This window comes from Tiliqua scincoides, chromosome 4 (assembly GCF_035046505.1).
Source record: "Tiliqua scincoides isolate rTilSci1 chromosome 4, rTilSci1.hap2, whole genome shotgun sequence".
In the NCBI taxonomy this organism is placed as follows: Eukaryota; Metazoa; Chordata; class Lepidosauria; order Squamata; family Scincidae; genus Tiliqua; species Tiliqua scincoides.
In genome coordinates this window covers 118402337-118546515 of record NC_089824.1, presented here as the reverse complement: position 1 = coordinate 118546515, position 144179 = coordinate 118402337, and the positions used below count along the sequence as shown (strand labels likewise).

Here is a 144179-nt window from a genome sequence, read left to right as displayed (position 1 = left end):
GACCAAGGCAAAGCCAAACCCAAAATACCAGTCTAGGTGAAAAAACTGTCACCCAAAGGCCAATCAGGGTGACAGCAAAAAATTTCTACCCACTCCCGAAACAAGGCGACCAGCTAGTCTCAGACTGTACGCGGAGTGGGCAGACAGGGTTCAGAACCAGTATGCCCCACCTCCACCATACGAAGCAGCCAATGGGCTTGCTTACAATTTCCCGCTTCAGCCTCACAGTGTGGGGGAGGAGCTGGCAAATGGTGCCAGGGCTCAAAAATCCCCAGCACAGATATGAATGCATGATTTTACCATGTCCCAAAAACTGGGTGTGGAAAGAAGATAACCAACACCCTACACATGCCTATGGTCATTCAGCTGTACACAAGCAACTTCAAACATGGTAAGTTGCTGCACAGAGCTCCTACCTATAAAAGTAAGGGCCCAATTCTATCCAACTTTCCAGCACTGATGCAGCAGCAATGCAGCCCAGAGGTAAGGGAACAAACACCTACATGACAGACCCCCCACCACCACAGGATGCAGGGCATACTGATTGGTACAGCTGCATCAGCACTGGAAAGTTATATAGGATTGTGTCCTAAAACTCCAATGGGCAGTACTATGCTCTTCTGTTGTACCTGAAAACTTAATAGGGACACAGCAGGTGATCCATAATATTTGATCAATACCAAGTACTTACATATACTTTATTAGGATTTTACTAGCTATATCTGCTGTTTGCTTTCTATACTGGCTGATGTGTAGAAGTAGTTATGTTTAGTGTTGCATCAGAAGTTTTCCCCATTCCAATTTTCAGGTTGAGGATGCTTTTGGAAAAATCATTCCTGAAGGGGGGAAGAACCCTTAGGACTCTAAATAGTGAGCTGGAATGTTAAACTTTTTCCAATCCTGTTTGCTGCCAAAGCCCCTAGAAAAATTTTCAAAAGTTAGAGATACCTTTCAGTGCTGCTGAAAGTTTCACATAAAATAGGGAGGTATTCTTGCCTTAGACCTAGTTTTAAAACACTGTACTTGTGTGAGAGTGCCCTCTTCTGCCTACAAATGTTGGCTAAGGGCAAATTTTAAAAGCTGTTGTGATCCAGCCATCCAATAGCCCCTAGATGAGAATCAAGTTCTCAAACTGTTCTTTTCTGAGAAGAGAAACAAAAGGGAAGTAAAAGTATGTTGATATTTTTTTAATGTTTTTATATTGAAGACTTTTGCTCCTGCACAGTCTGGACACCCACTTCTAAGACAATAGGTTGATTTTAAAAACTTACAATAGTTGGCAAGCTGACATTATGTTCTCCATCTGATTTGAATGGAACAGGCCAAAAAGCCGAGCTAGCACCACACAGCAGGCGTTTTTACTCAAAATGGCATATGGGTATTCCGCAAAAACAAAAGCAAAAAAGGACAACATAGCAAAGTGTGTCTGACTTTGTATCATGTGCTGCAAAATGACATTCAATGATCAGGTAAAATTCCTTCAGCTATATTGTCAAGCATCAGAGATGCTTGAGCAAAATGTTCAACATGGACCTTAAAACCAATCTGCTGTTGTAATTTAACAAAGCTAGGTACTTACTGAAACATATATAGCCAATTCTGTCAAGACTGGCCCATTGAGCCATGAAACTCAGTCTACGGCTTTGCTCACACCTTCTGGTTGATTCAGATCAAGTGTCATTGTTTCAAGCATGGGGGCAGCAAATGCTTCCACTGGTGACTTCACAATGCGAACGTGTGAAAACTGTATGCCTATTTTGCCCCAACTAGAAGTATTTGGAAGCCACTCCATACCCCATCATTTTTACATCAGACAGCATGTACACATATGTTCCTCTCCGCAGCCTATCAGCTTTAGGCAATCCAGCTGTAAGACATGCATTTTCACTATACACAAACATTACATAAAACATCAAGCCAATGCCAATGATCAAAAATTGGTCAAGAGTTACATATATTGGGCGTTCTGAACTCAGTGATGAAAGGTTTCCCTGAAAGACTAAACGTATCCATCCCCATTCACTCACATCACTGGTTGACTCAGGGACCAGTTATTCTTTTCCTGTACTGTGTGAAGAGACTCATAGTCAAGTCATGTTTTACAGGGTCATCTAAAGAACACTCTACAAGGCAAAGCAGAATGATGCCCCCTAAGACCACCAGCCCAAAAGTAACAAAGCATTGAAAGGTAGTTTCTGAAGAACACCACTTCTTAAAGGAAAAGAGCACCCCCTAGAGGTCATAATTTTAGAAGTTATAATATTTTGTCAAGGACACAAATGTACTTGTGCCCACACCATGAGGTCACTTTCTAACTTGCATCATGATATTTATATGCAACTAGGCTTGTAATGGTCTGGGGAGAAAACTGGTTTTTTGGTTCCACTAAGTGCCTATTTCTTAATTTCCAAACAGTTGTGTGAGTCACAAATTCCCTGCGAAAATCTTCCAGGATGAGGAATTTAGGCACCCTCAAAAGTAAAAATGAATGTCCTGCCATTGTCCTGCGATGTCCTTTTGCCTTTGCAAAATAAACAAGCTTGCAATAGCATTCAAGACATTTCCTACTGTTATTATCAAAAAGCATTTCAACTTTTGAATTTTTTTCGTCACAGCCATATCATCTATTTTTCTATCAAAAAACGCTAGCAGCCCCAAGGGATGCAGCCAAGCACTAACATAATCTATACCTCACATGCCTACATTTCTGGGATTCAAGCAGGTGTTTCCAAAAGTTAGATTATGAGCTAACATGCATTACGACAACTCACTCTGAAGGACAAAATGACCACAAAACCTCACCGGATTGAACAAGGCTGCCACAAACTGTAGGTTTCAACTGGGGGGACGGGACATATTCTTCCAGAAAGAAAGTCTGCTAGATTGAGAACAAGTAATCCTCTCTTACATTTTTCACCCAAATCCCAGACCTGAATATCTGCACCTGATCTACCTTGTACAAGCTTCTTCAGGGACTCAGGAGAAGTCAGCAAAGGATTCAAAGCGTGATTTAAAAAAACAAAAAAAACACATAAGAACATAAGAACATAAGAACAGCCCCACTGGATCAGGCCATAGGCCCATCTAGTCCAGCTTCCTGTATCTCACAGCGGCCCACCAAATGCCCCAGGGAGCACACCAGATAACAAGAGACCTCATCCTGGTGCTCTCCCCTACATCTGGCATTCTGACTTAACCCATTCCTAAAATCAGGAGGTTGCGCATACACATCATGGCTTGTACCCCATAATGGATTTTTCCTCCAGAAACTCGTCCAATCCCCTTTTAAAGGCGTCTAGGCTAGACGCCAGCACCACATCCTGTGGCAAGGAGTTCCACAGACCGACCACGCGCTGAGTAAAGAAATATTTTCTTTTGTCTGTCCTAACCCGCCCAACACTCAATTTTAGTGGATGTCCCCTGGTTCTGGTATTATGTGAGAGTGTAAAGAGCATCTCCCTATCCACTCTGTCCATCCCCTGCATAATTTTGTATGTCTCAATCATGTCCCCCCTCAAGCGTCTCTTTTCTAGGCTGAAGAGGCCCAAACGCCGTAGCCTTTCCTCATAAGGAAGGTGCCCCAGCCCCGTAATCATCTTAGTCGCTCTCTTTTGCACCTTTTCCATTTCCACTATGTCTTTTTTGAGATGTGGCGACCAGAACTGGACACAATACTCCAGGTGTGGCCTTACCATCGATTTGTACAACGGCATTATAATACTAACCGTTTTGTTCTCAATACCCTTCCTAATGATCCCAAGCATAGAATTGGCCTTCTTCACTGCCGCCGCACATTGGGTCGACACTTTCATCGACCTGTCCACCACCACCCCAAGATCTCTCTCCTGATCTGTCACAGACAGCTCAGAACCCATCAGCCTATATCGAAAGTTTTGATTTTTTGCCCCAATGTGCATGACTTTACACTTACTGACATTGAAGCGCATCTGCCATTTTGCTGCCCATTCTGCCAGTCTGGAGAGATCCTTCTGGAGCTCCTCACAATCACTTTTGGTCTTTACCACTCGGAAAAGTTTGGTGTCATCTGCAAACTTAGCCACTTCACTGCTCAACCCTGTCTCCAGGTCATTTATGAAGAGGTTGAAAAGCACCGGTCCCAGGACAGATCCTTGGGGCACACCGCTTTTCACCTCTCTCCATTGTGAAAATTGCCCATTGACACCCACTCTCTGCTTCCTGGCCTCCAACCAGTTCTCAATCCAGGAGAGGACCTGTCCTCTAATTCCCTGACTGTGGAGTTTTTTCAGTAGCCTTTGGTGAGGGACCGTGTCAAACGCCTTCTGAAAGTCCAGATATATAATGTCCACGGGTTCTCCCGCATCCACATGCCTGTTGACCTTTTCAAAGAATTCTATAAGGTTCGTGAGGCAAGACTTACCCTTACAGAAGCCATGCTGACTCTCCCTCAGCAAGGCCTGTTCGTCTATGTGTTTTGAGATCCTATCTTTGATGAGGCATTCCACCATCTTACCCGGTATGGATGTTAGGCTGACCGGCCTATAGTTTCCCGGGTCCCCCCTCTTTCCCTTTTTAAAAATAGGCGTGACATTTGCTATCCTCCAATCTTCTGGCACTGTGGCCGTTTTGAGGGACAAGTTGCATACCTTAGTCAAGAGATCTGCAACTTCATTCTTCAATTCCTTAATAACCCTTGGGTGGATGCCATCAGGGCCCGGTGACTTATTGATCTTTAATTTATCAAAGATAAACACAGAAACTCATTGGGTTCCAACAAGTATCTAGCATGAGCTTATCACTGGGGTGGATTGGACTGGAGTCCTGAATAAAACCTGGATCGGAACTTCTCCACATTGTGGCATAGTCAAGCAATTAGAAAAAACATGGAGTGGATCTCTAACATTGCACTTTCCAACCTGCATCATCTTCAGAGCATATAAACAGAATCTGTCTGGGTGTTACATATGATGGCATAACTGAACTAAAATTTGCACAGAGCTGAAGAAAGCCTCATTTACTTAACCTCAGTTAATTGGTTCTGCAAACAGGTGCAATGGATCATGCACCTTGCAAATCAGTCATGGGGATAAGATGTCCTCATCTAACCTTCCCCATTTCAAATAGGGGCTTTCTCCTGTAGTTGTGCAGAACTGCATGATGCTTGATCTAGCTATAGGGAGAAAAAAGTCAGAAGGGCCTTTTGAAACACTATTTGGAATACTTCAAAATATCTTCTTTTTCCTTTGAACAAAACAAAAAAAACCATTTTCACATTCAGAGGCCAAGAAATTGCATATTTTATTGTCAGAGGATATCTCCCAAAATAGTAATTCTTTTTTCAGAATTATGTGGTTGATGTAAATTGTTGGAAGATTAATTCCACAAGACAGAAACACACAGGGTTCTGCCAGATGAACAAACTCAGCTGACATTAAGCTGCAGTATTTGATTCAAATTCAGGATAAAATAACACTCTATACGCTTAGAGAAAAACATGCTGTAATTCGTACAGTTGGAAGACATGCTTAAATGCTATTTTTATGCCAATTATAATTAATAAAGTTTACGGTCTGTCAATTATCCATGGTGGGCAGTTTAGGGTACTCCCAACTGCAATACTAAGGTTTCATCTGCAACTCAGGCAGTTTTTTCTTTCCCAATTAGATCTATGTATCAAATCCTTTGAATCCCTGGGAAGCCTGGCATTTCATTGGTCAAGGCTAATTAACAAAATTCCTTAATTCCTTTACAGTAATCCTCTTACCTGCTCAGTGCTATTTCTGTTAGGGTCATCATGATCCAGAGGCATACATCTCCATCCAGATCTAACTATCCTCAAGCAGCCCAGAGATTCACATTCGCCTCCACTTCAACCAATCCAGGACACTGGTGGTTACACTGGGGAAAGTTCAGTTGAGACCCTGAGCTCACCAGGTATGTTTCTTGTAATTTATTTATACAGCACTATCAGCACTCAACACACTTTATAGAGTTTATGGGGCGTAAAAGTTTTGTCTCTTCACCAGAGTGCTTACAAATTTGAGGACAGACATATCTTTACTCTAGCTAGGAGCAAGCTGTGATGCTGATATTTTTGCAGCATGTTTTTGATTTTTTTTAAATGGCTTTTCAGAGGCTAAAAGGTTAGGGAAATAGAATGCAGCCACATAGGTGCTGCCTATTTGCACAAAACCTTAAGCATATTTACCTAGAATTAAACCCCATTGAATTCAATGAAAGTGACTTCCTATTAAGTGCATTGCAATTGCATTTAGGATGCTAACTTCCCAGAAATAGTCAGGATAAAGCCTATGTTACTGTTAGCAAGATATTAGACTTTGTTTCTGAAAACCAGACTTGCTTTCCTCCAAGTTAAAACATATCTTAAGAAAAATGTTTGCATTTGAACTTTTTGCATTACGAACTACTTTGTCAAACCATAATGTAAAAGTTATTTTTCTTAAACCATTTCTGCCCAACATTGCATATATGCAACGGGGACCAAATGTGTACACCTGTGGACCATGCAGAAATGGGTTAAATTTAGAACTGAGATATTTACAGACCTGTGTTTAAGGTCACAATCCTACATACAAACTTACATGGGAGTAAGTTTCAATGAGTTGAATAGGACATTATTTCTCAGTCAACAAACATATAATTGTGTTGTAAGTCTTGTACAATACACTACCTCTGATCTAATTGGTACTTCATGTTTTGGTCCAAGGTGTGGCCTAGCAGAAAGTAGTATAATGACTTGAAGCTTATTTGTATAGCAAGGAGCTGTACAGCACGACCTAGAAAGATAACTGGGTTTGGGGTATGTGACTACTTCATGTGGACATCAGCTCTAGATATAGAGTTACAGAAGATTTAAGACATACGATTGGATCTGAATCCATGCTTGTTTGAGCAGAAACATTTCCACTCAAGTCGTGGAATTAGTTATTTCAGCAATTCCCTTGTTCAGGTATTTTCAACCAGTGTGCCATGGTGGCTGCAAATGATCTGCAGGTATGTCGTGGGAATTTGTGGGAGGATAATTTATTAGTAGGGCTACTGGAGGATATGAACCCCTCACCTGCAATGTGGTGTGTCTTATCAATTGTCAAAAAACTGGTGCTGTGCCTTGACAATTTTAGCACCTTGTCAGTGTTCCATGAGATGAAAAAGGTTGAAAATCACCAGTTTCTCATTTTAGCAGGTTCTTTCTTGGCTCCATTCTCTAGTCCAGTGATTTTCAACCATTGTGCCTCGAATAGTCCACAGATGTGCCTCAGGAGATTAGGGAGGGTCATTTATTAGTAGGGCCATTGGGGAATGTGAGCTTCCCCTCCAAAAAAAAAAAAAAAAGGTGTGTTTTGACAGTTTTAGCACCTTGCCAGTGTGCTGTGAGATGAAAAAGGTTGAAAATCGCTGCTCAAGTCCCTTCCAGGATCAATATTTCTTTTTAATTTAAAAAAATCAGCAAACGTGTGAATGCTGAATGAATTACTAAATATATGATCCACTTTGCAAACCTTTCTTAAACTATCCCACTTAATTCAGTGCTGTAAAGAAGAAATTATCTGATCTTTTGGGCCACTAACATAAAATTAAAATACACTTTATTAAATATACTTTTTTAAAATGAGCTCTGTTTGCCATGGCCTGGTTTATTTGTGCTATGGCCAAGAGATAACCAATGAACATTCTCTTATTCATAAGAATAAAAAAAACCATAAACCACCTCTGTAAAATTTTTGTGGTTGTTCCCATTGTATTTTTAGTCCAAAATAACAACCTGCAGCATGAGGTTAGTTTTTAAATTCTAGTTTGCCTTCCAGACTTCTCTTGGAGTTAGCAGCTATTCACCAGCTATTTTTAATCAAACAGTCTCTGTCCTAATAGGCACTAGATTCCTGAAAGTTGAATTCTTTTGACATAACGTTTAATTATTCTTGTTTAATATTGCTATGACTTGATCATAAGACCTCTGGTTGAGCAGTATCTCCAGACTACTCTAGAGCTGTTAAATTGCCATGAGTGTTATGAAACCATCAGCAATGGATACTGAAGGCTGCTCCCATATATGCTGTAGTTAGGGTTAGGCAAATATCAACCATTACATTACGTATTTCGTTCTACTCTACTTTGGTGTAAAAAAAATATGTGAGAGTTTAAAAAATCCAAATTTACAACATTAAGAAAAACTTTTAGGGATATAGCTATGTCAAACCCCTTAGAACAGGTTGAGTATTTCTTACCTGAAAATTTAAAGTCTGAAATGCTCCAAAATCTGGCGCTTCTTTAAGTGGAAAAATTCCTCACCTGACCTCATGTGACAGGCTGCAATCTAAACACAGGCGCACAGCAGACAGTTTATTCAGTGTCCCCAAGGGGAAAAAAATTACCTTCAGGCAATGTGTATAAGGTGTATGTGAAACATAAAGAATTTTGTGTATCGACTTGAGTCCAATCCCCAAGATCTCATTATGTATACGCAAATATTCCAAAATCCAAAAAAAAAATCCAACACACTTCTAGTCCCGAGCATTTTGGATAAGGGATACCCAACCTGTACATTGATGGGCAGCCTACACAAGTGAGTGAGGCACAAAAATGGTCCTCTTTTATCTCAGTGGGCCGCAATGTTGAAATCAGGCATGTGCACTAACCATGAAGGAATGTGGCAACACTGCATGTGAACAGCAGTAAACAAAATATCCCAATGCCCACACATACAGGTTGAGACTAATTATTTGTGTGGGTTCCTTTCCAAACACTCAACATGTGGATGGCAAAAAACGCACTATAGCAAATCAATTTAAAAAACAAAGTTTCTTTGCTCGGGTGATTTAAAAACAGCCTTGCTGACCTTTGTGGTGTAAGATAAGAGCCATTAAGAAGACAATCCATCAATCAGTTATACTGCAAGTGCTTACAAAGGCACTTCACTCAGCCCCTCCCTTCACCAATGCAAAGCGATCACCTTTCTTTCACATGCTCAGGGGGAAGGGAGGGGTCCGCTGGAGAGAGAAGGATTGATGGATTGTCAGCCAGCTGCCCTCTCTCTCTCTCATTAAGGAGGCTATTGTTAAAGGACTGTTCAGGTTTTTTAAACTGATTTTAAAGGGATGCATTTTTCCCCTTCTCCAAGGATCAGCACATTCCTTCTCATTTGCAGGGGCCATTCATGTTGAGTCAAATCCATGTATAAAAAATCCGTGTATAAATAGGCTGGACCTGTATATTCCTGATGGATTGCCCGTGGTTTGCCCCTGTGCATGTGAAGAGACATGATAAAGGAGGAGTATGAACACCTGAGCAGCAATGACCTTATCATTCCACCTTCCGCTATCTGAGAAACCTTGTTCCTGTCTCCAAGAGAGAAACATCCAGCAGAACACTGTGAGCTGCTTTGGACTTGATATAACACAGCAAAGAGCAGTGCCATCATCTGAAATAAGGGAATATGAAAACTGTTTAGAAAATTCTCTACAAAACCATTTGGAAACCTATTTAAAGCAAAAATGGCATCTTCCATGCCTGGTCTCTGATGCACTTCTAGACCCTAATGCACAAGAAAAGCAGATTTGCAAAGCCACAAATCTGGAAGTTTTGGATCCCAGATTTTGTGTTTAGAACCTATGCTTTCAGATCCTGAAATTCATCCTTCAAATGTGAGGTATAAAAAGTGAAAACTATATTAAAATGACAATCAAAGTAAATATGACACTCACTACTCACTATTCTCAAAAGATATTTCTAGCAGTGCCAAAGAGTTGCCTAAGGAGTAAAAGAAACCAGTTTACAAAATTCATTGACTCCTCTACCTGCCCATAAAATGTTCAATGTAGCTATTCTGAGTAATCAGGTTATTCTGTAAGAGCTAATTTAAGCCATGCACCCTGGGAATATGCTTCGGACTTTCTTGGCACTAAAAATAGAATCCAGGATTAATTTTGTAATTAATTTAAAAGGAAAAAATACCCTTGAGCTACAATATACGAGTCTTCTAGTATTCTGTTTGATGAAAGCCAAATGCAGTTTTCAATATTTTTGGACTGATTTTAATTTTTTACCCTCTACATCCCTAAGGCTTGAGGGTTAGGTTACAACTGAAAAACAAACATATGTCAGAAGAACGAGAATATGCCAGGTGGCTCCCAACATATCAAGCGAACAAGACAGAAAAATAGTTTATCAGCCCAATCATAGCTAAATCCATGCACAAGCAAGGCAGTGGCACTGGTGTGGCTACCACTGTATCCTGCGGGGGATTTTTAGCTACTGGAGGTCTCCTTAGGGTGGCACATTTGTCCCCTTGCCCTGGGGTAAGCCCCAGTAGCCACTAAGGAGCAACTTGGACCTGCACCAGTTCAATTGCTGGCACAAGTCCACGTTGCAACATGAAGGCAGATCAGGCCTGGGAAGGGCTCAGGATTTGGCATGCACCACTGCCACCAATCCCACCCCATTCAGGACTGATCCACCTTCCTCTCCCCCTCATAACTGCCCCTTTCTGCCCATCCCTCTCACATTATGTCTCCCCCACCCCACCCCATTCAACCCGCTCTTTGCCAACTTCCAACCCCAGGTAGGCTTACCTGCTCCAGCAGCTGTCTGTGGGCCTGCCAGTACACCCTGTGGTCACCCACAGTACACTGCTGTGGTCACCCTGCTGGCAGGTCTGTACTGTACTGTCAGTAGAGGCTGCTTTGCAACAGTCGTAAAGCAGCTTCTGCCAACGCAATGCTAGTTACACCAGTGGGGAGGTAGTTAGGATTGGGCCGTAAATATGTTTCCTCCCTAGGAGCACAATTTGGCTTTCCCTGCATGGGGAATAAGGATGAAGCAAAAAGTCAGGGGAGGGAGAAGGATCAAGTGGTCTACCTTTCTCCTTGGCCTTAACAAGTCACCGTCGTCTTCCCCCCCCCCCCACACACACACAGGCTCCCAGAAGACAGTGAAGGAGTAGACCAGCTTGGCCTATTCACTTTTCTCTGCTTGCACTCCACATGCCAGATGCAGCAGATCCTCCAACCCTTCACAGATGAACACTGTGAACCACTGTGAGATACAGGAAGCTGGACTAGATGGGCCTATGGCCTGATCCAGTGGGGCTGTTCTTATGTTCTTAACACAACAACCCTCATTTCAAGTGCCACTGTCTTCCAACACAAGCCTAGGTGTTTCTACTCAGAAGTGTGTTCCCTTGTGATCAATAGTACTTACTCTCAGGAAAGTGTGTACAGGATTGCAGTTTTAGCCCTGTTCATCCTGGGTATGCATTACTGATGGCTCTGTTATGCTGTACTCTTTCACTCATCAATTGCCCATCCACTGATTTTAAAAGCCATGACAGTGTTTCTTCTTTTGGTTAAAGCTATCTTAGAAAAGCATACTGCAGTTCACATTCTACATCAGCAGCTGCAGTATATGAAACCTTTTTCCTTTTTTTATAGCATACAAAATAACAAAAGGCATACTACTGAACCATGCTTTTGTGCTCAGTTACTGAATTTATATGCATACGAACTTAAGATAAGGTGCATCCCATCCCCTCTCAGCTGTTCACCTCTACAGACCCCAGACAGCTCAACCCTGAAGTATGACCACACACTAGCACCCAAAGGGCAAACACAACAACAATGGTTGATCAGGAGCATTGGGGGGGGGGGGTGTTTTGTTAACCAGAAAATAGGGACAGTTGGAGCATAGAGTGTGCAGATGCCCTGCTTTTCAGCCCCCTGTTCTACATGAAACAAAATGGCCCAGGGGGCCTAACATGCATAGAACTCCAGCTTGTGATAGTAATTAACTCGTATGCACAGGGCTGGCACTGGAAGCCCCAAAGAAACTGGCCAATGAACCTCTTGGCACTCCAGTACACTCTTGGCACTGCAGAGACCCCAAAGCCTTTACATGCCACATGATAAGAGCAAAACTGCACCTTCAAGAGCTCTCAAAATACTGTGGTCCATGCAGTGGGGAATAAGCTGATATGAAGAACCAGCAAAAGATTTCAGCTGTGTTGATAGAATGCCTTTCTTCCATGGTAGAACTCTAGATAGCAGCATAGAGGGGGTTCTATCAGCCAAGCACTGATCAGCCACAGAACTGCTTCCTTTTCATGTACACTTCATGTACCAGGACCATCACCAGGTACCTTTTATTGGACATTCAAACATTACCCCTTTTTCAGACAGACCAAGGGCACAATCCTAACAAGGTCTACTCAGAAGTAAGTCCTATTTTGTTCAGTGGGGCTTACTCTCAGGAAAGTGCAGTTAGGATTGCAGCCCAAGTCGATTGTGATGTTGTGGTGGGGACAGAACAGATTTTTCCCTGACTTAAGCACGTTCATTAAAACATATATGGAGCACTCTCAGTGTATACAGCTGTACATGCCAGGGCTGCACATTCTATGTATGCATGTCAGGGAAAGCATACTGCCCTGATGCTCCCCCCACTCCCCACAGTGTCACTCAATTGAACTGAAGAGGTTTAAGTTTAGAGCACTGGTCCCCAAACTACTGCCCACCAACACATTTTGAACAGTCCACTGAGCCCAGTGGTATTATAATTATATGTGGCCCCTTTCCTTTTCCTTCTCTCCCCCCATGGTCCCTGCTAGATACAGCAACTGCTAGACTGTCCCCAAGCCCGCCTAACAAAAAAAGACAGCAAGCAGCACCACAGTTGCAAATGTATCTTGCAAATATTTTTCTCCTATTGCCAAAGGCCTTAGGGTTATGCATATATTTTCATAATTGACCTGCAACCCACTGCAAGAGCAAGGCTGAGTGATGTAGCCTTGGCAGCTGAAAGTTTGGGTACTTCTGTATAGGACTATGCAGGGTATCATTGCAGGAGTTCCAGAAAAAAACCTATGATTCACTTTAATCTCTGATACAAAGCAAACATTTTCCATACAGCTTTGGAAGAGATCTTCAAAATTCAGGCACAAACTGTGTACAATTATCTTAGCAATGTTTACTATATCTTGGCAGATTATTAGGCCAGTAATTTATTTCTTGAGATTAGCCACATATGGAAATCTAGATGATTTCAGACAAACCGCTAGCTGTCCATTTGGAGTGCATTAAAGTCTATCATCTGAACAGAAAAGGCGAAACAGCACAATAGGTTCTTCAAGCTTTGCCAGAACAGAGAGAGGGCCCATCTGAATTTAGGAGGGAGGGAATTCCACAACTGTGGCATTGCTACAGAGAAGGTAGCCCCCTGTATCAACACCAGCCAATGGTGTTCCCCTCAGGAGGGCGCCTCCAGGGGTGAGCCATCTAACACGGAGGAAGGAGGTCCTTCAGATACCCTGGTCATGTATTGTGTAGGGCTTTAAGGGTCAATGCCATTGCCAAGCACCTTGAGTTGCACCTGGAAACAGATTAGCAGCCAGTGCAGTTGAAAAAGAAGTAGCATCAGGGGAGTCAAACTGCTTGACCTTAGTCAACACACATACAATTGAATTTTGCACTAATTTTAAGTTATCAAGGGCAGTTACACATACAACATGTTACAGTAGTCCAGTGTTGATGTCACCAATGTATGGATCACCTTGGTCAGGGCTGACTGCCCACACTAGCCTAAGTTTGGCAAAAACACACACAAACACCCCAACCGTGGCCTCCACTGGTACCATGAAAGATCAAAGATGACCTCCAAACTGCAAAACCTCCTTCAGAGGGAGCACAATCACATCTATATCACAAGTGCCGCCACCCAGGGAGGTACACGGGGCAGTGGCAAGAAATAGGGCCTTCTCAGTAGTGGCACCAATGCTATGGAATTCCCTCCCCCTTGACTTACGAACTGCTCCCTCTCTTGAAACTTTCCGGCGAGGCCCAAAGATTCTTTTGTTTAGACAAGCCTTCTGAGTTCCTGGCCTTTTTAAACATCATTTTTTAACATCTTTTAATACCTTTATTCACACCTGGTTACAGGCCTGGATCCCTTTTATAAACTGCTGCTCTGTGCTCTTTTACACCTTTATCTGACTGCTGTTTTTGAGATGTGTTCTGCAAATATGTTTTATCTTGTTTTTAAATTATGTTTTTAATGAATATTTTTAACCATTGTTGTAAGCCGCCTTGGGTCCCTGTGGGGAGAAAGGCGGGATATAAATAAAGTTAATAATAAATAATAATAATAATCTAGAACCAGTTGATAGCCCAATATCCGAGCCACAGGTCTCCAGCAACTCTATTTTACTTAGACTTAATTTCAATTCGTTCATGCTCATCCAGTTCCTCACTGATTCCAGTCAGCAATTCATCAAAAGAACAGCTCGAAAGGATCAGGCCAAAGGCCCATCTAGTCCAGCTTCCTGTATCTCACAGTGGCCCACCAGATGCCTCAAGGAGCAAACAAGGCCACAAGAGACCTGCATCCTGGTGCTACTCCCTTGCACCTGGCATTCAGCATTCCCACCATTAGATGGAATAGAGACATAGAGCCAGTGAATCTGCATACTGATGACACTCAATTCCCAATCCCCTCTCCCAGTGGTTTCATGTAGATTTCCAGGAAGGGCTTCTTCAGGAGAGAGTGAATCACTACTAGCTTTAAACAAGCTGGCATCAGCCCCCTTAATCATGAATATGAGTATTGATGAATTAAGCCCAACTCCAGGGCTTCCTAGATGCAACTCTGAACCCTTTTCACTCAATAATGAATTTATAACCCTCCCTGTCTGATCAGCTAGTCCTCGTCCTCAGACAGGATATAGCATGCACATTTTGGGTTCAGCTGCATTGGCGCTACTCAGGGAATAGGACTGGGCTGTTAGCCATGATAGATATGAACTATTTTATTCACAAAATACCTAGCAAATAAGTCAAACAGGGCACCAAACTGTTTTCAACTCTAACTTAGGAGCCAAGCATGCTATGGCATCTACATTGGATAGTATCATCAGGAAAGTCATGGTTCCCACATGGTTTGATGTGTGTCTGAAAGGAATTTCATTGCAAATAACGAAGTGCAAAAAGTGCAAAGATGCTAAGAAAAATGTTTATTGTCTAATTCTAATGCTTTTCCAGACTCAGACTCTGTCAGGAAATGATACAATTTTATTTTAAAATGGCACTTTACAAACTAATCATTTCTAAATATACTGCCATCCTGTATAGATGGCATCTTTATAAAAACTAATTTTCTCCCACTCCAAAATTTCAGAATATGTAAATACAGCAACTGTTACCCTGCACATGCCCAATCTCGTCTGATCTTGGAACCTAAGCAGGGTCAGGCCCGGTTAGTACTTGGATGGGAGACCACCTGGGAATACCGGGTGCGGTAGGCTTATACCATAGTCTTTTGAGACTGAAGGTTGCCAACCAGGTCAGGTCTCATCAGAAATGCACTTTATTTGTAAAAGTCCACCCTTTTTGTCTCTGGGAGATCCATTCCAGGACCCCTGCAGATAAACAGATCCAAAGAAACATGAGTCCTTGGCCACTTCCATTTTGCTGAGCAAACCAAAAGTGGCTTCCTGAGGCCCACAGAAACCTCCATGGGCCTCTGCAGGCCTCAAAAGGCCCGCCAGGTACCTCAGAAAGCAACTTCTGGTTTGCTCAGCAAAACGGAAGTGGCCGCGGATTTCTGATGAGCAAACCAGAAGTAGCTTTCCCCCAGTATCCACAGCATCCACATTGAGTCAAATCTGCAGGTGCCAGATCCACAGATATCAGGGTTACACTGTATAGTAATCAAGTATATGTTCTTGGCCAGCAAATAAGAAAAAAGAGGGGGGAAAAACAGTTTCAATAGTGCAATCAATTCAGTCCACCATCCCATTTACTCAGTATACGTCCTGGAGCTAGCCTGAAAGGGGAGAATTATGCTGCTGTTCCCTCAGTCGTCTCGGTTCCCCTGTGTCTCTCATAGTATGATTTTAGTTCTTAAACAATACATATTTTGCAGATTTAACACAGTTTCAACTACATATGCAATTTTCTTATTACGCAATGACTTCAGAAACTAACCTCCATATAAGATAACGTCCGACTGTATTATCAAGTTACAGTTAATTTAAGGTTATTTTTTAAAATGTTTCGGCACATTGTTTATCAATCTATATAGCATTTAGTAACATGCAGTTTGTCTCTTACTGACATATCATTGAAGGATTAATAAAGGCAAGAATGAGCCTGCTACAGCAAAGGTGTGAAATCCAAAGATCTTTGGCTATCTTGTAAAATCCAAGGGCCCCTTTAGGGTAGGTAGGAACAAACAAAAGGCACTTCCCAAACTACCGCTGCTGAAATCCCCAATTACACACTTTTTGAGATGTCATGTCCCCAAATAGTGACCAAATAACCAAGGCTTCAGAAGTGCTTTAGGTCTTTCTTTTCACACTCCAGTCAGAGGCTCATGGTGTCTTCTGCTAATTCCACTACTACTGTGACTCATGGTAGAGGGAAGTAGATTGTTCATAAGGCAGGACAAGAGAGAGAAGTGTGTGTGAAAAATGGCAGCAGACACTCCTAAGCATTCCTCAGAAGATGCAGCCCCAGTCTGACCGCAAAGCCCCTGGGCACCCAGAGGCACTTGCCAGGAAAGTGAGCACGCTCCTCCTTATTGGCACAGCCAGAATAGGCTCCATGCTGCTTCAAGTTCTAACTTTCTAGCGGTGGACTGGGATTGAAGATACACCATAAAATGCCCCAGTAAGAAAAGTAGAACACCTCTAGATGAGTCTCCAAAAGTTAGGACACATAGTTCAGGTGAGAAAAGAAGTTGTTTATTCTGTCTCTTCTCCCTTCTGGCCTAACACTCTTCTATTTCCTGATTCCACTCAATTCATATATAGTAGTCCCTTGGTATCAATGGGGAATCCGTTCCCGTTTTGTGGACACCAAAATCTGTGGAAACCGTGTTAAAAATGTTTTTTTAAAGTAAATAAGTTTTAAAAGAGCGTTCCTTAGCTGTGCTGGCTGCAGGGCAGTCTCTGGCACTCCCAGAGGCCACTTCCGGGTTGCGCCAAGGCCCGCAATCCCCTCCCTTGCCCCTGGTGCACCTCAGAATGAATTACAGAAGTATTTCCCAAACACTGATGTCACTACTGATAAATTACACAATCCCCACCTCATCTGTTCAGCTTTGTAAAGTTGCAATGCGCTTTATCTGGCATTTATTCCATTGATTATCTTCCTTTCTTTAAAAATGCCTTAAGACTCATTTATTTTAGCTCGCCTAGGTTTACTTGTTTATTGACTTCTCCTCCAGTTAATTCTTAGGAGGGATTATCCACATGAGACTGCAAACCCATTGTCTTTTGATACGTTTTGTGCAATGCCATGTTCTTTGAGTGTTGCAGATATGACCATTAACAGTAATAATGCCATCAATGGCTCTGTGCGTTCCTTTTGTGTTACTGTAGTGGTGCGATGCTCATCTAGCATTCCTGCCATTTCAGGAACTTCATTGAAACATATTGTTTTCATTTCCTCACTGTCTGCTGTGCTCATCTAAATATAATGCTCAAAAAGAAATGCTGCTGCTGCAATTGTTAAACTAATGCCGCTTCTTTAAAGATCAGACTGCTGTGGTCACATCCAACATGACTGGCCAACCTGAAATAACTTTAAGACCCAGTGAAATTTTGACCTGCATCTATTTTAAATGTTTCCGTCATTCCAAATAAGGAACAGCATTAACTTCTCTAAGGAGGATAGATTGAACAAATCCAATAACCCTCTCATCAACACCAGAGAGCTAAAGTGAAGCTGACAGAGCTCTGCGTCAGCCATCTCAGGTTTATTTATCTTCTTCCTATCGCATGATCCGTTAAAGAAGGGATACAGAAAGAACTTTGTATCAACCACAGGAGATGTCAAGCCACAGAAGGGGAGGCATTTTACATGTGTTTAGTGTACAACAGCCTGTACCATTAGTTATTTACATAGTAAGTGATAGGGGTTTACTAAGACCATCAAACCCATTTTCAACAGCAAGGCTCAGCCCTAGAGGGCCCAGCATGAGCACAAATATCTCAAAAATATATGCTTTTTCTAGACCTCTTGTTACCTATTCTACAAGGATCTTGAACAGATCAGATCTATTTACTGATCTCCCAACCAGAAGAACATAGTATGCATACCTGAAACTGAATTTAGACAGAGGTGCCATTGTTCAGAAAACCGACTATCTGGTGGTGATCAATCTGTTCTTGATGGGATAGCACTCCTATGGAATGATCAAGTTCACAGCTTGGGAGTGCTTCTGGATCTGCCTTTCTCCTGGATGGTCCGGGGACATCTGTAGTCAGGAAAACCATTAAGCCACAGTCAAGATGTTCTGCTGCTTCATCACCAGACAACAAAGGGGCAGTTCACATATTTTTCTATGTTCTTTTGAAAACCGGACCTTACTCATACCTCTTCTGAAAGCAAGATTCCTAGAAAAAGAACAAGCTTTAGAAACCAATCCCAATGCAAAGAAAACAATTCAGTTATTTTTTAGTGAATCCTCAAAGCCCACAGCTGATCTCATTCTAGCTTGCTGGCTGATAAAATCCATAAAATGCCAAGCCCGGTGGGAGCTGCAAGTCTTGCTTCAAAAAAAAGACTAAAACCAAACCAAGAAAATGGCAACACACATTGGTACAGAATGGAAATGTTGCTGGTGCATCTTTAAATAAGACATTTCAAAATTAAAGAGGTGGGCTTCTATCCCTGTTGAAATTAGTGGTAAAGCAAAAGGAAGTATGATAACACTGTGGGCATCTTTACATCTGATCTCAAAACTACAAAAAAGCATGAAATTAATACCCTCTATTGCTATGCTTAGAGTCATTACATATTCCAAGAACCAGTACAGAGTAAAAGACCTGAGACATGATCTATTTCTTCCCTATGTGTTGAATGCACAGATAATTGCAAGACTTTTCTCTTCTGAAAGGGAGAACAGTCATTACTCCTTTTTCCTAGCAGCCTTTGAGGCAATCCAAAATCTTTTGTTGTACCTTGCATAAGCTAACCCAATTAAATCTCCATAACATGTCCTCCACCCTAATTTACACCCAGCAGTCTCAGAGTGGGTATAGAATAGAGGCTAAGGGATTGTGCTCTGAATGAGGAGTTTCTCAGTCTGAATTTTCCCTCTACCATGAACTTGCAAGTGGACTTGCAGTATGGCAATAATACTACTGACCTTATAGAACTGTTGAAACCATAACACAATCATTCATCTGAAAGATGTTCAGTACTTGAAAGCACTATATGAAGAGCAAATATGTAAATATACATAACAACAACCACCATATCCAGCAACTCCCCCGTCTCCTGCTGGTGAAAGAGATCAGCTTGGACCCAAGGAACTACTTCAATACTTCAAAGAAAATTGAAAAAGCACCATGGGGATCTGCCTTTCAAAAGATGGACATCCAAGATTCTACCAGGCATGCCAATGCCCTTGAGCGCGCCAGGTAGCTCCTTAGATCCAAGTATACGTATTTAATCCATTCAAAAGATACTCCCCACAAATGCATATGGCTATGAAATGGTAGGTGACATCACTTTATTATGGGAAACGACTGCATGTACGAGTCCTCGTAACATCCTCTCTTTAATCACTATAAAGATGTATTTGTTTGAAGATCTCTGTATCGATGCTAGCTGTTCATTTGTGGTAGAATGGGGTTACCTAAATGAACTGCAGTGGATAAAAATTTAAAACAAAACAATTTGAGGGCATTTGTTATCCCATGCATATGTCACTGTCTCAGAAATTGCTGGGGGGGGGGAAGAGAAGAGATTTCCCCTCAATACCTCATGTAGTTGAGTCTGTGCATAGATCATTATCTGTAACAATCACAGTGTTGACATGGTGCTTCTTATGCTTTGCAGAATACTGTTACCAAAAATATGTGCCATAATTACATGTGGTATGTGTGTGTGCGTGTGGGGGGGCCTTTTCTTACATTAAAAAACCTTCCATGGAACAGAACTCTAAAGTCCATAACAGCTTCAAGATTCCAGGCAAAGTCTGTTCAATAAAAATATTGAACAAAGAGATATTTTAGAGGAATTAATACATGTCGAGTCTTCCCTCTGCTACTACGTTTGCTTTCTGCTACAGTGCTTACTCTCAACAAATCTTCATCCAATCCTATTTTGTTTCAACTAGCCAAGCGATTGTTTGAAGGACAACAGCAACATTTAAAGAACAAGTGATAGCATATTTTCAAATTAGTTCTACCTGATAAATGCTACTCATATCTCTGATTTCTGTTATTCAGTGTCAATTAACTCTATGTGACAAAGAGCGCAATCCAGAGGGGAGGATGGGCTGACCCATGACGGTCACAAAAGTGCCATAAAGCACTTTCACACCGTCTCTGGCAGTGGCGTAGCTAATGATCATGTAGCCCGATGCCAAGCTCAAAAAGATGCCCCAGAAGTGATGTCATAACTGGAAGTGACATCACACCTGGTTTTTTAAAAGTGAAAATTGGGGGGAAACCTGCCTCCCCTCAGCAGCTCACCACCCAGTTGTTCTGTCACCTCCCCCAGCCAGTGGCATAGCTAAGACATCTATCTGCTACCTGGGGTCAAAGAAGATTTGTAGCCCGCCAAGACAAAATCAAACTTAATTAAGGAAATAAATAAAAAGTGTGCCCCTGATTGGTTTGAGACACTGTGCTGGGTAGAAGTGGGATGGTTATTCTCCCCCTGTTTTGAGTTAAGAAATCCAGTTTTGTTCCATAAGGCAGTTGTGTTTTCGTTTTCTGGTTATTTGGCCATAACTTTTTATAGAATAAAGGTATTCCAGTGCAGTTTGTTTCATTGCATTCTCCATTAAATTACCTGTCCAGTGATATATAACATGATGGTATTATTCATACATATCAAGATTTTCACAATTTTGGTCACTAGTATCAAGCTCAGTTTGTTGCCCCCCTAAAGCTTGATGCCCGGTGCAACTACTACCCCTTGCATTCCCTTAGCTATGCCACCAGTCTCTGGAGGCCGGTGCAAGCCCTGCTCAGCCGGCCTTAAAGGTAAGCCCATACTGGCTAAGCTAGGCCAGCATGGGGGTCTGGGGGGCATGGGGAGGATGGGAGGAAGGCATTTCAAGGTGGGGGAGGGGGCAGCCGGCAGGCCCGTGGACAGGCAGGAGATGAGCGGGAGGCAGGGCCAGGATCCAGCACGTATGCCAGAGCCTATTTCAATTCCTGGGCAGCAAGGGGCAGCTCCAGGCTGCTCTGATCTGCATCACCTCTTGTGGTGGTGCAGATTCAAGTCGCCCCCATTGGGGCTGCTGCAGCTTTACCTGGAGTGAGGGGAAGTGATTCCCCTTGCCTCAGGATGTGTTGCCTTCAGCCCCAACCCTGCCTTGGATGTGGGGCAGGTCCAGTAGTCTGCCTGCTCCAGGGCAGGTTAGGATTGGGCTGAAAATGAGTTATCACAACACAGTGCATTGACACACAAATGAACCATTTCACCTGTTACTGAGGGTTGGGAAGAAGGTTTTGATGGTCTCTTCTTTAGAAACCTTTAAGGTTAAACTGGAAAAAAGCAGAGCATTTTAAGAGCATTTAGGCTTTTCTTTTTATACCTCACAACAATTATACCGGTGTTATCAAGAGAGTGCAAGTCACCTTCTTCTTTGAAGCATATTGACATATGCTGTAAATGGACGTATGCAAATGGATGTATGCAATGGTCATTCAGGTATAAGCTAGATGTTAGATGGATGCATGTTAGATGGATTAGTGACTATCCATGACTCCCCAGTAAAATTTAGCAATCGATATGCAATGTGACACCATGGTGGTTAGATTTTTCCTGCTCCCCGTAAATGGAGTTCAGTGAAGCTGAGTGGGCGCAAGGTAACCAAACATGATACTGCCCCATAAAGCAACTTCTTTACTATAAGTTGTTTATGGGTCAGAGATGTGAGTTGGCAGCATTCATGCACCCCTATAATGTATAGGTTGGGGCCCACTGCATAAAACCAATGAACTGCTCAGGAACTAGGGATATAAGAATAAATCACATGTGGTCAGAACACAAAGGAAGGGGAGAAGATATTCCCTCTAAATAACAGATAGTACTCAGTACAATTTAGTAGAGCATCTGTTGAATTTTTTTTCTTTCAGAGGTTATTAGAGGGTACACTTCTGCTTAGTGTCTTATACCTCCAAAATATTTGAAAATGTTATATATTGTTTGGTGCCATGTAATCCCTTGGGGCTTGAGGTATACAAGGAAGTAGTAAAAGACATTTCTCTAATTAATTTCAAACCCTTTGATTATGGTGTGTAGTCATATGAGGCTGAAGATACTTATCTCTTTTGGCTGAAGCCAATCTTCTCTTGTTCATACTTGCAAGAACCAAAAATATCACTTAATGGTGCAATTCTGCTTCCGTAAGATATTTTTATATGCACCTGGAGGCCAAACTGAGCTCAGACCCAATCAAAGAAGTCTCTTTTAAACAGAATAAAAGCACCTAGAATCACACAGTAACACCACTCCCAAAAATGTTCACAAAGTATTTTACAACTCAAACCAAAATGCATTTACTTGGAAGTCATTTCTATTTGTTTTTAAATGATTTAGGGCACACTCCTAACCAACTTTCTAGCACAGACATAGCTGTGCCAGTGGGGCATGTGCTGCATCCTGCAGTTGGGGGGCAGTCATGGGGGCCTCCTCAATGTTTGTTCCCTTACCTCAGAGTTTCATTATCCTTATGTTGGTGTTGGAAAGTGCATTAGGATTGCGCCCTTACTTGATTACAAAGAAAAGTCAAGATGAGAGAGATGGAGTAGCTATGCTTTTGTTGCACAAATCTACAACATTCACTTATGGGGGAAGAGTGTGATTTTCTACAACAAAAAGTGTGTGCAGGTGGGGGGAGCTGAACCCCCCCACCGGACTTACCTCCTGATCCTCCACTGCAATGTTTCTCAAACAGTGGGTTGGGACCCACTAGGTGGGTTGCGAACCAATTTCAGGTGGGTCCCCATTTATTTCAATAGTTTATTTTTAATAATTAGACTTGATGCTACTATGGTATGTAACTGCGTTTGGGGAAATGTTACAGACCTGTACTTTGAACAATCTACTATGTACATTCTTTTAACAATGATAGTAAATGGGACTTAATCCTGGGTAGGAGTGCAGCCTAGGTTTGTTAAAAAATTTCCTGCTTGATGATGTCACTTCCAGTCATGATATCACTTTTGATGGGTCCTGACAGATTCTCATTCTAAAAAGTGAGTCCCAGTGCTAAATGTGTGAGAGCCACTAATACAGACAGTTTTTTCTCTCTAGCTCAGCTCACTTTTGATATTGTAACTACTGGGCTGAGAGGAAAGTGCCTGAAATAGCAGCATTGGAAGGTAAAGTGAGAATGTAGGGAAAGATTCTGCTCCCTTCACTGATAAGACCTTTTTGATGTAAAAATCACATTCTGACATCCATTGTCTACACTTTCCATTTGAATAAGGCAGAGGCATAATTGGCTGCCCTGGTTAAGTCTATTCAGTTCTGAGGAGCTACTGTTATAAACAGTGAAATTCCTTTTGCTCTTTTGCCAGAGTTGATAATACAGGCTGACACACATTTTGCTGTCTAAAAGACATATTCCTGGGTATATTTGTGGTGCTGATTCCAAAAATAGCATCGGTTTTGGCCTAATGCTGAGGTATTCAATCTGTGCTGTTACCAAAAGGGCTGTTTTGGGAATTATTACACCACCCTTATTGGAACCTCAGGATCGCAGGCTGGATAACAAGATGGCGTAATGCAGAGAAATTCCCTTTAGCTCAAAGAGGAGACTGGGAGAAAGATAACTTTTAATAAAAGATTATAGTTTTATTACAAAAGCACAAAGGTAAACATAAAGCACATGGAGATACGATAAATGTATGTTTCTTGGTCCTAATATTTGAATCCAATGTATCTAGCTTTTATGGTGGTTGCGTGTGGAGAGTATTTAGTGCATCTGAGGAAATTAGAAAAAGGGAAAGTTGTAGGGAAGGATCTTAGGGGTCCCTGGTCTGCCAAACCCAGTTGCTAACTAAAGATGGGGAGAGAAGGGGAGAAAAAGGGGGGGAGAAGGGAAAAAGTTCCATACGCCAGATAGTTACCTGTCTTGTAGAGCAGTTGGATGGGGGGGGGACCCTCTGACACAACACAGATGTGTTGTGTCCTTGGAGGGGGAGCCAGAGAGAGTGAGGGGAAGCCCTCACTTAAAAGGGGTTTTTCTGACTGTGCTGAGCTGGAGGGTAACTTCCTTACTACCAGCAGGGTGCTTGGGAGTTCGTGAAAGGTTTATCAGCAAAATTCAATGGGGTCTGTGGCAGACCTAAACAATACCATGAATCTTCAACACAAGAAGGCAGTTCCAGTTTGCATACAGTACTTAAGCAGTGATTGAGTTAAAACAATACAATGAATAGGAGACACTTAAACAATGATTTAAGATGCCAGACTTCTTCCTAGGGAGGTGGATTTAAGATGCCAGACTTCCTCCTATAATGTGTATGCATAAACAGTGATTAGATTAGGAGACACTTTTGCATAAACAGTGATTGGGTTAAAACTATACAATGAATACAGTAATGTAACCACGGGGAGGTGGAGGTTGTGTAAGCTTGTGACTTGACCTGATTGTGGTCCTGTGTGCTGGGGTTTTAGTCCTGCATGATATTTTAGTCCATAGTACATAACCAGATAGAAAATCACAACTGAGGAAAAAAAGGGATTTTCATGTAACAGTGTGTCCCGTCTCCCTAGGGAGGTGTGGCTAGACAATAGGCGTGGCTAGACAATAGGGGCGTCATGAGGCATATGGGTAGAGAGGCGGCTGCAGCTGATTCTGCAGAGCTCTGCTCTGCTCAGCTGCACCTGCTGCTTTTCTTCAGCTGTGAAAGAGGTGGGTGGGGCAGTTTGAGGCTGGGAAGGCATGTGAAAAATGGTGAGGGGAGGTGGGAGAGAAGGCTGGCTGGGCAGGCAGAGGTGCTGCATCTCATCATGGAGCTCTCTCCATGTGCAGCCTCACCCCAAGGACTACATTTCCCAGTGTGCCTGTTGCCCTGGGTGTCCTGGGATTGGTCAAGGCTGGAGGAGAGGAGAAGAGTGTGGAGGTGCTGCATCTCATCAGCACAGGGTGGCAGGCTTCAAACTGGGAGGGAAGAGGAAACTCAGCGAAGGAGGGGAGCCAGCCTGCTCTTAGTGGGGGGGTGTCCAAATGCCCCAGCCTGCATCTGTCCATCTTGCCTGGGGGAACAGGGGTGGCATCTGCATGTTGGGTGTGTGTGTGTGTGTGTGTGTGTGTGTGTGTGTGTGTGAGAGAGAGAGAGAGAGAGAGAGAGAGAGAGCGAGCGCGCAGCCCCCATCTACTTTGGGGTGAGTTGTAATCTTGCTCTGTGTGACTGTAATCCTTGCCACACTTTCCTGGGAGTAAGCCCCATTGACTCAAATGGGACTTACTTCTGAGTAGACCTACATAGGCTTGGGGTCTGTGTCAGCTTGACCCAGGATCCTCACCTTTCTCTTTTTCCTCGCCCTTCAAAAAAGAAAAAAAGCCACTCTTGATTGCTTTGTCTCCAAAAATTGATTAAAAATAAAAATCCCCATTCCTTTTCAGCCATTCCCCTTTTTCCTCCTGCCTCCTTTGGGGGGGAGGGTACTCTGTTAGCTGCTATTGTAAGACAAAAGGCACAATCCTAGCTAGGTCTACTCAGAAGTAAGTCCTATTGTGTTCAATGAAACTTAGTCCCAGGAAAGTGACTTTAGGATTGCAGCCAAACAGTCTCTAGGTCTCAGTTTGCAATTAGCAGATACACACAAAGTCTTCCCCTCCCCCAGCAAATTCATCACTTCCCCCCTCCATTTCCCAAACCCTCCAGGTGTACTGCTAACAAACTCAGGGCACAATCCTAACCAAGTTTACTCAGAAGTAAGTCCTATTTTGTTCAATGCAGCTTACTCTCAGGTAAGTATGGTTAGGATTACAGCCTCAGAGTGCTGGCAGCCTTGTTTCTAGTGTATAATTATAACACCTTCATCCCGATTTTGGGGGTAACTGAGGTGAGGTGTTGTAATGGGGAGCCGTGGCCAATGGCCACAAGGATCAGGGGAGGCTCGAGCCAGAAAAGTTCGAGAACCACTGGCCTAATGTCTGATTTTGGAGATACGGCATAGTCATCTTAGTGCAGGGGTGTCAAACATAAGGCAGCCCCCTGATGCTGAATGCAGCCCCCTGAAGTAATTTCTCTAGCACCCATTATAATTGGGCTCTCCCAGCATGATAATTGGGTTTTCTCATATCTTGAAATTAGGAATAAGATTTGCACATTTTTTCTTCTGTCAACTGCAGCTGATGAGTTTCTATATGAGAACAGAGTGCTTATTTCTGGCCATCATCTGCTTAACAATGTCACTTCCTGCTTAATGATGTCACTTCTGACCACTTAGCACCATGAATGCTAACTTCAGCCCTCTGTATGAAATGAGTTTGACATTCCTGCCTTAGTGAATGGTTCGAGCAGCTTTCTTGTGAGGAAGCCTACACCATTGCTTCTTCACAAGGAACTGCTTGAACCATTCACTAATGGGTCCATGTTATGGCAGCAGGCATGGTCTGGTGGTTGAGTGGAAGGCTGCTAAGCAGGAACTTTCCTTGTTGAATTTTGGATGGGAGACTGAAAGCTGATTAAGCTGTTGTGAGACAACAGAGCTAAGAGGACACACTGCTTACAGCTTGGTGGACCAGAAACTGCTCCTGCTGGAAGCTCAGAAGGCATAGCCAGATGTGCCGAGCACACCATAAGGATTCCATCTGGAAGACAAGGGTTCTATGAGCTGCCTGTAGAACAATTAATAAACTCATTTGTACTCTAATATGAAGCTTTGTAAGCTGCTTTGGGCATTTGCTTTGACATGGGTAAGGCAGGATATAAATCTCTCAAATGAATAAAATGTACTGTATCTCCAAACCTAGATGTGATAGGGCAAAACTTGTATGTTTTTGTACAAACATACAAAAAAAACACACATTTTTGTAATCAGCATCCCAAATTCATATGAATTTGGGGGGGGAACCTTTTCTGGCTCTCAATTTCACAGGTCTATATTAGCTTAACTATAAAAAAAAATCAATTAGTACAAATACAGAAAAGCAATATAAGCTTCAAAAATTTCCAATACTACAATCCTATGCACACTTACCTGGGGGAGGGGATAAATGCCACTGAAAAAATTGGCTTTACTTCTGAGAAAACTTGCATAGGATTGAGTTGTAAGTCTTTGAATTTTGCTGACCTTCATCCTCTTCTTCCCAATCTTTCCCTCCTCCCAGCACCAGGCTAATAATACTCTCTTCTCTGTCACTACTTTGCTTATCCCTCATTCCACCATCAGTCTAGAATTACTGGGAAAGAGGAAAGGATCAAGATGCTGCAGACGTAACAAAAAGGCTAGTCCTTAGATCTCCAGCACTGCTAGAAGAAGGGGAAGGAACAAGAACATAAGAACAGCCCCACTGGATCAGGCCATAGGCCCATCTAGTCCTGCTTCCTGTATCTCACAGCGGCCCACCAAATGCCCCAGGGAGCACACCAGACAACAAGAGACCTCATCCTGGTGCCCTCCCTTGCACTGGCATTCTGACATTGCCCATTTCTAAAATCAGGAGGTTGCACATACACATCATGGCTTGTAACCAGTAATGGATTTTTCCTCCAGAAACTTGTCCAATCCCCTTTTAAAGGCATCCAGGCCAGATGCCATCACCACAGGGACAGAAAAAGCTCCCTTGAACCTCCTGTTTGCTGAGCTTTAGCCAATTACCATAGATAGTTACCATAGATATAATTACATAGATACCATACTATACTCACGTATAGTACAGTTAGTATAGCAAAATTTCAAGTATGGTGAAATTTTTGCCAAGTAATCAAGCTCCAATTCTCACTTGCCTTATCTCTGGGTCAATCAGAGGGAGCCTTTCAACTCTGAAAAGTTTCCTTTCTCAGCTCTGAAAAGCTCAGACAAGCACCTCCTTAGTTGCTATAGTTACTTTCCAGGGACATTGCAGCCAAAGTTAACCTTTTATTCTCTTTCCTTCTGCTGCAGCCTGGTTCTGCTTGGCAAATGCTTGCAAAGCAGGTCTGTTTTTTGAAACACCAGGATGGGACCCTCCTTCCCAGGCTACAATTCAGTGCACCATTACTTAAGAATAACACCCATGGAAAGCAGTGGGTCTACTTCTGAGTAAAAAGGGTTGCAACTATATGCAGCTCATCTCTCTGCTGTGAACTGAATTGCACACTCAGTTATGTGTTATGGGTTGTATGTTGTATGTAGAGCTTTGGGCTTAAAGGTGGATTTGATTCATGGATCTCCTGCAGTGGTTCCTAACCTTTTTCACTTGCATATCCCTTGGCAGCCTATTTCCATAAATTGTATCCTTCCTATTAGCAAAATGTTTGTAATTAATACAAGCCCTCATCTCCTCTATATGAAAGCCCAGACCATGTTTTCTCTTTTTATCTTTTTTAAGAACAGAAGACTCTGCCTTTGCACTGTTTTGCACCAGAAGTGTGCTGAGAAATTCTGGGTGATCGATCACTTTCCATATTATGTTTCAGCTTTTTTACTGTGCTGGTTTTCAATCACTGGTTCATAGATGAATCGATGACTAAAAACTAGCTCTTGGTGGGGCTTTCACAGCCAACCAGCTACCTCCCTTCCTGCCTCGCAAGGCATTCTGGAGCACGGCCTGCCTTTTTCTGCCATTATTCAATTCTTTTTCAAGTACCCCTAAAGGTCCTGTTGAGTGTCCCTGGGAGTACATGAAGAGTACACTTACTCTGGCAGTGTTTACAAAAAGGTGGTGAAGACCAGAATTTAAAAAAGAATAAAAATGTATCTTATGATCTTTTACTATGTTTTTCATAAATTAGTGACTACAGTTCTTAGGTAACAATTAGTGGTAGGTTATTTTTTTAGGATCTGGCCTGGGGTAAAATCAGACAAAACTATAGTCAGACACACACACACCCCCCTTAAGTTTAACCCCCAACTTATCCAAGGGTCATAGAAAATTCCATTATTGTTGGCTCAAAACCTGCCCTCGACTTATCTGTGGGGTTGACTTATAGGCGAGTGCCTGCGGTATGTCATGGGGTGAAGAAAGAGAAGCTTAGCAATTAGCATCAATAGCTTAAGGCTAATTCATTATGACCACTTAATGTGATCCACTTTTCCATAGTTCTCAATTGCCCCTAAATTTTAGAAAGGTGGAAAAACACCACTTTAATTAGGTAAGTAGTATGTTCTGGGGGCCTGGGTCAAAGTCATTCACTGAGCCTCCATAATACTTTCCATGCAGGGACATGCAGTGTGTGTGTGTGGGGGGGGGAAGGCTCTGCCGGAGTCCTTCAAAAAGCACATGGGTTGAAAGTGCTCGTGTGCCTCCCTCAGCAGTGGTGCTTTTCAAAGGACTCCTCTGGGTCTCTGTCTCACCTGTCTCCCCATCCACCACACACCCCTGCTCCAGTGGTGCACTGGGTGCTACCAGTACTCACTCATTCTGGGTCAGCCACTCAAATGGGTGTTCTGATGGCCTTGAGCCCTTTACCAGAGCCTAACCTGGCTGATCCAACACCACCCTTGCATTAACAGAGGCCACACATGCCTAACCCTGAGCCAAATGCCTTATCTGTGTCTATAGATGGTTGTCAACATAAAAGTGTGTATGTAATATAGATAAAATAGATCAGGGTCGGCCACTCAAGTGGGTGTTCTGATGGCCCAGAACTCTTCAGTATATATCTGAAAGGTCTTGATATCATGGTGCAGAAGAAGGATCCCTATGTCTCTACCAGTGCAATCCTAGTTATGTCTACGCATAAGTAGACCCCATCGAGTTCTGACTTACTCCAAGGAAAGTGTGTTTTGAATTGTGGCCTTAATCACAGTCTATGCAGATTATACAGTATTCCAGTCTAGACTCTGAAATATTCTCCAAGAACTAGACATGTTTGGTTTTTATGAGATGTTACTACCTCATTTCATGTGCTATAAGTACAGAATTTAAGTCTGCTGCTTGTCTGCCAGTCTAGTTATTTTCTCCTTCTTACTCTTCCTGTTTTAGTAATGGAAGCACAAACGTCCAGTTTGGAGGATGACTTTGAAGCACCAGAAGCAACACATACAGGTAGGGGAGTCATGATACAGTACAATCATTACTAAAACCCTCTTTCTGTACCTCTTCCTTAAGACTGCATAGTAAAAAACTAGCAACAAGCAGAAGGGACTACAACTCAGTCTTGAGAATTTAGGATTGCCGGTGAAGGAGAAGCTTCTCTACACATATATGCATCGGTTTGTGGGCCGTAGGACACTTTTATAACGTGGGAAGCCCATGTTATACTCAACACCCACCCTCCAAATCCATCCCATACATAAAATCTCATGAAAGAAAAGTTTCTGTTTTAATTCTGAAAATGCCTACTTTTATGAAATTACATCATGGCCAACACTGGGGCTTTTGTATCATGTCCTCAGACACAGCTTGTTTTTTTTCTTTTTGCTGTGTTTAACGTAACATGCAACCTGAATAAGAGTTATACAGTGCTTGCTATTTTGTAACCTTTGGGTTGGTCCTTGGTCCTAATAAAAGGTATTAACCTGTCAAATCTGGGATCAATGTCCCTGATCATTACAGTGCCTTGTTCCTTTCACCAGCTCTCCCTTCCTCCCGCTTAGTCCTGACTGAAGTCAGACCTGTACCTGAGACAACACTCACGTTAGCATGAGTAGAAGGAAGCTGGGCTTAGAGTAGTAGTCTAGGAGTAGACTATGAATGAGACTAGTAGTCTAGGAATGAGTAGTCTAGGAAGCTGGACTAGATGGGCTTATGGCCTGATCCAATGGGGCTGTTCTTATGTTCTTGTTCCTTCCCCTTCTTCTAGCAGTGCTGGAGATCTAAGGGCTAGCCTGTTTGTTACATCTGTTAGCATGAGTGTGCTCTGCCACCTGCTGCCACTTGCTACCTCCTTCTCCACTGTAGGAAGATTCCACTTTCAGGATTGTCTCCATTGAACCAGTTTAGAGTAAGCAGTGGAGAAGGTCAGGAGGCAGTGGCAATAGTGGAACATGAGAGGCGGTGGCTACAGGCTACCTCCTTCGCCAGCTCCAGTACCATAATCTTAGTCAACTGCACTTGAGGCAGGCCCGCCCACTATTCCTTGCTTACTTTGTTCCTTCTCCTCTTTGCTCTGCCAGTCTACATTTTGAAACAGAACAGGGCTGGACAAGGAAGTAGAAAGAAGCACTACTCCACTTTCAAGATGGAAAGTTTCAAGATGGAAAGTTTGGCTTTGTTTGAAAGTGGGAGAAGAGTGTACTAGTGGCCATTTTAGCAACTGGGAATCTATTTCAAAACTGAGCAGAGCAAGGAGGAAGAGGTAGGCAGGGGCAAATGGGGACAAGGTGAGGTGGCTGTGGAGGTGATCAATGGGTGTCACCTGCAGCCATACACTGCTGGAACCAGCCATTTCCCCTTGCCTCATAGGTGAGCCGGCCCTTCCTTCCTAACAGATATCTCCTATATCTGTTCTTCTCTTTTCTGATAAACATCCCCAGATTTTTTCCCTATCACCCCAAAATAGTCAATAAATGGTTCCCTGGTCCAAAGACAGTCTGAAAAGAGATGCAAAAGAGACACCAGCAGCAGCCACTGGACAAGATACCATGCTGGAGTAAGAGGGACAGTTGCTCTGCTCCTGCTTTATGTAGGAGGGCCCCACTTTAAAAGGTTCCTGCCCAGTTAGCAGGAGTGTTATATAAATACAATCCAACTCACTGGTGTGTGGAAGAGATCAGGAACTATGCCTTCTATTATGAAAAGACAAAAGAGACACATTGTAATATTCCTGATCAAAGTTGCATCTAGATTGGTCCAAAAATATCAGTGTAAGAATGCAGTCAAATTTTTGCTTGGCTTGAGAGCTTTAGCTATTCATTCCCCACAGTCAATCTCCATCCTAATTCCACCGGTGCCATGCCCTCCTCGGCTCTACCCCTTCCCCTTGTTTTTAGGGGACTTGACAATTCTATGAAGTGACAATCATTTTTCCTTCTTCTAGGACCAAAAGGGGTGATCAATGACTGGAGAAAGTTTAAATTAGAAAGTGAAGATAAAAATGCCCTTCCTCTCAGCAAGAAAGAGGTCCTCATCAGACAAATGTCCTCACCCTATCGCCCTCATAGTAAAAATTATAAAGAAAACAAAGATCGATTCAGCCGTAAGGTAAGAAGAAGAAAACAATTCCCTTGTCCAAGTGGTTCAATAGCTATGCTTTAATTCTAAATGACAGTTCATACAAGCATATTGGTAAATTGAAAATGTGTGCATTGGATCAAGGCTAAGCTTCACTAGTGGTAAAGCAGCCATGTGACTGGGTCACCACACATGCAGTGTGTCTGTTCTGTCACTGTGTAACAGGGCCGACCCACCCATGAGACCAACTAAGGTGGTTGCCTCAAGCAATGCATTGTGGGGGGCCACCCACCTCCATCCCCTCACCTCTCTTGCCACTTCTCCTCATCCTGCTCCCTGGATTCAAAACAGAAGGGAGGTAAGGGGCAGAAGAAGGGTGGAGGAGAGAAGAGTGGTGAGCTAGAACCACTCTTCAGAATTTAACCCATCATTCTCCTCTTCTCCACATTTCCTCTTCTCCTCTATCCCTCTCTTCTTTTCTCAGTCTATGGAAGGAGCACAGACTGGCACATCACCAGGTGATGCATTTAGCACACTTCCTCAGGCTTTAAGAGGCCCTGTCCTGTAAGTTTATGTTTCAGCCAGTACTTGATGGTGGTGCAGAGACTGAATGCCTACCTGACATCCCTGCAACTGCTCTAGTTTCAAGTCCACTCCTGCTGTAGGCTTGAGGCCTAACACCCTCTTATCTACCTTAGCCTAACATTTGCTTTTGTCGGTCCACAAGCCTATATGATATCATTTCTTGTTTGCTTGGTGAGTAAACCAGCCCACTAATTCAGCACATGTGTCAAATTATTCACAGATGAGCATGCAGGAGTATGAGCTAATTAATGATGAAAAAGAAGATGAAAGTTGCCTAAGGAAATACCGCAAGCGCTGTATGCAGGACATGCATGAGCGGCTGAGCTTTGGTCCCAAATTTGGCTTCCTTTCAGAGCTGCGGAATGGAGAAGAGTTCCTGGAAGCTGTTGAGAAGGAGAGGAAAACCACCACTGTCATTGTCCACATCTTTGAAGATGGCATCAAGGGCTGTGAGGCACTCAATACGAGCTTGACCTGTCTGGCTGCCGAATACTCCACAGTGAAGTTCTGCAAGATCAAGGCCTCTAACACAGGGGCTGGAGACCGCTTCTCAGCTGACGTTCTCCCAACCCTTCTTGTCTACAAAGGTGGGGAGCTTGTAAGCAATTTTATTAGTGTAACTGAACACCTCAGTGAAGAGTTTTTTGCTGGGGATGTGGAAGTATTCCTAAATGAATATGGGTTGCTACCTGAGAAGGAGATTCCAGCACTTGCAAATGGCAACTTGGATGAACAAGATGTTGAATAGTTGACAAGCTATCTTATATTTACTCTTGAGTATATATTGCAATTGGATCTCAGCAGGACCCATGTTCATTTAGTGAATGCTGCATGAAAACAATACATATATTTTACTGGCATTATGTGAAACTGAACTACGTACTCCACCAGTTCCAAATGCTCACTTATGTCATATAGCGAAATGCAAAATTAGTGAGACACAGATGTACAGAGGGCCCAGCCTCACTAAGCTTTTAGCTGTAGCCTTCAGATGTTTCGGACCCAGTTCCACCAGCAACCTGGTGGTTCATCACCATGAAGTAGTGGGAAACAAGCAGGACCTGATAGAAAGTGCAAATGAGTGCAGTGTCAGCAATGTAGATTTCCCAGTATCATCCTTAGGATTTGCAGAGAGCAAGGCCTCCAGAGATCCACCTTGATTGTTCATGCATTGCTCACATAGCTATCATTTGCAGCAGGGTTATGGGAAAGAAGGAAAAGGAATAACAGACAGGATTGCTTAAGCAGTCCTACAAGCAAGCAGCTAATTGGAATTTATCGGACTTGGGCAGCCTACTAAGTCTGTGGGATGGCGCTGTTGGGACCCTGCAATTGAAGAAGCAGAAAAAAATAGCAGAAGGGATCAGGTACCTGGTCTGCTCCAGCTGGGCTATTCCCCCCCCCCCCATCACAGGGCCATTTAATATCAACTCTCCATGTGGGAGCTAGTCCAATTATGTTCTCTTTCATTAAATCAAAAATTTAACCAATTTAACATTTATTCAATGTGGTATGGCTGTTTGGGGGCCAAGGATGAAAAGCAGGACAGAAATCCATAAAGTCTTAGGTAAGCAAGCTGTTTCAGAGGGAGAGGAGGCTGCAAGGCATTGGGTGGAAAATTGTGGATAATGTACAGTTGCCCTGGAATTCTTGCATATTTGATGAACCTGATGAAGGAACAACTGCATCTCAGATGTGTCGCACCTCCCTAAGACCTGGCTCTCAACTCCCAAGGTTGACTTCATGTTCCTGAATGTCCCTTTTTATGATTAACATTAACTACTGCATGGTATACATGCAAGACACCATCATCATGAAAATTTTTCCTTCAGGTTATTCTGACTTTTGGTGCAACATATCTAGGAGAGCTGTGTTGATGCTTCAGATCAGATATGGAACTCTGGGGAAGACCAGATCTTCCTCATTTCAATTCCTGATCTGCAAAACTGAAATAATAGTGTACAACAGATGGTGTTATGAGCACCAACAGCTTAGTATTTGCAAAAGTGCCCTTCAAATGAAGGGCAGAGGCCAGCATAGTGTTATACATATTATCTCAAGAGGACTTAAGCTTAGTTAACTAGATTGCACCTATCCACTGCTATACAGATGGAAGAATTAAGCAAACAAAAACAAATGCAGAGTAACTGTACTTTGACACAAAAGGCACATGACTGTGAATAGGGAGTTTGAAAACATCTCTAGATGGAGCATTCAGGTGGTATCATGGTCAAATTAAAAATGATATAATTGGGAAAAGTTATATCTGAACTGGATCTTTGCCTGTTTTGTTTGTTTAAAAGCTTTTAGTCAAAGTTCCCAAAGTCACACACAGCTGAATCAAAACAAAACTGTAAATAAATGAGTTAGTTAAAAGGCAATTGTTTAAAGAAAACCACAAGATAATACTCCAATTAAGGAAAAACCTGCCTGAAGAGTCATGTGGAAAGCATTATCTTCAATCACAGCTATTTGGGAATAATGAAAATTGCAATACAAATCAGGTAAAACATATCAATTGTATAGCAACAATTGACATGTCCCTAGCTTACCTTTAGTAATTATGAAAATGCAGACATTACATTATTGATGCAAAATGTGTAACATACCAAACTCTGTGTAGCACAGTGGCAAAGAGACTGAGCTGCAAATCAAGGCTTCTCTGGTTTGACTCTCACCTCTGCCATAAACTCACTAGGTGGCCTTAGGCAAGCCACTCCCTCTCTGCCTCAGCTGCAATATAGGGATAATAATGCTTTCTTATCACACAAGGGTTGGTGCAAGGACAGTATTAAGTATAGTACATGTGAAATATTTTGCACTCTACAGAAAGTGCTATACAAATGTTAAGGAAGTGACAGCTACATAAGATGTACATCAAATATTACTGTAGTGCTGCATGTTATTTTAAACATCTCTTGGCTAAAAAGTGTAATCAATATGCCTATATTTTGTGTTGACATAATGAATAAAGTATGCCCCAATAAAGCACCTTTTGAAACAGATCTGACAGCTGATTAAAAGAATATGCTAGGAAGATTTAGAATTTTTTTTTTTTAAGAGAAGCCAAAAATCAGGCTTTTGAATATGCTGTTGTAAGCAGCCAAAACACGCGACTTAACAAATGTAAACGGGCTATCACAATATGCACACAAAACCACCTCTTGAACACAGGTCAGAATGAGAAACCTTCAGTATTCTAGAGGCCATGATATCCTATATTCTTGGTCTAGGATAGCGGTATCAAACTCTTTTCATACAACATGCCAAATAGATACATGGTGCCTGCTGGGGTCTGGCAGTGATGTCATTAAGCAGGTGATGACCAGAAATAAGCACTTTGTTCTCACCTAGGAGCTCAGTAACTGCAAATGACAGAAGAGAAAACTATGCAAATCTTGACCATATTTTCATGGTATGGGGGAACCCCGTTTACCATGTGAGCTGTCCTTTCAGCAGAGCTGCCTCTGCTACAGCATCACTTTGCAGAGCACCTCTCAGCTGCTGAGCTGCAAAGAACTTCTCAGTACAAGTGGCATCACTTTGCAGAGTACCTCATAAAAGGGTGGCCTGCATAACAATTGGGCTCTCCCAACGCTTCAGCAGTGTCTCCCTCTCTCACCCCTCTTGGGCTGTCCCCTCCCCTGTATGGTTCCTTGCCTTTTGAGGCCTCTCTCCTTCCTAGCTTCTCAGCAGAAGCGGAGCCGCTGGAAGGGCAGCCAGCATAATTGGGCTCTCCCAGTGCCGCCCTTTTAGCAGTGCCATAGCTGCTGATGCATCACTTTGCAGCTGCTGAAAGTCCTGGGAGAACCCAATTATCATGGGGGGGGGGGTGAATAAAGAGCTTCCATAGGCTAATGTTTGACATCCCTGGCTAGGATGATCACTATCCAGTACTACAATGGGATGGAAGGGCATGAGAAGAGCAGGCAGAACTATGACAGTCTACTCGACTTTATACACTAAATAACGTATGGAGTTGATAGCGTTCCGTTGTGACCTAAACACACCAAATCGTCATCTGCGCTTTGAAATTGGGGTAACCCACTTTTCTGCTGCTCAAAGTGGCTAACATGGATACATGTTAAAAAGAACAATTTGAATAACATCCAAAATTATTAAAACCAACAAACAACCTGATAAACAAATCAGCAGGTTGGTTTTGCATCCTTACTGAAGCTGGAATGGAAAGACCAGCTCTAGATGTCAGCCTCAGGCAAACCACAGGTAAAGGCTTTGCTTCCTGCAGAAAATATTTGTGTCATTCAGGCACGATGAAACAGCATGAAGATTCACAAAATGAGAGGTGCTCTCTAACGCAAACAGAAGAGAACTAGTATACCCCCACCCCACAAAAAAATCTTGGAGGAAGCCAAGATCAGTGTCAGTGATGGCCCTGCCAAGGTTGTTGGGGCCCTTGCAGTTTCCCCAAGGATGCCACAGGCTGATGCTGGCCCTTCAACAAGGGAGCTTAAAGACAAACATATTAGCTTGGGCCCAGGAGCTAACTGGTACCCAATGCAAAACTATTTCAATATGTTAACACTGCAGTCCCCATTAGGAGGTAACAAACAGCATTCTGCACAAATCTATCTATTATTGCTTGTCCAGCCATGAAATTTGGCTCTATAGACCCCCTAGAATCAAGGTTTATGAATCAATCCATAATCAATCCATCAATCCCTAGAATCAATCCATAATCAAATTATGGAATGCCATAATTTGTTTGCTGTAGACTCTTTCCTCCCAGTTTTAGAACTTTTTTGATCAAGATTGTGGCCACTGAACCCCATCGGTAATATGAAAAGTTCTTCTGCAGCAATGATGCTATCACTTGGTGCCTTTTGGAAATCAGACATCTATACTATTGTTTAATGTTGTCTGGAAACAATTGTATCTTTCACATCCCAGGCCTAATGTACTTGTCTCCTGACCTCAGTTCCCCATCTGTAAAATGGGAATAAACAGAAAAAAGGTAAGTTACCAAGATTTAGAAGACTTGAGTGACCATGCCGATTCCTTGTTCCAGCTGGCATGTTGATGAGAAGGGATTAGTGCCCACTGGAGATCTTATGTTCTTATGAGATCCAGTGTGTATGAGTGGAGGCCAGCAATAAAACAAACCCATGCTCTCTCCCCTTCCCCATAATTCATAGAAACAAGCCTCATACAACTCACACACAGTGTCAGCAGTATTAACTGGGCCCTTGCCTCTATCCATGAAGAGCTACCTAGAAGCAGCACACTGATTTGGAAGAGGTACTAAATATTAAGACAAAGATCACTTAAGTACATTCCACCCTCTTCTAGAAATAGCACCTCTTTAGAAGATCTAATTATAACTGGGCTATTAAAAAGTAGCTAATTGGGGTGACAGGCCAAGCATGCATAGACATGTGCTTCTCAGGGGAATCTATGAACCTGAAATTGTGAGAAGCACCCACATGGCGCCAGCCAAGCTTCTCCACATTACCACTCTCTCAGGCAGTGGTCTGTGACTCATCAAAATACAGTTAAATCTTTGATACTAGCACTTACCAGGACTTCTGCAAGAAAGTTTAAAGAAGCAGGACTGGACGAGAACACCATAAATGACTGCATGTAAGACTTCATTTTTTAATTTTAGATAGACCTAAGAGACAAAATGAAGTGCAACTAAAAAGAGCTCAGATATGGTGATTTGTAATAAAACCAAAATTCTACAAAGGAATATGGAATTATGAGACATGTATCAGTTGCCCCTATTTGTGGATATTTGCTAATTTTCCCATAACTTTTTCTTTAGCTCCTCACAAGGACAAAGAGCAGTGCAATGAAGCATCCACCTGTTCCTTGAAATTCTAATCGGTTAAAAAAACCACCATCTACCCCCACTCAAACATACACTTAATAAATGTTTGAAAAATATTTTGAGACACCACTGTGTCTCTTATATATATAGCTTACAAAAATGTGTATCTGCTTGCAGAACCAAGTGCCAATACTGATCTCCTAGGCAATTAAAATGGTTGCATATTCTGGTTAAGAGGTCAGCAACTTCAGATTTTGTAAGACATGTGAACCTAGAAATCTTGAATGATGATCTGAAGGACAGCAGATTCTGCTCTGCTTGCCCTCACCTGCATTGGAGCCAGCTTAAGATTCTTTGAGAAGTTTGGGATGACTGCTATCAAGTCCTGGTGACTTGCTTTTGAAATTGTCAGAAGAATTTCTAATAACCTTAGGGAAGGAACAATCAACTGCAATGAGCTCACCCAACTACTGCTGGTCTGTTTATAAATCCCCAAGGAGTAATGTGTCCACTAAACTGCTACTCTGAATGTAGCTGGGAGTGTCAGAAGGCATGGACAATCAAACTCAAATATGCAGTAAAAGGCTGCACATGGGTTTCCACCTATCTGTTCTTTTCACTGATCCATTCTTATTACTGATCTGTTTCTGGAAATCTCTGATGTGCAGGATGCCCACACAAATATGGGCAGTTGGGATTCTGCTCTTCAGCTTAGTCATTGGGAGACAGGACATCTACAAGGGCTGGGTTCCTTCAGGTTAGAAGAGTGCCTTATTAGCTTCACTGACATTCACTTACTCATTTAACCCCCAGCAAAACAACTAGGTCTTCCCTGCCCTTTGTTAGAAGGGGAGGGACCCCAAACTTCAATAGAATTTTTGTTCAACCAGGTGTGATGCTGCAGGCTATTTATCTTCTCAATGTGCTGCAGGCTATTTATCTTCTCAATGTCCATGTCCAAGACTCAAAAGGAGATGTGCTAAGGCTACTACAAATCCCATAACGTTAAAACAATCTGTCATTTGTAGACATATCCCACAGTGTGGGCATTAAGGTGCGTGAGAATGGAGGGGTGGGGAAAAATATAATTAACTGTCTGAAAACTAAACAGGTGGATTAAATGTGCCCCACCCCTAAGAGTCAATGAAATAGTAAATGCAAATCAAGTTCCAACTTATTACAAGTGAAGGCTAGAAGACAGAATTCAGAGAGCAAAACAGAAGGGGGAAACAGTTAAGATGACACTCCTCTGATGAATAAGCCTTTGATGGCTTCAACTATTGCATTCCTGGGCTTTCCCCAGTTCCTTCCAAATGATAGTTTCCTAAAATAACTTTCTAACTATTACTACCTCTTGAGGCCTACACACACCACCCAAATTAGAGGTATTCTATAAATGCAGTATCCCTTGAAGATTATGGATCTTTTCCACTGCATATTGGAAGAACAATAACTGCAGATTTCACTTATAGACTATAAGCATGTGAATCAGTCAATGGTGACACATTTCCCAATATTCTTTGCATCTCCTGTGAGGCTTCCCTAGGTATTAGCATTGATAGACCACAAAATATTCCAATGCAGTTATGCAACATGTCAACACCTTTCAGTAATGTCTGTGACCTCTATTATGACAGAGGCAGGTTTGTTTTTAAAGAGCAGCCACAGCAGGTTCTTCATCTATGGTGTGAATCTTAGCTGTGCGATACCATCATGCTTTGCACACATATGTCTGCGCGTGTGTACACACACGCAAGTTAAATACTGGTTCAGTTGTAAGTCTCAACTCTCCCCTTTATGCAGTCTGTTTGCCTCTTTAAATCAGCATATTCATCTTTGTTCCCTAAAACTGCAAACTTTTTTTAAAAACTACAACTAAGTATGACATCACGGGTGTTATCCAATTGACTGCCATGCTGCAAGTGTGTAGAACTGATTTTGAGAGCTCCCCTGGGAAGAGAAAATACATTTTATATTGAATGCAGTGAGGACACTTCCAAACAGCTCTTGTTACTGTTGCATCTGGCTTAATGCTTACTCCTCTTAAAGGTTTATTCCCTTATCATCCAAGAGTGCAATAGTTCTTAAAGAGCTATTCCATAAAACCATGGAGGATTTTACACATGGATTTCTTATAAAGGGGAAAAGCTGTCAGCTTCTAAAAACATTATTATGCACTTTTAGGTAAGTAGCATAATCCATGGTGGATAGAGCTTCTTCACTCTGTACTGTAAAGCATACAATAAATGTACTTGGTTGTTAGATGTTATCTTCATGCCTGTATTTGCATCAGGTGGGTAGTGGAGTTGCAAATAGGAATGGCTCATGATGCACTGTAATGGGGCAAATTTGCTGTGGCAGATAAATGCAGTTGGTGGAGCATTAAGAGGTTCATGGGATGCTCCCTGTAACAAAGAACAAAGTAGTCATAACTATGAGGACATTTTAAAGCAACACTTGAAGTATTGGCAATACAGGAGAAGAACAAGCATCTAAGGCTCCGCAACATCAGAACAGAAAAACCCACATTTGATAATGTTCCTTTTAATTAGTAAGGAGGAACGTTAAGTACGCATTTGATGCATTTTTCCTGGAAAATTAAGGTTTATGAGCTAGTTGGAAGTACTAGGTTCTTCCTCCTCTCTTAAAACCATTCCACCTACATTAACTGCATGCAGGAACAAGACAGCTGAAGCTATTATTTGGAACAGCTAATTGGTATTTTTAGGTTGCTAATTCATTCAGTTCCACAAGCACGCATCTTCTGAGTACATCTGTGGTGGCTGGAGTTTGCAGGGTGATTCTTAATGTCCGAAGCTTAGTCACTGAAGTAATTAAAGGAGAAGGCTGCAGCTGATATTGCAACCACCACTGCTATCACCATTCCTAGAAATGACAAAAGAAATACAAATTGAGTATTTGATCAGGAGTACCAGGATAGCCAGGGAGCAAGGAAAGGGAAATAAATGAACACATGAGAATCCAAAAGCTAATGCTCCGCCAGCAACACTCTGAGTTTGCAATAACCAAATTTCAATAGATGTTTCCATGTTATCAGCATTGTGGTATAGAATTTTATTTCCTCTTTATGTACAAGCCGTTTCTTTACATACAAGCTTTATTACACAGTGGACAGAGTATATAGAATTAATGATATGCTGAAATCTAATTGTTCATCCCAGACCCACCTTTCCTGTACATGTCAGATGTACCATGTAATTGACTTTCCACATGCAGAATATTTCTGCAAGCTTGATTAACACTCAAAAAAACTGGACAGGTAGGGTTGGACATCTGACCAGTCAAATATCTGATCAACAAATCAATCACACAAATATCAAATAATGGTCAGGTTTTTTAAGCATTAATTTTATTGGAACAGATAATTTAGTCAGCAACTGATCTGAAACATATCCTAAATCTATACCTAATAAAGGTTTGTTCATTCAACATATCCTAATTACAAAAACCATAGTGAACCACAAAACAGTCAGATGACCAGCAAAACAAGATGGAGTCAAGGGCAATTTTAGGTAGTAACTATTGTTACCAACAACTACTTGGGTTCCTGTTCAAAGGTGCCTGCAGTTAGGCAAGTGATTTGGAGAAGAAGCAGCTTTTCAACACTTATGTTGCCCACAACCAATGCAAGTCTAAAGAGCAAGCAGCCATCACTCCTGCCCTTGCTAATGAATGACACTGCGTGAATAAAGGTGAAGAGACAACTACACATTGGCATTTTTGGCTTCATGGAATATTTGACAAAACTAGTCAATTAACAGGCAGGCATGACATGCCAAACCACAGATGGACAGTCAGTTTACAGTCACAAATGTTTAGGCTAGTGGTATCAAAAATAAGGCCCGGGGGCCTCATGCAGCCCCCGGAAGCTTTTTATCCAGCCCTCAGGCTCTCAGCTGCTGGGCAGTGCTGAGGTGTTACCACTGAAACAGTGGCCCACATGAAAACTGGGCTTTCCCATATTTTGAAATACGATCAAGATTTGCGTATTTTCTCTTCTGTCATTTGCAGTTAATGAACTTCTATATGAGAGCAAAGTGCTGATTTCTGGTCATCAGCTACTTGCTGCTTAATGACATCACTTCTGGCCCTCAACAGGCACCCTGAATGCCAACTTCAGCCCTCTGTATGAAACAAGTTTGACACCTCTGGTTTAGGCAGTCCTTCTCTCCCAATGTTGCATCATAACAGGCTCAAATGTCAGAGGTTGACCAGATGAATCACAGAGAGGATGTGCAATCTGGAAGTTAGGTTTTTACTAACAGACCACAAAAGATTTTTCACTGACATCTAATGATCTCAATATATTCTTCCACCCACTAGGATTTTTTTTTCCTTTCAGTTACTGTTTTGGGAGATCCATGAAGAATAAGCATTACATGACTGCACCACTCTACCACATGCCCATTATAAAAATAAAGTTAACAAAGTTTTATAGAAGGAAGCAGGAAAACAGGAAACCCCAAAAAGCACTATATTATTGAACACACTCAAGCAGGAAATAAATAGTTCTAAAGTGTAGGAGAAATAGCTGGAGAGCCCATACCCATGTTTTGGTGAAGTTTCAACAGAAGTTTTTCTTTTGTCAACTGTTTCAGTTGCACATCATCTTGGAATTCCTCAGGTGAACTTACTTCAACTGCAGGGATAAAGTAAATTGCTAAGATGTATACTCATTTAATCCTACTCTCCAAGTTATTCTTACTCCATTTCCTCCCCTTCTTGGCCTCAGCAACAGAAGTCCTTGTCAGCTATCTTTACAGGCCTCCGTTTCAAAAGCAAAGGTGTACAAAGCAAGCATACAAATCTATCTATTAGCATAATCTAGCCTGGCAACAGGACTCGTATTCCTGAGCCTTATTTTACACACTACAACCTCTAATATCTTCAAAGGCACAAGACAGCTAGTTTTCAACCACAATACAGTGAATACAGAAAAAACATACCAGTAATTACTGGTACCTGACCTGAAAGTTACTCAGTTACTTGAGCTGAATTGTTGAAAACTTGAGTACCCAGACATTGCATAATTTAGAAATTAATTACATACAGTGTAAGAATTTGGAGTACTGTAGACAAACGCACTCAAAGATCATAAACACCCCACTTACATGTTCAACATCCACAATTTCTCCCAAACCAACCTGGGTCTGGCATAAGAGGATACCATTCACAAAATCCCCAAGATAGCAACGTTTTGGAAGCACACAGAAAGCATACTGTTCATCACACAAACAATGGACCTCCTAAGGGACCAAATATGCTTGGGTGGAAAACAAAACACTGCAAGAGGAACTACACAGATAGAAGCCTTCACATCAAATCCAGGTAAGTGTGAAAGCAGTCAGACTAGGAGCCACCATGCTGACTAGGATAGACATAACAGGAAATCTAAAACTGCATCAGGTTTTCATGAAAAGTATGCCCAGAGAGAACAGATAAATGTTAACATTCTGTGTCATTTAGCTTTGACATACATAGTCAAGTAAGTTCAAGCCACACTTTTATCAATCAACTGAGAGATTTCACACTGACTGAATTCAAGACAGTGCTCAATGGACCCTCTTGCCCTTTTGCAGAGGCTCAGGGATCTCTCTAGGGAGAGGCGGCAAGGAAGTTAGCTCATGTGAATGCAGTTGTGCTCAGGCTGCTAAGGATACAATCTCTTGTTTTTTGTAAACTACTAAGAATACAGCAGCATCTATAAATAGCAAATTAAGAAAGGTTAAAATTTCAATTTGCATGCAAATTTGAGTTGTTAGAATTCCCACCCAAACACTGCAGGATACAAGTATCAAACACTGCATGATGGACCAATGCTCTTTAGCTGCAGAAACATAATCCAAGCAAGTGCCAGGCAACCTACTCAGTTCTGAAGAGGGTCAAGGCACACACCACTTGAGTTCATTGTGTCTTCAACTAGATAATAATGAACTAGTGTGGGAGAAGAGATTATCAGTACTGAAATCTTATTTGTGTTTATCTACTCAATGGCTTTAACCCCTCGGTGCTAGAAGCTGAGATTTAGAGTAGCCAATTGCTAATGCAAATCTTATTTATTCATGCTAAGGAACTGGAGTCCCTAGCAAAAGGCACTTTGACAAGCTTACCAATGTATAATTTGCATAATTAAGATTTGTTTAAACGCTGAAAACGATTTACAGATTTTATTCATCCCAGCATCAAACTTCTGAGGTTTAGTAGCATCTAAGGGTCAAACTAAAGAGAGTCACAGAAATAGCAGCTCACTATGCAACAGTTAGAGCCTCACGTATCACAGAAAAGCTATAGACAAAACATAATCAATGTTAAGTTGTTTGACATGAGACAATTCCTCCCTGCTACAAGCTTAAAACTCATACTAGCTCTTGCATTACCTTCCTTTTTTCTGATATGTTCTCAAATCAAGGCCAGTCAGTGGGGAAGGGGATGGGGGAAATATTCCAAGCTCCTTTCTTGAACTTTCAGCTTTCATTTAAAAATAAAAACCACCATTTTGCTTTGTTAGATAATCATAATCCTGAAGCAGCAAATCTGCTCCCAGACTCCAATCTTCCGGCCACTGAGAGCAAAGTTACTAGGATGCCTCCCTCCTTTTAAAGTTTCAGAATACATACATTTTTCTGTATTTTCCGCTTTCCTATTACAGTCCCACCCACCCAGCAAATGTTTTAGCTTCACTACAGCATTTCTGCATACAAGCCTATCTCTCAGGTCTGAAAGGAAAATAAAGGGTTCAAGTCAAGAAAGAAACTTTCATTCTACCCAAAGTAAGGTTCAGATGCATTTGAAACTCAAGCCAAATTCAGCCTTTTGAGATGCTCAACATTTTATGAAAACAGAGCTAAGATCAGCTTGTACTTTGGGTCTAGCTTCCCAGTAATTCCTGGCAAAGAGTAATCCGCTTTTAACTTAGTTACTATATTTACCTGCGTTCATTTCCTCCACTGTACGCAAATCCTCGGCTTGTACAGCTTGATCCAACATCTCAAGAAAGCGCTCTTGGATTTCTTTGACTGTCTCATCACCAAACTTGTAATCACACAGCAGAACACTGGACCCAACAATGGGGGCAAACACTCTGCAAGGTAAGTTGTGATACTCACTCTCTGAATCTAAGAACAAAAAAGGAAAGGCAGGGGAGACAAATTGAAAGCCCTTGTTAAGCTACTAGTAAGAAGCACTAGAATCTCTGGCACATACTACACCAGGGAAGACACTGACCATCGTATCCTGACCTCCCATCATTGAAAAATCTCTTTATTCTTTATGGAGAAGAATTTTGCCTCAATTGCCTCTGTTGTTTGCCTTCCTAGTTAGATCAGCTTTTTTTCTGATAATAAATTCATAACAACTGATACTGTAGTAGTTGATAAAATTTGGATAAAAATGACATTTTAGACCCTCCCCCTGCAAAATAAAAGCAAAGATGGAGAACAGAAAACTGAGAGAAGCATTCATTAACAAACACTTCAATTTTCAGCATTAAAACAGTTACCTCACAAATGCTAAGACATTCACATACGTAGAAAACATGCCACCTAAAGAGAAAATTGAGAACTGCATACAGATAATGTGTTGCTCAGATATGAGGAACTCACAGCAGATGTGTCAGTTTGATCTGATTACTCTCAGCACAGTAGTAAATAAGTAGATGTTATGATGCAGGAACATTTAAGGCTACCCACCATATTAAGTCTAAAGTAGCTCCATTTCCATTCAGTTCATGTAACACAATACTTCCCCAAGTGGCACAATATAGGGCCTTGTAAATCCAGATTGACCCAGGGCGCAATTCTGGAATGATGGGCCAGTGCAAGTCCCTTGTGCCGGCCCAACACTGTTGCAAAAATGCTGTAAATAAGTGTTTCTCAAACTGTGGGTTAGAACCCACTGGGTGGGTCGTGAGCCAATTTCGGGTGAGTCTCCATTCATTTCAATGTTTTATTTTTAATATATTAAACTTGATGCTACCATATGTGACTGCATTTGAGGAAATGTTACAGACTTGTACTTTTAAGAAGTTACTATGTATATTCTTTTAACAATGATAGTCAATGGGATTTACTCCTGGGTAAGTGTGGGTAGGACTGCAGCCTTGGATTGTTAAAAATTTTCCTGCTTAATGGTGACACTTCTGGTCTTGACATCACTTCTGGGGAATCCTGATAGCTTCACTTTCTAAAAAGTGGGTCCCGGTGCTAAATGTGCGAGACCCACTGCTGTAAAGCACTTTTGTACCACTGGGATAGCAAGGAGGTTGGCCCAAGCCCCACTGGGATGGTAGACCAGTAAGCCTGCGCCGGCCAAGCCAGGCCAGCGCAGGGGTCTGGGGGCATGGGGAGGGCAGGGTGGAGGCGTTTCAGGGCAGAGAGAGGGAAGATGATGAGTGAGTAGGGGGTGGGGGCAGGATCCTGTTGAAATGCCAGATCCTAACCCCTGTCCAAGGCAGCCCAGAGCAGCTCTGGGTTGCTCAGATCTGCACTATCTCTTGAGGTAGTGTAGATCAGAGTGGCCCCATTGGGGCTGCTGCAACATTACCAAGGGTAAGGGGAAGAAATTCACCTTGTCCTAGGCTGATCCACATTCAGCCCCAACACTGTGCTGGACACAGGGCAAACCAGCTGGCCTTCCCAAGCCAGTATGGTTTAGGATTGGGCTGTCAGTCATTTGAGAGACAAAAAAGTCACTGAAGATTAGCCACAATGCCTTTATGTCTTAAGGACAACAACGTTTGCCGCAATATGCAACTATAGAATCTGTCATAAGCTCAGAAACAAAAACCAGGAACAGAGAACCATAAAACTTGTTCCACACATCCACAAGAGTTTCGGACCTGTGTTTTCTGAACACCTGTCTCCCATGAACAGATTAGAAAAAAACACAAAGCCTCCTTAACAATGGTTTGATCTGAACGAAGCTTTTCACTGCACAACAAAATGTCTGATCAGTCATGGGTACCCATAGTTTCTTTCAAGCCACTGTTGAAAGAACAGGAGCAGAGGCTAGTAAAAAGCTGACAACCAGATAGCTAGCAGGTTAAAGAAATTTTCAAAAGGTGCAGATCTGATGTGATTACTGGAACAATGCCCTTCCCCCTGTGGGGGGGGAGGGAATGCTATTATTAGACAAATGAGGAGAGCAGCTCCTATCCAACAATCTTATAATGTGATAGTCAGAACACATGAATTGATAGAAGTCCAGCTTTGCCATCACTCAATAAGAACATTCTTCTGTTATCAGAACAAACTGCAAAGAGCCAAAACTCAAGGCAAAACATTTTCCCCCAATGTAGTTGTGCAAACTGAAAGCCCCTTCTCTTACTTTTCTTCCCTGATGTTTCATTTATAAGCAGATCTTCAAACAATATTGCACAACGATCAGATAGAGTGTTTATTATGTCCCTCTTCAAGGCCTGCAAAGAACAAAAACATAAAAACATTTTAAATTCTGTAACAATATTTTAAAATGCAACTAGAGCATAAGTAGTAGTTTCTCAGACTTCCATATTTAATGTCCACTTTGGCACTGAAATGAACAGCCTGAAAGACCACAACTAGACCAAGCGGCCCCATCCACTCCACAGCTGTACAGCAGTGCTACCATTTTCATACTGCCACTTGCAGTGAGGTATGGGTGATTCGTATATTTCTACCATCTAGTCACAACTTGGAGGATTACTAGGGATCAAACTGGCAGGACAGGAAGGTGCTGCCTACCTCCAGAGCTGAACTGCTGATACAGCTTTTTGTGGAAGACCTCCCCCAAAAGATCAAAATATAGTGCTGTTGCCAGAGTAGAAGCAAGACACCTGCTGGTGAACATAGCATAGCTACAAATGTTTCACAGTTACAGCTCTTTTAAAACCCCCAAACTGTGGCTGCTAGACAGAGCAGGCAAGCACTTATTTTTAGTTAACTGAACCATGCTTGGGGTCCTCAGTTGAAGAGACTGGAAGCAAAAGGATCTTACTCCCACTATCGTTCAAGACCTAGCAAGATGCTGAATATCCTTCTACATACAGAAAGAACAGCCATATCCTGGCCTCTCAAGCTTCCATGGCCAGAACTACTTAAAGAGAATTTGGACTCTGGCTCAGAGAGTTCAGCTTTGACCTTCTAACCATCTCTAGAAGCCATGGAGGCATGCAAAAGCACAGTAGCTTTGCCCTTACTTATTATCAAGGTTGAAGGGATACATTCTGAAAAAGTAAAGAAATACTTCAGTCAAATATAGGAAAGTACATAGATGTTTGGCATATTTTAGCGAGGATTAGGGAATAACTCTGGGCATCTGTTTGCTGAGAAACGTGGCTCACAGACTTTGGCAGCCTCCATTTACATCAGTTGCATAAGTTAACTGCACTGCTTGGGAGAAAGGATTAAGTTCAAATCCTTCAGTAGACTGAAGGGCAGCAAAGTACCTTAACAGCATCTTTGACTTTCGGCTTGTTATTATGGATGTAAGCTTTGCATTTCAAAGCACCTTTGAGATTTATGGAACCGCTGCATATCTGGACAGTTGCTGTGGACCTGGAGTTGGAATTTCGTGACTGAAATAACACACGGAAAACACAACGTTAACTTCATCTGTTACACAGCCAAATATAAGTTACCTTTATCATTCCAGAAAGTACCTGTTCTTAGAACAAAATACGTATTTGAACTGGGATTTTAAATAGGTACATCAAATAACCATACAAACCAAAATCCACAGTACAAGAAAGTATTACTAATCACTTTGAAAAAGAAAAATCCAGAAAGCCCCCAAAATTTATCTTCTATACAGGACTAACCCTGGACCAATGTTGGCCCAAACAAGGGCATCTTAGAGCCCAATCCTGTGGTCTGTGCCATGCCTCCGCGGCGTGGACCACAGTCGCAAACATGCCATAAGGCACCTTTGCAGGGCTTACCGCCAGGCTCCTGCCACAGCTGACTCAGCTCCAGCCGGCGCTGAGCCAGTGCGCGGCGGGCGCCCGGGTTCTGCGGCTCAGCAGTCTGTGACCGCTGGGCTGTGGAACAGGAGATGGGGCGTGCGAGGAGGCGTTCCAGGGAGGGGGGAGGCGTGGCTGGGGGTGTGGGGGAGGCAGATCTACGGAGCCGAGCCCTGCAGGATCCAGGGCGCTCAGGCAGGGCTGCCCACCCTACACGAGCACCTTCTCTTTAGCGGCAACCAAACGGTCACCGCGAAAGTGAGTAGTCCCATTGTGGGGCTGCTTCCCTTACCCAGGGAAAGGGGACAAACCCCCGAGAAGCCTCCCGCGGTAGCGCGGAAGGCACTGGATCTGGCAGGAGCCCTCCATGGAGCCGCCGGGTCCTGCAGCTCCGGGCAGCTCAGGATTGGGCTGTTAGTCATTACTTCAACTTCTTAATACCCTTTTTTCTCTAACGTAATTCATTACCTGGTCTAACGCAACACAAAACATTCATCCAAACAGTACAACAGAATACTGATACTTGATGTACACAAGAAGCTAACACTTCATTAACCATACATCAGTTTGTTATATCCATTTTAAATTACGAACCAATAGTAATTAACATCTGAATTCTTACTTTCATAAAATAAGAAATAAAGGGACAATTGTTTAAGAAATTACAATGGTACGTCCTATCTCTTATAGCTATATATTGCTGAGGTGTTGAATTCAGTTGCGGTACCATGTTGATCAGGTTCAAATTTTAGCTAATTATTCCTTTAACATAGATGCACTTTCACTTCCCAATATTTTATTATCAAAATGTTGGCAACAATAAACACACTCCATACCAACTGAAAAAAAACTGAGAGCCCAATCCTATCCAATTTTCCAGTGCTGGTGCAGCTGTGCCAATAAGGGCGCGCATTGCATCCTTTGGTGAGGAGCCAGTCACAGAGGCCTCCTCAAGGTAAGATAATTTTGTTCCCTTACCTTGGGACTGTATTGTGGCTGCACTGGTGCTGGAAAATTGGATAGGATTGGGCCCTGAGTAATACTAATACAGGACCTACATGGATTATACATCCAGAACACATCAAACAAGCCCTTAATCACAAAAAAATTAATTCCATTGAATTGGAATGCATAACAACTAATACTTCCTTAAGTCTTCCCAGTTTTAAAAAAAAAATGTATTGGTAACAATTGAATGATTCCTAGTTTTAAGAATCCAGGTTATTTTATGTATTATATTTTATGCATTACAGCCATATCCCATAATCTCATCAACCACTCTCTTGGATTTGGAGAGATCAAATGCCTTCAAATACATAACATAACAATTACATAAATAAAATAGTTCTAGCCATTATCATGCAAAATAATTCATGCGCCCACATGTGTTTAAAAATAGTCCAGATTAAAATTAGCACTAAGGGCCACTGGCTATCAATGCCTCCCAGCCTCCGCCTTGTCCTACAAATATCTAGCTCATCTGTCACAGAATTAGAAGTTTGGAACACAATACTATTTTGTGGATACTTTTCCTACATACACAGTGTGCTTTATACATTCTCCCAATAATTCTTATATCACTACAACTTTCTACACACAAATTGAAGGGTGTGTGCATGTCAAAGCTAAGATAAAGGCTTATTTAAGGCCACGCAGTGAATTCACAGTGAAGGTGACAAACTGGGAATTCCCACATCAATTCTCTTTACTACTGCGCTGACCTCATACTTACCAATTGTGTTAAAACTCTGACGTCAAGGATTTGAACAGCCGATTGTGCGTTTCCTCTTGTTGACTTTTTCTGCAAGAATATTGGAGTTAATGAAATCTACCCAACTGCTTTAAGTGCATACAGTATCTTAGAACAGAACAGATAGAATGGAAGGCAAACATTCTATTTTGTATTTTTATGGTTTTATACTTTTGGAATCTGCTGTTTTACACGATGAGGTGGCATAAAAATCTTTCAAATACAGTCAATCCTCTGTATCCGTGAGGGTTAGGTTCCTGGAAAATCCAGCAGACACTGAATCCATGGATACGGAATTACTGATCCTGCGAGATCAGTGGGGTTGGGGAAAATCAAATTGGCATAATTATCTTCAGAATGGCTGCCACGAGACAGGAAGTCACCCACCATAGGGCTATGGATCATGTTAGAATGGCTAGGATGCTGTGGACTGCTTCAGAACAGCCGCAGAGAGGCAAAAACAAACTGTGTATGGCATGAGGTAAGTCACACTCTTCACTCCCAAGGATAAGCGAATCCATGGGAATGAAGTGCTCAGACATGGAAAACTAACTGTACATATAACTGCTGATTGGTTCTTCTACCACAAAATCACTATTGCTAAAGGCTAGGAAGAGTTACTGTGGCTGCTAGGTATTTTAATCAATCCTTTACTCAAAATATATTTGAACATCTTACAGTCTAAATTTGACTTGTGCTGTTTCAGAAAAGAGGGAAAGCTACCAACTGCTAAGTCACAACCATTACTGCTTTAGGGAGAGTCTTCTTGATACTACGCAAGAATGTATTTTTTGTTTTTAAAAATACATACATTTCATGCTTAGGATAACTTAGCAATGCACTCAGCATTGCACTCACTTATTATTCCTAGGCTGTCTTTTCTAGTGGTATATCTCCCTTTCCTACATAATTCAGCAAGAGCTCTTTGGTAACTGAAATAAGGAGGCGGTACACGCTCAACAGATACATTTTTACACCTACTAAATGATACTCTATCATGTTGTGATCATGCAAGCTCATAAGTTTGCAAGCTCATCATCAGCAACACTTTGCCAAGTGGTGAAGATGTTTCCAAAATTCTTGATCAGGTGCAGATGTACTGTAAAGTTCTCCTCACCACTGTAGCAAGGCATTAGATGGTTGGTTTACTGCAAAGTAGTGGCATCCACACTGCAAATTTCAACTTAGACAAATTAGGCACATAAACTTGCATGTCAGAGATGCATTTGGTTGCCTTTCCTACAACAACATTACTTTAAATTTATATAGCAGCATATTCTATGATAAGTGTGTATAATCTCATGCGATACCACCGCAAGTTTAAAACTGACCAGCCAACCAAAATATCATGCTAGTCAGCGCGATTCATCATTAAGCATACAACACTTACCTGACCTTCCAGTAGATCAGCCTCTTCCTCTTTGACTTGACCATTGATCAAAAAGACAGCCTCTTCGATCTGCTTGGCCCATCTTGTCAATCCATTCTTTAAAGCAAAACCATAGGAAATAATCTTGCTGATTTTTAAAATCCAGCACAAGTTATTCCTTAAATTACTATTCTTTTATAACATTTAAGTTAGCTGCATGAAACTCTAACCATAGAGAGGTTACGTCCTCCTAACGTAACATTTACCACATGTATTCTGCCCTTCTACCAAGCTCAGAACTCTGTAAATGGGAAGTCTTAACAGCAATCAGCAAGCAGACGCGTGTGGCCTCTGGGAACCCAGTGCCTCTGGGAACTAAGTGCCAGGTAAGGCACAAGAGTTTAGCATCTGGGCGAGTTCAGCAGCAGGGCGAGGAGGCCAGGGCCCCATACACTGCCCTTCCTCTTCCCTAGAGAAAAGGGCTGCTATCCAGTGTACGGTTTTTAAAAGAACCCCTAAACAAAACAACAATAACAACAACAACAAAAAAGCTATGCAGTCAGACAGCCAGCAGCAGGGTGGGGGCTATCCAGTGTTCTGCATCGAGTGCCACATGTATGATTATATGCCTCTGGGGCATAAGTCATGGGTGTGTCCTCGGTGCAAGGAGCTCCAGGCTCTCAGGGAACGCGTCCGCTCCCTTGAAGCCTTGGTGGCCGACCTGGAGAAGCGCAGGCAGCCAGAGGAGGACCGTGGGGAGACTTCTGGGGACGATCAGGCTTCGTCCCAACCTCAGGCGTGCAGCTCATCGGCTGCCCGGGTGGGAAGTCTCGGGACTGGAGGACGTCATCCTGGAGAGGAGGGAAACAATCCCCTAGGGGGGATCCCTTCTCCAGGGGATGGGCCCGTATCCGAGCGCACTCGGGATACTCCTCGGCGGGAGGGGGGTCGGGGGCTTCTTGTAGTGGGGGATTCGATTATTAGAAACATAGAGAGGGGGGTTTGCGACGGATGTGAGGACCGCATGGTGACTTGCCTGCCTGGTGCAAAGGTTGCGGACATCACTTCTCGTCTAGACAAGCTAGTAGACAGTGCTGGGGGAGAGGTAGCGGCTGTGGTGCATGTCGGCACCAACGACGTGGGCAAGTGTAGCTGGGAGGTTCTGGAGGCCAAATTTAGGCTTTTAGGCAGGAAGCTGAAAGCCAGGACCTCAAAGGTAGCGTTCTCTGAAGTGCTACCTGTTCCACGCGCAGGGCCAGCTAGGCAGGCGGAGATCAGGGGTCTCAATGCGTGGATGAGACGGTGGTGTAGGGAGGAGGGGTTTAGATTCGTTAGGATGGGGAGGATGGGGAGGTTAGAGAACAACAAGACAAAGGCAGGGTAGGAGAAGAAATTGGGAAAGGTAGGGTGATGGGATGTGATAGACGGTTTGGCACAATGAGAGGATGCGGGGACAAAGGAGCGAATAAGCAGCCCATCCTGGGGCATTCCGTGTATAAATGCTTTTATGCGAATGCCCGAAGTCTATGAGCAAAGGTGGGAGAACTGGAATGTCTGGTGACAAGGGAAAATATTGACATAGTGGGCATAACGGAAACCTGGTGGAATGCGGAGAATCAGTGGGATACCGCAATCCCGGGCTATAAACTCTACAGGAGGGACAGGCAGGGGCGTGTTGGAAGTGGGATGGCCGTTTATGTTAAGGAAGGGATAGAATCCAGCAAAGTAGAGATTGAAGGTGGGTCCGACTCCACCGTAGAATCTCTGTGGGTTAAATTACCAGGCCTGTGCAGCGATGTAATACTGGGGGCGTGCTATCGTCCTCCAGACCAGAAATCTGATGGGGACCTTGACATGAGGAAACAGATCAGGGAGGTGACAAGGAGGGACAGGGTTGTAATCATGGGGGACTTCAATTATCCTCATATTGACTGGGTCAATTTGTGTTCTGGTCACGATAAGGAAACCGGATTTCTTGACGTGCTAAATGACTGTGGCTTAGATCAGCTAGTCACGGAGCCCACCAGAGGACAGGTGACTCTGGATTTAATATTGTGCGGTACTCAGGACTGGTTAGAGATGTAAACGTTACTGAGCCATTGGGGAACAGTGATCATGCTGCGATCCGTTTTGACGTGCACGTTGGGGGAAGAATACCAGGCAAATCTCTAACAAAAACCCTTGACTTCCGACGGGCGGACTTCCCTCAAATGAGGAGGCTGGTTAGAAGGAGGTTGAAAGGGAGGGTAAAAAGAGTCCAATCTCTCCAGAGTGCATGGAGGCTGCTTAAAACAACAGTAATAGAGGCCCAGCAGAGGTGTATACCGCAAAGAAAGAAGGGTTCCACTAAATCCAGGAGGGTGCCCGCATGGCTAACCAGCCAAGTTAGAGAGGCTGTGAAGGGCAAGGAAGCTTCCTTCCGTAAATGGAAGTCTTGCCCTAATGAAGAGAATAAAAAGGAACATAAACTGTGGCAAAAGAAATGTAAGAAGGTGATAGGGGAGGCCAAGCGAGACTATGAGGAACGCATGGCCAGCAACATTAAGGGGAATAATAAAAGCTTCTTCAAATATGTTAGAAGCAGGAAACCCGCCAGAGAAGCGGTTGGCCCTCTGGATGGTGAGGGAGGGAAAGGGGAGATAAAAGGAGACTTAGAGATGGCAGAAAAATTAAATGAGTTCTTTGCATCTGTCTTCACGGCAGAAGACCTCGGGCAGATACCGCTGCCCGAACGGCCCCTCCTGACCGAGGAGTTAAGTCAGATAGAGGTTAAAAGAGAAGATGTTTCAGACCTCATTGATAAATTAAAGATCAATAAGTCACCGGGCCCTGATGGCATCCACCCAAGGGTTATTAAGGAATTGAAGAATGAAGTTGCAGATCTCTTGACTAAGGTATGCAACTTGTCCCTCAAAACGGCCACAGTGCCAGAAGATTGGAGGATAGCAAATGTCACGCCTATTTTTAAAAAGGGAAAGAGGGGGGACCCGGGAAACTATAGGCCGGTCAGCCTAACATCCGTACCGGGTAAGATGGTGGAATGCCTCATCAAAGATAGGATCTCAAAACACATAGACGAACAGGCCTTGCTGAGGGAGAGTCAGCATGGCTTCTGTAAGGGTAAGTCTTGCCTCACCAACCTTATAGAATTCTTTGAAAAGGTCAACAGGCATGTGGATGCGGGAGAACCCGTGGACATTATATATCTGGACTTTCAGAAGGCGTTTGACACGGTCCCTCACCAAAGGCTACTGAAAAAACTCCACAGTCAGGGAATTAGAGGACAGGTCCTCTCGTGGATTGAGAACTGGTTGGAGGCCAGGAGGCAGAGAGTGGGTGTCAATGGGCAATTTTCACAATGGAGAGAGGTGAAAAGCGGTGTGCCCCAAGGATCTGTCCTGGGACCGGTGCTTTTCAACCTCTTCATAAATGACCTGGAGACAGGGTTGAGCAGTGAAGTGGCTAAGTTTGCAGACGACACCAAACTTTTCCGAGTGGTAAAGACCAGAAGTGATTGTGAGGAGCTCCAGAAGGATCTCTCCAGACTGGCAGAATGGGCAGCAAAATGGCAGATGCGCTTCAATGTCAGTAAGTGTAAAGTCATGCACATTGGGGCAAAAAATCAAAACTTTAGATATAGGCTGATGGGTTCTGAGCTGTCTGTGACAGATCAGGAGAGAGATCTTGGGGTGGTGGTGGACAGGTCGATGAAAGTGTCGACCCAATGTGCGGCGGCAGTGAAGAAGGCCAATTCTATGCTTGGGATCATTAGGAAGGGTATTGAGAACAAAACAGCTAATATTATAATGCCATTGTACAAATCTATGGTAAGGCCACACCTGGAGTATTGTGTCCAGTTCTGGTCGCCGCATCTCAAAAAAGACATAGTGGAAATGGAAAAGGTGCAAAAGAGAGCAACTAAGATGATTACGGGGCTGGGGCACCTTCCTTATGAGGAAAGGCTACGGCGTTTGGGCCTCTTCAGCCTAGAAAAGAGACGCTTGAGGGGGGACATGATTGAGACATACAAAATTATGCAAGGGATGGACAGAGTGGATAGGGAGATGCTCTTTACACTCTCACATAATACCAGAACCAGGGGACATCCACTAAAATTGAGTGTTGGGCGGGTTAGGACAGACAAAAGAAAATATTTCTTTACTCAGCGCGTGGTCGGTCTGTGGAACTCCTTGCCACAGGATGTGGTGCTGGCGTCTAGCCTAGACGCCTTTAAAAGGGGATTGGACGAGTTTCTGGAGGAAAAATCCATTATGGGGTACAAGCGATGATGTGTATGCGCAACCTCCTGATTTTAGGAATGGGTTAAGTCAGAATGCCAGATGTAGGGGAGAGCACCAGGATGAGGTCTCTTGTTATCTGGTGTGCTCCCTGGGGCATTTGGTGGGCCGCTGTGAGATACAGGAAGCTGGACTAGATGGGCCTATGGCCTGATCCAGTGGGGCTGTTCTTATGTTCTTATGTTATGTTCTAATCAATTTACTTCCTCTCTACCACAGTACTTAATAGCAAAGTATAAGCGTCTCATCTGAACACAGCTGCAAAACTACATACAAATATTTGACTACCCCCCAAACAGTGTGAGGATATTATGCATAGTGCTTTCTGCCATATGCATCTGTGATGTGCAAAGCATGTGTCTCCGGCAACAAGCTAGATGTTCCCATCAAAGCAATTTAACTGTTTCATACCTTCTAAAAATTGGCTTTTTTTAACATTTAACTAACAGAAACACCCTCCAATTATATCAAATTGCTCAAAAAAAATGACAGATTATCTATAGAATAGCTACAGATATTGGTAAGAATTTTCACTACTAAGAGCAAAATAAGGACAGGATGCTTCTACTCACACTTTTAATTCTTATATATTATATAGAAAATGAGATGACTGGCCATGACCTTCTGGCAACAAATTCTTGATATTTACTGCTACTCCCTGTTTAACAAGTCATACACTGCTAGTAAATCAGGAGAAGTGCTTGCATTACACAAATCCTTCTTCAAGGCAACAAAAGACAGAGAAAAGGATAAACCTCTTGGGGGAAAAACTAAAAGGGATTGAATAGAGAAGATTGACCAAAAACAGTAATACTACAATAGCCTAGGAAAAGCTTTAACAAAGAAGACAAAAGGTTTTTATTGAAGATGGAGGAAGGTGAATATGGAGACTGTCCAGGGTCATGGATCAGCTAAGCTGATGAAGCAAAGGCAGGACTTAATAATGTTAACATTAATAGAAATTAACCTATAAGAAGAATTAACTTATAATTGTGTCTTAAGCTTTAAGTATTGACTGTAACTATAGTCTTACTTTTGTGTTTTTCTCTAGGTCATGGCTGGCCAAGGTGGCAGACAGTGGGATGTGTATATTAGCATTTATTGTGCATTCTAAAGATAGCCAAGAAGCCGAGAGTCCACTCTGGTATTTCCAGTCTGCCGGTTTAGCTGAACTCTGAAGGGTGTTGGGGAGGAGAAAAGAAACTTTATTAAGGTATCAAAAACACAGAAGACACGTTTATGCAGTCTACCCCAAAGTCTAAATTCAATATTCTTTTATTACACAGAAGTACAGCCAACTGAATTCAGTGGGACTTATTCCTGAGTAAGCATGCACAGGACTACAGCCCAATACAGCACTAATACTGTATCTGAAAAATGAATTAAACAAGCCCCACAGTACACTGCAAGGCCTATTCTATCAAATTGCCTTTAGCAAGCTTTACGGACAACTAGGTAGGAGATTGCCTAGACCCCAACAATGATTTTAGAAAAACTCCAATTCATTTAAAGCAGATCATTGCAAAAATGCATTTATCATAATAGTAACTTCAGGCACATCACCCATCCAACTCAAACCAAACACACAATTTACCTTTGGATCTTGTACATCATATGTGCGACAAAGTATTCGTTGCCAATTAAGAAAGAACAACCAAATGTGGTTTCGTTATTACAAGAATGTCACTGCACCATTCTCTATTCTAGTTTCCTTCAGAGTCTGCTCAGTTTAGAATATGGCAGCTGTTCTTTTACAACTCCCTCATATCCAACTTGTGCTAAAATTAAGTTGATGGAAACCTTTGCTACAGCAGAATTACAATTTACTCTAAACCAGGGGTGCTCAATAGGTGGATCGCGATCTACCGGTAGATCGCGAGGCAAAATGAGTAGATCGCAGAGTGCCGACCCCCCCCCTTCAGGTGCCTCTGGGAGGAACCGCTGGGAGTAAGGCCCATTGTACTCAATGGGGCTTACTCCCAGATAAGTGTGGCTAGGATTGCAGCCTCACAGCCTAATCCATGTCTACTCAGGAGTAAGTCCTGTTATACTCAGTGGGGCTCAAGGTACACCAACATACATTGTACACATAAATGTTATATGTTATGATGGCGCAAACATTGTAAAAAGAACTCTGGTAGATCTCCGGGCATTGCTGGGTTTCAAAGTAGCTCTCGAGCCAAAAAAGTGTGAGCACCCCTGCTCTAAACTATAACGAGCAATTAATAGGACAAGAATCTGTTGCAATCTATGCACAGTTACCCATGTACAGTTTGGGAAATAACACTGGTCACACAGAATGGGTCATAATATGATTAAGTACCCAGGTCAGTGAAACATAGCTTTGAAAAGCTCTGTTCGATTAAAGCAAGAAAAAAATGATTTGACTCGCACAGTGATATTCCTTCACTCAGTCTCTGTAATTTATAATGTTCATTTTCCTGTCATATTCTACATATCCAGTACAGAGACATCTACCTATGTGTTCTGTAATTTTTAAATCAAGTTAATGAACGTTGGGGGTGTCTTCTTAGTATTCAATGGCAGAACTGACTTTGCCACTGAGCATAGCTATGAAAGATATGATCAACTGATGTAGATCAAAGTAAAGGTTTCACATGTTTTTTATACTCTTGGCTTTAAACTGCAGTTTAAAGGATTTGGTAGAAAAAGGATAAGGTACAGTTTAAAGTATGGTACAGAAAGGATAAAAAAGGGAAGCCCAATAAATTGCATCAGGCTTATATACAAGCAAGTGGGAGGTGTTCTCCAGTCTACCTTAGCCTAGTCTTTCTCCCTCCTTGGGTCCAGACATAAGTGTTCTGTCTATTTATGAAAAGATAGTATTTTTTGTGGAAGAAAGGATACTTCTTTGTAGCAGAACAAAGATGAAGAGCCACTCTGTCAGACACATCTTCCTCTGAGGAACTCCATAGACGTTTTCTGGCTACAGAATGTTCTACTGCAAACACAAGCTTGGAGAAGGAGAGAAGAACTAAGATAAGGATGGTTTCTAGTTGCCATAAAACATATTAAAAAGCATCTCAGGTTGTAATTGGTAGAAACAAGAAACTGAATACCATTTTTAAGACCAAACATTTCTAACCAGCACAGGCAACTCAATAAGATCTTGGATGAAAAAGACCCAAACCAAAACAACTATGACACCACAAGTGATACATCTTAATATGTAACCGTCATGGTTACTTTTTAGAACTCTGACAACATTTATAGCAATTCCACAAAGTGCAGAGTTGAACATAGCTCACAGATACCCACAACCAAGACCGCAAGTACAAAAATGTAGTCTGCAATTCAACTAGCACTCCCTAGAACAGGGTTGTCCAAAGTTTTTGGCAGGAGGGCCACATCTCTCTCTGACATTGTGTTGGGGGCCGGGGGGAAGAATTAATTTACATTTAAAATTTGAATAAATTTACATGTTTACATAAATATATTAAAGATGAACTTATATGAATGAATGAAGGTCTTGCAGTAGCTCAAAGACTATAAAAGGCCTTGCACAAAGCAAGGTTGGCCTTTCCTTTGCTGCTGCTGCTGCTACTGCATCACATACGTGAAACAATAAGCAGTGGAGGGACCCCTCATCCCATAGCTCACGCGAGTGGTCAAACAGTCGCCCTCATGCTGAGAGCAGTTATGTCGGGCCAGTGTGGGCTCCAACAAATCTCTGGAGAGCTAGAGACTCAATGGAGACTGGGGGCTCCCTGAGGGCCGCATTGAGAGGCCTCGAGGGCCGCAAGTGGCCCCAGGGCCAGGGTTTGGGCACCCCTGCCATAGAAGAACATTATGAATACAGTTTACCTTTCTCAGAACATGCTGAATTTCTTTTGTTAGCTCTGGAGCTGCAATAGTAAAGACACCAAGAACTAGCAGGCCTCCAGGAAGCATTCGTGACACCTACCAAGGCAAACCAACAAAATAGACTCTGAACTTCAAAATACATATAAAGATATTTTCAAGAGTGTTGCAAGTTCCACAAGTGCTATGGTACCAATTTTACAAAGCTACAGTAGCTGAAATTCAACATGCTTCATTATATCTGTGCAATTCATGAAAACGTACACATTAATTCAGAGATGTAAAGTGTATATACACTGGCTCCCCAATTATAGGAGGCTACGTTGGCACTTTCATGCAGGCAGCTTTGGTGTGCTTTTGTGCAGGTTCAAAAGCACTGGGCTGGCAAGAACCAGATGTTTTGACTTAAGTACAGACTCCTATAACCTAACTTAGGTTGTGTGGTTGCACAACTTAACTTGGGCAACTTTTCCCCACCCAAATGACATTGTGAAACCTAGTTTTAAAAAAAAAACCCATGTTAGGTTTTCATGTATGCCTCCCTTCTCCAATCTGCCACTTCGTCCAGACCCAGACACTTCTAGTAGTTCCAGCCAATGAGGAGAAAGCAGGAGGAAAGCTGGAATGCACCTGAATGAGTGTTGTAGCAGAGAGAGAGAGAGACATACTGCAACCATGCTGGTAAAATGCAAGGAAAAATTTTTTTTTCAAATATTTTCAAATAGCAGCTGGTCAAATCCACCAATGCCAAGTCTGCAGATCCACTGTAATGGCCTTCCTCTTTCCCCCTATAAGGATATTGCCTCTTTATGGAGACAAAGAACTGTCCTAATCTAAACCCCTACCCAGTCCCTTGCAGTGTACAGATTTTGTCAATATCTCTTTCTTCAGTCTTCACTGTTGCCACTGCAATGTCAACTTCTCATACTGGACAAAGCATACAATATGGCACTGCAACTAGTGTTCAGGTAATTTAGCTTTAATTTGAAATCTCAAATTTCTAAGAAATTCTAAAAAATTTCTAAGAAACTAAGAATGATCTTTTGCAAATCACTCTCAACCCTACTTCAAAGGGTTTTTGAAAGTGGGCTACAAATGTAGTTAACAAACCCAAATCAAAATATACCCTTGCCAACTTTAGGTCAGACACTTACAGCTAGATGCAACTAAAATCAATACGTACTAGTGAAGGTCCTCAAGCTCTTTAAGTACTGTCCTTCAGTAGTGAATATAAACAAGTCTATGCCTGTTATGATTACTTGAATGCTTGCCACCAGCAACAATCTCGGTGCTGTACAAATGACAGTAGTACTATGATCCCTTCTCAAAACTCAAATATCTATTAGACACTTAAGAATGAAGTTGATGCCAGGGGCAGAAAAATTAGCAGTCCAGCTGAGGTAGACGGGAGTCAGCTTAGTTTACAACCAACCTGAGCACATACAGCATTCCAGGACTGTTTGCAATTTCAGCAAAAAAATTATCACATGCAGACATGGAAGAAATACAAAAAGTAACAAAAAAATTTGTTATGGTTTTAAGAAGTACAACTGACTAAGTATTACCTGACTGGCATGTGCTGTTGTCCATTCCTCATCAACATTTGATAATTCCAAATGGTAATTCTGATTTCTTTTACTTTCCTCCTCTTTTGGAGGTGTTCGTATGGCAAGTACAACATAGTCTCTTTGTGGAGAGCACTGGGGGGGGGGGGGTGGAAGGGAGAGAGAAACAATCCAACTTCAGCCAAAACCTTTTAAATATTTAGGCAGGAGAAAACATTCTGCTGGATTATTCTTTTGGTGCTGAAGTTATGTGCTTAGTTGCAATTCAAGATGAAATTAACACTATGTTACTGTTTTACTCTTAAAGGAAATAGTGACTTCAGACAAGACAAAACAAACAGAAAACCAATTTTAAAAATCCCTTAACATACTTTAAAAAAAAAAATCAGAAACAAATTTACCTGCCCTACCAAGAGACCAGTAATTAAAGCTTTCGCGTGGGTGTTGAGTTCTGACAGATATTGTCCAACAGCTTCTTCCACAAAGTAGCTTCTTCCCATTTTTGCACATATTTAAACAGCTTAGCCACAAACTTAAACAGAGGAAAAGAAAGAGTTTAAACCACAGAGGGAATCGGTAACTTGGAAATTAAAGAGTTGAATTAATTAGAACTAGACAGCAAATATTCTTATCAGATTCAGTGTTACAGTGGAAGAGTCCAAGCTAGGTGCATCCCCATTGCCCTATACCCATTTGCCTTTCACTCCCCCATCAGGGTCCCATGCCACTTCCTCCTCTGCACCCACATGAATGTGGCCTCCCCCAACATGCATGTACTTGAGAGCAAGTCCAGCTGAACACCAGGAGACTCACATCATCGGAAGCATAAAAAGGATCAGGTTTTTCTGCTGTAGTTCTATTCCCACCTACTTGAACTGGATATGGGCCTACCCCTCCGGGAAGAGGTCAATCCGTTTCAATTCATACTGCAAATGGAATACACTGCAGGGACATGAAGTGGGTGGGGAGGCAGGTGGGGCAGAGCCTCCCCACTGGAGTGCTTCGAAAAGCACCTTTGTGGGAGGTGCCCAAGTACCCACAACCCATGTGCACTGCACTCCCTCCTTGCTCTGAGCATAGGCTATGGGTGCCTCACATGGCGATGGCACTTTTTGAAGGGCTCCAATGGGGAGGCTCTGCCCAAACTGCCTCCCCACCCACCTCACGTCCTTGACTTGCACACCTCACACAGCAGCGGTGCTTTCCAAAGGGCTGCACAGGGAGGCTCTGCCTCACCTGCCACCCCACATTCCTGCTACGCTGCACTGCCTGCAGCTAAGAAACACAGAGTGGCAAGGAGAGCTCTCCTCTGACACGCTAGCTTTCTACGTGCAGGGAACCGCTGCTGGGAGGCTGCCTGGAACAGACCACGACGCCTGTTCAAGCCCCCTTGAAATCAGGCGCGGGGGAAAGCGAGTCCTTCACGTCCCGCCCCTCGCCTGCTCGGGAGACAGCCCCGCCGCTTACGCCCGAGCGAGCTCCTCCTCACAGCCGCCGCTCTCGCCTCACTCCCATGTCTCGCCCTCCAACCCGTCGCCCACCCGCCTCCCTCCACAAACGCTGACGTGCACCGGCATACGTCATCTCCAGGCGTCATCGCCACACTCCTTTGCACAGCGGCGCACACAGCGATGCCGTAAGCGGCACCACACTAAAAACACGACGGCGCCAAAGCGGCTTTTTATGTCCGCCATCTTGAGTGTGGCGGAAGTGCGACACCGCCAGGAACCTGCTCCCCTCCGCAGCTGTCCTGCACTTCTGGAACTCAGGAAAGAAGAACTTCTGACAGCCCAATCCTAGCCACACTTTCCTGGGAGTAAGCCCCACTGACTGTAATGGGACTTACTTCTGTGTAGACAGGATTAGGATGGGGCTGTGAGGCTGCACTCTTATCCACACTTTCCTGGGAGTAAGCCTCATTGACTATGATGGGACGTACTTCTGAGGAAACATGCATAGGATTGGGGTCTTACAGCTCAATCCTATCCACCCTTTCCTGGGAGTAAGCCCCATTGACTCTAATGGGACTTAATTCTGAGTAGACATTCATAGGATTGGGCTGTTAGGCTACCTATGGGCACTTGCCTGGGAGTAGGCCTCACTGAACACAGTGGGACTTACCGCTGAGTAGACCTGTATAAGACTGGGCTGTGAATCCACCTAAACTAAGAAGTTCTCCACTGAACATTCTCCTTTTATTTTTTTATTTTATTTGTTTGTTTGTTTATATCCTGCTTTTCTCCCTGAAGGGACCCAAGGCGGCTTACAACAATAAATAAAAGAATACAAAAAAAACAGAAACACAATTAAAAACACAATGAAAACAAGTTAAAAACACTTCCCGTTCTGAAATGACGTGGGTGATGGCGGCGTGCAAGGTTGCCACATTCAAGCATCGCTGCCTGCGCGATCCATCAGATGCGTCCTTTGTAGTTCTGGCAGTCAGTTCCAGTTCTGGCAGTAGCCCAAAAGGTTCCTCCCGTTTTGTGCTATGCACGCTCCAAGAATTGTGTTTTAGGTACACAATTGCCTGGCTTGCACTTCCACCAGGGATGTGTGGTGGGTGGGGAGGCAGGTGAAGCAGAGCCTCTACACTGGAGTCCTTCGAAGAGCACCACTGCCATGTGAGGTGTGCAAGTCAGGGACTCGCAGTGGTTGGGGAGGCAGGTGAGGCAGAGCCTCCCCACCAGAGTCCCACAAAAAGCGCCACTGCTGTGTGGGGTGCGCAAGTCAGGGAGGTGCAGTGGGTGGTGAGGCATGTGAGGCATGCCTCCCCACTGGAGCCCTTCAAAGAGCACTGCTGCCATGTGAGGTGTGCAAGTCAGGGACGTGCGGTGGGTGGGGAGGCGGGTGAGGCAGAGCCGCCCCACCGGAGTTCCACATCCCATGCGCCCACGCACCACAACCCATGCGCAGAACTCCTGACATGGCGGTGAGGCTATGCCTCACCCGCCTCCCCACCCCCTGCACCTCCCTGACTTGCATGCAAATACCCCGCCCACAAAAAATCCATCTCAAGAGCAGAGATGCGGCTGCCTCTCCATGAAGCGCACAAAGTGGGTGCGCTGCTTTTGCACCGCCGCAAACCCAAGATGAGAACTCCAAAAATGGACACGCGTTGGTGAGTCTGCCCTTTCTCTGTGTGCACATAGACTTCCCCCACCTCTGACTATCGGCGTGCTTCGTTTACACCAATCAGGGAATGCGCTTGGCCTGCTTTTGTGGTTCCCTCTGTGCGCATGCGTGTGAGTAGTTCCACCTCCCCTTCCCTGGCCTGGAGTGGGCGAAGCGGGAAGAAGAGTGTCCTCCCTGGTCGCCATGGCGGCGGTTCTTCAGCAGGTCCTGGAGCGGACCGAAGTGGCGAAGCTGCCCAAGGCCGTGCAGGGGAAGCTGGAGCGCTTCCTGGCAGACCAGCAGAGCGAGATCGACGGGCTCCGCGCCAGGCACGAGCGCTACAAGGTGGACAGCGGTGAGTGGCGCGGGACAGGACGGACGGGACGGGACGGGGCTGGTCCAGCGAGCCCAGCCGAGGGAGGAGAGGAGAGGGTGGTGGGTGAGGAGCAGGAGCAGGGCCAGAGGGCCTGCATCTGCATGTGCATGTCTACTCTGAAGTAAGACCCATTATAGGCAATGGGGCTTACTCCCAGGAACCACTGACATAAGACATCAGTGGCTTTAGTTATAATACCATGAAAGCTTACAACTTGATGCATTTGTTAACTTTTATGGTGGCCCAAGGCTCTTTGTTGTTTTTGCTGCAATAGGCTAGGTAGTTACCTCTCTGGAATTTGTCACCAGGTGAGTAACTATACACACTGCATTGGAAGAAAAGCTAATAAATGCCTAAGTACTATTGCAGCTAACTATTACCTTGCACATCAGTTTTCAGAGTGGGTATGATAAATTTATGTAAACGGTGTACCGTTTACAACACCGCCTTGTCCATATTCGGCAAGAAGACCAACAAGGCGGCAGACTGGTTTGAAGCCCACTCTGAGGAGTTGACACCAGTCATTGAGGAAAAGAGGAGAGCTCAAGCAGCATACAAGGCCTGTCCCAGTGAGCGCAAACTGCAGGTCCTCCGAACTGCTCGCAGCAAAGTCCAACAGACTGCCAGGAGATGTGCTTACTGGCTCCAGCTCTGTCCCGAGATACAGATAGCAGCTGACACGGGCAACATCAAGGGGATGTATGATGGTATCTAGCAGGCCCTAGGTCCAACACAGAGGAAAATTGCCCCTCTGAAGTCTGCCACAGGCGAGGTCATCCAGGATCGGGCGCAGCAGATGGAACGTTGGGTGCAGCACTACTCTGAGCTATATTCCAGAGAAAATGTAGTCACCGAAGAAGCACTGAACAACATTGAGTGCCTGCCTGTGCTGGAAGAGCTTGACAGTGAACCAACCCTAGAAGAACTTCACGTGGCCCTGGACTCCCTTTCCTTTGGCAAGGCACCTGGAAAAGACAGCATCCCTGCTGAAGTCCTAAAATGCTGCAAAGAGATCATTGTCACTGAGCTGCATGAAATCCTCTGTCTCTGCTGGAGAGAAGGTGGAGTACCTCAAGACATGAGGGATGCAAACATCATCACGCTGTACAAGAACAAAGGTGACAGGGGTGACTGCAACAACTACCACGGCATCTCTCTCCTTAGCGTTGTAGGAAAGCTGTTTGCCCGAGTTGTACTAAAGAGGCTCCAGGTACTTGCAGAGAGCGTCTGTCCAGAATCGCAGTGTGGATTCCGAGCCAACAGGTCCACCACTGATATGGTATTCTCCCTTAGACAACTGCAGGAGAAATGCAGGGAACAACGACAGCCACTCTTTATAGCCTTCATAGAGATCTCACAAAGGCTTTCGACCTGGTCAGCAGAGACAGCCTCTTCAAGATTCTCCCCAAGATTGGATGTCCACCCAGGCTCCTCAGCATCATCAGATCCTTCCACAAGGACATGAAGGGCACTGTTGTCTTCGATGGCTCCACATCAGACCCTTTTGACATCCGAAGCGGAGTGAAGCAGGGCTGTGTTCTTGCACCAACCTTGTTTGGGATTTTCTTCGCTGTCCTGCTGAAGCAGGCCTTTGGAACTACAACAGAAGGCATCTATCTCCGGACCAGATCAGACGGAAAGCTCTTCAACCTCTCCGGACTGAGAGCAAAATCCAAAGTCCAGCTGAAATGTCTGCGTGACTTCCTCTTTGCCGACGATGCAGCTGTCACTACCCACTCTGCCAAAGATCTCCAGCAGCTCATGGATCGTTTTAGCAAGGCCTGCCAAGATTTTGGACTGACAATCAGCCTGAAGAAAACACAGGTCATGGTTCAGGATGTAGACTCACCTCCCTGCATTACAATCTCTGAGCATGAACTGGAGGTTGTCCATGACTTTCTGTACCTTGGCTCAACGATCTCCGACACTCTTTCTCTCGATACCGAGCTAAACAAGCGCATCGGTAAAGCAGCTACCACGTTTTCCAGACTCACAAAGAGAGTCTGGTCCAACAAGAAGCTGACGGAACATACCAAGATCCAGGTCTACAGAGCTTGCATCCTGAGTACACTTCTGTACTGCAGCGAGTCATGGACTCTTCGCTCACAACAGGAGAGGAAACTGAATGCTTTCCACATGCGCTGCCTCCGACGTATTCTCGGCATCACCTGGCAGGACAAAGTTTCAAACAACACAGTCCTGGAACGTGCTGGAATCCCTAGCATGTATGCACTACTGAAATCATCCATCGTGAGAATGGATGATGGCCGGATCCCAAAGGATCTCCTCTATGGAGAACTCGTGCAAGGAAAGCGCCCTACAGGTAGACCACAGCTGCGATACAAGGACATCTGCAAGAGGGATCTGAAGGCCTTAGGGATGGACTTCAACAAGTGGGAAACTCTGGCCTCTGAGCGGCCCGCTTGGAGGCAGGCTGTGCAGCATGGCCTTTCCCAGTTTGAAGAGACACTTTGCCAACAGTCTGAGGCTAAGAGGCAAAGAAGGAAGGCCCATAGCCAGGGAGACAGACCAGGGACAGACTGCACTTGCTCCCGGTGTGGAAGGGATTGTCACTCCCGGATTGGCCTTTTCAGCCACACTAGACGCTGTGCCAGAACCACCTTTCAGAGCGCGATACCATAGTCTTTCGAGACTGAAGGTTGCCAATACAATGACAAATAAAGGTGGATGCTATTTGTTACTTGACCAAACAGATTTTTTTTAAAAAATGTGTTTGTTTCAATCTTGTTAAAAACCTTTTTTGAGGAAAAAGGATTTTGAAAGCAACAAGGCAGGGAAATTTCTTTGGAGTTGTGTTTCTGTCTCCAGGAAAAAAAATAATGCATTTTCTCATGGATAAAGCTTCTGAAATATTAATCAGAATGGAAGTTTTGGCACTGAAAGTTAATGCTAACTCTCAAATGGTGACACTTTGAAAACATCTTAGTGCAGTCACTTTCAAAGATGCTGTGTAAACATAAATACAGTATCTGCAGAGAAGTCAGGTTTTCTCATGACCAACATTCCTGTAAAACTATGCAGAATTTTTCAAATGTGGAATTTAGGATTCTTGTTCTTAGAGGAGTGTGATTGTCTGTAGCACAGATACATATTTCCGTAACAAAGATACTCATGTGTAGTAAAGATTTTGAGGAACATCACACTTTATGAAACATCACTGACATGTAGAAATACTGCTTTATAACTTCAAGGAAGGCGGTGAGCATTATCATCCATATTTTACAAACTGCTTTTAGGCTGCAATTCTATGAACACTTTCCCTAGAGTAAATCCCATTGAAGTGAGCTTACTTCTAAGAAAGCAAGCATAGGATTATTCAGTGTAGAGTGACTTGAGAGTAAGTTCCATTGAACTCAATAGAACTTGCTTTCAGGCAGACTTTTATAGAATTATGCTGTTAGCAAGGAATAGCCACTGCCATGGCAGTTAATCTATGAAGCAAACTACAGCTAATTGTATATCTTGTATAGTTGCTTCCAAGCTTGTCCAAATGATATTTTTGCCTTTGTGGAATTGTTCTCCAAGTCCCAATTCAAAAGCAATAATATTATTTCCAGTTTGTACTTAATAATTTGATGCCTTTGATTTGTGTGTGTGCTTGTGCAGGAATGCACACGCGTGATTGTTTCCTGCTGCCCCACTCCTTTAAAAAGGCTTGATAATCTGCATTCTTGTGCATCCAAAGTACAAAAAGCCAGTCACATGCCTGAAATCTTGATCGGAGTGATGGTGGACTGTAAAGAAGATTTATAGGCTGAGGTAACATACTTTTAAAGTATATGCAGACTAAGCATTTTTTTTTTTTTTTTAGAAAATAAGAAATCTAAAAGCTTAGAGGTGGAGGGGAGAAAGGGGAAAGGAATGGATGAGCTACTTCCTATCAGAGGGAAGAAGTAGATTCAAGGGTGAACCACTTCTAAAAGTTCTTTCTGTCTTCCAGGAAACGCACATATCTCCAGTTCTTGGATCTCAAAATTGATCAGTTCACCTCTAAATTTTCCTGTGTGCCTTTAAAAAGGGATTGGTTTTTCAGCTCTGTTACAAAGTTGCTTTTTATGCTTGGTGTGTCAGGATCTAAAGAGTTCCCTAAGGGGCAAATTTGAAGTAACATTAATGTGTGTTTTACAGAGCAACAATACTTTGAAGTTGAAAAAAGACTGGCCCAGAGTCAGGAGAGGCTTGTAAATGAGACACAGGAATGCCAGAATCTCCGGCAGGAGCTCAACAAACTTAGTAAGTATTGCTAAATTGAAGGCTAAATATTTATTTTTTGTATTGTTTTGAATGTAAATGGGAATACAGTTATCAGTGATTTAGCTTTTCAATTAAAAATTGGTTTATTTTTCAGAATTTTTTTCTGCGAGTATCTATTTTACAGATAAACGTTGCTTATTATCTTGCATCCATTTAATGTGTTTGCTCTGACTTTTCAAGTCAGACTCTAAATATAAGTGCAGTGATAAAGTTCCCATGGGAATAGACTAAATGACTGTTAAGATGTACAAGTGTGTGCGCGCGCGCACACACACACACACACACACACACACCTCTTCAGCCTAAAATCTATTTCTAAGAGTCATACAAAAACAAGTTGCTATGGCAGATTTCAGCAAAGGGAAGTAACACAATGGGGGAGAACCCTATGAGAATCCTGCTAGATCTTGGAACACATTTGAAGAGGTCACATTCACAGTTGGTGTTAGACTTCAGCAGCACCTAAAAATAAGTCTTTAACACTAGCACTTTAACTTTTTGGAGAAAGGAAATATTTAGACAAGCTGTTGCTGCAGATGAATTTATTTACTGCTAAACCAAATGTTGTTGAATTTTGTTCTTCTCCAGATGAGCAGCTGAAGTCACTAACTGAGAGCAACAAAGAACTGGAAGCTGCTCAGGATCATAGTGCAACCGTACAGGTACCGACAGTATCAATATGCAGAAGGCTTTAAGAATTATTTTTTTAAGAAGGCCTTGTGAGTGGTGTTTTTAGTAAAAATAAGGTTTTTCTTGCTATACAGGTATTACCTAATTATCCACGGATTTTTCACCTGCGGTTTTATCAAAATGTGATGAAAAGGGCTTTTTAAATTAAAGGAAAAAAAGTTGTTTAACAATAGCCTCATTAATTTGAGAGAGGACAGCCTGCTAACAATCCACCAATCATTCTCTGCCCAGGCACTTAGAACAGCTTCACTTGAAGGCAAGTGACCCCTCCCTTCCACCTGAGCACCTGAAAGAAAGATAATCACTTTGCATTCTTTCCCACCACTGTGCTCTGGGTGAAGGGAGGGGCCGCTGGCTTGGAGTGAAGCCTGTCTGCCTGGAGGGAGACTGATAGATTGTCTGTCTAATGACTTTGTCTTACATCACAAAGGTCAACAAGATTGTTTTTAAACTGGCTAGCAAAAGGACATTGTTTTGTAAATTGTTTTGCTGTAATCCACATGAGTTCTGGGAACGGAACCCTCACAAATACCAAGACTCAACCTGTATAAGGTTTGTTCTTGTAGTAAATGCTGGCAGCATGTTTGTTTGCTTTTTAAAGAACAGACCACTGTAGCAATCACATTCCTCTGCTCTTTTTATTAAAGTACTTATTTTTGATTGGTTCTAATGATAACTTGAGGCTCCATGTTGACTATCATGTGATATGACTTGCACACTCACAGTGCATGGACATCTTGGCCCTTCCACTTGCTTCTAGGATAGTTACCCTAATTATGAGTGGGTGTTGGTGTTTCAAAGTATCACTTGAAATGACCCTTTGTTGAAGGGAAGCAATGGAATAGCGTCACAGAGGCAGCATAGTCAGTGTTCCGTTTCGTAAGTCAAAACCTTTTTCTTTTGCCACTTACTGTTGGGTTGCTGACAATTTTACACCTCATTTTATGAGATTTGATAACTTGCAATAACTAGTTCTATGAGGTAGACACACACATACACATGCACGCAATTAATAGGCTGATGAGGAAACTTTGGGTCTTGTATGAAAAGTTGTCGGCAGCACCTGTTTTTCTTTATTCTAGTTCTTTTCATATGACTTCTGTTTGTGGGTGGGCATATGTAGAGAGCAGCTGTTAACTCTTTAAGTTTCGTAGTTTTAATTTAAATAGAAGCATCATTTCTCTTGATAACATTTTCAAATGCCTGAATTTATGTAGGTTCCTGTTTAATACTATATAGTGAAATACTGTCAATGCTCGTTAACCTCTGGGTTCATATTCCTGGAAAACACCATGGTAATAGAAATTGTGGTTACAGAATATTGCTCCTATTGGGAAAATGGGATTAGGTTCTTGCAGACCCTCTTCATTATACACTAAATTAACTTTATGAACCTGGATTTTACCTTGAGTAGTGAGTGATGATGCTGGGGGGGTGTTGTAATATTGTGGAGCCTTCAAACTTGGTTGTCCCCAAAAGAACCAAGGATACTGTGATCAAGAACCAAGTCCCGCTCTATGGACTAGGAGATGGAAACTTGAAACTTTAAGGGCAGGTCGACTCCTTTGGTGGGGGTGGGGGGGGGCTGGGTTTCCAGTAACATCTCCGTATGCCTGCCCTTCCTGGTTGCCATAATTACAGGCTGCTAGTGTCCTAAAATGGTGCACCTCCTCCCAGATACCTTATTTGAATAGTGAGGACAGCCCCCTGCTTCTAACAAAGACTTCTACCAGGTTGTTGTCATTCAGGTGGACATAATCAAGTTTTTCATCTTGTGGGCCTAAGTGGGATTTTTCTGTCTTGTCACTGGGATTTGAGGCATGAGGGCTACAAATGGGTGTGAAGAGACCATGTGCGTGGCACGATGGGTTACCCTTTTATAGAGGCAGATAAGTGAATCCGTGGGATCGGAGTCAATAGATAACAAAGATTGACTGTATATGTATGTATGTAAAATAGACCACAGTAATATCAGATATTTAAATTTTTGTCCGATTTATCAACCTCTGTGTTCCCCGACACCAGGGTAAGCTCCTTTCTGTCCACAAAGAGGCAGATTCTTTGAAACCCATTTTTGCCCGGCTCACAGGTGTACTATTCTGGTTCCTGTTGCATATATGCAATGTCAGGCAGAAATGGCTTAAGAGCACAGACTTGGCCCTGGACTGGGCTCAGAGGTTCCTTCCATTTCTGTTATGTTTTTGTAAGGTTACAGAATGGTGTTAGCCTTTTTGGTGCTGCAAGCTGAAAAGTGGTATATAATCTGAAAAATGAATTTGCTTTTTGGGACTAGTCTTCTAGTTCCTTAATATGAGACTTATGCCTTAGTAATCTTAAAATACACTTTTCCTTTATTTTAAGGGTCAGCTTACTAGAGCACAAGAAGAGTTGGAAGCAGAGAAGAGAGATTTGGTTCGGACAAGTGAAAGGAGAGCTCAAGAGCTTGAGCATTTAAATGGTAAACAGTAAATGATATGGGGGGCAGTTGGTAGACTTTTTGTTGTTGCAGGACAGTCTTCCATTGTTTCTCTTAAGAATTTTCAAGGATCAAAGTGGTAGGGGAAATTCTTATTTAAATTAAACAGCAGATTTTTTTTGTTCCATTGTGTACATACATACAGAGTTATTGAGATGTTTGTGATAGTGGCACTCTCAGGGGGACACACATATGCTCCAGTAGTACCTCTGTATGAACTTGAGGTTGCAGCACTTTTACTTCTGTGATGGCAACTTAAGGGAGGGCTTGCCAGTGCCGTTGTGGAAATTCTGATTTGCTTTTCATACTTTTCTTTTGATACTTTTCTTTTGCTTTTCATACTTTTCAGTTGATTTGCTTTTCATACTTTTCTTTTCATTGATACTTTACTTTTCATTGATTTGTTTCACCATAAGCACCATCTTATTCCCACTTATATTGAATGAAAGAGGAGGCACTCCTTTCCACCTTATGGTGCCTTAGAAATGTTGAGAAAACTGTTCCACATGAGCTGGGGTGAGGAAGCTTGTCAGAGGGAAGACCTCCTTCTGTGCGTTTATATAACAGCCTACCAGTTTATTCTTTTGAAGGCACTGTTTTATGGGCTTAGTTAGTTGTTGAGAACTCTAAATTGTCAAGAATGAGCAGCAAGTATGAGACCTAAATGTACCAGGGTGCAATCAATATAAATCTTGCTGTAGAGTTCAGTGGGGTGGGTCATACTTACATGTTATCAGTACTGATTTTGTGTATTCTTGGGAATTCTAAGTTGGACAGTTTTAAAAGGTGATAACTGTATGTTATGTCTCATCTTATTACTGCAAATTGGTTTTTAATGTCCACAATAGTAACCAGCACGAAACATTCAAATTTGCATTTTTCTGTGCATTTTGTAGAAGATGTTAAACGCTTGAATGAGAAGCTTACAGAAGCAAACACTGCAAAGATAGAGCTACAGTTAAAACTGGATGAACTTCAAACATCAGCCTTCTCTGTAAAGGTAAATAAAGGAAAGCTTGAGGCCTAGTCTCTTGTATAATTGTGGGAATATGATACTAGATTTCTGTATACCTTTAAGGTTTATCAAGGGTCATTCATAATCTATACCATTTTTAAAAAAATCAGTCAGGTGACTCTCTCATATATGATGTGGCCTTATTTTGTGACAGTTCAAGTAATTTGGGTAACAGTGTTGGAGACAGGTAAATCACAATTTTTAATGAAATAGTGATAAACCACAAGTGGTTTCACTGAGTTTTTTTTTCTTTAGTAACTCATACATATCTCTTATGAGTTGCCCAACAGCTCTTAAAAGCTTAAAAGGACTTACCTTGCAAATTTTATTGTGTTCCTCAAGGGTTTGCCATTCTTTTAACATTTTTGCAGATTGAGTGAATTGCATATAATCTGCAAATTTTATTTCTAGCATCGTGAGCAAAGGTGGGAGCAAGAGAAGGAATTGTTGCAGAATCAGAACACTTGGCTGAATACAGAATTGAAGGCAAAAACAGATGAACTCCTGGTTCTTGCTCGGGAAAAAGGAAATGAAATCTTGGAACTTAAATGTAACCTAGAAAACAAGAAAGAAGAGGTAGTACAAATATAATTTTCATAGTCAAGGTGAAAGTAGTTATCTGACTTTACTTCCTTGTCTAGCTGTTGATGAATTGTTATCAAACTGAGATATTTGCAATCATAATTTTCTGGACACGCGGGTAGGGACATCTGTTATGGATAGGAGATTCTGACGCCCTCAGTCATACCAGTGAGGTTAACACTGAATATTGGGTAATAAGAGAACCTAGCATTGCTTGTAAAAAACATGCAACTAATTTAACAATGAAAATAACAGTTTAGGGGAGAGTATAAAGAACTTGTTCAAAATTTTTATTGTTCAAGTGTAGTAGATAATAATTTTATAAAGGCAATGCATGTGTATAGTTCTGGTCATTGTTTTGCAGAATCATATTGTAAAAGTGGAAGAGGCATAGAAAAATAGCACCCAAAATGAAAAAGGGGTTGGAACACCACCTTAGAGCAGAGCTCTCCAGACTCCAGCTTGTGGGCCGAATCCGGCGCCCTGCCTTTTCCCTTTCCCACGTGAATGGTGCTTACAGTTTCATAGTGTTTACTTCTTTTCCTGCTACCAAACTCCCTCGAACTTCACTCTGGCCCACCACTTCCAGGTTTGGTTACCCCAGCAGAGGCTGGCTGGGACAGACTTTGGAGAGATTGGCGATGGGAAGAAAGGCTCCCTAATGGAATGGTAAGCGCCAGGGATACCTTTCCTGGTGCACAGTGGTCTTCAGTTTGGATGCCTTAGAGGAAAAAATACAATCATCTGGGGCAGTGTTCTTCAACTTTGGGGTTGTGACCCCAGTGGGGTCATGAAGCCTCAGTTGTGGGATTGTGGCAACTTACAGGAATGATAAAGGTTGAAGACCACAGGTCTAGAGCACCACCACGTAAAGGGGAAGTCATCTAGTGTACGCCTTCAGATATCATTAGATTGTGTCCCAGCCCTGCTCAGGTTTTCAGCAATTTTGCTTAATTGTGATTTCTTTCTTACCCCAATTCTTGCTCTTGCTTATCTAGATCTAGAAAAAATAAGATCGCAATTGGAATTGTAGCGAAAGAGTGGGGTTGTGGCACGAAAAAGGTTGAAGACCACTGATCTAGGGCATTTGAGTTCGGTAAACAAATGGCTGAATGGGGATATGATAAGGGTTTATAAAATTACATGTAGTGTAATTACGCATCGCAACACATTCTGGGGCAAGCCTGAGAGAACAAAGGAACCTCCCCATGACCTGGAAGTGGGTCTTTCAGTCCTAAAAGCAGCTCTATGGTAGTGGTGCTCAAACATTTTAGTGCCAGGACCCACTGGAAATGATGTCATTAACCTGGAAAGGATGTCATGACTGGAAGTGACATCATCAAATGACAAAATTTTTAGTGCCCCATACGACAAAATCAAATCGATCAATTAAAATGTTTACAATAAGTATAAGTTTAAAAAATTATTTAAGATAGAGAAGAATCCTACTAACTCTCCCAAGTTAGTTGCTGGTCTGTTTTAAAAAAAGTACCTCAAACATCTCAAAGGCTGCAATCCTATCACACCAACCCAGGAGTAAGCCCCATTGACTATCATTGTATATATATCACATACAAGTCTAATATATTAAAAATAAAATAAACATTGAAATGAATGGGATCCCACCTTAAAATGGCTCATGACCCACCTAGTGGGTTCCGACCCATAGTTTGAGAAATGCTGCTCTATAGTCTTGGAAACAGCGTGGTTTAGCCACAGAAAGGTTAAAACATTGGAGTTTTACTTTTTCTATTTGTTTTAGACAGTATGTGTTTTAGACAATGAGTGTTTTCCATTTGGCGTACACAGTGAGTCAAATCCACGGGTGCCAGACCGTGGATCCACTGTATTTCAGTTTTGCTATTTTAAAAATACAGGTGTGTGCTGTTTAGTGACGTTCCACTTAAGGACCAACCACTTTAACAACCACAGTCTCCTAACATAATTACAGTTACAGTTGAACCTCGGTATCCACAGGGGATCTGTTCCCATCCCCTCTCCAGATACTGAAACCCACGGATAAACACATCTGTGGGACCGGTCTATAGGACCTCTGAATGTGATCGGAGATGTTCTCCAATTGCTGCGCAGAGGTGTTCTGAGGCCTGCAGAGGCTTCTGCGGGCCTCAGAAAGGTGTCCGGAGGTACTTGCAGAAAAGGCACTTGCAGTTTTTGTGAAAATCGGAAGTGCTTTTTTGGCACCTCCCAGAGGCCTTTCTGAGGCGGTCTCTGCAGGCCTCCAAAGCTCCTGGACACAACCGGAGATGTTCTCCGGTTTCGTCCAAGAGCTCAGGTCTGGCCTCCGTTGCAGGTTCCGAACCCAGAGTTAGTTAAAACCACAGGTCCTGAAGCCATGTATACAGAGGCAGGACCTGTACTTGCTGTATTACATGCTAGTTAATTTCCGTTACATTCAGTTCCATCTAGTGGCTGAATGTGGTATAGCATCTGTGTAATGTAACAAACTAATACTGTCTAGCACTGAGGTGTCTAAGGCCCAGGGGCCAGATGCGGCCCACGGAAAGCTTTTTATACAGCCCTCAGGCTTTCAGCTGCTGTGTAGTGCTGAGGTGTTACTGCTGAAAGGGCAGCCCCCATGAAAATTGGGCTCTCCCATATCTTGAAATATGATCAAGATTTGCATATTTTCTCTTCTGTCATTTGCAGCTAATGAGTTCCTAAGTGAGAAAAAAGTGTTTGTTGTTGGTTATGACCTGTTTAATGACATCACTTCTTGCCTAATGACATCATTTCCAGCCCTCAGCAGCCATCAAGAATGCTATGTGGCCCTCCGTATGAAATGAGTTTGACACCCCTGGTCTAGCATGTAATACAGTAGGTTGAATGTCCTCATAACGACGGAATTGCTTAACAGGGATTGGAGAACGTATTTCCGTCATTAAGCAATGCCTACCTGTATATTTGATTTTGTGTATAATCAAGCATAAACATCTTCTATCTGTCCTCAATTTCGTAGGTTTCCAGGCTGGAAGAGCAAGTCAGTGGACTAAAGCAATCCAATGAAAATCTGCAGAAACATGTGGAAGATCTCCTAGGAAAACTGAAGGAGGTAAACATCATTTCCTATGTTTTGACTTTCAGTGTTGACAACGTTGTGGCAATGTTAGGGTTCAGTCACATTCTTTTAAGTACATGTATGTTGTTAAGTTATATATGTGTGCACTAGTACCCCAAGACTACAGTCCTCTAACTGTTTGAAATCAGTAAAATTATAGTGTATGTAGAGTCTGAGTTGAACCTTATTTTATTGTGATACCAGGAAACATTTTGGAAATATGCAAACACCCTGGCCAAATACTGCATTTGGGAAACTATGTGGAAGTATAATGCAGAAATTAAATTGTCTTGATACAAATTAATTCAAGCAGTACTAAAAATGGCAGGCTATTATCTATTATTTGTTGTTCTGTTACCTATTTAAGATGTAATGATTTGTTTCTTTAAATTTTTCAGAACCGAACTGCTACCGTACTGTAACAATTTCTTTTACTTTTCCCAGTTGTGAAGTGTTAAGAGGTTGTATGTTAACTATTATTATTAATAATAATTTTAATTGTACTATTATTAATAATTGTGCTATTTTAATTTATCAGGCGAAAGAGCAGCAGTCTAGTATGGAGGAGAGATTTCACAATGAACTAAATGCCCATATCAAGTTATCTAATTTATACAAGGTATGATTTCAGTGATGGTTTCAAAATTTGTTTTGAGCTCAGAGCAAGAGTGTTAAATACTAAGTTTTAGAAGAGGAATAATATGCCAAGAATAGGAGAATAAACTGTGCAGTACTGTACTATGAGAAAAACTGACTTCTATGTTCATTGCAAAACAAATTCAATTATTAATTATAATTATTTTGTTAATTTTGATACTTTCATTCAGAATTTATGGCATATTGAAGGAACAGAATACTACATTTTAAAATGATTGTGTTTAGTTTCTTGAATTTATTGTGTGTGAATTTCATATTTTATATTTCGTATTTCACTTAGTGCAGTATAATTGTGATTCCCAAATTTACCGGGGTCATGGTGCCTGTCGCAAACTTAAGGGGGTTTGCGGTGCTCCGAGTTCTTGGTTCTCGAACCCTGAAGCCCTCAAGGCCCCCCCCCGTCCAGTAGTACTGCCACCACCCTGTATTTACCAGTGCCTCAGTCCAGGGACACTGAGACCCTCTAGGCTTAACTCTAACCCTTGCAGGCACTGAGCTCTTTCTCCAATTAAAGTTTCAGTCCTCAAGTTACTAGACCTCAATAAGCACTTAAGAACATAAGAACAGCCCCACTGGATTAGGCCATAGGCCCATCTAGTCCAGCTTCCTGTATTTCACAGCGGCCCCACCAAATGCCCCAGGGAGCATACCTCATAACAAGAGACCTGCATCCTGGTGCCCTCCCTTGCATCTGACATAGCCCATTTCTAAAATCAGGAGGTTGCACGTACACCTCATGGCTTGTAACCCGTAATGGATTTTTCCTCCAGAAACTTGTCCAATCTCCTTTTAAAGGCATCCAGGCCAGATGCGGTCACCACATCCTGTGGCAAGGAGTTCTCAGACCAACCACACGCTGAGTAAAGAAATATTTTCTTTTGTCTGTCCTAACTCTCCAACACTCAATTTTAGTGGATGTCCCCTGGTTCTGGTGTTCTGTGAGAGTGTAAAGAGCATCTCTCTATCCACTTTATCCTTCCCATGCATAATTTTGTGTGCCTCTTGGTAGCTTGCTGAACAGCTAGGCAGGATTCTGAACCTTTGTCCCCAACAGACAATGAAACAACTTGGTAAAAGAGATTTTAGTTTATTAAGTACATAAGGTTGAATAAAGTTACATAAGGCAGCAAATGCTAGAGGCATAAACATCTAGGAAACACATCAGCAATAAAATAACAAAGCTAACTGGCTATCTCTATTAATCCCTAACTCTCACCTGGGTCAGCTTCTCTTGTAGATCTTTTAGCTCCAGGCTACCTGTGAGGCCAGATGCCCATGTTGGACAATGGAGCTCACAGTGTGCAGGATGTTGCACCCAAAAACTCTGCCCAAGAAGAACCGCACACACCTCTTGGGGCACTCATTATTATACTTCTTATGCTAATAGTACTGAGGTGACTTCATACTTATTTAGTCTGTCCAATCAGAAACTTCTGAGGACAGAACCTTGTCAAAGTGGGCCTGGTTGCTAGCTCTCTTAGTTCTTACCCCTCCCAACTGGAAATCCACAACTGCACTTCATCAGCTTGATAAGGCGCCTTTCTGTCTGCAGAGGTGCTAACATTCCAATGGGTTGTAATTCTTGTTTGTCCTTTCTGGCCAGCAAAGGAGAGACAACAATCTTTTTGTTTGTTTACTCACATTCTTGCAGCTAGGAACCGCTAGCCACTTCTCCGTTACTGACTTAGTTTGGTTCAGGCTTCACATGCTAACCTAGGCCTAACTGTACATATTAATGAAAGCGTCTTTTTCCCTCGTTTGTGAAATCTCACAAGATCCAAAATGGTACCCAAATCTTATGAAACCCAAGAAGGTGGCACTAACATCTTAGATCTTGTGAGATTTCGGTGCCACCATCTTGGAATTTGCAAGATCCAAGAGGGTGACATCCAAATCTTGTAAGATATGTGTGCTGCCATCTTGGATTTCACAAGATTCAAGGTGGTGGCACCCGGGACAGCCACTAGGAGGCACAACTGAGGACATCCCGTGACTCACAGTTTGGGTACCACTGTTGTATAAACTATTGTGTGGTATTCTGCAATTATAAAGGTTAATTTTATTTTTATGTTGTATTTGATTTTGTGCATCAATTGAAATATGTTGAATTTAGAGTGCTGCTGATGACCTGGAGGCAAAAAGCAATGAATTGACTCAAGCTGTAGAGGAGCTACACAAACTTCTGAAAGAAGCAGGTGAAGGTGAGGAACAAACTATTTAAGAACATAGAATTTTTTTAATGCCTTGTTTTCTGTTTGTTTGTTTTTTTAGCTGTAGCATTAGAATTTGAGAAGGAATAAGACTGGGATCCAAAGAGCTGCTATAGGCATACTCAAGAGCTAGAGTATGCCCTGTAGAATTCATACTTTTTTTTCCTTTTAAGACGTGTCTCCCATCAAAACACTGTCTAATTTCAAATTAGAACAAAAAGTTAACAGTGAAAAATATAATTTGTCAGCTATATTAAAACATTGCAAGTTTGATTAGCCTTTGTTCAGTATGAAAAACTGCTTTTGAAACTCCCCTCAAATTAAAAAATAAAGAAAGATTTGTCATGTGGTACTTGTTTGCAGGAACAGATAGCTATTTGAAAATGCAAACTTAGAGCTCCTTTAGGCACAGAACAGTAATTGTGTCATTTGTTTTATCAATGCCTCTTCAGGTCCTTACAAGCTTTGTGATTAAGTGAATGATATTACAGAGGGTATTTCAATCTTTCATTTGTGCAATCCCTGTAAATAAAACTAGAAAGTCCCACACTTTTGGGTTTGAGGAAACCACATGAGGAGCATGGAAAGGGATTCTTTCTCCTACACACTAGGGCAGAGGTGGTGGCTGCCCCATTGGGCTTCCTACAAAAGCTTGATTGAGATTTTATCCATTATATTTTTGGAAGGTGCCAGCAATATTTTTTTTCCTACCTTTTAGCTAACAAAGCGACACGGGATCGTTTGACTGAGGTGGAGCAATCAAAGGCTGCAATGGAAAAAGAAATGAAGGAAAAGATTAGCAAGCTAGAGAAAGAACTGGACAATGCAAATGATTTGGTTTCTGCCACCAAACGTAAAGGTCTGGTAACACCTAGGAAATAAATCTCTTAAAAATGTGGACATTTAGCAGACTTGCAAATCAACTTGTTATGTAGCTATTCTTTTCTATCACTTGAAAAGCATATTCAGAGCAGTTTTGAAAACTAATTACTTTTATGTTCTAGGTCTGTGAAACTTATAGTAGAGATTGCTGTCTTCTTCCCAAATATCACTTGTAGGCCATGCCCACAGCTTTCTTTAGCAATCTGCTTGGATCTTTATTGCTGTGCACACATTAATAATAATTTCAGTTGGTAATTGGCCTGAAGGTTCAGAAGAAGAAACATAATCAGAAATTGAACATATTTTAACACGTAGACTCAGCATTTGGTTACTTAATACGTGCATGTAGTTCAAGTCCTTTGTGTTTGATCACTGTGGTAATCATTTTAGTAATCAAAATGTTTCATGTTTTTCTGTCTTAGGAGCCATCCTGTCAGAGGAGGAGCTAGCAGCTATGTCTCCTACAGCTGCTGCAGTAGCCAAGGTGGTAAAGCCTGGCATGAAATTAACTGAGGTACAGATTAACTAGAGCTGATCCACATATTGTGTGTGCATTTTGCGGGGGAGGAATATTGCAGGTATTTCTGGGGTGATGGTAGAACAAAATGGGACAAAATGCAGATATCCTCTTGTTTTGATGTAGCATTGTTCCATGGGGCATCCTGGTTGATGGATTGTAGGCTGCCAGTAAGATTTATGGTGTCACTATCTGCTGTGGTGTTAAGCAACCCTTTTATTTCCCCCCCCCACACACACACATACACAAAAGCTTCCAGAAATTCACATACCCTTGTAATGCAGGCACTGCTTTTGACGTTCGGACATTTTCAATTTTTGATAGTGAATACCAAACGCTCCTTTGAAAAATGCTCTCTGTGACAAGTGGCTATATTACTTTTTTGCTTCAGAATTGATGAAAAAGATACCTTCCGGATTTTGAATCTTGTCCGAAGGCTCTGTTCTTCATATGTTTTGTTTCTGCCTTGATACTGGTCAAATCATTTGTTCCTCTTAATAAAGGAATAAAGGTGCCCTTCAGGCACAGTTCCCAGCTGCATGGAAGATGCTTTTCTTTAAAGCACTCTTCCCCTGTGTAGACGAGAACTGCATGCGAATGATACAACCACATGGGCTGGCTGATCACGTTGGTTTTTCCTGTAGCAATTTCCTTCAAAAATATAATGGAAAGACAGTAATGGCACAAATAATGGGAATAGGATACACTACAGCATAACTACAAGTCTAGCAAACATGCTAGCAGATAAATTGGTGTCTGACTTTTCTACATGTTAGAAAAGCGCATGTTAGACAGGTTTATTGTTTGCTTTTTTTGTCTTCCAATCCAGCTTTACAATGCATACATAGAAGCACAGGATCAGCTGCTGCTTGAAAAATTGGAGAATAAGAGGATTAACAAATACTTGGATGAAATTGTGCAGGAAGTAGAAGCCAAAGCTCCCATTTTGAAGCGTCAGCGTGAAGAATATGAACGCTCCCAAAAAGCAGTAGCAAGCCTTTCTGCTAAACTTGAGCAAGCTATGAAAGTAGGTGTAAAATGTAACAGAATTTTGGATTCAAAATAAAATGCCCTTTATAGGCATAGTCGGCTCCATTGCTGTGTCTTTTTAATTTTTTTTCCTTAATGCACAACTTTAAAAATTTTAGAACTCCTCACTACCTTTTTGATCTCTTACCAACATTTAGTGGACAGTTTTGTAGCCACTTAATTAACCTTCTGCTTTCCCCTGTTACTTCTCTGATAAAGTTTCTTCAAAGGGCTAGGGTTGTGTGTTATAGCTGCATTACACAGTCAACTGAATTTCATGATGTATTTCTGACTGGATGATACCACTTCATGCTGTGGGTGGATGTTACATGTTTCCCTATATTTTGATCATTAAAACAAAAAGTCTTCATTCAAGTAGGGAATAGCAAACTGGGATTCTTGCATAGTGTGTTCTCTGATGAGCTAGTTTTCTGTGTGCAGTGAGCTTTATGCTGAAGTATTCAGAAATGGGATCTACAGCCTGTTAGAGGTCCAGCCCATCAGGAATGGCACCAGTTAACTGGTTTGTCACAAGTGATGTGATTCTGTTTGTTCTTTGTCTTGTTGACCATGATCTTTCGTTGACTTGTTTTCATTAATGAATGATCCTGTCTTGTTCTAACGTTTGTGGCTAAGAAAATGTAACTGTCTTGTTTTCAAAAAGCTTCCTGTCAGATTTATACAATATGTTGATTGGTTTAAGAATTATGATTATTTGTGATTTACAGGAAATTCAGCGCTTGCAAGAAGATGCTGATAAAGCTAACAAGCGAGCTTCTTTGCTTGAAAGAGAGCATCAGAGGCTTGAAATCCAAGTCAAAGATCTTTCCCAGCAGGTTAGTATTCAGACAGATTTATCCTGTTAGAATCGGCCTAGAGGAGTAGGTATTTGGCCAAAGATTTGGCTCTGCTGGACACTTAAAAAGAGGTGGAGAGAGAGTGGAATTTTGCAGGAAGGGAACAGCAGATGGGAGGAGTGCTCCTTAATCCTTCCTCGGCCCACTGTTCCTTCTCCAGGAGTTTTTGTTTCCAGCTTCCCCACACACACAGCTCTCCAGTAACTATTTAGTTGACTCGTAAGCTCTCAGTTGCAGCCCTGTTTCACTTATATGCAAAGAAAATAAAGCCTTTTCTATCTTAAAGAATCCAACCCTCGTAATACAATTACACATCTGAAAATATAACCAAAAGAAATTTGTGGTATAAAAGCAGAAGAATTGTAAAATTCTTCCATAGACACAAATGAAAGTCTTTGGATTTTTTAACAAAGGAACAAAGAAGTGTAGAGTTGGGTGGGTCTCTCCTTACCCCACTGGTTTCCTTATTATGATAAACTTTTCATCTCCTATAGGAGAGCAGGGTGAACCACACCAGAAGTCCAGTTTGACCAAAAACTGTGCCAGTGAGGTAGTTTTTATCTGATATCCTTTGCATCTGAGACATTTTACATTCTCTGCATATAAAACAGAATCACACCAATAAAATGCTATCTTGAGCTCTTTTCACTTGGAAGAGTATCATCATGCATGTCCAGATGTAAAAATCAGATTTTGTATGTGTGAGTGGTGCTAGGAAATGGGATGGAAATATAAATCTGAAGATTAAAAATACCAAATGCTCTAAACTTCAGCAAATTAATTATTTAAAAACAGAATTTGAATTTCCTAAACGAAAACAATCCGAATACAAACGCGCTAATGAATGCATCTGCAATTTGAAAATTGTCTAATTTTGTGTCAACAAGAGACATACTTCAACCTGAGAATACTACCTTAGCCCAGTGGTTCTCAAACTTTTAGCACCAGGACCCACTTTTTAGAGTGAGAATCCCACTAAAAGTGATGTCATGACTGGAAATAACATCATCAAGTAGGAAAATTTTTAGCAATCCTATGCTACAAAACCCACACTTACCTAGGAGTAAGTCCCATTTACTATCATTGGTAAAAGCATATACACAGTAGCTTGTTAAAAGAACAGAGCTGTAACATTTCCCCAGATTACAGTTGCATACCATGGTCATATCAAATTAACATATTTAAAATAAAATATTGAAATGAATGGGGGCCTACCTGAAATTGGCTTGCGACCCACCTAGTGGGTCCTGGCCCACAGTTTGAGAAACACTGCCTTAATCCATTTCTGCTCAGTCCACATGTGTATGCACTTGATCCCTGCAACATTGGGCAGAAATGGCTTAACTGTATCTCCATGAGTGCAATTTTTTATGATTGGAAGGACTTCTGTTCAGAAGCCCATTCAGAGCACAAGGTTGGGATGCAACCTGCTTGAAAGAAGAAAAAATGTTCTTGAAGTGCATCATCGGAAACTATACTTGAAATACTCTGTTTTCTTCAAGATAAGAGTTCTGTTAATGGAACTTGAAGAAGCCAGAGGCAATCATGTCATCCGCGATGAAGAAGTTAGCTCTGCTGATATCAGCAGTTCTTCTGAAGTAATAACTCAGCACTTAGTCTCCTACAGAAACATTGAGGAACTTCAGCAACAAAACCAACGCCTCTTGATAGCTCTTCGGGAGCTGGGTGAAGCTAAAGAGAAAGAAGAACAAGAATCAACTTCACAGAAGTATGTTCCCCCTTGACAATGTTTTTAAACACTCACAGCCCAATCCTATCCACACTTTCCTGGAGTAAGCCCCATTGACTCTACTGGGGCTTCTTTCTGAGTAAACATGCACAGGATTGGGCTCTCAGTCTTCAGAAACAAGTTTCTGTTCATTTTTATTCTAAAATCAAAATAAAAGTTTTATGTGAAATACTTAACATTTTAATGCCAGCTGTGAAGGTGTGTCAAAAACATCTAGTGTTGCTCCTTATCATGCACACACACACACACACGTACATGTGTGTGTGTGTGTGTAAAATTTACTCCTCTTTGGATATTTTGATACTACAAACAAACTTGAAACAAATGCTGCAGTTTTTCCCTATAGCAGATATAGTATTTAATATGGATTTTTCAGTTTAGGACTCTTGTCATTTAGCACAATAAATTCCCCACTGACTGTCCAGTTTTGATTTCTAAGATTAATAAAATTCCGTTTTTCGCTCTGTGATAGGATTTCTGAGCTGCAGAGTCAACTTGATGAAGCTATCGTTGAGCTAGAAAAGTTGCGTGAAGCCCGGCACCACCAGATGCAGCTTGTGGACTCCATAGTTCGTCAACGTGACATGTATCGTATATTGCTGGCGCAGACCACCGGAGTTGCAATCCCATTGCAAAGTATGTTGGCAACGCAAACATATGTATATGAATTGTGAGATAAAGTAGGGTTTATACTGTCACCACTCTGGTCACATGTAGTAAGAAACTGTCAAGAAATTGCCACCTTCCCAGTGAAAAGAACAAACATTGCAATTCTTCAGTCTAAGGTATAATAATGATTGGACTATATTTTGGAATTGGAAGAGAGGACGCAAATGTTTGGGTGCAGGGAGCCTGGTTAGGTTTGGTGAGTGTGCTGATTTTAGAGCTCTCTCTTCAAGGAAGATGTCAGTTTGAGGACAAATATTTATGAAAATGCAAATTAGAAGTGGAAGTTGATGACTGGTGGGTACACTCTAATATCGATCATTTAGACAGTGTTTTCTGTTTATTTTTTAGAGGATCAGTGTTGCTGTGATTTTAGCTTTACGTTTTGCTAATGACAATGTGTATCTGACTTACAAGAATCCCTTGCCGAAAACATCATTTTCAGCTTTTTTTCTTCTTCCCTTTGAGTTCAGCCATCTATGCTAGACTTTTTTAGTGCTGGGAATTTTTGAGGAGGAGGCTCAGGAGTAGACTGCCAGCTGTTGAGTGTAAACTCAAGAGATTATGATATGACTCAGCCAATGGACCCCCCCCCCCAAGCCCATTACTAGGGAGGAAGAAAGTCATATTCTTACTGAGCTGGTGCTAGTTTTTGCACTGTAAGAGGAAACTTAGTCATGCAGACAAAACAGAATATAGTGGCAGTAAGTTCCCACCAATATGTTCTTATACAGAGTGAAATGTGCAGAATGGTATCTGAGGTCTAGCCCTTGGCCCACCTTTTCTGAACAGAGAATAAGAGGAAAGTTTTATGTGTGTCCCAGGCATAATTTCAAAATATGATGCAGTCACTGAATACAAAGATCAAGATTCTTAACATCAACCCCATTACGAAATTCATATAATGGAATGTTAATGAGAATTCAGCAGCTTGAGCAATACTGTGAGAATATTAACTTTTATCTGAGGGTGGTGGGCAAAAGCAAGATTGAATTTTAGCTGTGAATTTTAGTTAAAACTCTGGGCAAAACTGAACCCTTTCATATACTTCATGTCTTTTTTTCAATTTTTTTATTTCCAAAAACAAATATAAACAAACACACATAACACACACAAAAAAAATAACACACTTCACTACACGCACACAAAAAGGGTGCAGGAAATAATATATCATTATTATATATCACTAAAATTAATAAATCATTGCATATCTCCTAGTCAATTTCCTCTTGTAAATTTACCTCTTAATATCATTTTTCATTTGTCATTCGTCTATCATATCAAATATAATGTACATATATAATATAATCGTCTAAACGCCCTGTCATATATTTCTAAAACTTCATTTTCAACCAAGTGTAAAAGGGTTTTCATTGCTCCATTTGTGTAGGTTTGCGTTGTTGGTCCAAAATTTCTGACAGTCTGTCTATTTCCGCCACATTCATTATTTTCTCTATTAATTCATCTTTCATTGGTATTTTAAAGTCCTTCCAATATCTAGCATATAAAATCCTTGCCACAGTTAAAATCATAATAACTAGGTACACATCGTTTTCTTTATAACATCTAAAGTAATATTAAGCAAAAATCAGGTTTCAACGGAATAGTGAATCCAACAATCTCTTGTATTAGATTTCTTACCATCCTTCAATAAATTTGCATTTTTACATGTCCACCACATATGATAAAATATTCCTTCCATATATTTACATTTCCAACAACTATTTGATATATTCTCTTCCATTTTTACCAGTTTTGTTGGTGTCATGTATCATCTATAAAACATTTTATATACATTTTCTTTGAAATTTGTTGCTCTAGTAAGTTTTATATTATGCTTCCAGATCTGTTCCCATTGATCTATTGTGATATTATGGCCCATGTTTTGCGCCCATTTTATCATACATTGTTTTACTGTTTCTTCTTGCATCTCACATTTTTTGATATATTTTTCTTTTGTTTCTTACAATAGTCTATCAAATGGCGTCTGTTCCATATAGAAACCTTCTTGTTTATCTCTCCCAAATCTTGAATCTAATTGTAGGCGAGTCCACCAATCCATCTCCACACCTTGCCTTGACAATTCTTCTTTTGTCTTTAATTTCCCATCTTTCTTCACTAAATTTTTGTATCTAATCATTTTTGTTGTCTCTAACAAATTTGGTCGGGTATATGCTTCCAACGGCGCCACCCATCGGGGGATTTTCCCCTACATCTGTCTTTGTATTTTAATCCAGATCCATAATAAGGATTTCTTTAATATATGAGTACTAAATTGCTTATATTCATTTGCTTTTCCATACCAGACAAATGCATGCCATCCCCATTCAAGATCATGTCCATGTCTTCTTAACCCTTCATTCCATGTCTTCTTAACCCTTCCTTCATCAAATGTCTTGACCACAAATTCTACAACTCCAAAAACTAAAGCATGAAGGTCTATGAAGATTTGTCCAGTTTGCAGAATGTATTCCCATTGTAAGATATGGACTTGCAAGTCCAGCCTTGTTATACATGAATTTTTTATACACGGATTTGACTCAACACAAATGGCCCCTGCAAATGAGAAGGAATATGCTGATCCCTGGAGAAGGGGAAAAATACACCCCTTTAAAATCAGTTTAAAAAACTGAACAGTCCTTTAACAATAGCCTCCTTAATGAGATGGGGGGGCAGCTGTCTGACAATCCATCAATCCTTCTCTCTCCACGCGACCCCTCCCTTCCCCCTGAAAGAAAGATGATCATTTTGCATTGGTGAAGGGAGGGGCTGAGTGAAGAGCCTTTTGTAAGCTCTTGGAGGACGACTGATTGATGGATTGTCTTCTTAATGACTCTTATCTTACATCACAAAGGTCAGCAAGGCTGTTTTTAAATCACCAGAGCAAAGAAACTTTGTTTTTTAAATTGATGTGCTATAGTGCATTTTTTGCCATCCACGTGAGTGCTTGGTATGGAACCCACGCGAATAATGAGGCTCAACCTGTATAGTACAAATTCCAGGCTTGTGGAAAAGTCACTAGAGGAAGTTAGTGGATGAGATGTGTGTGAATGAAATGGAGACTCTTAGAATTTTCTATAATTTGAACATTTTGCTTTTTAATTTTTTTTATATATAGCTCCAAGCATCTTGCCAGAGGAATTGTCTCTGATGTCGACCCCTAAACGCCTGTCAGGTACACCTCAAGCCATGTCAACTCCAGCTGCAGTGCCAACGACAGAGTCGGTTGAAGCACTGGAGGCAAAAGCTGCCCTTAAGCAGGTATAAAGAGTATTTTTACTTTTGTGTGTAACGTTGATTTCTAAATCTTGTATTTGCATGTTCACATACATTTAACCCTGTTTACAGTTGCAGGAGGTGTTTGAGAATTACAAGAAAGAAAAGGCAGAGAATGACAAACTGCTCAATGAGCAAAATGAGAAACTTCAAGAACAGGTTTCAGACTTGAGGTCACAGAAAACAAAGATTTCTACCCAACTTGAATTTGCTTCTAAGCGGTATGTCGTTCTTATGAATTCTATTAAAATGTTCCCGTACAATTCATACTTATGTTTTTATGGTCCAGTCTTGACTAAAGGAAGTACCAGCAGGATGCATGTTTCACCATTGCTGGCTGCCACAAAATCCCCATAAAGTGCTTTGCAGCAGCGCAGGGAGCTGGCCAGAAGGCTGGAGCCTTCCCGCACTCCACTTGAGTGATGGAGGCACACTGGAGCAGGTAACCCCTGAATAGGGGATGGAACTGGGTGGAAAGGTAGAAAGTTGAAGTGGGGCAAGGGGAAGGGCAGAATAGGAAGGAGATGTGTTGGTGGTGGCCCAGGAGGGGGCAGGTTCAACAGTGTGCCCCAGATCTAAACTCCCTTCCCATGCCTGCTCCACCTGCATGGATCAGCGTGGACTTGCACCAGTGATATCGTAGCATTGTGACTGCTGGGGCTTATCCCAGGGCAAGGGGATAAATGTCCCCTCACCCCTAGGAGACCTTCAGCAGCCAAAAATAGCCTGCATCCAAGCCACTGTGTTTAGGAAGGTTTGGGTTTTTAGTTTAGTAGAAGAATTCCACTGTGGATTGAAGACCCACAATTCTGACCTGATCTCTTATAACTGGACATTAGACAAGTTGTTCACAGGACAAGTGTGGACATAACACTTTCATTTCCTAACCCTAGTTAGAATATCAGATCAGGGAGTATTTTATACCCCTTCTCCCCTCTACCTCGGAGCTATTCCCTGCTTCCATTGTGGGGGTGAGTAATCATAGCTGATGCATATGCTACCTTTGTGTATTGCTCCATCTTTCCTTGCATCTTTCTCTTGTAGCTTCTGTCCCCGTATATTATTGAACAGTGTGGGACCAGCCATTGTCAAATGGCTCCCATAACATTGAAGTAACATTAAGAACATAAGAACATAAGAACAGCCCCACTGGATCAGGCCATAGGCCCATCTAGTCCAGCTTCCTGTATCTCACAGCGGCCCACCAAATGCCCCAGGGAGCACACCAGATAACAAGAGACCTCATCCTGGTGCCCTCCCTTGCATCTGGCATTCTGACTTAACCCATTTCTAAACTCAGGAGGTTGCGCATACACATCATGGCTTGTACCCCATAATGGATTTTTCCTCCAGAAACTTGTCCAATCCCCTTTTAAAGGCGTCTAGGCTAGACGCCAGCACCACATCCTGTGGCAAGGAGTTCCACAGACCGACCACACGCTGAGTAAAGAAATATTTTCTTTTGTCTGTCCTAACCCGCCCAACACTCAATTTTAGTGGATGTCCCCTGGTTCTGGTATTATGTGAGAGTGTAAAGAGCATCTCCCTATCCACTCTGTCCATTCTCTGCATAATTTTGTATGTCTCAATCATGTCCCCCCTCAAGTGTATCTTTTCTAGGCTGAAGAGGCCCAAACGCCGTAGCCTTTCCTCATAAGGAAGGTGCCCCAGCCCCGTAATCATCTTAGTCGCTCTCTTTTGCACCTTTTCCATTTCCACTATGTCTTTTTTGAGATGCGGCGACCAGAACTGGACACAATACTCCAGGTGTGGCCTTACTATCGATTTGTACAACGGCATTATAATACTAGCCGTTTTGTTCTCAATGCATTTTCTAATGATCCCAAGCATAGAATTGGCCTTCTTCACTGCCGCCGCACATTGGGTCGACACTTTCATCGACCTGTCCACCACCACCCCAAGATCTCTCTCCTGATCTATCACAGACAGCTCAGAACCCATCAGCCTATATCTAAAGTTTTGATTTTTTGCCCCAATGTGCATGACTTTACACTTACTGACATTGAAGTGCATCTGCCATTTTGCTGCCCATTCTGCCAGTCTGGAGAGATCCTTCTGGAGCTCCTCACAATCACTTCTGGTCTTTACCACACGGAAAAGTTTGGTAAATTTTTGACCTGTATGTTTAAAAACTATTGTAAGACCTCTTCTGTGTGCAAAGAGAAAGATAAAACATGTATTAAATAAATAATAAAAATAGACTAATTGTGAGAAAACAATTTACAATGAAAATGTGGTCAGTAACTTGCATCAGCTTGCTATCTTTAAGACATTTGTCTTAAGACACAATTGAAAAATAGCTACCGTTCTTGGCAGTTGCTGTAATTCAAAGATTATCAATTTAATCTGCAAAGTTTAAGAAACTTTCTGTTCAACCTGATTATTTCCTATCATTTTCTTTCTCAACTGAAAGTTTATTTAATGATTATTTTCTTTGATTTTGTTATAGCAGTTTGACTGAAACAAAATTTTCTGTCTCTGTTTCTTGTAAAGCTATGAAATGCTGCAGGATAATGTTGAGGGATATCGACGAGAGATAACATCATTGCATGAGAGAATCCAGAAGCTCACAGCAACCACTCAGAAGCAAGAACAGATAATCAACACCATGACTCAAGATTTGAGAGGAGCCAATGAAAAACTAGCTGTGGCAGAAGTAAATAGTGCAGAATTGTTTTGCTTGGTTTCATTATTATAAGATAACTTCTAGTAGAACATTTCTTCTAAGCTGTGTATTCTCTAATGAAAGCCAATGTGATTTGGTACATACTACCCTAAATTAAGTAGCTGGATTCAAATGGCTGAAGGTACTTCTCTTCACACAAAGGTAAAGTGTTCCTGACTTTTCCCATGCTGCTTTTCAGGATTCCCAACCCTAAAATTATTTAGTTGGTACAAGGGGTTGCCGCATGAAGGAAGGTAGAAAAGCCCTGTTCCATGAGAACTTGGTTCTTAGAATTTGACTCAGTGTGAATTTAGATTTCAGACAAGTAACTGGTTTTACTTAATGTCAGTATTGAACTTTGCCCCAATTGAATTGACACAGAATTGGTTATATTTTTTTCAAAGGTGAGAGCAGAAAATATAAAAAAAGAGAAAGATATCTTGAAAATGGCAGAGGTTCGCCTGACTCAGCAAAGAGAATCTTTATTGGCAGAACAAAGGGGACAAAATCTGCTGCTGACCAACCTCCAATCTATTCAGGTACGTCCAACCGTGTGCTCTCCCTTTTTTACAGGCATACCCCGGTACCCACGGGGGTTTCATTCAGGACCTCCCCTGCAGATACTGAGGATCTGCAGACACTTCCTCCCCACCCTTGCGTCTCCCCCATCTGCCCATTACTTCATTTTAAACACTTACGGGGTGAAAATTGAATCAATTTTTGCCCCAGTAAATGTTTAAACAATGTAATGGCCTTGAGGGACAGACCCCTCCACACCCTGTGTGCGCCCCCTGTCCATGCACCCATTGAACTGTTTTAAACACTTAACGGGGACTCCTTCTTTTAACAGGCTGTTTTTGCCAGCCGGGAAAGGGCAGTGAGATCTTCCTGTTGACCTCACAAGTGTTTTCTTTAATCATTCCGGCTACTTAAGGAGAACACCAACTCCTTCTCTTTAAGCAGCTACTGTTCCTTTTCTGGCTGCCAAAGACAGCCTGTTTAAAGAAGAAGGCAAATTATTGTTTAAAATAATCTAATAGGCGTGCGTGGGGCACATGGGGAATGGGGCATTCCCCCTCCCCCATTAAATTATTTTAAAAAGTTACCTGGGTGAAAATTGGCTTAAGGAGGCCTGCACTGTATCCACTGCAGGATTGGAGCCAGAAGTGGCTCAGCTGTAGGCAAAGAGAAATTCTTCCTCTTACCCTTGGGTAAGCCACCACAGCCCCATTGGGTTTCCTTAGACTTGCACCACCTCTGAAGGTGGCATAAGTCAGAGGAGAGCGGAGTGGCTTCAAGCCACTTAGCACTGCTCAGGGAACGGGGTTGGGATCCAGCATAACAGCCAGGTCGCAGTCCTGCCCTGAAATGCTTCCCTACTCCCTCCTTTTCCAGACCCCTGCATCGGCCAAGTTCGGCTGACGCAACCCTCCCTCCCCAAGTTGGTGCGGAGGCTGGATGCAGCCAGCGTGCGTCACTGCGCCAGCTGGGCTTACTCCTGAGGAGGCGCAAACGTACGGCACAGTCAGGATTGCGCCCTTAATGGGCATGCAGTGGGGGCCACATTCACAGATAACTGAAACTGCGGATATAGGATCCGTGTACTTTCTATTAGGTGCTCATGAAGAAAAGTTTGTCCTGGAATAGTGTCAAGTTATTATTTCACAATATTGATAATGCTTTTCTCTCTTGTGCACAAGTAAACAACTTACAGGGGGTTTTGCAGAAATATTTGAGAGCTCACTTCATTGAAATATAAGGAAGCTCACTTTCTTAGTTCCATATCACTTGCCAGAGAGAGTCCTTGTAAAAATGCCTTTGCTTTTTTTATCAGGTAATATTGGAGAAGTCTGAGACAGAAACTAAGCAAAGGCTCAATAACCAAATAGAGAAGTTGGAGCGTGAAACAGCCCAGCTGAGGAAAAAACTGGAAAATGAGGTGGAACAGAGGCATGCACTTACCAAAAATCAAGATGTAAGTATTAGAAATAAAAGAAATAAGTCATTCAGATCATGTGCTCATTCATACACTGCCTCTATTCCTCTTCCCTCTTCTGTTGATTAGTTTTGACCAGAAAGTCAAGTGGTCTCTTGATTTGTGTTTTAGTTTCACTTGGTTTTAGTTTCACATTTTCACTTAGTTATGGATTCAAACTACTGCATGTAGCTTGCTCGGTTTTTCATTCATGTTAACTTATATCAGATTTCTTCAAATTTTGTTGAATTTGAAGATACCCTTCAGGAAATGGAAGGTATCTCCCTGTATTGGAAGGACTGTTTTGTGTCTTGTTTCAAGCAGTGCACCAAAAAGTGCCATTTTTGGACTAAATCCAAAGATGTGCACATTCTTGTGCAAGCAGAGGAACATGTAATAGAACTTTCCTATTAGATCACTGTACAAATTCTTGTAGAGGTGGTTACAAAACTGCACCTGAAACTATTTTCCTCCTGTTTGTGTTTCTTTGGATTCAACCTACGGACAGAAAATATTTAAAGCATAAACTTAGTTTAGTGTTAATCATTTTTAGCGCATATGCACAACTTTGACAGATGATGGAGAACTCATCATAACATTGGGGATGGCAATAAGTATCGTACATTGCATCAGAGAATGGGAGGAGCACTGTTGTATAGAGGAACTGCTTTCAGGTTGGAGATCATGGAAAATGGCTTGTTTATATGTACAGAGATGCCATTTTTGCCATGTGTGTTTGAGAAAGAAGACCATACTTTAGGCTTGGTTTTTGGAACAAAACTAAAAACTTTGTGCCAAACCATGTCCCTGGTTGCAGCTGAGTTCTGCTGGAGAAGTAAAGTGACTGTGATGCATTTGCAGATTCATTTATTGGATGCTAAAAGACAACTAGAGACTGAAATGAGTCTTCATGTTAACACAAAAGAACTTCTGAAGAATGCCCAAAAGGAGACTGCAGCACTGAAACAGCAACTGCATAATATGGAGGCTCAGTTAGTCTCCCAGTCATTGCAGCGAGCTCCTGGTCAAGGTAAGAGAAAAAAAAAATTAACTGTTGCCTCTTCAAACTGGGCAAGTTTTCCAAGGTTTTGCCCACAGAATGTAAACATGGGAGGACAACCTTAGTATTAAAAATTAGTGTAGTGAAATTTAGTATGCTCAGGATGAATGTGAAGGAGCAATTACAGGGCTTGAACTTTCTAGCTTATCAACTGCCTTTTTAAAAATTTGACCCTGGCCTTGCTGTTCCTCCAGGATAGGAAATTTTGGAAAAGACAGGGCTTTTCATGGCATTTAGCAGAAATACTATGAGAGCAACAGTGTGATCCTACACAGGTTTTCTCAGAAGTAAATTTCACTTAGTTCAGTGAGGCCTACTCCCTTGGAAAGAATGCCTCGAGCTGCACTATGAAGAATTTCTGGCTTAAGTTTTCTGCAATTTCAGGTTGAGGTTCTGTTCTTCAAAATAACCTTTCTCAAGCATAGCTTCATCAGTTTGGTCTTTCTGGATCGGTCAGAGAACCTAGAAATCATTTATTATAAAGTTTCTTCATTGTCTAATGCAGTTAGATGTAATGTTTTAGGGCTTCTTCTATGAAGCCCAAAAAACTGTAGGACTTCACTGTAATGGTCAGTTCAGAGGTACATACCTAGGGAGTCAGAAGTATATCATCAGCTTTTCCCTTTAAAGCTGAGGTATTCAATCTGTGCGTCCTGCCTCCCTAGGGAGGCGTGGCTAGCCAATAGGGGTGTCCTGAGACATCTGGGGAGAGAGGTGGCTGCAGCTGATTCTGCAGAGCTCTGCTCAGCTGCCCCTGCTGCTTTTCTTCAGCTGTGAAAGAGGTGGGTGGGGCAGCGTGAGGCTGGGAGGGCATGTGAAACATGGTGCGGGGAGGTGGGAGAGAAGGCTGGCTGGGCAGGCAGAGGTGCCGCATCTCATCATGGAGCTCTCTCCATGTGCAACCTTGCCCCAGGGACTACATTTCCCAGTGTGCCCCTCGCCCTGGGCATCCTGGGATTGGGCAGGGCTGGAGGAGAGGAGAAGAGTGCGGAGGTGCTGCATCTCATCAGCACAGGGTGCGCTCCTGACAGGCTTTAAACTGGGAGGGAAGAGTAAGCCAGCCTGCTCTTAGTGGGGGGTGTCCAAATACCCCAGCTTGCATTCCTCCTTCTTGCCTGGGGGGAATGGGGGTGGCACCTGCATGTTGGGTGTATGTGTGTGACCAGCCCCCATCTACTTTGGGGTGAGTTGTATTCTTGCTCTGTGTGGCTGCAATCTTTTCCACACTTTCCTGGGAGTAAGCCCCATTGACTCAAATGGGACTTACTTCTGAGTAGACCTACATAGGCTTGGGGTCTGTGTCAGCTTAACAAGGATCTTCACCTTTCTCTTTTTCTTCCCCCTTCAGAAAAGGAAAAAAGCCACTCTTGAAGGCTTTGTCTCCAAAAATTGATTAAAAATAAAAATCTCCACTCCTTTTTAGCCATTCCCCTTTTCCCTCCTGCCTCCTTTGGGAGGGGGGTACTCTGTTGGGTGCTATTGTAAGACAAAAGGCACAATCCTAGCTAGGTCTACTCAGAAGTAAGTCTTATTGTGTTCAATGGGACTTACTCCCAGGAAAGTGAATTTAGGATTGCAGCCAAACAGTCTCTAGGTCTCAGTTTGCAATTAGCAGATACACACAAACAAAGTCTTCCCCTCCCCCAGCAAATTCATCATTTACCCCCCCCCTCCTTTTCCAAAACCCTCCAGGTGTGCTGCTAACAAACTCAGGGCACAAGCCTAACCATGTCTACTCAGAAGTAAGTCCTATTTTGTTCAATGGGGCTTACTCTCAGGTAAGTGTGGTTAGGATTGCAGCCTCAGAGTGCTGGCAGCTGTTTCTTTGTTTCTAGTGTAAAATTATAACACCTTCATTCCAATTTTGGGGGTAACTGAGGTGAGGTGTTGTAATGGGGAGCCGTGGCCAGTGGCCACAAGGATCGGGGAGGCATGAGCAGGTAAAGTTTGAGAACCACTGCTTTAAAGGTATTAATTGATAGGTGGTTTTGTGAGGGTGCAATCACATCACTCTCTTTTTGTGTTCATATTCCCATCCCAGTACCATTACTCAGAATACAGAACATTGCTGTGGTTTTCCATGAAGCTTTATTTTAATGTAATGGTTCTTAATCTTTTAGGCCAGCCTAGTACCAGTGAGGATTTGGATGATCTTGCCAGTCAGTTAAGACAGTCTGAGGAGCAAGTCAATGATCTGAAGGAAAGGCTGAAGACTGCCACAAGCAACGTGGAGCAGTACCGTGCTATGGTTGTTAGTCTTGAAGAATCACTCAACAAAGAAAAGCAGGTAAAGTATTATTAGTGCTGCCTGCTATATATAACTTTGCTCTGTGGCTGTGTTTCAGTGATGCTGCCTCACTTTTGCAAGGAGAACTCACCTCTGATGGGGCAAAATGTACCATGTATGCTGTAGTCTGCAGAATGAGTTTCACCCATGCAAGGCTTCCTGAAATTATAGCTGCATATTTAATGGGGCAAAACATTATCATCTATTGGTTCATCTTTATTGGTTCATTTTTTCTGAGGTTTGTTCAATCACATTTCAGTTGTCCTTGCTTTCAAAAGGCTGAAGCAGGTGATGCCATCATGACCCACAGCAATATAGGACAAGTGACTGCATGGGCTTTCTAAACCCCCACCCCCTGGCTTGTGCAAACCATGTGGAAGTTAAACATCTTGTTTTTACAGTCATTTTGCTTCTCTGTGGCCTGTCCTTGGCGATAAGAAGCACATCATTGTTCTAGGAATATCCCAGAGACTTGGTTTATCCTTTGACAAGTTAAGAACTTATCCTTCTCTTTCATTTGAAGGGGCCCAAACTTTTTCTTTTTTCCTTTACATTTAGGAAGATGTAGTATTTGCAGAGCTTGGACAGTTTCTTTCAAATATAGCAACCATACTTCCCATTGTGAAGGAAAACAATGGAATATGAATGGGTCTCTTGTACATTCTGTACTACTTACGGATCTTGTGTTTAAACTGAGTTGCTATTACCATGCAGGTGACAGAGGAAGTTCGTGCAACTGTTGAAGCTCGCTTAAAGGAGTCCGCTGAGTATCAGTCTCAATTGGAAAAGAAATTGATGGAGGCAGAGAAGGAGAAACATGAACAGCAGGATGAGAGACGTAAAGTTATAGAGAGCATGGACCAACAGGTATGAAGCATCATCTTTCTTCTTCATATGCTTCCATTCATACAACTGCTTTCATACAGTCTTCCATCAGAGGAAAAGCATGCATATGTAAATATACCCTACATTTATTAATACTCTCTAATTGAGGGACAAGTCTAGAAAGAAAATGGCAGTCCTACAGATAAGAACTTTGAATTTGGAAAATTCAAAGCTGTGTACCTTGATTAAAACCATTTGTTAAATTTGACCATATGTTGTTCCTATCAACAGTGATTTTAGAACATACCGGTTTTCAAAATGTCTTGATCATTTGTAATTTGATGCTTTCCACATATGCAGCTTACTGAACTGAAGAAAAGCCTTTCCAGCATGAAGTCTGAAGTTCAGGAAGCTCTTCAGAGAGCAAGCACAGCTCTCAGTAATGAACAACAAGCCAAGCGAGACTGTCAGGAACAAGTAAGTTACAGTCTCTGGGCAGAAGAGAGCCTGCTTCTCGTAAATGTACCAATGATACGTACTCTCTGCTGCTACTTGTGTACTAGTATAAAGGACTAACTCAATATTCATATTATTGCATCACTTTAAAGAACAGAATTATTAAAAATGGGAGCTATCAGCATTGTATTCTATAATGATACTGTAGTTCTACCTAAATATAATGTAATGGGTAGTCTCCTGCCACCAAAATATTTATGTTTAAACAGAACTCGAGAGATGAAATGAGGAAGGTTTAACTCCTTATCATGCTAAAAAAAAGCCTGCTGAAACTTTTTTTATATTCATTATGAACATGATTAATCTTCTCACAGCAATAGAACATTTTATTTCCAAGTTATATGGTAGTAACAATTTTCTCTGTAATGGAAGTCATGGAGTTTTATGCTCTGTTAATTTTTCCTGAGAGAAAGTTATAAAGAGAAATATTTGTATTTTCTTCCTCTTAGAATGAATTGTGAAGCTGTATGCATAGAGCAGTGGTTCTCAAACTTGTCAGTCTCTGGAGCCCTTTATACTCCTAAAAGGGAAGTATAAAAGGGAAGTAGGCTGGGAACCCTACTGGTGCACCAGCACATGTGTGAGGTGGCATGGAGCCAAGCCTGGTGCCAAATAGTTGGTGAAGAGCCAGAACAGGAAGGGAATGAGAAAGTAGAGCCATGAACAGCAGAAGTGGATGAGCGAGCAAACAGGGCAGGGAGCCAATGGTGACAACTTATAGTATGTTCATGGAGTCCCTGTATGGTCTCAAGAGACCCAGGGCTCCTTGGAGCACATTTTGAGAAACACTAGCATGGAGCATTGGGTCAGAACCTAAGCTGAGTGTTTGGGGTTTTCATGTGTGATTTAGTTAAGAGAGCCCCTTCTTATTTAGATAAATATTTCACTCTTCCTGTGTGTACTATCGGAAACTGACGATTCTACAGTTTTATCTGATCTAAAAAATGATTGTAACTATTTTGACGGGAACAAGTAAGACCGCTGGGTTTTGTTTCCCCACTATTTGAAATGCCCTCTGTCCTGGTTTGACATATGTGAGCATTGCTAACCTTGATTAAAGGTTTTAATCTTAACCAGGATTGGCAATTGTCACAAAACAGATGATAAAAGTGTAATTGGGGGGCAGCTCCAGAAGGAAAGGTGATTGAGTTTCTTAAAGTAGTAATAAAATAGTAGTAATATGTCAAAATAGTAATAACTGTGTTTCTTATAGGCTAAGATAGCTGCAGAAGCACAGAATAAATATCAACGGGAACTTATGCTTCATGCATCTGATGTTGAAGCTTTGCAGGCTGCTAAAGATCAAGTTGCTAAGAATTCCACTGTAAAACAGCAATTAGAAGAAGCAGCCCAGAAAGCCGAAGCTGCATTGCGAGAAAGCAAAGCCTCGTGGGAGGAGCAAGAGAGGGCGTTAAAGGTACCTTTTGTCACTTTCTGATCTCAGTGACCTTTTTATGCATTATAAATGCATGTAGTCTTACTCATGATAAAAAACAAAAGTTTTTTAACTTTTGTGGTGACCAGCTTTCATTGTCTTTTGTAGGATGAAGCTTCTAAGCTTGCATCTCGCTGTGAAGACTTAGAAAAACAAAACCGGCTGTTACATGAGCAACTGGAAACTCTAAGTGACAAAATGATGTCTTCAGTGAAGGAAAGCATGCCAAGTGCCTTAAATGTGTCTCTCACTGAGGAAGGCAAATCCCAGGAGCAAATGGTGGAGATTATCAGGTAGAGCCACAGCTCATTTATTTCATTAGTCCTATATTCAGTTGGTTTGCAAGGGATGAAGTATGCACTCTGCTTCAGGGCCATCACAAATGGGAGATTCTCTCTTTATTTTCACCTGAAAATGATGTCAGATGCCTGATATTCTGAGATGACAAATTTGACAAAATAAGAATGTCATTGGGCTGGCTGCAACACAGAGCTGCATTTGGGGGATTAGCAGTTGTTGGAGTGGTTAGTGTATGCTCCTGGCTTTTTGGCACTCTACTCCTGCTGCCACCCATCCAGTTACCATCTGTTCTTGCTTTGTATTATGTGTGGCTTCTGCTAACCTTCTTTAAAGATGCTCCTAAATTCAATTTCAGAATTATGATATAAATATTAAGTAGAGTTAACAGTCAGAAACTCATGCAGAGGTACAATAGAGGAGGGAGCACAAGCCCACAGCCCACTCCCACTTTCCATATTGCAATTTTTTGTTAGCTTTTTATTTCTACTATACTGTATAGTGGATGTTTGGATCTGCGTATGGCCCTTTGAACCGCATGCCTCCTTTTCTAACTTTTCTTTTTTTTAAGTTCAGCAAATTGTGTGTGCCACAAACAAAAAATTAAGACATTTCATCTCAAGTGTTCTTTCCCTTACAGGTTTATTCGTCGAGAAAAGGAAATTGCAGAAACTAGGTTTGAGGTAGCTCAAGTGGAGAGCTTACGCTACCGCCAGAGGGTGGAACATTTGGAAAGGGAACTTCAAGAGCTGCAGGAGAGTCTGAATGCAGAGAGAGAAAAGGTGCAGGTATGTGTGGAAATGCTCGCTGTCGCCTTTGTTAGAAGTTAATAAAAGTACAGTAGTTTCTTTTCATGTTACATCTGAATTGTCGTGTAAAAATTGACGATATTATTGGTAATATCAAAACAACACCAGTATCTCCTTAAACCCACATGAGGAGAAATGTGTGGTGTACGTTAGTGGTTTTCATCTGGGATTCCTCTAAAACAGGGATCTCCAAACTTTTTGGCCAGAGGGCTGCATGAGATATCTGGTGCAGTGCTGAGGGCGGAAGAAAATTTAAATATAAAATTTAAATAAATAAATTAGAGATGGAACTTAGATGAGTGAATAAATGAATGAGTGGGCTCATTCACTGAGCCTCTCCGGCCCTCAGAACACCCTCCAGATGCAATCAGCTCTGGTCATGTTCAGTCGGGTGAGCCAGAGGCTTTCAGGGGACAAGAGGCTGGCCACGGGCTGGATAGAGGCTCACTGTGGGCCGCATCTGGCCCCTGGGTCAGGGTTTGGAGACCCCTGCTCTAAAAGAAGAATTAATAATGGTAGTAAAACGTCTCTGGAAGACAGCTTGTCTATCACTTCCAGCCTTTGCCTAGTGCAAAAGCAGGTTGAGTGTGTTCCATGGGGCACCTCTTAATTCATGTGTGATGTGGATGAAGTAAAATATGCCTGACCAGAGCGCCATGTGGGCTGACTGTGCACCCTGTATGATAGATGCACCAAGATCTTGCGCAGTTTGCAGGGGATTTGTAGCAGACATGCAGAAATTCTTTAGCAAAAAAAGTAGATGTTTAAAGAGCTTCCTAAAAGTACATAAGAACAGCCCCACTGGATCAGACCATAGGCCCATCTAGTCCAGCTTCCTGTATCCCACAGCGGCCCACCAAATGCCCCAGGGAGCACACCAGATAACAAGAGACCTCATCCTGGTGCCGTCCCTTGCATCTGGCATTCTGACATAGCCCATTTCTAAAATCAGGAGGTTGCATGTACACATCATGGCTTGTAACCCGTAATGGATTTTTCCTCCAGAAACCCATCCAATCCCCTTTTAAAGGCGTCCAGGCCTTTAAATCATCACCAGACCACATCCATCACCAGACACCATCACCACATCCTGTGGCAAGGAGTTCCACAGACCAACCACACGCTGAGTAAAGAAATATTTTCTTTTGTCGGTTCTAACTCTCCCAACACTCAATTTTAGTGGATGTCCCCTGGTTCTGGTGTTATGTGAGAGTGTAAAGAGCATCTCTCTATCCACTCTGTCCATCCCTTGCATAATTTTGTATGTCTCAATCATGTCCCCCCCAGGCGCCTCTTTTCTAGGCTGAAGAGGCCCAAACGCCGTTGCCTTTCCTCATAAGGAAGGTGCCCCAGCCCAGCAATCATCTTAGTTGCTCTCTTTTGCACCTTTTCCATTTCCACTATGTCCTTTTTGAGATGCGGCGACCAGAACTGGACACAATATTCCAGATGTGGCCTTACCATCGATTTGTACAATGGCATTATATTATTAGCCGTTTTGTTCTCAATACCCTTCCTAATGATCCCAAGCATAGAATTGGCCTTCTTCACTGCCGCCGCACACTGGGTCGACACTTTCATCGACCTGTCCAACACCACCCCAAGATCTCTCTCCTGATCTGTCACAGACAGCTCAGAACCCATCAACCTATATGTAAAGTTTTGATTTTTTGCCCCAATGTGCATGACCTTACACTTACTGACATTGAAATGCATCTGCCATTTTGCTGCCCATTCTGCCAGTCTAGAGAGATCCTTCTGGAGCTCCTCACAATCACTTCTGGTCTTCACCACTCAGAAAAGTTTGGTGTCGTCTGCAAACTTTGCCACCTCACTGCTCAACCCTGTCTCCAGGTCATTTATGAAGAGGTTGAAAAGCACTGGTCCCAGGACAGATCCTTGGGGTACACCGCTTTTCACCTCTCTCCATTGTGAAAATTGCCCATTGACACCCACTCTCTGTTTCCTGGTCTTCAACCAGTTCTCAGTCCACGAGAGGATCTGTCCTCTAATTCCCTGACTGTGGAGTTTTTTTAGTAGCCTTTGGTGAGGGACCATGTTGAACACCTTCTGAAAGTCCAGATATATAAAGTCTATGGGTTCTCCCACATCCACATGCCTGTTGACCTTTTCAAAGAATTCTAAAAGGTTCGTGAGGCAAGACTTACCCTTACAGAAGCCATGCTGATTCTCCCTCAGCAAGGCCTGTTCGTCTATGTGTTTTGAGATTCTATCTTTGATGAGGCATTCCACCATCTTACCCGGTATAGATGTTAGGCTGACCGGCCTATAGTTTCCCAGGTCCCCCCTCTTTCCCTTTTTAAAGATAGGCGTGACATTTGCTATCCTCCAATCTTCTGGCACCATGGCCGTTTTGAGGGACAAGTTGCATACCTTAGTCAAGAGATCAGCAACTTCATTCTTCAATTCCTTAATAACTCTTGGGTGGATGCCATCAGGGCCCGGTGACTTATTTATCTTTAATTTATCAATGAGGTCTGAAACATCTTCTCTTTTAACCTCTATCTGACTTAATTCTTTAGTCAGGAGCGGCCGTTTAGGCAGTGGTATCTGCCCAAGGTCTTCTGCCGTGAAGACAGATGCAGAGAACTCATTTAATTTCTCTGCCATCTCTAAGTCTCCTTTTATCTCCCCTTTCCCTCCCTCAGCATCCAGAGGGCCAACCGCTTTTCTGGCAGGTTTCCTCCTTCTAACATATTTGAAGAAGCTTTTATTATTCCCCTTAATGTTGCTGGCTAGTCTCATTCCTCATAGTCTCGCTTGGCCTCCTGTATCACCTTCTTACATTTCTTTTGCCACAGTTTATGTTCCTTTTTATTCTCCTCATGAGGGCAAGACTTCCATTTACGGAAGGAAGCTTCCTTGCCCTTTACAGCCTCTCTAACTTGGCTTGTTAGCCATGCGGGCACCCTCCTGGATTTAGTGGAACCCTTCTTCCTTTGCGGTATACACTTCCACTGGGCCTCTATTACTGTTGTTTTAAGCAGCCTCCATGCACTCTGGAGAGATTGGACTCTTTTTACCTTCCCTTTCAACCTTCTTCTAACCAGCCTCCTCATTTGAGAGAAGTCTGCCCGTCAGAAGTCAAGGGTTTTTGTGAGAGATTTGCCCGGTATTCTTCCCCCGACGTGCATGTCGAAATGGATTGCAGCATGATCACTGTTTCCTAATTGCTCCGTAACATTGACATCTCTAACCATGTCCTGTGTACCACACAATATTAAATCCAGAGTCACCTGTCCTCTAGTGGGCTCCATGACTAGCTGCTCTAAGGCACAGTCATTTAGCATGTCAAGGAATCCGGTCTCCTTTTTGTGACCAGAACACAAAAGTAGTAAATTCTGATCCACTTTTCTAACATCCCAGTGACTTTATTTTTTAGCAAATGAGTCTGCTTGGATTTTTGTGTGTGTATATACTTGTGCACGTCTGTATACTCTTTGTCTATATGCTTAATAATGCCTAATAAAGGTGTCTGAATCAGAATCCGATCTAGTAAATTCTAAAATAGCTGCATTACCTAAAGGACCAGAGCCTGAGCAACATGGATAGATGGTAAGAGCCATGGAGCTGGATTATGTTAGTTGTCAAATGATATCTTTTAGGACCTTCAGTCTGGGGAATTGCACATGTACATATTGTTTAAGTGTATTCTTGACTCTTCCATATTAATATTGATACAGTAATCATTTCTCAAGGGACTACAGTGGCATTCCAAATTGCATCTAACCTAAAAGCATAAGTAGGTGTTTGCACAAAGGATTGGCTTTCAGTTCTGCTTTGGTGAATTTTAGGTGACAGCAAAGACCATTGCACAGCATGAAGAGCTAATGAAAAAGACTGAGACCATGAATGTTTTGATAGAAACCAACAAGATGTTGAGGGAGGAGAAAGAGAGGCTGGAACAGGAACTACAGCAAATGCAAGCAAAAGTATGCAAAAATTTTAAACCTCACTTTTTAACACCCTAAGACAGATATATCAACAACGCTTATCATTTAAATATTTTGACATAAATTTGTTGGTTTCTGTTCTTATTAGAACCCTAGGTAATTGCTACTCTGTTTAGATGTTTTTGAAATGATAAGCTGGTACCTCTGCTTTAAGTTTTTGGGAATTTAATAGGACCTGATTGTTGGATGATTGAGGGAAGTTGTGCTTGAACTGAATGGTATGCTAAAGGTTGCTGAAAATGTACTCCGGTGTTTGGGACAGTATGACTGAGCTGCCTCTTTGCTGTACAACTCCTAATATACTTACTTAGAAAAAAAGAAGAGATCTTTGAACATTTCATAATGGAAAGTTGTTTATTCACTGGGGGGGAAGGTAAAATTTGCAGAGAGTGGTTTTCACTGCCTCAGGAAACAGTCACTTGCAGTAACTTTTAACAATTGGTTTAGGTGCGTAAACTGGAAGCTGATATCTTGCCTTTGCAAGAATCTAATGCTGAGCTGAGTGAGAAGAGTGGGATGCTCCAGGCAGAGAAGAAACTGTTGGAAGAGGATGTCAAACGCTGGAAAGCCCGGACCCAGGTGAACTCTTAAATTATAGAACTCTTGTAGTTTATAGAATAAACTTTTAGAATGAAAGAAGAGATTCTTACCCATGGCAGCTGAAAACATTGCTGGATGGTAAAAGAACAAATGAATAACAGGCAGTGATTATGCCTGTAGGTAACAGGCAGACACAGCCACACTTCCTTAGAATGTAGCCCAGGTAAAAGATTGTGTTTACAGCTTTCCAGAATATGTTTGAACAGGGAGACCAGTGATGATGACAAATGTTATGCAAGTGACTTTAAATCATACAGGAAAGTTGGTTGAGAAAGAGGAGGCCTAGGATGTGTGTGCTGCTCACAGAGAGATAAGCACATGGTAAAAGGCCACATGTTCCCCTTTTTCTTTTGGCGCCCAATTGCAGTTTTGTCCTTTGTTCCTTGAACACCTTCATTCAAACAGTTTCATCCACTGTTTTTGAAATTGAGTTCTGTTGAAAGCACCTGCTGTTCAAAGAAAAAGGGAAAATTGCTGGGGCAGATATTAGCCTTTGGATCTTAGTCAGTGAATTCTGACCCTGAAGCCCCTGCGTTTCTACTTTCGGTATTAGTTTGCAGCCAGCAGAAGGAACCCTTTTGTGCCCAAACTTTATTGTGCAGACTGGTCAGTTTGAATACCCTGTCTGAATCTCCTTTTGTAGTCTGCAGCTACCTATAGCACACTTGGGCTCTGTAAATTGGAGTATGACCTTTTTGTTAATACAAAAATTAACATGTGTTACTGTTGTATTCTACTTCCAGCATTTATTGAGCCAACAAAAAGATACAGATATTGAAGAGTATCGAAAGCTTCTCTCAGAGAAGGAAGTGAACAACAAGCGTGTACAACAAATGAGTGAAGAAATAGGCAGGCATAAAGCAGAAATTGCAAGGTAAATTAAAAGGAATATCTCAGTGGGGGAGATTCACTAGCTCTAACTTGGGCTAGTTAGATTATATACTTTCTGGTAGAAATAATGCCTCTTGTCCCTCTGTATAAGCACCCAAGTCTTGCTTAGCAGCTTATGTACACTCAGGATACTGTGATTTGGTTTAATTTGGTAAATGTGCACAGTCTTTGCCCATGAAGGTGTAGATTCAAATTTCATGCCTAATATCTGTGCCTGAGTGACACTGTGGTTACAGTTTAACAAAATGCATTTAGCCCAGTCGTATAAAAAGAGGAGAGCTCAAGCAGCATACAAGGCCTGTCCCAGTGAGCGCAACCTGCAGGTCCTCCGAACTGCTCGCAGCAAAGTCCAACAGACTGCCAGGAGATGTGCTAACGACTACTGGCTCCAGCTCTGTTCCGAGATACAGATAGCAGCTGACACGGGCAACATCAAGGGGATGTATGATGGTATCAAGCAGGCCCTAGGTCCAACACAGAGGAAAATTGCCCCTCTGAAGTCTGCCACAGGCGAGGTCATCCAGGATCGGGCGCAGCAGATGGAACGCTGGGTGCAGCACTACTCTGAGCTATATTCCAGAGAAAATGTAGTCACCGAAGAAGCACTGAACAACATTGAGTGCCTGCCTGTGCTGGAAGAGCTTGACAGTGAACCAACCCTAGAAGAACTTCACGTGGCCCTGGACTCCCTTGCCTTTGGCAAGGCACCTGGAAAAGACAGCATCCCTGCTGAAGTCCTAAAATGCTGCAAAGAGATCATCGTCACTGAGCTGCATGAAATCCTTTGTCTCTGCTGGAGAGAAGGTGGAGTACCTCAAGACATGAGGGATGCAAACATCATCACGCTGTACAAGAACAAAGGTGACAGGGGTGACTGCAACAACTACCGCGGCATCTCTCTCCTTAGCGTTGTAGGAAAGCTGTTTGCCCGAGTTGTACTAAAGAGGCTCCAGGTACTTGCAGAGAGCATCTATCCAGAATCGCAGTGTGGATTCCGAGCCAACAGGTCCACCACTGATATGGTATTCTCCCTTAGACAACTGCAGGAGAAATGCAGGGAACAACGACAGCCACTCTTTATAGCCTTCATAGATCTCACAAAGGCTTTCGACCTGGTCAGCAGAGACGGCCTCTTCAGGATTCTCCCCAAGATTGGATGTCCACCCAGGCTCCTCAGCATCATCAGATCTTTCCACAAGGACATGAAAGGCACTGTTGTCTTCGATGGCTCCACATCAGACCCTTTTGACATCCGAAGCGGAGTGAAGCAGGGCTGTGTTCTTGCACCAACCTTGTTTGGGATTTTCTTCGCTGTCCTGCTGAAGCAGGCCTTTGGAACTGCAACAGAAGGCATCTATCTCCGGACCAGATCAGACGGAAAGCTCTTCAACCTCTCCAGACTGAGAGCAAAATCCAAAGTCCAGCTGAAATGTCTGCGTGACTTCCTCTTTGCCGATGATGCAGCTGTCACTACCCACTCTGCCAAAGATCTCCAGCAGCTCATGGATCGTTTTAGCAAGGCCTGCCAAGATTTTGGACTGACAACCAGTCTGAAGAAAACACAGGTCATGGTTCAGGATGTGGACTCACCTCCCTGCATTACAATCTCTGAGCATGAACTGGAGGTTGTCCATGACTTTGTGTACCTTGGCTCAACGATCTCCGACACTCATTCTCTCGATACCGAGCTAAACAAGCGCATCGGTAAAGCAGCTACCACGTTTTCCAGACTCACAAAGAGAGTCTGGGCCAACAAGAAGCTGACGGAACATACCAAGATCCAGGTCTACAGAGCTTGCGTCCTGAGTACACTTCTGTACAGCAGCGAGTCATGGACTCTTCGCTCACAACAGGAGAGGAAATTGAGCGCTTTCCACATGCGCTGCCTCCGACGCATCCTCGGCATCACCTGGCAGGACAAAGTTCCAAACAACACAGTCCTGGAACGTGCTGGAATCCCTAGCATGTATTCACTGCTGAAACAGAGACGCCTGCGTTGGCTCGGTCATGTTGTGAGAATGGATGATGGCCGGATCCCAAAGGATCTCCTCTATGGAGAACTCGTGCAAGGAAAGCGCCCTACAGGTAGACCACAGCTGCGATACAAGGACATCTGCAAGAGGGATCTGAAGGCCTTAGGGATGGACCTCAACAAGTGGGAAACCCTGGCCTCTGAGCGGCCCGCTTGGAGGCAGGCTGTGCAGCATGGCCTTTCCCAGTTTGAAGAGACACTTTGCCAACAGTCTGAGGCTAAGAGGCAAAGACAGACTGCACTTGCTCCCGGTGTGGAAGGGATTGTCACTCCCGGATTGGCCTTTTCAGCCACACTAGACGCTGTGCCAGAACCACCTTTCAGAGCGCGATACCATAGTCTTTCGAGACTGAAGGTTGCCAATACAACATAGTATTTGATTTGCATGTATAAGATCCCAGATTCAATCCCCAGCATTTTCAGTTGTTTGAAAAGGATGGACTGGGAAAGACAGGAATTTGAGACTCTGGGGAGTTGATGCTGCTCATAGTAGGTCTAGAGCAGGGGTGATGAACTTTTCAAATTTGGGCTCCTGGGCCTTTAACAACTGTGTAGAAGAGGGAATTTCAGCAGGTGCAGCTTATCTCACAAATGACAAACTGCACCTGCTGAAACTCCCTCTTCTACACAGTTGTAAAGGTCCAGGTGCCCTAAAGTAGAAAGGTTGACCACCCTGGTCTAGAGCAACCAATGGCAGCTTAATTTGTTCAGGCTTATGTTCATTTAAAGATGAAGAAAATAGTACAAAAACCAAAATATCAACATAGGGCAGGGCTCACCAAACTGTGGCCTGCGGGCTGGATCCAGCGTGCCAAAATAGGTGTCCCTGTTGTGAGTGGCACTTACCATTCTGCGTCTTTCCAGCCAATTTCTGCAACAGAGTGGATACAGTTTAAGCTTTGCATGTATAAGAAAGTTCAGTTCCTGGCTTCTGTGCTTGAAGTATCTCGAGCAACAAGATAAGGAAAGACCTCCATCCAAAATGCTAGAGAAGTACTGTCAGTCAAACAATGGTTTGTCCTGCTATAAGGCAGTTTCCTATGTACAGGATTTCTCAGATGTGGTGGCCACATTTGATATATATATTTTGGTGCAGCCACTACTGCCCTGGTTTTTTTCACTATCTTGTGGGCACAGTGCATTCCAAAAGCTAGAAACCAGTTTGAAAACCACTGATACATGCTGGAAATCATCTCTTTAATTTTTGTATGACACAGTTTTAAAATAGCATGCTTTGCTGTATTGCTTGTACTCAAGGCTGCTTTTTTTTTTTTTTTAAACACTGGTTGGTCCATGTTTTTGTGCAGGAAGAAATGGTAATACAAAAAATACGCCCCCTTTTATTTGTTGCTGTTGTGCTAATGGATTTTAATTTACATTAAGGGCAAATGCATCTCTGACTACAAGTCAGAATGTAGTCCAGAACCTGCGAGAAGATCTATCCAAAACAAAAACTGAAAAGGAAGCTCTCCAGAAGGAGTTAGAAATGAAAATGGCTGATATCCAAGAAAAAGTCAAAACTATAACACAAGTCAAGAAAATTGGACGTAGATACAAGACTCAATATGAAGAGCTGAAAGCACAACATGACAAAGTAGGCTTTGATCTTTGACAATGTAGTAATTGAACAGCAGTTTCAGTTTGTACCCTACCATCTGATTTTCATTTTATCTGCTAATTTTCAGATTTGCATTTATGGATAGTTACTTGAACAAACTTAATGCTAAGTTCTCTGTAGATTCCTCCCTGCATCACAGAAATAAATATCATATACTTCAGTCTAGCTTCATTTTGAATTCATAAAGAAAAGTATTTGTAAGCTAAGATACTTTTTAGCATGTTCTTTTTGGTAACATCTCCTGGGCTCTGTCCTAAGGTTTCAGCATGTTAATTGCTGAGAGGCTGCAACACTGTTCTTAGTGCATGGGTCCCTCTTCCTCTTGTCCTGGTTGCAACTCAGAGATGGTGGTCAGGTAGTGTAAGCACCACCTTCAGCCAAGGCCTAATTCCAGACCCTTGCATGTGGGTTCATTCCTGCCTCAGATAATTTAGACAACCTGGGATAGGTGGTACCTTGGTAGAAGCAGAAGCTCTAGAATTGTTGTGCTTTGGCAAGATGTGTTGCATTGCACTTCCACAGCTGTAGCAGAATGAGACTATATAACTTTGGACTGCCATCAGAACTTTGTCTGCATCACCAGTCGTATTCCGAGTGTAGTTCAAAGTGTTGGTTTTTGCTTTTAAACCTCTCAACAGATTACAGCCTCCACTTTTATGAAATGATCTGTTGTCTGAGGTCAATTGGGTGGAAACTCTTGTGGATTATTGCCAGTGCAGGTCTTGTTGGCAATGACCCAGGAGAATGTTTTCTCTGTGGTGACACTTGATATGTGGATTGCTACCATCAGAGATCAGGTTGGCTCCCACTCTGCCCACTTTGCAACAGCAACTGAAAACACATGTTTTCTTGGCAGAGGAAGGGCATTCCAAATGATCTGGGAAAGCCCCTTGCTTTGTAGGTCAGATTTTTACATTGTGCTACCTTGCTATGTATTCTGTTGTTTGTGCCTAATGCTGTGTTTTCATTGGTTTCCTGTTCTAATTTTGTTTGCTACTTGTTTTACTGTTTTAACATTTTTTTTGTAAGCAGCTTTAGGTACTTTTTGACTGGGGGGAGGGAAAGAATGGTGAGAAATAGTGCTTCAATATAGGGGGCCTGGACAGTGTGTGTAAAGTGTCTGTGCAGCTTATAACTAGTAGTATTCATAAAGTTGATACTCTTCTGCAACACCAACTTTGATGTTATCCAACACTTTAGATGATTGCAGAAACATCAACTCAGTCTTTTGTAGAACAACAAGAGCAGCAGCACCCATCAGATAAAGAAGTGCAAGAGATGAAAGAGAGTCTCAGCCAAGCTGAGACTAAGATAAAAGGCTTGGAAGGACAGATTGAAAATTTACAAAAGGTAAGAGACATTTTCTTGTGAAGTGCATGTGTACCTTTGCACAATTTGGGTAATTTACTACTTCCTACCGAGCCAGAAGCAGATATTGTGCATGGACTTTACTGACATGAGTTCAAATGATGCTTGACTGTGAAGCTTGACTAAGTCAACTTGCTTCAAAGATTGTGCAGATAAAATGGAATAACTACACAAGAACTTCTTGGAGAAAAACCACGATATAATTGTAAATAGTGGTGAAACTGTTACACAAATTAATTCTGTAAGTGCTCTAATATATGTTGTATTGCAGGACAAACTGTCCTGGCTTAATTTTGGTTAATGTCAAACTCTTTATGCTTTTAAGGCTGTAACCCTGTGCACATTGACTTGGAAGTAATTACTGTTGACCTCAATGGGACTTACTTCTGCATAAGCATAAATAGGGTTGCTCTGCAAGTTCTTTGGGTTTTGTTGGATCTTCACATAAGAAATTCACAGTAACCTACCACCTGTTGAAGGGAACTGTATCCTAAAACCTCAGTGCTTTGTTTTCTGTAGACTCTAGGAGAGAAGGAGACTGAGATAAAAAATCTTCAGGAACAGGTAGCCCAGCTGCAGTCAGAGGTTTCCCGTCTTCATCAAGATTTACAAGAAAAAACAACACAAGAAGAACAACTCAGGCAGCAGGTTGCTGAGAAGGAGGAGAAGACAAAGAAAACTCTTCTGGCTGCCAAGCAGAGGATTGCACAATTAGCAGGTGAATTGCCTTACAGATATGAGTTCCAGAATTGTGTCCAGTTCTACTATGCTGCTGCAGTATGGCATAGTCCTCTGGCGTCTTAAAATGGAATGTATTGGGGCACATGCTTCCATAAGCGAGAGTCCATCAGATACATAAAGTGGACTGTGAAGGTACTAGATATATGTACATTGGAGTTCTTGATGTTTCCCCTATTCTAAAACATTCTGTCCTTAACACTTAATTGTAAACATGCTTTAGCCCTATGCAGATTTGTGAGGTGCAGGCATGATGAAGGAATCAGGTTCTCCTGAAGTCCTTGCTTTTGATATCAGTGTTGGAAGAAGGAGGAGAGCAGCAAGGTTGTGTGGATGCAGTGAATAGGTCAGAGTTCTGATGTGTTAGCAGACCCCACTGTCTTGGTAAAAACAGAACCAAAATTGAGAGGTGCTCCTCTTCCAGAGGAAGTTCTGAAAACCTTCCAGAGGAAGGTTTGTATTGGCCCTTCTGCTGGGCAGAAATAGAAAGAGTACTGACAGTTCTTTTGTACAGGGATGCATAGAGTCCCACTGAACCCTGCAATCTGTGCACTCTGATTTGTGCATGGCAGTTTGGCCCTTTGCATGCAGAGCCCTATGCAGACGTAGCATCCAAGACATGGGTGCTATGCACAGTAATGGAGAAGTGCTCCCGGTCCCAGTCCTCTCACCACACGTAGCCCTTGAACACCTGGAGCACTATTGTGTTTAAAAATAAGTGTTCATTACTTCAGAGGCAAAAAAAGAGAAGTTCTTTCTGAAGAAGTCTATTCCTGAACTGCAGTTTGGATAGGTTCAGAATGAAGGTGCTTTCTCTTTTAATTTAGGTGCAAAAGAGCAGCTAACGAAAGAAAACGAAGAGTGGAAACAAAAGAGCAGTGGACTGGAAGAGCAGAAAACAGAATTGGAAGTGCGAATGAGTGCACTTAAATCTCAGTACGAAGGCCGTATTTGCCGCCTGGAGAGAGAGCTTCGAGAACAGCAAGAGAGGCATCTAGAACAGCGAGATGAGCCTCCAGAATCCACCAGTAAGGTAAAATATTTGTGGAGTTTTAACTTTATAAATGGGTTTCAAGTCGACATGTGCCAAAACATGATTCAATTATGTCGCTGTTCAGATCTTACTGTACTACATTTCTTCACTCCTGTAATTAAATGTATTCAACAAGAGTGAAAGTGGTGGAAGGTTGGCAGCTGTACTCTGAGTCAATCATGAATTGTTTAAGATTGCAAATTAATGTGTTCTGTTTTTTACTAGCTTGAATGAGCCCATACTATAAAATGTGTTATTTATTGAAATATCTTCACCCCACCATTTGGCTTTCCAGTGGTGTCGCCAAGGTGGCTTACTACAGGGTGACCCCCCAAAAAACAGAACCCATAAAAATTTTATTAAATCCTACAAAGGTCCAGTAAATTTCAAGAAACTTACTGAAACTTACTGGACTCAAACTTCAATCTGTGTACGATTATTCCCCAAAGTTTCAGTTATCTTGGTCGCTTTTCATAAAAGTCATGTTCTTTCCAGTTTTATTCAAAGATTTGTGAGTTCTGTTTTTTGGGGGGTCACCCTGTATTTCAGTAAATGAGATAGTTGTAGATCTCTATGCATCAGGCATGGTCCTAGTGCCTTTGCTAGCAAAATTATAATAAAAAACCTTGACAGAAATATTTGGATAAAAGTTCAAAGGAATATTATCTCTTGTCAGTTATTTCATAAATATAATAGTGTTGAAATGTTGGCTCCTCTGGCTTACAAAACCATTTTATACATTAGGCTCCAGAACAGCAGAGGCAGATCACGCTTAAGTCAACTCCTGCTGCAGGCGACAGAGGAATGTGAGTTCTTGATTTCTTTATCTGTATATACGAAGGGCTTCCCACTCTTGCAAAATGCTTCTGTGCACAGCACCATCTTTTGTGCCTGGATTGTAGCTTTGATAGCATCCCGTCAGAGTAAAGGCTCATGGCTTATATCAGCAACACATTTGATCTCCAGTATGTTTCCTGTTTATAGGCAGAGAAAAAAATTCAGACAACTCTCTGCACTGCAGCCAACATAAAGAAAATAAGCTATACAGTTGGGGCCTCCGTATGCACAAGGGATCCGTTCTCAGACACTCACCTTTCCCAGCAGATAATGAAAACTGCAGATAACGAAACCTGCAGTTTTGGCCCCTTTAAGCTCTCCAAAGGCAACTGAGGCAGAGCTCTGGTCACCTCTGGAGAGCTTTCTGAAGCCTACAGAGGCCGTGGACACATGCATGTGGCCTCTTCGGGCTTCAGAAATCCCTCTGAAGGCAACCAGAGCGCTGCTCCAGTCACCTTCATAGGGTTCATGTTGAGCCAAGTCAGGCTCCATGCAGGTCCGGGGGACCCACATTTAGACAGATCTGTGGATGGAAAATCCATGTATAAGTAGTCTCAACCTGTATCTGTTTACAGATTTGGATAAAGAGAATCACGCCTCAAGCGTTAACAGAGATGGGTGAAAGCCTCAATCTCAAATTTAGAAGAGCTTATGCTTTCCAGGTTTTTCCAAATACTTCTCAGAAAAAGTGGGGGCTTTATCCAAGAGTGCTCTGAAAGCTGAGAAGAATGAAGTCCAAGTTATTGTCAGTTATTTTAGCAGTTGAGTGCTGCTTTGGGGGCAGACAAGCAGGATAAAAAAATCTCTTAAGTAAATAAACAAACTGGACCATGCACAACTTAAGACTGTGTACATTATGACCGCTTTTATTGCAGACATTCTTCTGCTGCACAGGTTGCATTGCCATCATCTTGATGTCCTTTCAAACTGCAATCCAGCTAATACATACAATTGTGGGTTATTTTTAGTGCTAGTACTTCAGATCCACCTACAGCCAACATCAAACCAACACCTGTTGTGTCGACCCCAAGTAAAGTGACAGCAGCTGCGATAGCTGGGAACAAATCCACCCCAAGAGCAAGTATCCGTCCAATGGTTACTCCTGCCACTGTTACAAATCCAACAACTACACCAACAGCCACAGTGATGCCAACAACACAGGTGGAAACTCAGGAAGGTAAGCTTCGGATCAAAAGGCACATACCCTAAAATGCTGGATAGCAGACAGAAAATACTGTAATTCCTTGGGATTGCTATTCAACTAGATCAAAACTAAACCTGCTGCCCTGACTGGAGAAATATGCAGTATTTAATTGTGCTGTTCCCAAGGCCATTGAATTAAAACAATAAAGAAAGCTACAACTAAAATTGGAATATAAGATAGCAGCATTGGGTAAGGATGTGCATGGTACCTATTACTGTGCTTAGGAAGACAAGTGTATAGGCATTGTGCGAGTAGTCTTGTTTAGACCCTGAGAATATCTACTGTCACTTCCCCTAAAACAGACAAAGTTTCTTGCACAGTTGAAAAAGTAATTTAAAAAGCAATTCCATGGATTTGAAACAAGGAAGCAAAGAAAAGCAAATTGAAATCCCTTGTTTTTGGTTTCTTTATCTGTATTAATGTTTCAACAGCTGTTCAGTGTTTTTACTCTCAAAGTAATGATGGGAAAGGAAGTGCTATTGAAGACAAGTAATTTGTCAGTTGCTAGTTGTGGTTTGTCTTGTTCCTTGTTCAGTAAAATGATACGCAAATTATCAGTGTTGGTGCTGCATAATGAACTGCCTGTGACTGGAATAGACTGTGGGAAGTTGTCTCCTCTGCCAATGTATAAACATGATTAACCATCCAGATATGGTTGTTATTGAAGGAAAGAAACTGAAGTAGATGGACCCCTGGCCTACAGGATGTGTGATCCCTGGCAGGGCATGAAGCACAAGATGAAGACAGCCACTGAGCAGGGGTTTACACAGCTCTACCAGCCACCTGAGCAATGAAGTACATGTCCCCACCAACCAGCTGTGTGGCAGGGCTTGTTATTCTGCCTGCCAAATAGGCGGGAGATCAGCCAGTCATGCCAACCATCTTGGCTGTGCCACAACATGTAGTGATGTCACCAGCTGTCACTGGCTGCAGGAGGGAGGAGCTAGTAAGCAGTGGCTGGGTAAGGCTGGCCTTGGCCCTATAAAGAACCATGAGAGGAGAGAGGCAGTGGAGGAAAGCGAGAGAGAGAGACCTGGCAGACAGGTGGAAAGAGACAGTAGTAAGGGAGGAGTTGTGGAGAGAGAGAGCAGGAAGATTGGAAGTGAAGAAAAAGAGAGAGATGATGAGGGGGCCTCAGAAGAGACTTCAAGAGGTATGGGATAAACAAAACTAACTGCCTGGACTGGTATGTCGGTCAGCTTTTAAAGCCCTCAGAAGGTGGAGATGACAGTTGGGCACACACTTTGCAATTATTTTAAAGGGAATGAGGTAGAATGTATTTGAGATATATAATACCTGAATGCTAAGGGAGTGGTGATAGTCTTAAAAAAAGGGGGGAATGTTGTGCAAAGCTGAGTGGACTTTTCAACTATTTCATTTCAGCTATGCAATCAGAAGGACCCGTTGAACATGTTCCAGTCTTTGGAAGCACCAGCGGATCAGTGCGCTCCACAAGCCCCAACGTCCAGACATCTCTCTCCCAGCCCATCTTGACTGTTCAGCAACAAACTCAGGCTACAGCGTTTGTACAGCCCACTCAGCAGAGCCACCCTCAGATAGAACCAGCCACACAAGAACCCTCCCCAACTATTTTGGAGGTTGTTCAGAGCTCACAGATAGAAAGACCTTCAACATCAACTGCAGTGTTTGGCACAGGTTGGCTTCATTTCCAAGATACAAAAGGTTTAACTGACTAGTTGAAAATCTCTCTCTCTCTCTCTCTATCCTTATCTATCTCTATATCTATCTATCCTTATCTATCTCTATATCTATCCTTGTCTATCTTTTTAGATAGATTTAGGAAGAGCACTATAACATGTTATAGTAACATGTTTTTAATTCATATTAGTTCTCTTCAAAGTACTGCTCCAAAACAAAATCCATATTCTCTTTTTCTTAGACTGTGGTTTAAAGACACTTAGTGCACTGTTTTTGAACATAACAAGAGATTCTTCAGTTTCAGCTACTCCGAGTTCCTCTTTACCCAAGCGTCCACGAGAGGAAGAAGATGAGAGCAGAGTCGAAAACTCAGAGCAAATTCCAGAAGAAATGGTTGACATGCCTCTTACAAAAAAACTGAGAAGTGTGCAGAGAGTTGGACCTGAGGTATGTGAAGATGGAAATAATGCTGCTGGTTTTGGCTGGTTTGTAATGCTTGTTTACAAACACCAGAACTAGCAGAACCGAAGTAAAGGTTTCTTTGTTGAAGAAGCTGTCTTTTGAGAGAGCTAAATGATAGCTGCATACCAATTTTTTTTTTTAAGCAAGGCACATGTGAGATTTGGCATTATCCCCTGACATAATTTGGTGACATATACGTTGGTACCAACCTGTAACCCATTGTCCTGTAAACCTGTAAACCCTTGCTTTATAGGGATTTGGCAGCAGGCTTCTCAACCTTTTAATGTGTAGTATATGATTTTTTTTTCCATATCTTGCTGCTGATCTCATTAAAAATTTCAAACTGTGGTGTCTTTTTTTTTTTCCCTCTGAGCTGGCTCACACATGCATTTTCCTCATTTGAATGATTTGCTATTGTGATTAAGCCATCACAGGTACACCTGTCCAAAAACGTGGTGTCATCCCAAATGCAGTATTTTTCAGTGGAATTCTTAGTGTACATAAGAAAGTGAGTAGCATTCCTGCAATAAAGAAATTGTCAACTTTAACATTCATAACTAATCAAGGTACTATTAGGTTCTCGAACCTCTAAGGAGGTACCTTAGAAGGGAAGTTCATGCAATGATTCCTCTAATGACATACTTTCTGTTTTTCACATAGTTAGATAAAAGCTTTAAGGTCTGACTACAGAGTGAGTCTTGGGATAAGGATAAAATAAAAATAGATTGGTTGTCAAAGATCAGAAGCAATAGAACTAATATTTGCATCTATATGACTGCAGTTAGAAGATCCAGATCAAACATTATGTTCATGACATGCCCTTTTACATGATCTAAGAGTATTCCTCCTAATCTTTAACTTGAATTTAGTGTGATGCATTAATGTATTTCAGGAGGAAGTAGCTGCAGAAGAGAGCACAGATGGAGAAATAGAAGCACAAACCTACAATCAGGATTCACAGGATTCTATTGGAGAAGTAAGCAAACTGGACTCTAACCATCCAAACAGTTCTACATCTCATTCTTATGTCATGGTGGAATCCAGCCAGCAGCTCATCTATGTGGGCCCTGTGGGTGGGGAGAAGGGGATGTGGGCCCTGTGGGTGGGGAGAAGGGGATTTTTTTCTTTCCTGTCCCTCAGGCCCCATGTGGCACTGCTCTAGAGGGGCCCCTTGAGGTTGTGGGAGGTGTGTTGCATTTCCACTGCTGTCAAAATGGAGGCCTAAAAAGTATGCATGCAGTACACTGTACATTTTGCTTTTTATCCCTGTTTCCATGTTTATATTGTTTTTAGAATAATATGAATATGTGGCAAAGTATAAATCCAGATCCATATTTCTGCACAGAAAAGCTACAGAGAACTCCAGGGACTGCTGCTGTGCTTCTCCCAGAAACACTGCAGCTACTTAAAGGCGCAGTTGCAACTGTCCATGGCAAGAAACTTTAGGCTTGCCATGACCTACTTGGTCCAGCAAATTGCTGCAGTAGAAGGAAGACAGCCGTAGCCCCTGCTGTCTCTTGACTACAGTGTGCCCCTAGTTTTCAGGGCTTGGCTGCAAGTGCAGGAGAGGATTGCCCTGACACGTAGAGGAGGTCTTGTGGATTTTTGCCTGCAGTTTTATTACAATTATTACTCTTAGCTAGATTTAGGGTGCAGTCCTAACCCACTTTCCAGCACCAACATAAAGTAAGCATCTCTGAGGTAAGAGAACAAACATTCCCTTACTCTGAGGAGGCCTGGTGAGTGCCACCTAACTGCAGGATGCAGCACACGTCCCATTAGCACCGCTATGCCAATGTTGGAAAGTTGGTTAGGATTTGGGCCTCAGTCCACTAACTTCTGTGTATCTTTGTCTCAACTTGAAGGGTGTTACACAGGGAGAGTATACTCCTATGGAAGACAGCGAGGAGACTTCTCAGTCCCTCCCTATAGATCTGGGACCTCTTCAGTCAGATCAGCAGAATACATCATCATCCCAGGAAGGTCAGGGCAAGAGAGATGATGTCATTGTCATTGACAGTGATGATGAAGAGGAGGAGGATGAAGAAAACGATGGAGAGCCAGAAGTATGTGTACTATGAAGTTCCTTTCCTCGTTCACTCAGAGGCAAAGTTTCTACTGAGAATGAGTTACTAGTGATCTGCATGTTTGCATGTAGTCAGTTAAAACAGAGGCCATCCTTTATATAGTAGTTATAGTACTAATTGATATTAGTAGTGGCTTTTTCACTCACTGTAGAAGCTTGCTTTATACTACTCAAAACTCGTCAGTCCAGCAAAGTAAGCCTTTGAGGTTTTTTAAACTGAACCTACTTCTAATTCAGCCTAGCAAGTATAGTGAATCCCATCAAAAAGATGGTTGTATATTTTATTAAATATTAGAAGCACTTTGTTCACAACTGAGGATAAATGCTTCCTTTTCAATCAAGATACTTGGAATTCTTCTGAACAGTGCAGGCCTGCTTTATTCTTCATGCTCTCTTCCTTTTTCCATGAACTTAGTAAATTTGCCATCAGAATATCCATTTTTGCTCTTTTGACTGCTCTAATAAATTAACAAATTGTGCAAATATCAAAGAAGATTCTGGAATCGGAATGAGTCTTTTGTTCCAATGATCTTATGAAATAATGGTCTTGTTAGGAGTATGAAGATGAGGAAGAGGATGATGACGATGACGACGACGAAGACACAGGAATGGGAGATGAAGGTGAAGATAGCAATGAAGGCACAGGGAGTGTGGATGGCAATGATGCATATGAAGCAGATGATGCCGAGGTAAGAACAGCAGGCAAAAATGGGATACCCTGAGGTTAATAGAACCCATAGCTTTTACTGCTATGAAGGCTCTTCCTGTTTTTTGAAATTATCATATGAAGTTAGGAGTAACTGTAAGGTTTTCCTTTGTTGTAGCTCATTTACCCATCTAGTTTACTAAGGGAGATATATTTTCTACACTGAGCAGATTAAGTTTGCTCAAGCAGCCGTATAACTTGATATCTAGCCCATTGGTTTAAAGTGTAGCAGATAGTGCTTGAAGTGAAAAGGAATCTAAAAAGTTGTAAGAAATGACAGCTTTCTATTTTTCTGCAAAGCATGTTCAAAATTGTACCTTTCCTTAGATTTCCAACAAAATCTTCTGCTTGCATGTTTTCAGGGTGCTGATGGAATGGATCCCAGTACAGAAACAGAAGAGAGCATTGCTGGGGGGGAAAGCAGCCAGAGGGCAGCAGACTCTCAAAACTGTGGTATGGCTAACTTTTTGCATGGTCACTTAAAGTATGTATGTGTTGTGAGATTGTGCAAAACAAGAAGATCTTGCATGTCTTGATCCTGGGGACAGTGTTCTAAAACTCCTTTTAAAACATTCCATAGTGGTTCCATAAGTTAAAGCAGCATTGCTGAAACTGCTGAGAGCAGCGCACCCCAAATGCAGCCCCTGTCCGGACTGCATCTGAGTGTTCTGTGCAGCCCTCATGTGATGTCCTCTCTGTTCGGAGGACAGGGATGTACTGGGCATTTGCATCATCTGCCCAGCATCCCAGAGTGCCGCGCAACAGGACGTGCAGGCAGATGCGACTGCCCAGAATGTCCTTGTCCTCTGAACATGGAGGACATTGCATGGCAGCCATGCAGAACCAAAAGGTCCACTCACTGGGCAGATGGATCTGTACAGCCACCGGATCCAGCCCTCAGGCCACGGTTTGCCCTCACCTGACTTAAAGTAAAACTTGGGGTAGGGGTCGGCAACCTTTTTACTTTAAAGGGCCAGACATTCAGCAGTGGTGTTGTCATCGCCGAACTTCTGGTTTGCTGAACACCTGGAAGTGGCCTGTGCAGAACGTGGCTTGGGAAGCTTTGCCTCCCACCCAGTTTTCCCCATGTCAGGTGGGGAATGGTATTGGTGGCAGTCCAGGCTTGTGGAGTTCCTTTGTCCGCAAGGCCTCCCAAAACAAGCTCCACAAGGGCTGAACATTGGGAAGCAGGCTGGATGTGTCCTGTGGACTTTAGGTTGCTGACCTTTGACTTAGATGATGCACTGAGACCTGATTGCTGAAAGTGTTTTTGCCATTCTCCCTGCTTGTCACCCTCCGAGCAATCCAGAGCTCTGAGTACTCTAAGAAGTCTGCCCTGGAGGGATAGGAGGTAATTTCTACCTGGGATGGGGAGGAGGCGCTTCTCACTTCCTTTCTAAAGCCAGCCTCCCTAGTTGACAGATACAGGTTCTGAGCTCAGTCAGAGGAGCTTTATCCAAAATATATATCCTTTTTATCATAAGGTGAAGGGAGCGCAGGTACAGTAGAATCCACCTTTTCTCAGGAAAGCCCAAGAGAACAGCAACCAACATCTGCTTCCGAAAGACAAACACCACGTCCACCTCGACCGCATCCATTGCCCCCACGATTGACTATTCATGCTGTTCCTGCACCACCACAGGAGCTGGGACCACCAGTACAGGTATGGAGACCTTTCAAGAAAATGCTCTAAAAAGCTCTGATTCTTGTACATGAGGCAAATTCTTTTAGTTGGGTCCTTTTCAGTAAAGGCAAAAAGGCGTTGGGCAAAAAGGCGGGGTACAAATTAATAAAATAATTTAAAAAAAAGATCTCTGGAGAATTGTGAATTGCCATACCTGTGTTTTGGTTGTTGGGGGAGGTGGTGTTAGCATTACTTCTTCCTTAAAGCTGGCAATAGTTAGGAATAGTAAAAGTGTTCAGAAATTGTATTTGGTGTATATTTTGAAGCATTATAAGCCATTCAAAGTAAAAGAAACACCACTACCATAGAAGTTGATGCTAGGGAATTGCCAGGCACCAAATATTAAGGGACTTGGGATGGATCTGGCTAATGGCCCTGTGGGCTCCTTGCCTGTATGTAGATTACAACACTTTAAATTGTTGTCTTTTAATGAACAGAGAATCCAGATGACTCGGAGACAATCAGTGGGGCGTGGACTTCAGCTAACACCTGGCATAGGTGGGATGGTAAGAAGCTGAGTTTTTCAAAATGTTATTTTGAGTGTAGCTATATAGAAGCTAGAATAGTGTTAATGGCGGGCTCCTATGTGCAGACTGCCTGCTCCCAGCATTTCATACATTTTTGAGTTTATCGGGTGGTTATGTTGTGGCCTTCTATCCCAAGCAGAGCAGATGTTCCCATGACTAACTTCAGATTTATCATGTCCTCTTGTATTGGTGTGACTGACCTAATGAGGAATTCTTCAACAATATCCAAGCAAATGGGGTAGAGACTGGGCAAATACAAACTAGAGATAATCTCATTTTAATTTTGTTGGTGGGGAATGTGCAAGAGATAGTTGTAAACAACGTTCAGCAGTTTCCTTGTTAAAATGAAACAACAGTATTGAAATAGCAGTTGGGTTAGCTTGTCATTTTAATCTTTTCTTTAGCAGCAGCACTTTTTTGATGACGAAGACAGAACAGTTCCTAGCACCCCAACACTGGTGGTACCACATCGTACAGATGGGTTTGCAGAAGCAATTCAGTAAGTAGATTCTGAGCTGCGAATATTGAAGCCCTGCCTCTTCCCTGGCACAGCAGTATAAGTCCATGCTGTGAACTAAAAAGAACAGCAATTTCTAACTAGCAGACCACCTTGTTCATGTTTTTGAAGTCACTGATGCAGTTCAGAATAAATGGCTAAAAGCTGGAAACTTGTCTAGGTCCCATTTGCACATAAAATTGAGAATATTGGCCCAAAATCTCGCTCCATCTCATATTGCAGGGGTGGCCAATCTTGCTTTAATATAAGACCCACATATAATAAACTTCAGATGTTTGAGAACTGCAATATTTAAGAAGCATTTAACATTCTTAAATATATTTTTTGGCTATGAAAGTTGAACTTATGTTTTAATCCAGTGGACTCTCAGTTTATATCTGATAAATAATTATAAAGCTTGAAAATTTTTTATTTACGTTTTATATTAATTGTGATTCAAAAAGGAGCTCAGCCAAACATATTTCTGAGAGTAATATTTGGCAAATAATATTTGACACATTATCTGTCAAAGAGCCTCATATGGCTCACAAGCCACAGTTTGGACATCCCTATTATATTAAAATGTCCCTGTCAAGGGCCTGGCCAGCATTTCTTCCAAAGCTTTGTAGGCACCTTTTTCTACTCCCAACTTTTACACCCCTGAAAGTCAGTGAAATGCTGCCACCAAGAGAGAATTTGCAACTCCGAAGCTGGAGCCTTCTTCCTCTTTCCTTCTCCTGTTTAAAATAAGCCCAAGAGCCCAGAGCTCCCTCACCACAGGAACTGGATGGTATAAGAGCTCTCTGGGAAACCTGACCACACCCATCAGGGTTTGAGGGGGCACTGGGAAGCACTGAAGCACTGTGCTATGAACAGACAAACTGGGCAAACCACATGTAAAAATAGTTTGGCTTTTCTCTTAAAGAATGTTAGAGGAGACAGACAATAACAGGCACTTTAAAGGTAATATGAAAACAAAAGTCTGACATAAGTAGGTGTGATCCTGCCCAGGTAAGCATTTACTGTGTAGCAATTTCTTCAGCATCCCCCCTCCCCAGAGATGAACTGAATCCCATAGAACACAGACTGGCCCTGTGAATGTTAGAACCAACAGCAACCTAGAGCATCCTGGTGCTCTGCCTTAGGTAACCTTAGTTTAGAGGGGTTGATTGGAGCTCAAAACCATCTAAGCCAACCTACCTGATCTTCCACCTGATCAGGTGGCTGAAGTGTCCAATAGACTTGTGTATACCAATTTCAGCAAGTGGACTGGCTAGGAGATATTGTTTCCCTGTTGCCAGATGAAGAGGAGTGAGAGACAAAATAGTTAACCAAGGGAGACTGCATGATGTTAAACCTACCTAAGGAATTCCCTAAAGGAGAACAAAAAAGTTTTACTACAATATGCTGGCATAATTCCTCCAGTCAGTATGTTTTGACTTTACCCACAGGAAGAAATTTGCCAAAGATTACTTGCTATGCAGCTGCCTTGTTTGTCCACTTTTTGTTCTCCAAAAAACTGATGGGCAATTTGCCAGGTTGCATTGATTTGTAATAAACCCTTTCTTTTAGCTCCCCTCAAGTTGCTGGAGTTCCTAGATTCAGGTTTGGCCCTCCTGAAGACATGCCACAGACTAGTTCCAGCCACTCAGATCTTGGTCAACTTGCATCACAAGGAGGTACAAATTTCTAACTTTGTCTTTAATATTTATTCTGTTTAGAAAGAATGACTTTACATGGCTGGCTTACCACAAGGTGAGCAACATTTTTGCTCCACCATTGGCCTCTACCCCAGGGGTGTCAGAACTCATTTCATACAGTAGGCCAGATACCATTAATGGTGTCTGCTAAAGTCTGGAAGGGACACAGTTAAGCAGGAAATGATGACATTAAGCAGATATGGACTTTGTTCTTATGCTAATGACCTGCAACGACAGAAGATAATATGTGCAAATTTTGCTAATACTTTCAAGATATGGGAGAGACCAGTTATAACAGGGGCCACACTTTCAGTTGTGCCTCTGCTGCCAAGGCATCACTTTGCACACATCTATGAGCTGCTGAACTGTGAAGTATCACCTTGGCAGAAGTGGCACTGCTGAAATGACAGCCCACATGATAATCGGGCTGTCTCAGCACCATGGCAGCATCTCACTCTCACCTCTTTTGGTCTGCCCTTTTCCCCCATAGTGTTCACTGAGGCCTTCTTCTGTGTCTCCCTCCTAGAGCTCTGGCAAAAGTGACACTGCTGAAAGGGCTGCGCCAGGAAGCCTCAGTTATCATGTAGGCTGGACTTAGAGCTTTCATGAGCCGTATCCAGCATGCAGGCCTTATGTCTGACACCCGTACTCCAAACAATCACAAGCTTAGCAGTGGTTAATCTGCATGGCAAGTTGTCAGGCACAACCTGGCTCACTCCGTAGCCATGCAGTTATTCCTTTATTTCCTCCCCCTTGCAGAAACAACTGAATTTCACCATGTACAGAGTGATGTATTCTTTTAAGCCCCTCTTCAAATTATAAGACCATTTAAAACAGGAGTGTCAAACATAAGGCCTGGGGGCCGGTTGCGGCCCATGGAAGCTTTTTCTTCAGCCCTTAGGCTCTCAGCTGCTGAGCGGTGCTGAGGTGTTACTGCTAAAAGGGCAGCCCCCACGAAAATTGGGTTCTCCCATATCTTGAAATATGATAAAGATTTGCGTGTTTTCTCTTCTGCCATTTGTAGTTAATGAATTCCTAAGTGAGAAAAAGTGCTCATTTTTGGTTAGGAGTTGTTTAATGACATCACTTCCTGCCTAACGACATCACTTCTGGCCCTCAGCAGGCATCATGAATACCATTTGGCCCTCGGTATGAAACGAGTTTGACATCCCTGATTTAGAACTTTCCGTTTATTTACTAAACAAATTCTAGCTGTTAGAATTCATCTTGATGTTCTTTTGCTTTTGTAGAACTATGTGGGAAAAATTAAAGGGTCAAAGGTACTCTTGTCATGAAGCATAGGGACTAGAGTTGAAAATGCATATCTGAAACGGAACTTCCTAGGCTGCACAGAACTTAAAGCCTGGCTAATACAGATAAAATTAGAACTACGGAGTTCTATTAGCTGGTTTGGTGGCTACATGTGTCGTCTTTCCCCAAAGCATTCTCAGATAATGAACTAAAAATTCTTTATAGGGTTAGGAATGTATGAGACACCACTCTTCCTTGCGCATGAAGAAGAATCGGGAGGCCGTAGTGTCCCCACAACTCCGCTTCAGGTGGCAGCCCCGGGTGAGTATTGAAAATATCTTTAATGTTCTGTTGGTTTTACGAATCTTGAATTCATAGTTGGTGATGGCTTTTGTGCCCTCTTCCTGTTGTGGTAGAATGTGCAGCTGACAGTTCTTTTTAAAAATCTCATTTGCCCATTTAGAAACATATTATAATATTTGTAGTTAATTCTTTTCCCAAAGAACAGCTAATATGTGGTTCCCAGCCATTCATTCAGCCAGAGGTCATGGCCAGTTCTATGTAATAAGACATCTGAGCAGACAGTGTTACCATTTTAAGATACCATAAGTCTCAAATTCTCCTTTGGGGCTTTAATTTTCTCTCCTTGTTCCTCAGTTCTGTTAGCTATATATTATTCCACAGATCTTGCCATTCTGACAAAAGAAAATTGAGAATAAAATTATATATTGCAATGTCTGAACAGCTTCTAACCCTCCAAGCTGAACAGAGCCCACCAGCAATGCATTGTGACTTTACAGATGCTTGACAGTTATCCTATTTTTGCAGTCTCAGAAAGGAAGCAAAAATGAGTTTGCTGAGCCTTGCTGAGCCACTGTATATGTCTGACAGGATTATTGTCACAAGCTGTGAGGGCCTGTTAGAAATTGAAGTTGTCCTACTTGTGAAATAAGTAACTTTAAAAAAATTAAGAAATGTATATGTAGCTTCACAGTCAATATGACTGTGTTTCATTCTTCCAAATCTTGAGTTTTCTGATTGCAACAGGGTTTTTTAAATAGAATTCTTGGATTGCTATGTTCTTATTCTCTGTGTCCATCATTGTTTCTTTCAAGTTTCTGTGTTTACTGAGAGCACCACAACTGATTCTTCAGAACATGCTTCTCAGTCTGTCCCCATGGTTACAACATCCACTGGTAACTTGTCAACCACTTCAGAATCTGGAACAGGCGATGATGGTGATGAGGTTTTTGTGGAGGCAGAATCAGAAGGGTAAGTTCATCTACTCACTTGATCCTACTTAGGGTGGAGGCTAAAGTTGCTCCTAGTTACTTCAGCAACTGAATATTGTGCAGGTCTTTCTCTGTAGCCCCACTCATTCATTTACATAGGATTGTTCTGGATTCTGTTCCATGGCCACATCAGATTGACCTGTAATGGCTGACTTGTACGTAATCTTGTTGAAACGTCTTAATTCAGTAAACCGTCACAGAATTTGTTCAGTTTTTCCTCTCCAAGAATACAGTATACGCACCTCAGTAGTTTGACACATTCTGAATTAAGTTGCAAACTGTGACAACAGTCCAGGCCCATCCCAAAGATACCGATATAGTTTTAACCCTCATTCATGCATTGTTCTATCAGTGCTATGGTCCGTCACTGCTTACGTGGCATTCTGTGCAGGAAACATTTATGTAAAGCCCAGCCTGGGTGGAGAAGAGGTGCATGGTACCAGAAGCATAACTCACTGCCCCAGCACCCAGATGTCACTTCTGGGTTCTCCCTGGAGGAGGGAGTGTTTGCCACAAACATCAACAGAAGCCAGGCTACCCTTTCAGGGTACAGGATACATGAGAAATGTGCTTCGTTCATATAGTGAGGAAGAAAGTGAAGAGGATTCCTCAACTTTGGAGCAAGTGCAACATCCTCTGTGTCATGTGCCTTGTGTACACCAGAGCTGCAGGATTGGGTCATTGCTTTCAGTGAAAAACAGTGAAATGTAAATGCTCTGAACCATGAAGTTTCAAGCATTGTCTTAATTGTGCGCTGTATGGCCTTAAACTAGACACTCTCTTTCAGCCTTGATGTATGTATGAGCGCTCGCTCACTCACTCACTCACTCACTGGGTTGCTGAGTGCAACTCTGAACACTCAAAATGCTGTACAAACTTCAAGTATTGTTCAGTCTTATGAACTGATCTTGTAGTTGCCCCTGAAAGGGGGGGGGAAAGGTGTTTTGTAATCACTTTACATTGAAGTGCTTCAAGCTGTAGCCCTTAAATTGAATTGCCATGATGAGAAAGAGGCATAATTGCTCCCTTCTGTATTAGAAATTACTTCATGCAGGATGTGATTCACAAATTAATCCACTCACAGTGGAAACTGGTGTTTAATCTAGTCTAGATTCAGCTGCCTGTTGGTGCTGGAGATGTCATAATTTATAGGCAGCTCTAATTGTGAAGTTTTATATAAACTACTTGGCACCAGTGGTAAGCAGCAGGGAAAGCACTTTAACAAAATATTATGTTCCTCTGGTTGACATTAAGTGTGGCTGATAGCTGCAGCAGGGGGCTACATTTTTCCTTGGTAATGTGTGGTCTGCAGGAGTACTGCTGCTGAGCTTAAGAGATGAGCTCAGTAAATTCACTGCCAAGCGTTCATGCCCAAATGCGTCTTGATTGAGATTTTAGAAAATATCTTTTTTTAATTTAGACTTTTGTGGTACAACACAGCATTTTGCTCAAGCAAGATCCATCTAGGACATCTCTGTAGATACCCACGAAGTAACCAGAAGAACAAACGTGGCTGCAAGAAAATAACAGATCTGCTGTTGATACAGAACAAGGTTTTGCTATTTAGACTTGAATATATTGAAGAGCAGACTTTTAAACCTTACCACAAATCATTGTGCTCCCCTCCAGATATGCTAAAATCTTGCTTCTCCAACCCAAACCTGAAATAGCCTATGTAGGGGCAAGGTGTTATGTATATAAAAGCTAGTCTGCAACATTTTTCACACTCTTACATGACCATGGGACAGAATCCAGAGCAATCCTATGTAAACAGTGGGGCAACACAGAAAGACCCAGATAATTTTCAGTGGCTGAAGTCATTAGGAGTAATGTCCATTCCCTTCAGTTTGTTCCCCACTCATATAAGTGACTGAATGGTTGGCATTTACTCCTTTGGGAAAACAAAGTGCAGCACTTAAGAAAGCTGGTGATGATGAGAGCAAAACCTGCCCCTCCCTCTCCAGCAGTGAGCCCAGCCCTCAGTTATGGAGACTGCATGTTTGTGAGTGCATGTATTCAGAATTCAAACTTGCTGCACTCTGTCTCTGCCTCCAAAGGGAGTCCTTGCAATATACAAGCCGTCTGTTCACACTCACAATCGCTGGCATTTCACTAGTACGTGAATGTTGATCATACCCTTGCGCAGATTTAGTAATCGAAAGGTTTATCTATGGTGTGTTTTCAGAGTTGCTACCTCTGTAAATAAGAGAGCCCATTCACTTTCGTGCTGAGTCATGCTCAAACCATGTCAGATATTTAAACAATTTTGAAGGACAGGAAAGTAATTTTCTTTAGTGACTTCACATTAAGAAAATTCCTGTGCCATTTTGAATCATAGCCTGGAAATTTCATTTCACCAGGGTTCATGTATATCTGTCTTTTTCTAGAATTACTTCAGAGGTTAATCTAGAAATTGATAGCCAGCAGGAAGAAGAATCATCTCAAACACCTGATGAGTCAGACCTTCCTTCTACCAGTCAAGATCCTCCTTCCAGTTCATCTGCAGGTACAATTCAGCATCATCAATTAAAATTATCTGGATCAGTGGTTCTCAAACCTTTAGCACCAGGACCCACTTTTAAAAATAAGAATCCATCAGGACCCACCAGAAGTGATGTCGTGACTGGAAGTGACATCATCAAACAGGAAAATTTTTAACAATCCTAGGCTATAATCCTACCTACGCTTACTCAGGCATAAGTCCCATTTACTATCATTGTTAAAAGCATATACATAGTACCCTGTTCAAAGTACAGATCTGTAACATTTCCCCAAATGCAGTCACATACCATGGTTGCATCAAATCTAATATATTAAAAATAAAACACATAGAAATGAATGGGGATCCACCTGAAATTGGCTCGCAACCCACTTAGTGGGTCCTGACCCACAGTTTGAGAAGTACTGATCTAGATAATCTGTTTACCATGCTATTGATATTGAATTGATAAGGAACTGCCAAATTAGGATAATAAAGCTGTAACTGTTGTTCCTAAGCTAGAAAATGTTTGTGTTTGTTCTACTACTATTGGGCGTGTATTCATAGAGGAGATAAACTAACTGTGCACTGTTGCATACAGAGAGGGACACTCACCTTATCCAAGGATGGAAAGCAAGGACATTCACATAAATCCTTTCAGGGTAAAAGGTCTGAGCATTAGGCAATGCTAGCATCAGCTTGCTGGGGGCTGTGGGGCTAAGTCATGCCCCTGTCCATCCCCTGATTGTGCATCAAGCACTGTCACAGAGCCATAAGGGTTCAGGGGTCAAACAGGACCCCCTGATGGGTGTGGACAACTTCTGACCTCCACCCTGACATCAGAATAGGCATGCATACACATCGGTTTTGCAACAGAGCATCTTTCCACAGTGTCACAATGAAAAAATTAACTCAAAACATGAGTTAATAAACTGATCTTAATAACATAACTCAACTGTTACCCTGCACATGCCCAATCTCGTCTGATCTTGGAAGCTAAGCAGGGTCAGGCCTGGTTAGTACTTGGATGGGAGACCGCCTGGGAATACTGGGTGCTGTAGGCTTATACCATAGTCTTTCGAGACTGAAGGTTGCCAACCACCAGCATAATAAACTGATCTTATGCACTTTAGAGGATTTTTCCTTCATTGTTGTGTCAGTGTCTCTTTTTTTCCCCAACACCTCTGTTCTTGGAAGGTGCTTTCCAAAAGTTTGAAGCTATAGCAGAAGCAACATTATAGAGTAAATTACTCCAGGATTCTCTGTGTGTATGTCCATAGCCACATGAATTTACATATTAAGTATGAAATTAAACATTCATGGAACTTGAACACAAATAGAAAGATGAAAGCTAATTATTCTTTTCCAGTTTGAATTTTATTGATCTGCTGCACCTTCACAGATTAGAAAAAAATCAAGAGAATAGCTTGTGTATTGAAATTTAGCCATGACTCTACTTACTAGCATCAACAGGCAAGTGACTGTCACAACCTTACTTCTTCTTACATCATCTTTCCCTTCCAGATACAAGCAGTAATCACCCCAAACCTTTCCGGCGAGTCAGACTTCAGCCACCAGCATTAAGAACTGGAGTTCGTGGTCGTCAGTTTAATAGGCAGAGGGGTAGGTCCGCAGTGCTAGCACTAGCATGGCTTTTTTATGCATTACATGATTTCTAAAATGTGTTCCTACTTTCTGTTAAAAAAAAAAAAAAGTATGTATTGAATAGTACTGCAGCCACCAGCAACATGCAAGGGACTTAGAGCCATTAGATAATGTAGGATTTCTTACTCCAAAAAACTGTACAGTATATGCTTGCTTAGGTATTTATTTGGCATAAAGGGAAAATTAACAAACCAAAAGATGAAGATCTGGAACAATACATGATTTTTAACAAGGCAAGTGAGTTCAAGTAGCTAGTAAAAATAAATATAACCCATCAGAACTTAAAAGCTTGACAAGGCACTGCTAGTCATTTCTAAATTCATTACCTCATACAAAACCTTAATCACAATTGGAAGATCTTGTCAGAGGCAGTGATGACTGGAACTGTCTAAAAATGATCTTTTGAATGCATGAAGATTAACTCCTTGCAGAGAAAGGAAACAGACATCATATGCTTAAATGTGGATGGAGACTATTAGATTTCTGATTTAAGGGGAGACTCTTCTATACAAGATGGTGGAATTAATCTCCCAAAAGTTTTGTGATAGTGGGAATAGCTCACCAAGGGATCTATTGATGATTACGTTTAAAATAGCAAAATGTGAATAGGTTGTTGTACCAGTATGTAATAAACAACGCTCTACTCTTTCCTTACAGGTGTAACTCATGCAATGGGAGGCAGAGGAGGCCTAAACAGAGGCAATATTAATTAAGTTGTGTAAAAATTTTGGAAACTGTATACTGTCTAGTCTGCTTTTATTCTGTATCAGTGTAATGGCCATCAAGCTTAAAGCAGGTTTATTTTAAATTTGGATTGGTGATTGAACATTTCATTGTCTTTTATTAATAAAAACTAGAGAAATTGTCAAAGATAGTAGCATTTCTTTCAGCTCTTCGAGTTTCCAAATCACTGTGAAGGACACTTATACCAGGCGTTGGACACTGTCTGCCCAGTCTGTAATGTGACTGGTCTAGCTATTCTGCTTCCTACATCCACATTATAGTATTGATCTGAAAAGAAAAAGAAATGCAATTTAAATAGTCTCATTAAATCCTCAAAGTAGGAAAAATTGAGTTACAATACAAAACCTCCGAACTTTAACTACAGTGAAGGGTGGTGCCTTTGTAAAGTCTTCAATAGAACTTGCATGTACAAGTCCTATTGTATATTTACACCAGTCCCACTGAAGCTATTCCTGTAGCAGTCATTTGATGTTTATTCTTCCATTAGATTATCACAAGTATCATTGACTGAGAAAGCGACTTTCTGTAAAAGAGATTATTTTAGCTATCAAGTCATAAGGAGTTATTTGCTAGAAATTCTGAGGCTTTCGGTACCCAAGAATTCATACTAATAGCTTGCTAACTGCGTTGGTGATCTGTTCTGTATTGGTACTAGCACCTTTTATGTACTGTACATTTTTTTTATGTACCAGTACTCAATATATTACTGTGTTTAAGTATGTTGTAATACCTTAGCTACTACTAGCTATTTTTTTTTTAAAGGGTTCAGGAACATTGCAGTAGCAATAAATTTGCCTGTACATTCATACTTCAAACACATGATTATGGAACTAGAATCTCAGTTTTATAAAGTCTGCTTAACCGGATGTATCTTAACTGGATGTACCTTCTCACGTCCTTGATTTTTGAAGTTCTTTTGGCCATTTGATATCATACTAGCAGAAGAGTTAACTGTGACAATTCTAGCATTGCAAATAGCCATGTGCTGATCCGATAATATTTGAATTCTTTCAGTTTAATCTTTAGTATACTTTTGCTACAGTCCAATGCCAATTATTAGGGAATATGTCTCATTGAATAAGATGGAATTTATTTCCAAGGGTGGCACAGAATTGGCAGGAAGGAATCTTTCTCACAGTTTAGTTTGTTCTCTGAATGTATATCCAAATTCAATGACTACATGCATGCTTCTTCTCCCATTAGGACACCAAAGAAAAGCTCTGATACCTCCTGTTAATCATTTCAATGCATTTTGAAGAGAAATGTATCAGAAATATGTTTAACTTTCATAATGTTGTATGTGTCCATTTTGTAATTAACAGTCTAAACTGGGGTATACAATTCCTTGTGAAAAGTCTTCTCATACATTTGCACTGTTAGAGTGCTGTGATGTCCTACCCAAACCATACCTTTAGAAAAAGCATAGTAATCATAACCATCCGGCTTCTGATCGTTAGGTACTGAAATAACAGAATTAACTTCTTTTGGAAATCCTCTCCAGTATGATGTGACTTTGACCTCCTGCTGCAGTGTTCCTGCAAACATAAAACAATTCTTAAAATTAGGGAGATGATGATATAACCAAGTTATCAGAATGTCACACAAGCCAAGAAACTAAAATGACTGAAGGGAATGCATCCATAACCATTGTTTGAAACAGCTGAGCTGCACTACTGCACACAATCTGTTCAATCCTATTGAATTTAATTATAGGCGTGCACCACTTAACAACCATTCGCTTAACAACTGACTACATATATGACAGTGGTCAAAGCGCATTAAAGATGCTCTTAATGAGGCAATCACATTTCCCATAGCCTGCAGCAGAGTGTCTGTTTACTCTGAAAGAGGCTCTTAATGCAAAGAAGATGCAATCAGTCTCCAGCAGCCAGCTAGTGTCTGGCAGGGAGCGTCTGTTTAAACAACAAAGGCAATAGATTGGACCGAATGTTTACTTAATGATCTAATCGCACAACAACAGGGATCAGAGAACGTATCCCCATCATTAAGTGGCGCACACCTCTAGATTTAAACACCCTTAACTGCACCATGGTAGCTATTAGTATTGGGCAATGGTGAGCACACCTGTTGGATAGTGGATGATTCGTGTCACTGGATGATGTCTTATCTTGATGGTGCGGACACTTTGAGGTCTTACTGAACGTTCAAAGCGTCTCCTTCTCTTCCTAGTGGTAGCTCTTGTTTTATAAGCTGGATATTTCACGGTCACAACTTTCTTCTTGCATTTCTTTGTTCCCTCTTGTTTGTAGGTGTACTGTTGGATGTTACCACCTGTTGCAGAATATGTGTTGAATATTGATAAAAGTATTTGGTGGCAAAAAAGTCAGCTTCACAAATCCCGGTCTTGAGCCAAAGTGTGACTCATCCCATTAGGTTAAAGCATTTATACTATTTAATCTCAGCCTGAATATCCAAGGTCCCCACTGACATTGTATGTAAAACTGTTTCTAGTGCTTCTAATATATATTGTTGATATGCTAAACATGAAATGTACCTTTTTTGAAGAAATATACAGATTCTGGCCTGTTCTTGTGTTTAGCTACAGAGAGAGCTGCTGTAATTTTTCCATTTAGTCCTCCAAATCCTTTTATAATAGGTTTGGGATAGCCAACATCCATTACATCATTGCTGAAGCGCCAGTACTGAGAATTCTGAGAATTATGATAGATGAAGTTATATCAGGGCATAAAACATTTACAATAATGCAGTTTAAAAAGTTATTGTGGGAAAATAAGTCTTTCCGTAGCAAAATGTTTTAAAAGTTGAAAAGTTTTGTAAGCATGCAGAGCTCTTACAAAGTTCATGTGGATCCTAGTACAAGTCTTTTTCACACTGCTTTATTAGTTGCCCTTTCACTGCAGGTTATGGCTTTGGAGCAAGGCTAAAATCCCATTGAAAACCCAAACAGATGTAACACAAAAGCAATAAAACAAATGCTGTTAACACCAGAAAAAGGGTCTCCACACTGAGAAAACAAAAGGCAAGAAAAGCTAGCGTCCTTCCTTGGCAAAATAATATACAGCGCAGGAGTCACCATCAAGAATGCCCTATTCCATTTACTGACGGCACGTGGAGGAAAGTATCATCCAGCAATCTTAGAGCACAAGGACGACTATTCCGCTTGAGAGGAAGTGCATGACTATTTGATTTGTGTGGCATGATTTTAAGTTATTTATTCACAAGAGCTTGTTTTAATTTAGTCTGTGAGGTGCTAACACCATCCATTCATCTGTTTCCTCCTCTTTAGTCTAATAGCCCATCAATCCTTTAGATCAGGGGTCTCCAAATCCCGGCCCGGGGCCCAGATGTGGCCTGCAGCAAGCCTCTATCCGGCCCATGGCCAACCTCTTGTCCCCTGAAAACCTCTGACCCACTCAACTGAACATGACCAGAGCTGTGCTCTGATTGCATATGAGGGTGTTCTGAGGGTTGGAGAGGCTGAGTGAATGAGCCCACTGATTCATTTATTCATTCATCTAAGTTCCATCTCTAATTTATTTATTTAAATTTTATATTTAAAAATTTTTCCGACCCTCAGCACTGCACCAGATATTTCATGTGGCCCTCTGGCCAAAAAGTTTGGAGACCCCTGCTTTAGATCCTTGAATTATTTCTGGCTCTTATCTGCCTCTTTCATGTCCAACTGTATCACTATTATTCCAGCAACCAGGCAGTAGTGATAAAATGCCTGCAATGTGGCTGCTACCTTACAGTCTGCATCTCAGAAAAGCAGAGCTACAATGGCAGCACTGAAAGGGATCAGCTTCCATGAAAAGTCCTTTTGATCTAGAGTGAAAAAGCTCCAGATTTGGCCAACAGAGCCCACAGCCTTTCCACACTCAGTCTCTTAGAGGACCCTCTAAGATTGAAGCTGTCCTCCTGCCATCTCATAATAACAGGCCAGTATCTGCTTTGTCAAAGGGGGGCTTTCAGGTTGGTGGATAGCCTGTCAATCTAAAGATGCTCAAAATGACACCAGTGCCGCAATGATGGAGGGAAATGAATCCAGACTGGAAGAAACACACGCCCATGTCCAGGTCTTTTCATGAGTCAAGCAAAGAAAATGGAGCCATCCCTGGCAAATTGTGCAAATATTTGATTCAGATGAGGCAGTATAAAGCGAAGTTGATTTATTTGGAAGCCCCACTCTGTGTTGCTGTAATAACTTGCTGCAGGGGTTGGCTCGTTCAAGTGTTGGCCAAGGGTCCATCTGGCTAGACCAAACCCCTGAACCCTTAGTATTGAGAGCAAATGCAGTGCCCAGTATGTCATCTAGGGTTGCCATGAGTGCAGTGCAGGACTGTGTCTCAGGGCAACCAACAACCTGACACCAGAACTGACTGGTTTAATGTGATACGACAAGTATTACATACACCTCAAAAACTGATGCAGTGTTATAGTACAAAAAGAAATAGTATTTCAATAATACTAAATATATATATAATAAGTAATGATGTAGAAGTGAGATGGTTATTAGAAAATGTCAGAATGGGACACAAGCTCATGTGAGGCTCAGAAAGCTGACCAAGCAAAACATCGCTGTTCTGCTTGCTAGAAGTTCCTCCCATACATCATCTGTGTTCTTGGAGTACTTAGCAGTCACTACAGCATTCCAAAATGACTAGCAATGAGACCCAGATTAAAAAAAACAAGCCAAACTGTTTGAAACACTGAGAACCAGCTTATGCAATTTGTCCTGAATGTGCCCTGTTCATGTGCCATTGCTCTAGCTGCAACCAAACATTCAGGAGAAACCTATGATGACACTTAATAAAAAAATCAACACCTAAAGCTACCCTTTGTGTATAGGCAATGCTATTGTAGCTTGGGCTCATGTCATTAAATGGAAGGAATAAATAGCACAATCCTAGGCATGTCTACTAAGTCCCATTGTATTCAATGTGCCTTACTCTCAGAAAGTGTGTATAGGATCTAACCATTTTTTTTGAAGAGCTGGATATTTTCAATGAAACATGTATAATTTGGCAGTCCAAATCTGTCCCACCCAAGCTGCCAGACTTATTTTACTTATGAGACCTGCTAGGTTTTGTTGAGAAAAAAAATCCTGGCAACAGACATTGGGAACTCTTACTAATAATAGGGAAAGGTAGGATAATGGAATCAGACGATATGACAAAAACAACCCTCTGGAACACGCATTAAGTTGAAGACTTATGTGGATATTGCTACTGTGAACATGTGTCTTTTTAACCCAGTTCGGCCAAGCCCACAGGTGTGCACATTAGATCCCTGTTGCATATATGCAGTGTTGAACAGAAATGGCTTAATTCAAATTTAGTTCAACAAAAACCTCTCAATTTGCACATAAAAGTAAACCATGTACAGCCCTTAAAATTAATGTGGTTGCATCTTCCCAAGCAGGGCTAGCCTAACTGTTGCCTGTGATAGCAATATTTTAGGACACCGCACCAAAAAAGTCACACGTGGTCTGAGTGCTATACCCTAACAAGCTTTGGTTTATCGCAAGGGATTCTGGGATGCCAATCATGGACTGCATGCTGCCTTAAAATGTCTTAGGCCAGCCCTGTCCCAGGAGCCTCTTCAACTAAAGCAGGTCAATATATCTTGGTATAATGCCAGTGGCTGGCATTTCAGGGGGGGTAACTTCTGCTTTTAACAGTATTTCAAAATCCAGTTTAGGAACAGGAAATATTTAATATGAGGTGTGGTGCAGTGCTCTGGTGTTTCTTGGCAGTTACTTACATTCTTCAACTGTTTCCATATTAATGTTAAGATGTTTTTACCAGGTGGCTGAACTCTGGTGGTTTCCTTTAGAAACAGTGGTGTGCCCCAAAATAATTCTGGCAGGGAGTTTAAAAGTGAAACATGAGAAATTATTGCACACAGGGCTATGATATTTAGTTGCTTAATTAGTTTAAACCCCTTTTGAATTATTTCTCGTTCATCAGGAAACTTTTAAAAAATGTTAAGCATTTTGAATATAAGTACTTTTAAAACTGCATATGGCTGGCAGTAGCATAGAAGTATTCTCTGTGAGTGGAAGTGGGACTGCACTTGGTTTTGGCCAGGTGGGCCCTCAGGAGCACCTGGGCCAGGGTCCAACCTGTGATACCAGCTATGGCTTCTTTCATGGCAGCACATGCTGTACCACATGGATCAAAGGAAGCTGGTCCATCTACTGTTGTCACAGACTCTCCAGGATTTCAGTCAGGAAATGTCTCCACCCCACCTGGAGATGCCAGGGATTGAACCTGGGACTTTCTGCTGGTAAAACTGGTGCTGTATCACTGAGCTACATTATAATACAGTAATTTCCATTTTACAGTGGGCTCACAGTGTGATCAAATCACTTTATGATGGACTTTCTGTGGCAAAACAAAGCTCACTATAAGTTATTCACTGCATGATGGTCTTACGATAGCCTCCAACAGAACCTTGTGGGTGACAGATAAGCCCATCATACAGTGAATAACTTATAGTGCAAACATTTAGCATCCCAGCCAACAGCATCTTGTTTAACATCCTAGCGCTCTGTACAGGTGTTTGAGAGGAGAGACTGGAAGACAAAGACTTTGAAGGTGCTCTTAGTCATATTTAACATAACAATGACCCTAAAGAGTACAGCAGGCACTTTTAAAATCACTTTTTACAGAGGGAAATAGCTTAGTTCTGTGGTGGAAATGGAGGTTTTGGAACAAATTGAATTTACCTTATTACAGTATTTTAGCAATATAACGGTACCTTGAGAACAGATTACCATCATAATGCAGGGGTCCACTGCACTTCATCAACTAAAAACAAAGCAAATGTGACTTTTGTTTTAGTCTTCAGGTAAGTGCAGATTTAAGTGGTTGGCAAACAATGCGATTACTCCCAGGTTAAGCCTGGATAGGATTGCAAGATGTCTTGAACAAGGTGATAGCCAACTTCCCCAATTCATGATGTACTTAAAATGTACAGGTGAAAAATGTTATGTTCCTTTGGCACTTTCTACTCCCAATGGCTCCTGTTCAACACAGACATACATATGACCAGTGAAATACTGAATTGTAGCCCAGGCCATTGGTCCTGAAATCTGCATCAACCTGTGGAAATCTTAGAAATTCATGGCTGAATGATTCCTATAGTATATAAAAAAATTAGCATGTCAAAGAGAGAACACTGCTCCCTGACATGCTAATTTGCTTTGTTCAGGGACTTTGCTTATGAAACAGCATTCAGTCATACATTCTCAGTCATACTGCAGTCTGAAGCAGTACAGCTCAGATACAAGTTAGCCCTCTCAAAAGGAGGCACAAGCCTCTTGTGTTTTACGGGTTTCAATCCTCCTTTTCAGTATCTGAACTAAACAGCCACTTATCAAAGTGCAAAAGGTATAATCCTATCCATCCACTCAGGTCATCAGAGGGGGCCCTTCTAACTGTGCCGCCACCAGGTGAGGGAAATGATGGGTAAAAATAGGACCTTCTCAGTGGTGGCACCTCGTTTGTGAAATTCTCTCCCCCTGGAATTAAGAGTGGCTCCTGCTCTGGAGACCTTCCAGCAGAGCCTCGAGACCTTTCTATTTAAGAAGGCATTTGATTTGACATCATGAGCTGGCACTTTTATTTACGTAGTTTTAATAGTTTTATCTAATCCTGCCAGGGCCTAAGAGAGGGGGGTAATTTGTACTTGGGCCGAGGGTCAAAAAGGAGGCCCAGGAGCCAAAGGTGGAGGCCCAGAATTTTTCTGGGATCTTACATTTTCCTATCTACTCAGGCTGGTTGCCCACATGGGATGCTGGGGACACTACCACGAGCGTGCGGCTGTAGCTATTGGCAAGCCATATATGCTGGGCTGAGGAATGCATACATGACACCCCTTAACACAGTGTCCAATCTGGGATGAAACTGGCCTGCTACAGGAGTTCTTTGGCTTGTGGATCTGCTTACCATGTAGAGGAGCTCAGGGACACAGCTGCTGCAGAAGCAGGTTTTGGTGCACATGGGACACTTTCCATTCTATTGTGAGCCTAATATGATGGCGCTAATTTTCTGCAATTATTTTCTATACTTAAAAGATTTTAGAGAGACTTCAAAGTGTGTTTGGTTTTCCGTATTACTCTATGTAGCTGCTAATGCCACATGGGTGGGTAGACCTGGGCTCCAAAGACTTTTCCAGCTGTCTCCACCCTCCCCCCACCCTATTTTGCCCCTTCTTGCCCCCATTCTGCTCACCTGTCATCACCCTCCTCTGCTCTGTTTCACCCCACCCCCTCTGCAAAGAGGCCCAAAAGAAGTTTTGTACCCCCTGATAAAATTCTTCTCAGAGGCCCTGGATCCTGGGGTCTGTTCTGTTTTAGTGTTTTAATCATTTTTATGTTTAACATGCTTAGTATTGTTTTAAATTTAAATTGTATCAGTTTAAATTGGGGACAGGGGGATTTTCAACTTACCTCCTCTGTGCCCAGCCTCTGGGGGGAGGTATGGCTTCTTACTGGTATTTTTAACATTTCTAAGGCTTAGGAAGCCCTACAGAGGTGTCTGCAAGGCTCCCTGAACCACCCAGAGGCTGGCATAGAGGGAGGTGATGACCCCACCCCCAGCAGCAGTACAATCCTGGGGATCACTTCCCTGCCTTCTCCCCCTCCCCACCCCTTAAAGGGCCGGTAATAAGTGCTTCCCAGGCTGGTGAGTCATGACCCACCAATTTGGGAACCACTGCCCTAAAACAAAAGGTTCAGTCAATAGAAGGCATACAGATATTAAGTGACACATATTCGCATACTGTAAAAGGCAATGTTGCCAACACAAACTGCAGAATTTGGTATTTTCTGACTATAGCACCTGAGCTGTGAGGGTGGAGTGGGGTTTGGTTTTCTTTTAGTGTAACATTTCACATCTCCCTGTTAAAATCAGTGTCTACAAAACTTAATTTGCCAATGTGCTGACATCAACATTATGGAAGATAAATTACTCCACCTTGAAAAAGAAGATTTTTCCATCACAGTTGCATCTAGAGAAGACAGTATCGATGGGGGACGGGACACCCCACACTTCTGTGATTTTACGAGGGCAAGGTGATGGTGGGTTTGTTCCATTTAGCAGCCAGTAATAATGACCTGAAAATACAAATGGAGGCAGAAAGTTTGGAAAGAAGGGAAATCCATTAATCTCGCAAAGCAATTTATTTGCAGTCCACATCCTTTTTCATCACAGAGCAGCTCACTATAGGGGAAGTGACCACTTGCAACCTGGCATGTTGATTTGTGAAATCCTGTATGTTTCTCACAGTGTTTTCTTAGGCTCCCTGAGATTTCTTCAGGGGCTCCACAAGCACACCATAAGTGGCTGCCATCTGCCTCCTGCCTGGTTTGGTCATCCGTCTTCCCTGTTCATGGCTCTCTTTCCTCATTCACCTAGTTCTTCATGGGTATTCAGTGTTGGGCTCAGTGCTGCTCCGCTCCACACATGTGCCAGTGCTCTGGGACTCCCTTAGATTCCACACATGTGCTGGTGGGGCTCCCTGAGACTTCTCTTAGGAGCATAAAGGACTCCAGAGACCAAAAAGTTTGAGGACTGCTGCTGTATATGATGCTTTTTGGTGCTTGATATAAAAGGCAAGTGTTTGAGAACACTGCATCAAGCAGCATTATATAAGGTTATCAAAGCATAATAATCTCTCAACTAGCAAGACAGATTCATCTGTGGAAGGAGTCTTGCATTTGTGCATTTCATGTAGCTATGGAAGTACATTCGCTCTGGCTTCACAGTGCTCATTCAAGCACCATTGTATTGAATACATATGCCTTTTGATGTGGAGGGGGATGTAACTCTCTTTGGAGTGTCAAGTGATTGTATATAACTAGATGGAAGCAAGTACAGCTGGGTTAGAGTCAATACAGATGTAACTATATACATTTTACATAATTTGTTTTGTCATAAAAATATTCGGTATGCAAACTCACCTCTGAATACAGCTATTGATCCATTTTGTAAAGGGACAATCCCCTCTGCTGGCTTCTTGTTACATAAATTCATCTCTTCCGGTACATCTGGTACAAAACAATTTTTAATTTTAAAGAATTCGAGTTCTGTAGTGTTCACTGACAAACAATATGAAAGCTCAATCAATAGGCATTGCTATATAGAGACATGAATTTGAAGAAATATGCAAGACTTAACAAATGAACAACATATTACTGGTGTCTGCCATTCTTTTAATTGTACTTTTAATTGTTCTGTAGTTGTACTGGATATTTTCAGACAGTTTGCAAAAATCCAATAGTGTGCACTATACTTACACCGCAAGCAAACTAACTACATTTTCATGTAGGACTGTCCGTTGTAAAATTGACAGCAATATAATCCAAAAATATACTTCTAGTCTAGTGCATAAATAATAATAAGTATTATTTTTAAAATACAGTTGAGAAGAACCTGCATATATGTACTTATTTTGCATTTCCATTACTTGCCATTTAAAAAAATATAGACTACTGATAAAACTAGGAGCAGAGGATAAAAGTTTGTTAAGGGCACAATCCTAACCAGGTCTACTCAGAAGTAAATCTTATTGTGTTCAATGGGACTTACTCCCAGGAAAGTGAGGTTAGGATTGCAGCCTAAGTAATTCATCCACATTATCTTATTACAGACAAGGAACAAGAAGTAGACTCATACCTGCTGACAGGTGCACTTTTGAAGGGAAAAATTTCAAATTATAAAGTAAATGTGACTAATGGGGCACAATCCTAACCAACTTTCCAGCACTGACCTATCCAAAATGCAGCCCCAAGGTAAGGTAACAAACATGCCCTTACCTTGAAGAGGCCTCCTTGTTTGCCTCCCCACTGCAGGATACAGTGCACACTACATTGGCACAGCTATGTCAGTGCTGGAAAGTTGGTTAGGATTGCGCCCTTAGTTTATTTATCTCCCCTTGCTCCAAAACGGTCAAAATGCTGTATGTGGTCCCATCCACCATGTCCTCACCACAGTCTTGTGAAGTAAGTTAGGCTAAGAGAGAGTGTCTTTGTGGTGATGGGTTATTTTATTGATGGTTCTGCTAGAAAGAACTACAGTGTACATGTGTCTGTGTGTTGATGGATAAAAAGTAGGGATTAAAAAGAGAGCCAGTGTGGTGCTGCGGACAGAGGGTCAGATCCAGGTTGGCACAATCTGAAGAGTATAAATCCTAGCTCAGCCACAAATCTCACTAGCAGCCCAACCCTATCTTCCCCCTACCCAGCCGGTATAGCCATACCAAAAAGGCATGCACTATATCCAGTGGAGGGGCAGAGTAGGAGACTTCGGAAGGTCCTCCATAAGCCTCTTGCCCCACAATGTGTCTCCTCAGACCTGTGACAACAATTTCCTTCCCCACCTCCCGCACCATCTTACCTGCCATAGCAGGTCCTTCTAGGTCTACTGATGGCAGGAAGGCTC

General features: G+C 42.2%; 3 protein-coding genes and 2 pseudogenes across 4 annotated transcripts; 4 read left to right on the top strand and 1 right to left on the bottom strand.

Moving 5' to 3' along the window:
* Positions 1-15166: 15166 nt before the first annotated feature.
* LOC136650049 (5S ribosomal RNA) lies at positions 15167-15286 on the top strand (annotated as a pseudogene).
* A 14815-nt stretch (positions 15287-30101) lies between these two features.
* Positions 30102-33562, top strand: PDC (phosducin). The gene is made up of 3 exons (XM_066626489.1): positions 30102-30162; positions 32096-32259; positions 33035-33562. Exons 1-3 carry the CDS (start codon positions 30102-30104, stop codon positions 33560-33562), a joined length of 753 nt encoding a protein of 250 aa, XP_066482586.1.
* A 7571-nt stretch (positions 33563-41133) lies between these two features.
* ODR4 (odr-4 GPCR localization factor homolog) lies at positions 41134-64053 on the bottom strand. The gene is made up of 14 exons (XM_066625354.1): positions 63834-64053; positions 62768-62898; positions 62367-62501; positions 60805-60900; positions 59848-59954; positions 58574-58610; positions 58013-58153; positions 52703-52798; positions 51295-51363; positions 49050-49178; positions 47951-48041; positions 45556-45741; positions 43173-43265; positions 41134-41491 (listed from the first exon to the last, which is right to left on the bottom strand). Exons 2-14 carry the CDS (start codon positions 62864-62866, stop codon positions 41424-41426), a joined length of 1347 nt encoding a protein of 448 aa, XP_066481451.1. The 5' UTR covers positions 62867-62898; positions 63834-64053; the 3' UTR covers positions 41134-41423.
* Positions 64054-65639: 1586 nt separating this feature from the next.
* On the top strand, positions 65640-132876 carry TPR (translocated promoter region, nuclear basket protein). Of its 2 annotated transcripts, none has more exons than XM_066622784.1 (51): positions 65640-65835; positions 70006-70110; positions 70720-70793; positions 73183-73279; positions 74194-74297; positions 74724-74888; positions 77872-77964; positions 78509-78589; positions 80741-80828; positions 81556-81696; positions 82142-82233; positions 83066-83263; positions 83994-84101; positions 85625-85851; positions 86345-86508; positions 89657-89799; positions 89887-90035; positions 92329-92491; positions 92905-93039; positions 94335-94475; positions 95337-95505; positions 97656-97822; positions 98537-98689; positions 99008-99124; positions 100377-100580; positions 100707-100891; positions 101536-101683; positions 105520-105657; positions 106126-106257; positions 107022-107152; positions 110585-110795; positions 112020-112169; positions 112707-112905; positions 113753-113958; positions 114703-114764; positions 115764-115972; positions 117383-117655; positions 117957-118105; positions 119013-119096; positions 119986-120186; positions 120761-120895; positions 121275-121365; positions 122397-122575; positions 123034-123102; positions 123531-123622; positions 125192-125298; positions 126796-126891; positions 127686-127842; positions 130250-130368; positions 131866-131964; positions 132664-132876. In XM_066622784.1, the coding sequence occupies exons 1-51, from the start codon at positions 65685-65687 to the stop codon at positions 132717-132719; spliced, it is 7107 nt and encodes a 2368-aa protein (XP_066478881.1). In that variant the 5' UTR covers positions 65640-65684; the 3' UTR covers positions 132720-132876. The 2 variants fall into 2 exon arrangements, with proteins under 2 accessions (XP_066478881.1, XP_066478879.1); XM_066622782.1 differs by having other exon boundaries at positions 123528-123622.
* On the top strand, positions 131292-131405 carry LOC136650252 (5S ribosomal RNA; annotated as a pseudogene).
* Positions 132877-144179: the final 11303 nt, after the last annotated feature.

Excerpts from the sequence above, each read along its gene's own strand:
- PDC (XM_066626489.1), top strand. The coding sequence starts at position 30,102 with ATGGAAGCACAAACGTCCAGTTTGGAGGATGACTTTGAAGCACCAGAA. Across the intron at positions 30,163-32,095 it reads ACCAGAAGCAACACATACAG|GACCAAAAGGGGTGATCAAT; the intron begins GTAGGGGAGTCA and ends TCCTTCTTCTAG. Across the intron at positions 32,260-33,034 it reads AAGATCGATTCAGCCGTAAG|ATGAGCATGCAGGAGTATGA; the intron begins GTAAGAAGAAGA and ends AATTATTCACAG.
- ODR4 (XM_066625354.1), bottom strand. The coding sequence starts at position 62,866 with ATGGGAAGAAGCTACTTTGTGGAAGAAGCTGTTGGACAATATCTGTCA. Across the intron at positions 49,179-51,294 it reads TCAGAGTTTTAACACAATTG|TCACGAAATTCCAACTCCAG; the intron begins GTAAGTATGAGG and ends GTGTTATTTCAG. Across the intron at positions 45,742-47,950 it reads TGAAACATCAGGGAAGAAAA|ATTCAGAGAGTGAGTATCAC; the intron begins GTAAGAGAAGGG and ends TTTTGTTCTTAG.
- TPR (XM_066622782.1), top strand. The coding sequence starts at position 65,685 with ATGGCGGCGGTTCTTCAGCAGGTCCTGGAGCGGACCGAAGTGGCGAAG. Across the intron at positions 80,829-81,555 it reads TCTGAAAGAAGCAGGTGAAG|CTAACAAAGCGACACGGGAT; the intron begins GTGAGGAACAAA and ends CCTACCTTTTAG. Across the intron at positions 101,684-105,519 it reads CAGAGAGAGAAAAGGTGCAG|GTGACAGCAAAGACCATTGC; the intron begins GTATGTGTGGAA and ends GGTGAATTTTAG.